The following is a 144,179-nucleotide window of genomic DNA, read 5'->3' as shown; positions in this document are numbered from 1 at the left end:
TTTATAAACACCAGAGCGAACGGAATCTACATACTGAGGCATTCAAATTGAAAAGTCCAATAACCATAATTGATTCACTCAAATTATTGATTGGGTCTTTCATTATTCCATCTTAAAATAGCTGGTATCCTGGATACCAAATAAAAAACCCATTTGTGTTGCTTAACTGTTTGTCCAGTAGTAATTATGGAGAGAGAGAAATGAGTGAATAGCTCTGTATTACGCATATTCTTTCTGATTGACAGGGTGTAATAAAGACCTGTGTATCTACAGTATGTCTCCAGTATGATAGAAGAGGGCATTCCACTTGGCTGATGTCTATATAATTACAGGACCATACCTGACATTCTTGTGACCGAGCATCCGGCCAGAGTTTCTTAAATATGTGTGTTTGTGTGCGTTGCGAGTGTAAGTGTATACATGGATGACCCCTCTTTCTATTTGTGCGTGTGTGCGTGCGTGCGTGCCTAAAGCTTCATTTAAAAGCTTGCCAAAAAGAACGGACGTTAGCTCGCACATCCATTCTTTTTGGCAAGCGGCAGCACCGTCATGTGATGGAGGATAAATTGGGATTCCCCTCCCCTCAGGTGTTTCTACGGGAGGCTTGGGTTAGATGGAGAGTATAAATTGAGCTTTGCGTTCCCCTCCCGTCAGGTGTTTCTACAGGAGGTTTGTGGTTAGATGGAGAGTATAAATTGAGCTTTGCATTCCCCTCCCGTCAGGTGTTTCTCCGGGAGGCAGAGCGCCAGCGGCTACAGGCCTTACTCCACGCGGAGGTTCTGAGACACATCGTGGCACTGCAGCGTCGCTTCAGGGCCGGTCTGGAGAGGAAGCACTTTGTCAGGATGAGAGAAGCCGCCGTCTGCCTCCAGGTAACACTACCTCCCTTGTTCTGTGAACCTCTCTCTGGTGGTCCAGTGGGGTAATAATCACGTTTACTCATGCCATGTAGCATTTAGTCATCTACTGTATTAGCCCATTAAAATCCACCCATTGTTTTGTTTTTTATTACTTTATTACGTAATTTCTTAATGACCCATATTTTCCCCAAATAATACACTTGTGATTAGAGTGCTGTTTATGTTTAATTTATAATAGTCAAATTTTAAGAAACGTGTATTAGTTTGCATTGCACAGTGCGCTATTTCCGAATGCGCCCTTTATGGTTGGTTGAGCTTGGGTGTTGCGATCGCAACCAAAATATGACTAAAACTAAATTAAATTTCATTCAAAAGACTATGGCTATTTGTATGTCTCTAAATGTTCTGATGAATTGAAAATGGTGGACCCTGTTGTAAATAAGTGTAATGCTTAATTATGGATCGTCTACAAAGTAACTTGTTTTTGTATTGACTTGTGCTTTCTTATGAAATTAAATTACCCATTCTGCATACTGTGAAATAAAAATTAAAATGACTCAATCAATCATTGACTAAAACAAAATCTGAATTTGCTGTCAAAATTAACACTTTAAAGAATCACAACATTGTACATTGTAATAATCTCCCCGCAGCGATGGTGGCGCGCATACCAGTCCAGACTCCGAGAGGAAGAGGAGGACTATGACCTTCACGTCCAGGAGGGGGCGGCGTTGTGTCTCCAGACGTACTGGCGAGGCTACAGAGCGCGGCAGAGGTTCCAGCTGTGGAAGGAAGCTGCCCTGGTGCTCCAGAGAGCGTGGAGGCTGTGGCTTTACCGCCGCTGTTCGGCCACTCTGGTCATTCAGACCGCCTGGCGCTGCCACACAGCCCGAGAGGCCTACCTGCGGCTCTACGGCACAGTGGTACGACTGCAGTCCCTGGGCCGAGGCTACCTCGCCAGGCACAGGTAACTAACCCTTAATTCATCATCCAACCTTTAGTCATAAGACCAGTGGTAATTCATTATCCCTGATAATTTTGCTGCTGAAGTTAACACTACTTTTGCCGGAGAATCTTTCAGAATAAAGTTGCTAGAGTGCCAAGCAGATGGGCAGATTTTACTCTGAAAAGCCCCGCCTTCCATTTCCCCCAAAAAACCGTGAGGTATAATGTTCCATTACTACCTCGCGCTACCTCGTCTGAACTCTCTTTAGAAGCGTTAATATTCCAAACGAGATGATTGGTTAAGTCAGAAATTTCTGCTCGTTCTGATCAAAACCATGGAGAGTGCCGTAGATGTAGTCATAATACGTTTTGTCGGCCCGTAAACTAGGAAGTGTATGGCTGCGTGCATGCGCAAAACATGCTCTGAACAAGGCATTGCCTAGCAACGGGGGCTGTGAAAAAATGGATTACAGGATCCCATTTATTTATTTTTTTACACAAAGAGTCTCCTTTGTGTCTCCATAGGGAACCACTGGCACTGCTGGTCATAACATTATTGATTTAGGAATGTAACAGGATGTTTTGGGTGAACTACTGCTTTAAGACATTTTAACATTTGGCTTTTTATTTCATTATACCTACCTTTATAGAAAATGTGTGTTTCTTGCTAAAACAACATCCGTTGTAATTCAAAGTGAACATGTTTTCTCTGCACACTGGCTGTAATCCAGATTAAGGACCATTGTTGCACAGTTCATTCGAGTATTAGCCTTTATTCACAAGGAGCCAACTGACCGGCCCTTTGGTCAGATCATATTTATGACGTCAAGCAACCAGACACAAAGTAGCTCAGAGAGACAGATTTATTTTGGGCTGCCACTGTGGTGCACCAGTCTGTGCACCCAGTCGGGCGGTGTATTGTATTCATTTAGTATAGAACCCTTTTTTGTTGTGTGTAATTTAGCATTCAGCATTTCGGTTTGGATGACAAATTGACTTTCCTCCTCATGCCACCTTGATCCACAGCTTTTTAGAGCTCAAAGAGCAGCGGTCGAGAGAGAAGCGAGAGCAGCAGGGCGAGAATGTACAGGTAGGCCTCTCACAATTATTCATAATCGCTTAAACACAATTATTTGAGATTATCACAATTATTTTTGCATAATCGTCAATCGTTTTCCATGTAGAGAAATTATATATATATATTTAATAGCAGATATAGCAGATCTACAAGCTTGTACTTTACAAATTTCTTAATGTGACAGTGATTTCAAGTTTTAGATTTAAGTTATTTGTCATATCTGCCCTTAGCAGTTTTTGATCACGAAGGCTAAAAGACATACAAATTGTTATGTTTCAATGCAAAAAAAACTACCCCAAAAAACACAATTAAATCGTTAAATTATTTGTGTGACAATAATCCTCAACTTAAATGTGTAACCGTGACAGCCCTGTGGACAGGCCAGAGTTTCACCAGAAGAGGAGCCCTCACCACCCAGCTTCATGGGCCTGGATCTGAGCACGTGGGAGGACTGCTCCTACCAGGAGCGGGAGAGGAGCCTTCAGAAGGAAACACAACAGGAAGGAGCGGGAAGAGAAGAAGGCGTACTAGAGCTCGGGTCATGTGGAGCTCACCCCGAGGTGCCGGGTTCGAGCGCAGCTCCCACTGTGGTGGTGCGAGAGAGAAGCAGAGCTGTGGACGAGCCCGGCCAGAAGACGACCCGGGCCAAGAGGGAGAGCCGGCGGATGAGGGAACTGGAGCAGGCCAAGTTCAGCCTGGAGCTCCTGAAGGTCCGAGCCACCGGCGGTGGAGCGTCCCCCTCCTCCGAGGAGAGGCGCTGGTCTGCTGAGATCCTGCCTCCTGCCACCCCGGACGCCCTGTGCTCGCCCCAGGGCACCCCGGACAGCCAGAGTTCCAAGGGCAGTTTTGAACTTCTCAGCATGGACGAGGAGGCGCCCATACCACCCATGGCTACGGTGGAAACACTGGACGACGAGGAAGCGCCCAGGGCTAGGGCGGAAACACTCGACGACGACGAGGAGCCTAGCTCTCCTCTCGTTGTCTCGGCTGAGCCAGAAGCGGAGGTGCCAGAACAACCGGAGGTTCCAGAACAACCGAAGGTGTTCTTCTCAAGCCCTAAGCCAGACCAGCCTCCCAGGGTTGGTGTTTCTCACGTCGTCGTTGCCCCTCAACACAGTCAGAGCCAGGCCAACGTCGACCTGGAACCCCCCTCTCCGACGCTTCCGCCCAAAATGGAGAACTACCTCCCGACCTTCTACGTTCCTGCCAACGAGGGCGGCATGGCCGTCGCTAACCGTCCTTCCGATGGGGCAGCTGTCTCCACACCCACTACACCCACTACATCCACCGTCACCAAGCCTCTCAGAGAGAGGAGAGAGTCGTCACGGCGACCGGTGGTGGTGGTCATCAGCATGCAGCAGAAAGAAACGCCTGTGAGGGAGGAGCTCGGCGCAACGCTGGTCCGTCCTCCTGTGGAGCTCCGGGACAAATCGGCCCAGACGTCGCCTCTGCAGCCAAGCAGCCACACTGCTCCTGTCCCCCCTGTGGACCACCAGCCAAGCAGCCACACTGCTCCTGTCCCCCCTGTGGACCACCAGGCAAGCAGCCACACTGCTCCTGTCCCCCCTGTGGACCACCAGGCAAGCAGCCACACTGCTCCTGTCCCCCCTGTGGACCACCAGGCAAGCAGCCACACTGCTCCTGTCCCCCCTGTGGACCACCAGGCAAGCAGCCACACTGCTCCTGTCCCCCCTGTGGACCACCAGGCAAGCAGCCACACTGCTCCTGTCCCCCCTGTGAACCACCAGGCTGTCCTGTTGGCCACCCAGACTCCTAATGTCCCCGTGGCCAACCAGGTGTGTAAATATGTTTTTGGATCTTTTGTGGTAAAAGCAAAACAAAATAATAATAAAATATATATATATTTATCTACTTGCAACCCATCCCCCCCAACCCCCCAACACTAACCCTTTCTTTTTTTTCTTGAAAAACAACACTATGGAAACGAGTTTCACCCACTTTATTTGTACTTGTAAAACTGTGAAGCAGACTCCTGTGGTCCCCGTGGCCAACCAGGCTGTGCTGGAGAAGCTGGAGCGCCTGAACACGGAGCAGCAGGAGAGGCATCGCAGCCAGCAGCGGCACAACGAGAGGCAGATGATGGAGCAGATCCGACTGCAGACGGAGGTCCTGGAGAAGCAGCGCCACGTCTTCGCTCAGTACGAGAGGGACCGCTTTGAGAAGCAGCGGGAAGAGGCCTTGCACCGGATCCAGAAGAGCCGCCAGAGTGGTGCCGATGTCTCTCGAGCCGCCGCTGCCGCCGCCACCTCCGGCAGGCCACTCAGACCCAGCTCGCTGTTCATCGAGAGAACGCCGGCACTGGCTCCTCACGCCAGAACTCGGTCGGACTCTGTCGCGCCCCCTCGTCCCAAGGTGGTAGATGTTATCCAGGGTAGTGCATCTCAGCCCCGGATCGTCCAGCCTCCACTGGCACCCAGAGAGAGGCTGAAGGAGGCCCGGCCTGGGGCTGACGGCTGGGCACCCAAACTCACCCTGGAGTCTCGAGACGCAGGAGGCACCAGAGGCAAGGTGCACACCAGGAAGACGCCCGCCAATAAGGGCACGACGGTCAACATGACCGACAAGGGAAACATCTTCTTCTCTCCTAAAGACAGGGTGACGTTTACCAAGTGAGTGTAATAGTAATGGAACCGTCGTGTTCATCTGTTTTGTCGATTTTTGTCGAGTATTATTCATCAAACTTTTCAGTTTTCGTGTTCATTTTAATAAACCATTTTGTTTGTGTTTTTATTCCCCCTTCTATTTTATCTATCTTTGTTTTAGGTTTGACAAGGATGCTGTTACTCCGGAGAAGCCGATAACTATCCACAAAGACGGGCCCTCACCTGTCACCAAACCTTCTAAGGGATCCAAACCACGGGAGGTGGGTGGTTTTTCACCTAATAGCTATAGATAATACCATACATATAAATGATATAGTTTGTGGGTGTGCACTTTTGTATTTGCATGCGTGAGTGAGTGATAGGGGCGCAGGATGCCTACCCGTGAAGAAACTAGTAAGAAAGTGTCTTACGGTGCAGTGGTTTGGCATGGACACTAAAGGGGCTATATGTAAATAATAACATGTACTAAACCACTGGTTCCAAAACTTTCCAGGTCGAGGCCCGAAAGAGAGTTTAGACGCTTGCCCGGGATTCAAACTAGCAAGTGCTCAATGCATTGCGAGCTTGTAGATCAGCTATTTTCACCTCTTCTTTTTATAATTTTTTGTTTATGGAAATGGACAGATTTTGTATTAAAAGACAGTGGGATTTTTACTTGAGTCGTGACCCATAAACAAATTGGTCTGTGACCCACAAAAGGGTCCCGACCCACTGTTTGGGAAAAGTCCTTCATGTTTACCAAGGAAGCTCTTTACTGAAGGAAAGGAAGCCAATGGCGACGGGATGAACGCTTTCATGTGTGGCAAACCTCTCACCGGAAGTTCTATGAAATACACGCCAGTGAATAGAGCCGGATGGACCAGCTTGTGATCAAACATTATTTCTGAATGAAATAATGTCATATAATCGGTTCCGGAATATACAGTAAAAGAAGCCATGTCACAGGTTGTTTTCTAATCACTTGCTTTTCCATGTGCTCAGTACATCATTTTATTGAGGCAATAAACAGCGGCAGGTATCGTTTCGGTCTCGGAGGTATCACGCAATTTGGTAACAGTCTTGTGATACTTGGCACGTTCAGAAACGTACTTTGTGCCCTTTAGATACCTCTATAAAATTACACAGTGTACACATGGAAAAGCAACATAGCAGACAACGGGCGGCTGTGGCTCAGGAGGTAGAGCAGGTCGTCCAATGATCCATGGGTTGGCGGTTCGAATCCCGGCTCCTCCTGTCTACATGTCGAAGTGTCCTTGGGCAAGACACTGAACCCCAAATTGCTCCCGATGTGCTGGTTGGTACCTTGCATGGCTTCCGCCGCAATCGGTGTATGAATGTGTGTGTGAATGGGTGAATGTAATGCACAATCTATGTAAAGCGCCTTGGATAAAGGCGCTATATAAATGCACCATTTACCATTTACCATTTACAATAATGTGTTATATGTCTCTGTTATTGTCAAGAAGCAATTACTTTACAAAGGTCTCAGTCATTCAGAAATAGTGTTTGTTCATGAGCTGGTCACCGGGCTCTCATTGACTCCAATTGCATTCCACCAAACTTCCGGGTGCAGTTTGGCTCCCGTGGTGCGACGAATCTGCTGTCTGGAATGGCATGATAGTGAAATTGCCGTTGGTGGCCTTACCTTCTTATTAATATACATTGATGTTTACATGATGTGTTGTTGACTTGTGCTGAACGCCAGGTGGGGAGAGCAGGCCACAAAAAGAAAGCTCGAATGGCGCGGACGCGCTCCGACTTCCTCACCCGCGCCCCCGTGGTCTCACCGGGGGGGCGTGAGTCCGACGAGGACGATTATGACGGCGACGCCACCCCCGCCACCACGAGCCCCCGCCATTATACACTGCCCCTCCCCAAACAGAACTCCATGGAGGCGGGCCTAGGAGAAGCCTGTTTCAGTGACTCTGAGATGGTAACGGGCCCAGAAACCAGACAGCGGCCGTCAAATTGATCTGTAGTTGTTTTTAAAACATGGCTAACCCGCTCAGCAGAGGCTATAACATAGAGCTTATACTGACCAAGTCTTTGATCAGATCAGATCTTCTAATACCATATATTTTCTACGTGATTACTGTGAGAAGGAAAAGCACGTGTCTGCTTGAATGTCTGCTACAAATTTAGGGAATCTATTAACCTCCTAAATTTGACTTTAATTTGTATTGTAGTATATTGAGTTTTCATATTACTCTTTCAGTTAGCTTATTAGAAGCTACTCATCGATGCAAGGCATTCTTTCACAAAAATGTGCTTTTCCGTCCAACATTAACTTTAATGCTAACATTAACCCTTTTCTAGCGGACCCTCCAACCTCCAATCTAACTAACATTAACCCTTTTCTAGCGGACGCTCCAACCTCCAATCTAACTAACATTAACCCGTTTTAATCTAGTTGATGCGTGCTAACATCTACACTCACTCTCTCTCTCTCTCTCACTCACTCACTCACTCACTCACTCACTCACTCACTCACTCACTCACTCACTCACTCACTCACTCACTCACTCACTCACTCACTCACTCACTCACTCACTCACTCACACACACACACACACACACACACACACTCTCTCACACTCTCTCACACACACTCTCACACACACTCTCACACACACTCACACACACACACACACACACACACACACACTCACTCACTCACTCACTCACTCACTCACTCACTCACTCACACACACACAGCCTAGATTTGAGCTTGCTCTTTATTCATGCATTATTCACAATTGTTTATTATAACTGCTGCATGTCCAGTAGAAGATAAACGGGGGTCATCAATTCATCAATATTTCCGTACACGGACAAATGTGTCCCCATGGCAAAGACGTGCTCTTGTCCGTGGAAAAAGGTTTAATTAATCTTTTTACACACCATTACAATGTTCATATTTGGATCATAAGACCCAATTACTGAATGGGTTTTCTTCAGAATATGTATGACACTGATTTACTAGGACACTACGGCACATTAGGACACTAGTACTAGTCATTCTCAAATGTTTTGTTTGCAAGGACCCCCATAACTCTGAGAGTGTACACATGGAACCAAATGGACCCTTATGGGCCATTTGGTTCCATGTGTACAATCTCAGAGTTACAGAGCTGGATATCTCTTTATGTGTTTCTGGACATATTATTGTCCACTCATTTTGTATGTCCGTGAACAAAAACAAATATATTTTGACAAAAATGTCCACCACAAGCCAGCATGGAGATGACCCCTGACCCCTGTGCATGAACTCTCTAAGCTGCCACTAGTCCAGCCTTGGGACCGATCTGCTGTGACCTTTGAAATCATTAACACTCTGTCTGACTTCTTTATTCCTTGGAAAATGTATAAAGTATATCTCTGCTGTCGGGAAGAAACCACCTAACTCCAACATATTCATTTTTCAGGAAATTAAAAATAAAAACATTTCATGAAATTAAGAAAACACAAATATTTTGAAAACAAAGCAATACTGCCTCATCAAAGTTGGTGTTGTGACTTTATATATTGTTAATTACTTGCATGAGAGGGGGAGATGTGGTGAAGTTAGTTTATTTAGCGGAAAGTTTGAGGGTCCAATGGACCAATGTCCAATGCGTTTTATAGGACTGATTTATGCCTTAAAATCAAAAACCTCAAAAATGGAGTTAGGAGGTTTCCTCCCGACAGCAATGACTGTTGCTTGTGCCATATTCTTATGAGAAGAATACATCATTTTTGTAAACTTTTCTAGAGATGTCACCCTGCAATGCCACAATATTAATATGAACACTTTAATAAATGTGAAAGTTCAATGAGTTGATGCTGCCATCTAGTGGTGGGTTTGATGCTCTGTGATCCTCTTGCTTTGGATCTGAAGACAAATCAAGTCCTCGTAGCATAATAAAACAAGTCAACGGTGTTGTCATGCTGTTGTGCTCTGTGACGTTTCAGCCCACAAGCTCTGGGGAACTGAAGAAGATGCACAAAGCCATGTCCTCTGGGGATCTGGGTAAAATGGACACGCTACGCAAGAACTCGCAAGATGGGAGGTTTGTACATTCAAACACTCAAAAGATCCCCTTGATCCAAAACAGTGGTTTTCAACCCTTTTGATACCATGACCCATTTCTGCATTTCAGCCATATACCAACATTTCATGAGATTTTGCATCTCAGACCCAAAACCTTTTTTTGTTTGTCCACAATTCCATGCTGCATTGATGTTGGTACCATAGGAGAAATAGCAGTTGATAAAAATAACAATTCTTCTACATTCTCCAATTGTGTAGACTTCTTGTACGGGTCCATTTGGTATAATTTTACCCCGGACCACTAGTTGAAAACCTGTAAACCACTGATCCAGAACATGGTTCTTGGTAGTACGCTACGGATTGTTTCCCCTGTTGCTGTTGGTAATCCTCAAAACTATGCATATTTCTTTATACTAGGCCAGTGGTTCTCAACCAGTGTCCCCCTCCAGGGACCCCAATGGTCCTTGAGGGGGTTCCAGGTGGTCTCTAACTAAATGATGTAAATGGACCCTTATTATTAGATCTTCAACTTAAATTATTGTTAAACATCTGCATTAAGAAGTCTACACAATTACAGAATGTAGAAGAATTGTTATTTTGATCAATGTTTGCCTGTTATCTCTCCTATGGTACCAACACCAATACAGCATGGAATTGTGGACAAAATCTTATCCAACGCCAAAAAAATATTTGATGTCTTGGGTCTGAGAGGTTAAATCTCATCAGATCTGGTCTGTGGCTCAAATGCCCAATAAATAATGAACCGTGATATGAAAATGGTTGAAAATGCAATGTTTGGTGCGTGTTTCCTCTTCTTTGGTCGTGTTGTTTTTACTCTGCCAGCGTTTCGTGGTAAAATGTGGTTCTGTTCATGTTTCAGGGTTCGTGGTAAAATGTGGTTCTGTTCATGTTTCAGGGTTCGTGGTAAGATGCGGTTCTGGGGTAAAACCAAACACGGGGAGAAGAAGACATCGAGAGAGAAGCTGATCTGTGGAGGAGATTCCCTGGATGGAGAGGGCGGAGAGGCTGGACCTCTGCTAGGAGAGGGTGGGTGATGGGGGGGCTATAGACCTCTGTATGGAGAGGGTGGGTGATGGGGGGGGGGGGGGGGGGCTATAGACCTCTGTATGGAGAGGGTGGGTGATGGGGGGGGGGGGGGGGGGCTATAGACCTCTGTATGGAGAGGGTGGGTGATTGGGGGGGGGGGGGTGGCTACTGCCATGTTCAGTAGATTACTGCCATGTAGTTTGTAGATTATTGCCATGTAGATTACTGATCACAATGTGTCGCATTGTGAGGCGTTGTGAGCTTGTAGATCGGCTATTTTCAGAGCACAATAACTGAGCAACCAAACATATAGAACAACTTGTGGCACTGCCTAACATTTTGTCTTGTTTTTAATTGTTGCCGAAATTGTCAGTATATTTAGTCTTCGTTTTAGTCATCATAGCTTAGTTTTTATGTACTGTAGTTTCCCTCAGTGAAAAGAGGTAGTTGACGGACGTTTTTCGTCATCATTTTTAGTGGACGAACTGATATGATGCGTCTGTGACTGTTCCTCTCCTCCCACCCAGCAGGACAGGAGTACTTGTCCCCTCCACGGAGCCCCGAGCTGGCCGCAGAGCGGCGAGGCTCCAGGGAGTCCAAGGAGAACAAGGAGCCGTCTCCCAAGGTGAAGAGGAGGCGCAGTGTGAAGATCAGCAACGTGGCGTTGGAGCCCACGCACTGGCAGAACGAAGCCCTGCAGATCCTCACCTGTACTAACGACTACCGCAGCATGAACGACTTCCTCATGAAGAAGGTAGTCAACCGTCCACTAAAACTATGACCAAAAATCGTTGGTCGAAAACTAAGTAAAAACTAAGCTTTGATGACTAAAACTATTGACTAAAGTATATTGACAATTTCGTGTTAGGGAAGGACTAGTGGACTAGAGATCCAGTAGAACAACTTTTCAGATGACTAAAACTAGAGGTTCACACGCCTTCTGTGCGTTCACATCTAGCTTAAAGAAAAACACAGGAGTCCAGTTCCTGTTTCTGGGCTGTTTCAAAAGGCTGTTTTCTCAGAATGTAGGCGGCATCCACAGTGATTGAACCGCGGACGTTCTCGGATAACTTTTGATGTTCTGCTGTGGTGAGGTTACAATATTAACGCTTCTGAAGAGAAATATACTTTTTAGATGGAAGAGTGAGTAATGTCTCAAGCAGGCACGATTGTTCGGGGGAGGGGGTACTAATGGCGAGGGGCGTCGCGTGTGGAGACAGAACTTGCAAAGTGGAAGCCAGTGGCGTATGAGGAACAGTTGGGACGTAGAGAAAGCACAGTGGGGAACGTCAGTTTCGCCTACGTTACGGTCTATGACTTGGATATCTGAACTGGCGCACATTTTAATGCGCCCGTCTCAAATGTAAATATAGATATGACTAAAACTAAGTGACATTTTATTCAAATGACTAAAACGGCATCAAAATATACTTTTCCTCCATCTCTCTCTCTGTCTCATCCTGCACAGTTCACATACATTTGTGAATGAACATGTGCGTGATGAATAATTAGAATAATAGACTTCACAATATATTGAATTTGAGACTGGTGGGGGCAATTATCTTTCATTTATTTCTCTGCTATTTTAGTGTGTCATGTTGTCGATGTTTAATAAGTTGTATTGTGTCCCATTCTTCTTCGATCAACGACCTGGACACATTGGGCTCCAATTTTGTCGCAGCCTTTACCCGCAGCGCGGCCCGCAATTTAGCCGGTGCCCGAAAATTACGAATATAGGAGCTTTCTCTGTCCCTTAACCGTTTCCGTACATAGGACGTCGCCACACGTCCTAGGGGTCCCAATCGACACGTACATCCGACGTGTGAGGACGTCCTAGCGCATCCTCAATGATACGGGGCGAGATAAGAATATTCTGAATTTTTTCATTTTTTTTATTTGTCAGTTCGCCTTTCGGCTACCGTATGCTACACTCTAGGCAATTGTTAGCTTACCATTGACTTAGACGTTAGCACGGCGGAAAGAATGACTCGTCTCTCCTAATCCAGGGCGCTCTCCGTGGTGTTGAACGGATTGATATACTGGCGTTTAATTTCTGCTCCTCATCCGTCTCTCCCGCAAAATATGAACGCTTTTTGGATCATATATCGTATAAACTAAAACGATCACAATGTAAGCTAGCTATGTAAAGTAAACTTTTTTTAGTGGATTGTTTCCGGGTCATGGGTTTCCGAGTAAAAGCGGCCAAGTCTTTCCGGAACCCCAGAGCTCCTATTTTGAAGGACTTCCGGCACTGATTGTGTTAAGGGATTTAGACTGGTAACCAAAATACCAACTTTAGTGGGGGAACACCCTTTCCCCACTAAATCCCCAAATAGTGGCTTTAGAAAGATGAGACAAAAATGGAGCCCTTCATGTTTAATAGGTTGTATGGTCTCCTGTTCTTCCAGATCAACGACCTGGACACAGAGGACGGTAAGAAGGACACCATGGTAGACGTGGTCTTCAAGAAGGCTCTGAAGGAGTTCCGTCTCAACATCTTCAACTCCTACTCCACAGCACTGGCGGTTCGTTACCTATCAAAATCTCTGTTTATGATAGTCACTCATTTTGATGCAGTCTGTTTCTAAATGTAACTAATTTGGCGGCGGTAACATTTTGCCATAAGTTGATTCTTTATATCCATATGAGTCAAATCACTGGGATCATTTGTTTATTTGTTATGTGTAAATTACATCAGACTTCTGTGCTCTATTCCTCCGATATGGCCAGTGGTGAAAAGTAAAAGTATCACCAATACTGCAATGTAAAAACTATACTTACTAAAAGTAATAGTACTCATTATGCAGAATGTCCCGTTTCAGAAGGTATCATATCTATCTATAAATGCATCATGTCTCTGTACGTCTGTCTGTACGTACGTACGTACGTACGTACGTACGTACGTACGTACGTACGTACATATGTACGTGTGTACGGCTGTAATGCACGTAACCCGAGAACTGTTAGCTCCACCGACTTCAAATTTGACACACACATTTCACACCCCCACGGGGAGTGCAGTGCCCGGTGCCGAGTCGGTCAGACCCACGGTTGTTCAGAACCGCCACAAAAGGCCTCTGGCCCTGTCTGGACAGGGCCCATGCTCCATATATGGAGCTGGCCTGTTCTGACATCACAACACTCCATTTTTGGGCATGCCTGACACAGAATAAAGGGACACAGAGAGACAGATACAGAAATCTCCATATATGGGCAAATTGGGCATAAAAGGGACACAGACAGATCGGTGGAATGGGTACTCTGACACGGGTACAACGGGTATTGCATAGCCAGGTGCGGCATGGATCTCCAACTTCCATCGTTACCGACTGAGTGCTCTATACAGCTGGGCACCGGTCTAGTATATAAAATGTATTAAAATCTTTTGAAATCTATTATCAAAAGTTTAAATAGGGCTGAAGTGGTTAATGTATGTTATTTTGTAACAATAATTAAAATCTACAAAGTAACTAGTAACTAAAGTTTTCAAATATGTGTTGCCTCTGAGATGTAGTGGAGTAAACATAACCTTACTTTCCACCACTGCCTCTGACTCCCGTGTTGTTTTGGCGTGCCCGGCCGATCGTTTATTTTCCTCCCCAGATGGACGACGGTAAGAGCATCCGCTACAAGGACCTTCACGCTCTTTTTGAGCACATCCTGGAGAAGACCATGCGCCAGGAGCAGAGGGACTGGAGCGAGTCGCCGGTCAAGGTGTGGGTCAACACCTTCAAGGTGTTCTTGGACGAGTTCATGACGGAGTACAAGCCCATGGACAGCACCATCAGCAAGGTACACCGTCCGCATGCTTGATTCTTCTGATCGCAAATTCTGATTTTGTTTCAGTCATGGTATTTTGAATAAATAAATAGTAAATAAATGGTACATTTATATAGCTCCTTTAGCCAAGGCGCTTTACATAGATTGTGCATTACATTCACCCCCTCACTCATTCACGACACCGATGGCGGAGGAAACCATGCAAATATTTGTTGCCTCTGAACCTGCTCATCAGGAGCAATCGGCATCATGCTCAAAGACGCTTTGACACTAAGGTTGCATTCTCACTTGTACTTCGGTAGACTCGGTACGATTGGGATTGAAGTTGCATCATTCTTGCATTTTTAATTTGCTGCGTTTGTGTTCACAGTACTGCACTGTGTCAACCGCAGCAGGGAACTTTATTCCCTATTTATTTATTGTTCAATTCATAAACTACACAGTGAAATCTATGGTGTTAAAATTATACTTTGAGTAGCCTAATAGTTACGGGTAGCGTGGATGCAGTGTCGGGGACTGTGTGTGTGTGTGTGTGTGTGTGTGTGTGTGTGTGTGTGTGTGTGTGTGTGTGTGTGTGTGTGTGTGTGTGTGTGTGTGTGTGTGTGTGTGTGTGTGTGTGTGTGTGTGTGTGTGTGTGTGTGTGTGTGTGTGTGTGTGTGTGTGTGTGTGTGTGTGTGTGTGTGTGTGTGTGTGTGTGTGTGCGCGCGCTGCTCTTTTGAGCACATGGAGGCAGAGCGCAGACAGCAGTGCAAAATTAATCCAACGTTTTGCATTCACACCTGCAGTAAATCGAAGTCAGGTGCGCTTGGAAGCGAAGCGAAACCCCTGCTTTTTGGCGAAATATAATTTGGAACCAGAATTTGAATGAGCCTTCACACCTGCCAAACGAAGCACACTTTCTGCCAAACGAAGCACACTGCAGCAGGATTCGTTTTAATGGCTGTATAACATCGTGGTGTGAAGGCGACCTAACTCAGGGGGAGCTCGGGATCGAACTGGGAACCTTCCGGTTCCCAAGCTGCCGCTCTACCCCTGAGCCATTGCCGCCAGTTTTAGTCATATTTTAGTCATCTGAAATGTTTTAGTTTGAATCTTTTTTTAGTTGACTAAATATCATAAGATTTTAGTCGACTAAATCTACAGTTGGTTTCGTCGACAAAAATGTATTTTGGCGGTGCCTTGATGGTGTCGTAATGGCTGATTGAAGTTACACTTGGTTGCATGCTGAAAATTGCAGATCTACTGTAAAGCGTACCTAATGCAAATCACAATATATGTTTTACTGTTAAACTTTATTTTTCTTTATATCCACAGCCGGTAGTTAAACCAGAACGCAAAAAGAGAAGGAAAAAAGATGCTGACATCGTAAGTGTTTGTTATTTAGTACATTTCAGCTTGACGTCCTTATCTAGAAGTTTAGCTATACTGTACCCATCATTTTCTATGGCAGTGAGTCCTCCACACTCAGCTTGTTGGAAAGATGGGAAGCAAAATTGAACAGTGAACTTCCAAAGGGATGTACTGTACATTTCCCTTCTAAACCAGTGGTTCCCAAAGTGGGGTCCGGGGACCCCTAGGGGTCCTTGAGGGAGTTCCAGGGGGTCCCCAGCTAAATGATAGTTTGGAACCAAATGGACCCTTATGGGTCTGTAACTCTGAGAGTGTACAAATGGAACCAAATGGACCCGTTAGGTTGGACGTGTTTCGGCCAGGTGGGCCTTTCTCAGCGTTGTCCTGTACAACGCTGAGGAAGGCCCAGCAACTGGCGTTGGCTCGTCAGAGGTAATAAAACATGTGAAAAGGACATTCATTGTGTGTGAGACTGAAAAACTGTCTACAACAACAGTTTAACTCAGGTCCGTTTGACTAAGTAAGTATGGAGGGTTTAAGTGGTTAAACTGATGTGACATTGATGAATTCCAAGTAATTCTGCGGCACTCCTGGATGCCACGGAACACACTTTGAGAAGCCCTGTGTAGACAATTCAGAGAGCTGCCCAGGATAACAGTCCACTTGTTTTTCTATTGGTTCAGCATTCAGTACATAAAATAAAACAAAACCTCTACTTTTATTTAAGCCTAATGTCTACTTGCAGATGTGAACGTTAATACTGTCCACGCTAATGATGCAACATTTAAATAATGTGTTATTTTTGTTTAGTGACAAATTAGTGAATATACGCTAAACTCCTGCTCTACTGCACTCTGTAGGTGGAAGAGCATAATGGCCACATCTTCAAGTCCACCCAGTACAGCATCCCCACGTACTGCGAGTACTGTTCCTCTCTCATCTGGATGATGGACCGGGCCTGTGTCTGCAAACGTAAGTGTGTGCATGTGTATGTGCCTATCTACCACCTAGCCTGGCATGGCCAGACTAATATCACTGTGTAGATATTAGTCAGGAATCTCTGTGTGGAACATGCATGTCCAAATGGCGAATAAAAAAAATGCCTCTGAGTGATAAATCCGCCCCATATTTGCATACTGGGCCCTGACTGGTCCCTCACTACTTCAGAAGGAGTGAAATCCAATCACAACTGAACTGAGTAGATTCATCTGGTTTCCAGGCTAATCTACCAGCAGCACTGCTCCAAAGTGAACATCATAATATTAGTTTCAATGGTAATGGACTGGTAAAGGCAGTGGTGATTTTATCTTTTGTCGTACGCTATTTTAATGACGTCACACACATGTCACGTAACACCTACACTACAGGATTTAGCAGGCCACACAATAGACCCTTGATATGCATCCAGGCTCATTCCTACTGTATGTTCATTCAGGCTGGTGACACTCAGCCTGTCGGCAGCTTATGTAAGCTTTGCTTAGAGGTGTGATCTTTAAAGCATCTTGAAAGCAAGCCCAAATAAGAAACTATACACTTCAGAAACAAGCACAAACTAAAACAACTCTCAATTATGACCTGGCACCAGTGACCAGGCTGTTGCAGGCCAGCGCTGCAGACTACTGCCACCTCCTGGAGTTATGTCACCTGGTTTCCTTAACGCATGCGCTTAACAATGTGCTGTCGACTGTTTGTGCTTAACTAAAAGCCAACAGACAAGTCAAGTTGTCTTTTTATTGGAGTCCCCTTAGAGGGTTAGTTCACATTTTTGGACTCAGACCTGTAGGAAATACTTGCCATTAATATAGTGGTTGCAAAGTTGATTGCCTGAGTCCCATGGTGGGAGTTCTGGTCTGGTTTTGATGAATATTAATTAGTTTGGGTAATTTGGTGGGGGTCTGGGGGCCACTCATTAAAAATAAATTAATCCACAAAACTAGCGTAATTTGTATGCTTGACCTATTTCTATATACATGGAACTATTGTTTGTGTCCAGTATCACTATGCCAGCAACAGCACTGAGGGATCTTTTCTCCACTAGTCCCTTTCTGACATTTTCTATTTTTTTTCTATATTTGTTGACGAAATTGTCTATATTTAGTCTCAGTTCTAGTCATCATAGCTTAGTTTTTATTTCGTTTTTTTGTCACTGAAAAACACAAAAAACGTTTGTCATAGTTTTAATCGACAAAATCAACACTCACATCGACACCCTTGCATGTGCACCCAGTTCTTTTCATAGACTGGTCCAACACTCATATAATCACACCATAGACCTCTGTCTCTAGCAGTTCTCTGTTCCTCCTGGGCCTCCCCCCCCCCTTCCCCCTCGCCTCTCCAGACCTCTAATCAGATTGTTTTCAACTGGACTCATGGGGTCTGCGGCTCTCTGCTCTGTGTGTCTCTCTCTGCCAGAGCGTCCCGACACAACACAGTTATCCTTGTCCTCAGCACAGGATGTTTTCCCCATGCCGGGCCAAGGTTGCCTTTTGTCTTTCAGAACCTTTTTGCTATCTAGCTTAGCGGCGGGCGGACGGGTGGCTCACCTCGTCCGAGTTTTGATCAATAATGAGGAGACACTGTCTTTCTGTTGAAAATGGGACTGACATCTATGACTTCTCTCGGTGTGTTCATCCAGTGTGCCGCTACGCCTGCCACAGAAAGTGCTGTCAGAAGATGACCACCAAGTGCAGCAAGAAGGTGAGTCCGCCATATTGTTGTGTCCGTTCTGACAATAACATCTCATGACATCAATTATGCGGCTGTAACTGTATAGTTTTACACAATATTGAAACTGTCACCTTTTTTATTATTATTATTATTATTATTATTATTATTAGTATTACCCTTATTATTATTATTATTCGCTGGCCAGAGTGGATCTTAATCGATAATACTTATAACTCCTGCTTGTGATTGCTCATTGATCATTACATTGATCAATAGGCCTGTTACGAACCGGCCTAGGGGAGCCTAAGGCACAACAAAAAGTGGACCCCCTCCTTCCCGGCCCCCAAACACAACCTGCCAACACCATTTTAAAAGTACACAATACAGTGATTTATTAACACATTGACCATACATACATGGTCAATGCCATACCCTCAGGGTGGCCACCTGAACATCATATCCTAATCAAACAAAAATCCTATGCTTACCTTTTAACACATAACAGTACATAGAACGTACCTAACTCTAAACTAAAGAACAAACACATGAACAAAGTAAAATATAAAGGCCACTCATCCTATCATGGCTGTAACTAAATGGTGCATTTATATAGCCTTTTATCCAAAGTGCTTTACACAGATTGTGCATTACACCCATACACATTACACACACACACACACACACACACACACACACACACACACACACACACACACACACACACACACACACACATTTATATAGCCTTTTATCCAAAGTGCTTTACACAGATTGTGCATTACACCCTTACACACACACACACACACACACACACACACACACACACACACACACACACACACACACACACACACACACACACATTTAACATCTTTATTTGCATTCACATTTGACAAGGAATTCTTGAACACAAACAATAGTAGATGCGCAAACTTGGAAAACAAGTGCTTCAGGATACAGATCACGGGTACAGAAAGCATCGCCTTCTCCATATATGGCGACTGCCAATTATTGCAGACACTGAACAGAATTTTGCCGATGCCTTAGCTCTCGGCTTGGGCATGCCTGCACACACACACACACACACACATTCATACACGGCGACACTTCAACACTGGATCCCAGGATCGGACTAGGAACCTTCCGGTTCCCAAGCGGCCGCTCTTTGGCGCCATTGCCGCCCTGTAACTCATGTTAACAGTGACATAACTAAAAACACTGGCCAATAGAGAGAGGACTGCTGTTGTTGGAGGCTGGCAAGGAGGAAGACATCTGTGAACCGGACACCGGTGACAGCCATCTTTGTAGATCAGTGGTTTTTAACCCCCTAACAAAAGGGCAGGGGCCAAAGCCCCAAAAGCAACCCCCTCTGCACGTGCCTGCATTCAGACACCACTCATCCCACTCACACACTCATCAGTCACTCAGCAGCGCTCAGTCACCCAAGAGGGAAAAAGACAAAGACATATACAGGGCCAAACACAGAATAATACTGTACCAATATGACCATATATAGGGTCATAATACCTAAATGTTGATCATTAAATTGTAGTGATTCATCATTACAATTTTAGCATGTTGTATGTTTGTCTATCGTGTGTACATCTGTGTGTGCCAGGGGTCATCGCCATGTTGGCTTGTGGAGGACATTTTTGACCCCTGGTGCATCACGTGCGTGCACATATGTAACATGTCAGTAATGATTTCTGTTACCATGTCAGTAATGTTTTGTAACATGTCAGTAATGATTTCTGTTACCATGTCAGTAATGTTTTCTAACATGACAGTAATGTTTCGTGTTACCATGTCAGTAATGTTTTCTAACATGACAGTTGACATGTTTTGTGTTAACGTGACCGTAATGTTTTGTGCCTCCTTCCAGTTTGACCCAGAGCTTTCGTCCAGACAATTCGGAGTGGAGGTATCTCGTCTGACCAGCGATGAGAGAACGGTGCCCCTAGTGGTGGAGAAGCTCATCAACTACATCGAGATGCATGGTCTTTACACGGAAGGAATCTACCGCAAATCTGGTTCCACCAATAAGATCAAAGAACTCAAATTGGGACTGGACACAGGTGAATTCATATGAGTAAATACCGCCAGCGGCTGTAGTCGTGGTGAAGTTGGCTAGCTTGTCAGAGTAGTGAAAATAAGGAGGAAGATTATTATCCAGCTAAATTTGAATACCGTTGCATTGTTTTTTGCATTTCTCTGTACAGACTTGGACAGTATGAGCTTGGACGACTACAACATACATGTCATCGCCAGTGTCTTTAAGCAGTGGCTGAGAGATCTCCCTAGTCCTCTGATGACATTTGAGTTGTATGAAGAGTTCCTACGAGCCATGTGTAAGTACTTTGAGTTGAAGAGTTCCTATGAGCCATGCGTAAGCACTTTGAGTTGAAGAGTTCCTATGAGCCATGTGTAAGTACTTTGAGTTGAAGAGTTCCTATGAGCCATGCGTAAGCATTTTGAGTTGAAGAGTTCCTACAAGCCATGCGTAAGCACTTTGAGTTGAAAAGTTCCTATGAGCCATGCGTAAGCACTTTGAGTTGAAGAATTCCTATGAGCCATGCGTAAGCACTTTGAGTTGAAGAGTTCCTACAAGCCATGCGTAAGCACTTTGAGTTGTATGAAGAGTAACTACTAACTACGAGCCATGGGTAAGCACTTTGAGTTGTATGAAGAGTAACTACTAACTACGAGCCATGGGTAAGCACTTTGAGTTGTATGAAGAGTCTACGAGCCATGGGTAAGCACTTTGAGTTGTATGAAGAGTCTACGAGCCATGGGTAAGCACTTTGAGTTGTATGAAGAGTCTACGAGCCATGGGTAAGCACTTTGAGTTGTATGAAGAGTCTACGAGCCATGGGTAAGCACTTTGAGTTGTATGAAGAGTAACTACTAACTACGAGCCATGGGTAAGCACTTTGAGTTGTATGAAGAGTAACTACTAACTACGAGCCATGGGTAAGCACTTTGAGTTGTATGAAGAGTCTACGAGCCATGGGTAAGCACTTTGAGTTGTATGAAGAGTAACTACTAACTACGAGCCATGGGTAAGCACTTTGAGTTGTATGAAGAGTCTACGAGCCATGGGTAAGCACTTTGAGTTGTATGAAGAGTCTACGAGCCATGGGTAAGCACTTTGAGTTGTATGAAGAGTCTACGAGCCATGGGTAAGCACTTTGAGTTGTATGAAGAGTAACTACGAGCCATGGGTAAGCACTTTGAGTTGTATGAAGAGTAACTACGAGCCATGGGTAAGCACTTTGAGTTGTATGAAGAGTCTACGAGCCATGGGTAAGCACTTTGAGTTGTATGAAGAGTAACTACGAGCCATGGGTAAGCACTTTGAGTTGTATGAAGAGTAACTACGAGCCATGGGTAAGCACTTTGAGTTGTATGAAGAGTCTACGAGCCATGGGTAAGCACTTTGAGTTGAAGAGTTCCTACGTGCCATGGTATATGGTGCATTTATATAACATAAATTTACTTTTTTTCTTCTCCAGGTTTGCAGGATAAAAAGGAAATTATCAGAGGAGTGTACTCTGTTATCGACCAGCTAAGCAGAACTCATCTGAACACACTGGAACGCCTCATATTCCATCTAGTCAGGTAGTGGAACGTCTCATATTCCATCTAGTCAGTAGTGGAACGTCTCATATTCCATCTAGTCAGGTAGTGGAACGTCTCATATTCCATCTAGTCAGTAGTGGAACGCCTCATATTCCATCTAGTCAGGTAGTGGAACTCCTCATATTCCATCTAGTCAGTAGTGGAACGCCTCATATTCCATCTAGTCAGGTAGTGGAACGTCTCATATTCCATCTAGTCAGTAGTGGAACACCTCATATTCCATCTAGTCAGTAGTGGAACTCCTCATATTCCATCTAGTCAGTAGTGGAACACCTCATATTCCATCTAGTCAGTAGTGGAACGCCTCATATTCCATCTAGTCAGGTAGTGGAACGTCTCATATTCCATCTAGTCAGTAGTGGAACTCCTCATATTCCATCTAGTCAGTAGTGGAACTCCTCATATTCCATCTAGTCAGGTAGTGGAACGTCTCATATTCCATCTAGTCAGTAGTGGAACTCCTCATATTCCATCTAGTCAGGTAGTGGAACACCTCATATTCCATCTAGTCAGGTAGTGGAACGCCTCATATTCCATCTAGTCAGTAGTGGAACACCTCATATTCCATCTAGTCAGTAGTGGAACGCCTCCTATTCCATCTAGTCAGGTAGTGGAACGCCTCATATTCCATCTAGTCAGTAGTGGAACGCCTCATATTCCATCTAGTCAGTAGTGGAACTCCTCATATTCCATCTAGTCAGGTAGTGGAACGCCTCATATTCCATCTAGTCAGTAGTGGAACGCCTCATATTCCATCTAGTCAGGTAGTGGAACACCTCATATTCCATCTAGTCAGGTAGTGGAACGCCTCATATTCCATCTAGTCAGGTAGTGGAACACCTCATATTCCATCTAGTCAGGAACTGGAACACCTCATATTCCATCTAGTCAGGTAGTGGAACACCTCATATTCCATCTAGTCAGGAACTGGAACGCCTCATATTCCATCTAGTCAGGTAGTGGAACGCCTCATATTCCATCTAGTCAGGTAGTGGAACACCTCATATTCCATCTAGTCAGTAGTGGATCCATCTAGTCAGGTAGTGGAACGCCTCATATTCCATCTAGTCAGTATTGGAACGCCTCATATTCCATCTAGTCAGTATTGGAACGCCTCATATTCCATCTAGTCAGTATTGGAACTCCTCATATTCCATCTAGTCAGTAGTGGAACACCTCATATTCCATCTAGTCAGTAGTGGAACGCCTCATATTCCATCTAGTCAGTAGTGGAACGCCTCATATTCCATCTAGTCAGTTAAGGGCAGCTATTCTGATCCATTTCTTTGTGCTCCCAGAGTTGCCTTCCAGGAGGACACAAATCGTATGTCTGCGAACGCCTTGGCCATCGTGTTTGCCCCGTGCATCCTGCGCTGTCCCGACACCATCGACCCGTTGCAGAGCGTCCAGGACATTGGCAAGACCACAGCGTAAGAACACACTAGACTGTAATTGTGTTAATTGTGTTTTCTTATATTAGACTAAGACTAGACAAACAATTCCAGATGACTAAAATGGGGCTAAAACTAAGTAGTCTGTTAATCAAAAGACTAAGACTAAATCCGAATTTTCTGTCAAAATGTAACCACATTATCTGTAACCACATTATCTGTGGGCAGATGCAAGGCTCGTTAAAACTAATGTCCTGTAGAATTAAATTAGTATATTACCTTAATTTCCCCATGTCGCCAAATAACCGCATTAGCTTTTCTCCTCCTCTCATATGGCAGGTGTGTGGAGCTCATCATTGGTGAACAGATGAACAAGTATAAAGCCAGGTTAAAGGACATAAACAGTCTGGAGTTTGCTGAGAACAAGGCCAAATGCAGACTGACCCTCATTCGAAGATCAATGGTAATTTATTTCAAAAGCTAACCTGTCCTGGTCATTCACTCATAGACAAAAAGGGGGACAACATTGTACTCGTTCCCCATTGTACTTGTTCCCCGAAACCAGCAATAAAATACAATACACAACACAATTGGATAGCATACATGTCTGTATAAGCTCCAGTAGCAGCAAAAGGTATATTTACAGAAAAAGGAGGGGACTAGTGCTACCAAACAGGCGTTCCTTGGGTATTCTAATAAGCCCAACTGTATTTTGAGGCCATTCTTTTAGTTTAGTTTAGAGTTTGGGTAGGGAGTCGAGCTCTTTAACTCATTTGGCGCCACAGCGCCATCTGGTCGAGGGATCTCGTTGGCACAAGTGCATTTTCAACAGCGACCACCTTGAAAGATTGAAAGCTAGTTTGGCCGGAGACCGAGAATCAGGAAGTATAAATCTGCTGTTTAACATTTTGCACGATTGTCATTTATTACACCCAAAACATACTTTTTGTAAGCAAGGATCATATCATTTTGAGAAATGAGGCACAAATCTAGCTTTTTTTTTTAACCAAAAAGAAGAATCTGAGATATTAGCGTTCAAAAAGCTCAAAAACCCCATAGATCGTCGCAGTCCCGCCCCCTTTCATGACAACCCGGAAGAGAATTTCCCATTCATTTTTCCCATCGACGTTTTAAAAAATATTTATTTAAAGACCTGTGAGCCTCGAAGAAAGCCAACTCGGGTGGTGACAAATCATGACAATAAACACACATTTGTGCCGAACAAATGATTAGAAAGAAGAAACAAAAAAGGTGTTGTACCCTGCCATTTTTTTCTTCTTTATTTATTTGTTCGGTTTATTATCATGTCATATTGTCAGCAGCCAAGTTGGCAATTGGCGACGGGTGAGTTAAAGCTTTTTGGTAATGCATTCTACATGTTGGCAGCATATAGTGCTAGCTCATCTACTGTATAAGGACATGGGATACCCACATATAGTGCTAGCTCTATACTGTATAAGGGCATGGGATACCCACATATAGTGCTAGCTCTATACTGTATAAGGACATGGGATACCCACATATAGTGCTAGCTCTATACTGTATAAGGACATGGGATACCCACATATAGTGCTAGCTCTATACTGTATAAGGACATGGGATACCCACAACATTATATTTGTCTATAAGAAGCTCCAATAACCCATGGGCAAAGCTCTGCAACGGTTAACTCAAGCTATACTCCACCACTATACTTTCTAACTCGAACTAAGTTTCCTTGTGTGTTTTGAAGATAAAGACAAACTTACATTGTAATGATTTCTCATTTCTATCCTTCTCACTTTTTAAACATGCAGCCAAATGCCACTAAAAAGGTAAAGCTCTGTCTGTGCATTATTGTGTTAACTATTTTCAACGATTGATTTGATTGGTGTTGATTTGATTGGTGTTTTGGCACTGTTTTTTTCTTTGATGTTAGTCTTTTATGCAACTTGAATGTACGTGAGTGTAAAATTCATTCAGAAGAAATGTGTCCATGGCAAAGACTTGGTCTTGTCCCTGTCGAAATTTAGATTTTCCTTTTATACACACCATTATTATAAATGTTCCAATTTTGATCATAAGACCCAATTACTGAATGCCAAGTCTCCAGGTTTTCTTCAGCATATGTATGACAAGTTCAAGTTCATTAGAAAACATCATTACATCATTGCATAACAGCATGAAGCTTGCAGCATAATGTTTCTTACAATTCAGTTCAAGAGGACCGCTCTATTAAAAAAAAATCAGACCTGTCTGAACTGAGTGGTACTGTGCTGTACAAGCCCTCCTCCCGTGTGTGTGTGTTTGTGTGTGCGTGTGCGTGCGCGCGTTAGGCTGCACAACAGTGACACTTGGTGGTGAACAAAAGACGAAAAACGCTATTTCCGTGCTCAGACGAACAGACCCAGAGACAGACAGACCCAGCCAGGGACACACATTTCTGTGCATTGGAGTGGCTGCACCACTCAAAAAAAGAAAAGAAAAACCATCAAAACAACAATAAAACAGACACTTATTTCCTACAGGGCTAGCTCTTATGTGTTTCTTGTGATGTTATTGTTCACTTACTGTATGTCTGTGGCACAAATGGAATTTTGACGATGACCCCTGATCGAAACCTTTCCCGATTGATTTCCCAGGGCAAGGGTCACATACGGAGACTAAGCTACCACACGCCGTCGCCCCCGGTCAGTCCACGGCTTCCATCGGTCAACGACACCGTGATGGAGGAGTGTGGCGGCGGCGCGGACGCGGGCGGAGCGTTGGAGGCTGAAGTGTCGGAGCTTCAGCAAGAGGAGGAGAGAGTGCTGACGGAGCAAATCGAAAGCTTGCAGAAAGAGAAGTATGTGTTGTTACTATGAGTACAATCATCAAATCAAATCAACCTTTTTTTATATGGCACATTTCACACAACCTTAGTCAACCAAAGTGGTAAATTGCTTAATGTAAATCGCTCTGGATTAAGAACGAGTCTGCTAAATGCCTAAATTGTAACTATTCCACAGCTCTGAAATCAAGTCAGGTTGAATATAGCCTATAGTCTAATAGCCTAATAGCCTAGAATGCCTAAGTATAGAGTTACCTTTGAACAGCCACTGCACCAACCGCTGAGTTGCTTGTCATGAAAATCCACTTTAAAACGGTGTAATCGCTTGTTGCAGTGTAGAAAAGAATTCCATACCGGCGATCACAACAACAGCCCGCTCAGCGCACCGCTTGTTCCTCCGGCAAATTCGCCATTGTAAACAATGGGACTCAATTTCCCAGAACCCTTTGCACGCTGGCGCGACGGACCTTTTTGCGATTTTTTCATGAATGCGAATGAATCAAAACGCGTCTCATATCCCATTCTGTCAGGTGGATTGCCTGTATGACTTAAAACTGATTAAAAACGTGGATTAAACAATGAAAACATAACTCGGGCAACTCGTGAATCGCAGGGAAAGTGTTCTACAATTAATTAACTCGGGTAACTCGTTAATAGAGTTAACGTGAGCCAATGGAGTCAGATTAGGACTGGTGTGAAGTGGTTACATTCTTTGGTACAAGAATTTAAGACCTTTTTAATACCTAAAAAACATTGGCCAAATTACATAAGAAAGTGGTGAAAGAAATCTGAAAGTTGCCGATCTACAAGCTCACAACGCCTCGTGTTATCTGCGCAGCCGAGTCACACTGATTTGATTGCCTCAACTCTTACATTCCAAGTGCTTATCAGGGTGGGGGGGGGGTGATTATTTTGGGAGTCCCCAGTTCAAATATGATTATTTTGGGAGTCCTCAGTTGATCTTCAAATCAGATTATTTTGGGGCCTGTAAAGTTTGAGAAGCACTGCACTGTACAGACTGTATGTATGTGTGTTGGTCACTGTTTGACCTGGCGGTGTGCTTCTAACAGGGAGGAGTTGACATTTGAGATGCTGACCCTGGAGCCTCGAGCGTCGGACGACGAGACTCTGGAGTCGGAGGCCTCCATCGGTACGGCCGACAGCTCCGAGAACCTCAACGTGGACTCTGAAGGAGCCACCTCAGACTTCTCTGGTGCGTCGCTGTAACACACACGTTTACTGAGCAAGGGAGTGTGACTTAAATTATCCCGCTTATTACACGGCTACTTAATAAATACATTAATAAATATATAATAAATATATAAATATAAAAAAAAAAATATATATATATATATATATATATATTATTATATATTATTATATATATATTTTTTTGAGTGGTGCTAGCCACTCCTATAGACAGCAATGTGAGTCCCTGGCTAGGTCTGTCCCTGTGTCTGTCCGTCTGAGTACGGAAATAGCGTTTGTTGACCACCAAGTGTCACTGTTGCAGCCTAACACACACACACACACACACACACACACAGGCCAGGGAGGAGGGCTTGTACAGTACAGTACAGTACAGTACAGTACAGTACAGTACAGTACAGTACAGTACAGTACAGTACAGTACAGTACAGTACAGTACAGATGGGTCTGATTTTTTTTATCACAGTTTTGTTTATTCAAGGTTTCAGGGTATACAGTACATCAAATAACTTACAATATATGTGACACACCCATACAGGACATACCAAAAGAAGATAATATGCCTACATATAAATATCATATTATAAACCAATATAATATAAACCCCAAATTAACAACAAAACAAAGTATTTTCTTGCTTACGGTAATGAAAGTATTCCTTACAGTAAGTGTTGCACTGAGCGGACACAGTCGCCTCGGAAAAGTGTTGATCAATTGGAATCAAGTTACTGCATCGTCTATTTCTCCATCGTCATTATCGAGAAATAACACATCGCTGAATTCAGCGATTGACCAATCAGAATCAAGCATTCAACCAAGCCGTGTAATAATCACCTTCTTTCTGTATGATGCCATTCTGGTGAGACATAATAGAAAGAAGAGTAGACAAGAAACAAAGCAACAGATGTTACCCTAACATACTCACTGCCTTCCCCCCTGCAGAGCGAGGCCCGGCTCTGACCGCCGCCTGGCCCAGGAAGTCGGAGGACCAGAGCCCGCGGCGGCGCCGTCCTCTCCGCCGGCAGCCGGACTCCCTGGACTCCGTGGACTCCTGTTCCAGCGTCTCCTCCTTCTCCTCGTCCTCCCACTTCCACCCCTCCTCGTCCTCCTCCTCCGCCAACACGACTCGCCGCTTCCGCTTCCGTTCCAAGTCCCCCTCACCAAGCTCCGCCCAGGCTGCGGCGCTACACCACCACCGCCTGTCCCAGTCCCCTCGCTACGACAGCCCGGACTACAGCCCCACATCGGAGAGGGACGGGCCCTACGAGGAAGGGCCCCAGTTCACCAGCCGAGGAACCTTCAACCCGCAAAAGGGCAAACAGAAACTGAAGGGGGCGAAGCATTCGGCCTCTGCTCGGCAGCCCAGGGACGGTGGCGGCCACGGCAGGGACCCGTCAGATCTACCCCAGCAGTTGGTTTTGTACGGCAGCAATGAATTCATGGTATGAACTGAAGTCAGCTGGCGGCCGACGCCAAAGCACTCCCTGTCCGACTCCCTGGCAGACGACGGCCATGTTCTCCCCAATCTCCTCTCCTCAGACTACACCTGCTTTAGCCTTTCCACGTCTAAGGAAAATTGTCCCCAAGTGCCATGTATGTACAGCGTTGTGACTTCAAAGACTGGAGAGGAGGGTTTGGCAGAGAGAGAGACCAGGCTGAGACCAGTGGATGTGGGCTCACACTCCTCGTGGCCTTAGGCTTTAATTTATACAAGAAACCATGTTGACGCGTCAAAACCATTTTTTTGTCATGCGACGTTAAGTGGAAGTCGAGTCTTAAAAAAGCCACGCATGCTCTCACGGTGCCTGAAGGAGGCACTGTTGAGTAGCCGCATAGACGCACAGAGAAAAGGGAACGCTGGGATTATATTGTGTGAGACCACTCGGAGTCGGTTTCAGGAACTGTTCCGGAGCTGAACGCTGAAGTCATGTGTGCTAAAGTCAGTATGGTGTCATCAGTGACACAGTCTAAAGTGAATATGGTGAGAAGTCATCGTTGGCAAAGTCTCAAGTGAATATGGTGATACAGAAGTCATCGATGATGCAGTCTAAAGTGAATATGGTGATACAGAAGTCATCGATGATGCAGTCTAAAGTGAATATGGTGATACAGAAGTCATCGATGATGCAGTCTAAAGTGAATATGGTGATCCAGAAATCATTGACAATGCAGTCTAAAGTGAATAATGGTGATACAGAGTCATCAATGATGCAGTCACTGTGATCTTTAAGAGCTCACAATCGTTAGCTGCTTTAAAAGTTTACAGCTCAATAACAATCAAAGTAAGCAGTGGTTGCTCTATTATTACAGATTTATCCCCCCCCCCCCCCCCCCCCCCCCAGCCTATTTAATACATTTTTAATTTCAAAGTATAATTCTATATGATACGATAATTATACAGGTATATACATACTGTACAAAGACGGAACACCAGTAACTGCTGGGTAGTTAAAAAGTCAAATATTTATCTTTTGCTTTGAGTATCTAGGAAAGATATGTATGGGATTGGGCTGTGTGTGTGTGTGTGTGTGTGTGTGTGTGTGTGTGTGTGTGTGTGTGTGTGTGTGTGTGTGTGTGTGTGTGTGTGTGTGTGTGTGTGTGTGTGTGTGTGTGTGTGTGTGTGTGTGTGTGTGTGTGTGTGTGTGTGTGTGTGTGTGTGTGTGTGTGTGTGAGTGAGAGAGAGAGACTGTGTGCGCGCGTGCATGAGTGCGTGCAAGAGAGAAAAAACAACTTCATGTGTTTGACGTTCGTGCTGCTTTTTTCCCCTTCCTACGAGGGAAATATTTGCCATCAAAGGGACCAAGCTAGCTGGTGTGTGTATTATATTCCAGCCAAGGAGATCCCAGCTCTGTAAATGTTTGATGTGTATAAAACCCACTGCATTCATTCACTGCTTAACAGCCATACAACCAATTGTAATGTACAGGACAATATTATTATACAGTATGTACAGTATATAGTGAACAGATATGCATTTTTTTCCTTGAACCTTGTTACCCTGACTCGTCTTTCAGTGTTTGCTCAATAGCAACCAACAAGAAATTGAATTTGTCTTTTGTCTTATTTTATTGAATATTAATTGTGTTATTGGGTGTCATTCAAGGAGGACTTTTTCAACCGGCTATCTTCATATATGTCCTCACTATGCTCATCATAAAATGGTGCCATTTCTTTCCTATGTGATCTGTGTGTCATAGGAGTGCTGTGGGCACTTCAGAAACCCGTTATATTGTAATTAGCCAGGCTTTTTGTCAGGTGAAACCTGACTAATGAAAGCTCATGAAATGTAAGCGACCTAGTCATCAATGGAGCGACCTAGTCATGAATGGGAGTCCCACCCCATGTCGCCTAAACCAATGGGAGTCTGACCCATACTCTGAAACAACGCCTAAGCCAATGGGAGTCTGACCCATACTCTGAAACGCTGCCAGAAACGCCGCCAGCCAATCGTGTAGCGGAGCGTCTGATAACACCGCCTTATTTATCATTTGCAAACTGGAGAGCAGAACAATGGCTTCTATTATAGCATGCTGACTGACTTTCCAGGAATAGAAAGCTAGGTAGGCTAGCCTGAAAGAGCCCTGTGCTTTTCTGGGCATAGACTTCCTATTGGTTCCCCAACCTCTGTCCCTGCCTCCACACCGGCCCCCCGCGGTAATGTTTTGAAGGTTCACCACACAGTAGAGAACACTGATGTCACCACATTAGGACTTAGAAGCAAAGTCCCTCTGCACTATTATTGGTTTAGCTAAATACAAGGTTCACTCCCACTCCTATGCCACTTTTGATGTTGGCTCACCTAGGCTTCTTTTTTCCCCCTTTGGCTACTGGTAGGCGGGTTTCTCAACTGTCTGAGACACAGACAGGGTAAACAAAAATGGTGCCATGATATTAGTGAGGACCAATTACATGAAGATAGGTTGAAAATGGGTGGTGTGGTCCTTTCACAGTGTGGCTGTAGTTTTCTTTTTCTTGTCTTTATTTACCCAGGGTAGTAGCCGAGCACAAACCTATGCTCGTTTTCAGCAACGCCCCCGTTTATAGTGAAATAGTCATCCCTTTGTCATTTCAACATGTGATCTAAGTTTAGCCGCAATTTGCAACTCTAGATTTTTTTATAATGGGATGAATCTAGAGTTGCAATACCCTCCATTGACTCCCCATTCATCCAATTTGTATCTGCTTGTATTAAATGACGTTTAACTCACCAACATTGCAGCTCTAGGCCAAGCTTGAATTATCCTCTTTAAATCTGCTGCGCTTTTGTGTCATAAAAATCCACCGTAGACATGTTATGAGCTACTTTCTGTAAAGAAATTCTGTGCAAGTCAAGTGATTATTACCATCTGTTTCACATTTGCACATAATACAGGAGGCAGCAGCGCGACCAACTTAATAAAAACGAGTGCTTCCAAACTCCAACACTTAGAAAAAGAATCACCTGCGGAGGATGTCTTGACAGAAAGTAGCTCATAGTCATAACATGTATATGGTGGATTTTTATTACACAAAAAAAAATCTAGAGTTGCAAATTGCGGCTAGTCTAAGCTACTTCAGTGGCTCTGATATAGAAACTAACTCAAATATTATTACATATTCTTATAAGTAGGCTAAAGAAATGTAAAATGTCAAAAGTCAGAGTATGTCAAAGTTAGCAAATGTGCATTGACATCCATTCATGATTGGTTCATAAACGACCCATTGAAATCCATATGATCCATTCAAGATTAGTTAATCATAGTAGGAATTGTGGTAATAAATTATGACTCACCACGACAGTGTACTACCGAATACCGATCTAGGCTTGATATGAATATTTATTATCTCAAAGAACAGTTTAACCCAGGTCCATTTTACTAAAGCCTTTTCAGCCTACAGTACTGTAGTGTACACCAACTCTTTTCACTAAAAATAGCCGTAGTAAGTAAAGTACAAATGCCTCAAAATTAAAATAAAAAGGTACCTCAAAGTACTTGAGTAAATGTACTTATAGTAATTTAGTTTCCACCACTACTGTGTAAACGTGTGTTTTCTCATGCCAATAAAGCTCCTTTGAATTGAAAATGGACACACCCCCATCAGTGACGCGCCCACCTCTTCAGCTGCGCACGCGCAGTGAGCAGCCCGCGTCACACAGCTCGGTGCTCGGTATCGGCTCTGAGCTCTCTCTCTCTCTCTCCAGAGGCATCACATCACATCACTGACACACAGGGTCTGTTTATATGTCCATTAAAACACAAACATGTCTGAATATGACAGCAACCCCTTCGTGGATCCCGTGGACGTCAACCCGTTCCAGGTCAGTTCAACTTAAAGCTGTTATTTAAAGCGCTGTTTTAGATTAAAAAACAGTGTAAAAGATACTATTATTGTTTGACCAGAACCTGTTTGGTTGGTTGTCTGGGTTAAGGTTTGGCCTTTCCTTAGCAGCAGTATTTCCTGTAATCGACGCGCTGATAATGATCGACAGGTATATTCATCCAATTATAGCTCTTTTTAGACCAATGTAGAATGACACGTTGACTTTGTGCAAGACGTATACCTGCGCAGGTAGTTATTATTGTATAGGCCCCTTATAATGGGGATCGACTTGAAGATGATCATCACCATAATGTTTACTGTTTGCATGTTTTCATGAATGAACAGCTTGTAGGCAGCTTGCAGTGGTTTTCATTCAACCTTTTTCATAAATGTCCATTACAATTCCATGCTGATGTGGTACCATTAGAGAGAGAGATAACAGGAACACATTTCTACATTGTCTTAATTGTGGTAAACTTGTAAATTTTGTAATGCATATTTTTAACAATAATTTAACTCTTGAGAGTGTAAAATGAAACAAAATGGACCCGTAATGGTTAAAGATCTATAAGGGTCCATTTGGTTACCAACTCTCCATTTTGCTGGGGACCACCTGGAGGCTGGAGTGCAACCCTGTCAAGCATCAGATCCACGGTGGTCCCCAGACCACTGCTCTAATGTTGCCAGGTAGCAAATATGATAGACATGTTTAGTTTATAAACATCTTAACTAAAAGGAACAATAAGCACCATATACTGTGAAACCAGCTCTGTTGCAGCAGTGACCTAAATAGGTGATAATGCCTGTTGTGTTGTCTGAACAAATGGCTGTTGGGGAGAAAAGGCTGGAGCTGTTGCATTGCAATGTATACTTTATTTTAACATTTGCCTTAAAGGAAGAATAGTCTTTGTTTGCTGGAAAACAAGTTATTAAAACACCCTGCCCTCAGTGCCCTGCCCCTGGGCCATAAAATGGATAAAAGACTTCACACACACACAAACCTGTTTCCAGCTTTTCTTGCTTGTTGGGCTCTGCTAACCAAGTAAAGCAGGGGTTCTCAACTTGGGGACCACCAGGGTCCTTGGGGGGGTTCCAGGTGGTCCCCATGCAGCTAAAGGATGGAGAGTTGGTAACCAAATGTACTCTTATTAGAGCTTTAACTTGAGAAATCTTGAGAGTGTAAAATGTTTCATTTTACACTCTTGAGTTAAATTATTGTTAAACATCTGCATTACTTAATTTATATGAAGTCTACACAGTTGGAGAATGTAGAAAAATTATGTTTGCCTGTTTCTCTCCTAGGGTACCACATTAATACAGCAGCATGGAATTGCGAATCAAATGGTGGTCCGTGGCTCAAATGCCGCATTAATAATGGGCCTTGTTATGAAAAGGGTTGAAGAAAAAGGCCCACAACCTCGATTAAATACAGAATCATAATACTGAAGGAAGTCTGCTTCTGCTTATGTTCCATCTTCAGGATGCCTCAGTCACACAAGCCACCAAAGGGATCGAACATGTGGGAGAGTTCAACCCTTTTTCCGCTGGTGAAATGGTGAGGCTACCACACTTAATTTAACACCGCTTGCTTTCACGTTTTGATTTGATACAGCAATACAGTATTGCTTACCTTCTCTCTTTTTTTTTGTTGAAACATCTGTTTATTATGATTTTTGGTATACAGGCATTTCAAGAATGTTTAACCAGTAAGTTACAGATTGGAAAAAATGCTTACCTTCTCTTAGGTGGCATTCACACCTGCATGCGATACTGGTCGGTAGGGCTATCCCGGGCACTGCCCTGGTACTTTGAAGATGCACACAAGCCCGCACAGCCTTTCAGTTTTTGCACCTCGCTAACAAAACCTGCCGATCGACACTAAGTGTCACAGGTTGAAACAATAGGAATGACCGACCGGATGCATATCAATGGAAACGGTAGCCTACTGTACTGTAGGTACAGTAGGTGTCTGAAGCAGTCTAAACTAAGAGTTGGATAACAGTGGCTGGTGGATTCATGAACTAATTAAATTACAGAGGTTACATTTGCAAGGTAAATGCATAATTATGATAACACTAAAGTTTCCCCATTATGCAAGTAAATGGAATCAATTTTGATATACAGTATTTTGTGGGTTAATAAATAGGTATCACTCACAAGCTTGTGCACGCAACATAAACCCACTAGTGAAAAAATCCACTACACATCCCTGATTACAAATATGTGTATGAAATGTGTCCTCAGGCACTCCACAGCGACGTTACCATCCCCATCTCTCAACCAGCTGTGTTGCAGGCATCTATGGAGCCCAGTAGTGTGCAGGTGAGACACACACACACACGCACACACGTATGATGGAGGTGTGAGTTTATACATGAACTTCTTTTGAATATGTCCATTTTACTTAGATTAGCGGTCACAATACGTTTGTGCAGTGGGTCAAATGGGTCATTCAGGCTAAATTAATATTGTGACGTTTTTATTTCATATAATTTGGTATGATGTACTTTTTGTTTAATACTAAAACAAGCCTTTAGTAAACTTGCTTTAATAGCATTTTTTGGGGGACAATGCAAAACTATAGACAAATAACAATGAAAGGTATTATTATTTATTAAAAGATTCACGATTCACAAGATTTTGTTGAGTTCTGCACTAAGCACTTTTTTCCCTGACCTGTGATTAGTCATGGTGTGAGTCTAGGAGAGCTGAATCGTCTGCTAAATGAACAGTTGCTCAGTCACAGGTTGACTTCATGTCGTTCATGTCTAATAAAGAAAACAGGATCTGAATTGCTCCGTTGAGCCATAATTATGTTAGTGGTTAAGGTGTGGACGTAGTGCTGTTAACTCTAAAGTGTGCTGCGGCTGCATCCCAGGCCACCTTCCTAAACTAAATTAATTCTCTTCATTCTCCACCACGCAGACGGCTGCGGCTGCATCCCAGGCCACCCTCCTAAACTAAATTAATTTTCTTCATTCTCCACCACGCAGAAGGCTGCGGCTGCATCCCAGGCCACCCTCCTAAACTAAATTAATTGTCTTCATTCTCCACCACGCAGACGGCTGCGGCTGCATCCCAGGCCACCTTCCTAAACTAAATTAATTGTCTTCATTCTCCACCACGCAGACGGCTGCGGCTGCATCCCAGGCCACCCTCCTAAACTAAATTAATTCTCTTCATTCTCCACCACGCAGATGGCTGCGGCTGCATCCCAGGCCACCCTCCTAAACTAAATGAATTCTCTTCATTCTCCACCATGCAGGCGACTGCGGCAGCAGCCCAGGCCACCCTCCTCAAACAGCAGGAGGAGCTAGAGAAGAAAGCTGCTGAGCTGGACAGGAAGGAGCAGGAACTAAAGAACATTGCCTCCAGGGCAGGACTACCCGGTTGTGAGTTTCACAAATTAGCATTTTGAAGATTTTACACTTAACAACGTCCTTTCTAATAAAACCACAGGAGGCATTGGGCGTGTATACACGTCTTTAGGGCTTTTTTATTAATATGAAAAAAATCTTTATTTTTATTTTTTTGGGTTGGCCTTTCCTTCTGCACCGTACTCCTTGTGTTTCGCGCATGCACGCTGCCGTTCACTTCCCTGTTTGCGGCCCGATTAGAATGGCTCATAGCTCTACAACTAGGGAGCTCTCCATGGTTTTGACCAAAGGTGCAATGTTCTGTCTTCATTTCTGACTTCAGCATGCATCTCGTTTTATAAACGCTTCTAGAGAGAGTTTAGTGTGACCAGTGTGAGGTAACAACGGAAGATTATGCCTCCCGATTTTGGGGGGGGAACGGAAGGAGGGTCTTTTCAGAGTAAAATCTGCCATATCTGCTGGGACTCTAGTGCCTTTATTTTGAAGAATTCCCCGGGAAAAGTAGTGTTAAAAGAGAATTATTATTATTATTATTATTATTATTATTATATTCAACAACCAGTGGTAGGCGAAGGAAAAAACGCAGCGGAGCTCAGCATGTGTGCTGGGTAGGGATGTTAATAGTTAATAATTGTTAATCGAGATAGTGTGAGAAGTTCAGTCATTAGCAGTTACCAATTTATAGAAAATTCTGCGGTTCTATCATTGGGCAGTTTTCTGTAAATGTAATGCTGTGTGCTATGTTCCGGTAGATTGGCTATTTACAATGCGTTGTGAACTTGTAGATCGGCTATTTATGATGCGTTGTGAGCTTGTAGATCGGCTATTTACGATGCGTTGTGAGCTTGTAGATCGGCTATTTACAATGCGTTGTGAGCTTGTAGATAGGCTATTTACAATGCGTTGTGTGAGCTTGTAGATCGGCTATTTACGATGCGTTGTGAGCTTGTAGATTGGCTATATAAAAAGCACTCACATTTCCACTTTTTTATTGGAACACACCAATATACGAACGCTTACGTGTTTTGGCTATGAGCCTTCATTTGAGCATTTACATCAATGCTCACATCATTTACTTCAACTCACTTTATACAAAAGGTCAGAGTTCACCTACAGCTGAAATCTCAAGTGAATCACCAAGTTCCAATCACTTTATGCAAGAACAAACCCTGATTTGAATAATTAACTTACTTAGAGGCAATTATGAGGTGTATATATCATAAAGTTACACATCCAACAAACATACTGTAAGTAGTGTAATGTTATTCAGTCAGTTGCCCTGTTGTGAAACCAAGAGTTGGCTGACTAATCTGCCGATTAATTTGTGAAACCCTTTTCCGCTGCAGCCCGAGAAAACAACTGGCCGCCGCTCCCAAAGTTCTTCCCTGTGAACCCGTGCTTCTATCAGGACTTTGACGAGGACATTCCTGAGGAATACCGCAAGATCTGCAGGAGAATGTACTACCTCTGGATGTGTACGTATGGAGTAAAGTTCTCAGAGTCTGTGACTCTGTTCTCAGAAGAGAACAGAGTCAAGTTGAACAACCAAATCACTCGTCACTGAGGCACACACACACACACACACACACACACACACACACACACACACACACACACACACACACACACACACACACACACACACACACACACACACACATGTTACTTCATTAAACCATTTAGGCCTGTAACTTGTTGTACTTTTCAAGCTGGGAACACAATTTTAGATGTTGCTATGCATCAGCATTTACTAGCCTTTGTAGCAGATGGAGACAATTAAAAAGCATGTAAGAGGAGCTTGCACCTTTGGCTATTACTGTAATTTCTCCTAATGTTCATTTAAAAAAAAAGAAAATCGATAATCAAAGGAAATTAAAAGAGGTTTTTTATGTCATCTGTTTAGGAGGCTGAGAAATATTCGTAGGATTTCGAAATTAGAAGGCGTTTTTAGACTCGTCCACGCAGTGTGCATTTTGTCTCGGATGTCGAACTTGAGGGGATCATTGCTAACAAGTGTGTCTGTGTCGTATGTTTACCATTGTGTGTTTTAAATTGCATGCATGCATATAACAACTAACCCTTGAGCTGTAGAAACACTTCCAATGTATATTACAACTAACCCTGAGTTTCCCGTGTTAACTCTTTGTTTCCTGTGTGTCTCCACAGTCCACTGCGCCACCCTGTTCCTGAACATCCTGGCGTGCCTGTCTTACTTCACGGCAGACGCTCAGTATGGTGTTGATTTTGGCCTGTCTATCCTGTGGTTCATCCTGTTCACCCCCGTCTCCTTCGTCTGTTGGTATAGGCCAGTCTATAAGGCCTTCAGGTCAGTGTTCACCCCCCGTCCTTCATCTGTTGGTACAGGCCAGTCTATAAGGCCCTCAGGTCAGTCACTGTTAGCATTGCATAACATCGCAGTGCGACACTTTGTGAGCTTGTAGATCAGCTATTTTCAGCATGCAATCAAGTGTAAAATCAGCAACATACATTTTAGTCAACAAAATCAACTGTAGATTTAGTCGTCTAAAATGTTATATTTAGTCAACTAAAACTAAAAGTTTTGATGTGACTAAAATATGACTAAAAAATCAACACTACTATTATACTATACTGACATGCCTTTCTTTGTTGTTTTCTTTTCCTCCTCAGGTCTGACAGCTCCTTCAGTTTCTTTTTCTTCTTCTTTGTGTTCTTCTTCCAAGTAGCGGTGTACATCATCCAGACTGTCGGGATTCCCAAGTGGGGCAACAGGTCAGTGAGACAACCCAAACATACCTCTAAAGTCTGAATGTCCTGTCAACTCATTCACAACCAAAGCCGCCTTTGGACGTCTGTTGTGTGTTTTTAGTTTGTACGCTAAGTTACACTCTTCGCTAACCTATGAGTCACCATTTAACCCTCACTCAAACAGGAGATCACGTGATCGCAGAATCTCAGTCAGTCACCGTTGACTTCCGTGTTTGTGGATTTGCTAAAACCCTTTATCTCGCCTCTCTTCTTGTCCTCGCCATTGTTTGGCCACATATGCTTTTTTTGACGGACCATAACTAGAGAACCAAGGGTCGAAATAATAATAATAATAATCTATCTATAAATGCACCAAGTCTCTGTACGTGGGTACATCTGTCACATGTGTACGTCTACTACCGACTCCAAATTCGACACACGCATTCCACACCCCCACAGGGAGTCCAGTGCCCGGTGTCGAGTCGGTCGGACCCCCGGTTGTCCAGAACCGCCACAAAAGGCCTCTGCCCGGGCTCTGGACAGGGCCCCTGCCCAGGCTCCATATATGGAGCAGGCTGTTCTGACATCACAACACACCATTTTTGGCCATGCCTGACACAGAACTCCATAATCTAGGAATGAAAGAACACAGAGACAGCTACAGAAATCTCCATATATGGGCATAACAGGGACACAGACAGATCGGTGGAATGGGTACTCTGACACGGGTACAACGGGTATTGCATAGCCGGGTGGGGCATGGATCTCCAACTTCCATCGTTACCGACTCGGTGCTCTACGGCTGGGAACCAGTCTAGTAATATTAATACAATAAAAACTCGGGGGGTCGATCATACTGGAGATAAATATTCTGTGACTACTTGAAAGTTACGGAAAGTATTAGGGGCAAGTATTTAGTTTTTTATCGGCAGTAAGTGTGTCATTACGACGCTTCGTTATTGGCAGTCGAATATAGCTTGTTCTCATTAAAAACGCAGGAAAAAAACAAGAAAGCAGAGTTTTATTATTATTATTATTATTTTAACATTTAACATTAGATCGGACCGGGTTGGATTTGTTTTTAGATCACTTTATTTCCGGGTGTACTGTTCTTCGGAAGTCCTAGGATCACTCACAGGTTGTGGAAGAGAGCCCTCTATCGTAAATACTGAAAACACCAAATGACGGATATATTTGTCTATGGCAGTCAATGAGTTGATGCTTATGACTGAGTGGATAGCTAGCTATTTAAGAAGTGTTGGACATTTTGCTTTGAGTAAGTTTATGTGCGTATACAGAACTTGTGGGTTTCTTTATTCATATACCTGTCTGTCTGCACCCTGTCCTGTCTCTCTCTTTTCTTGCCATCTCTTTGACAGATTCCAACTGCCCTAGTTTGAGGCTGTGCTTTTTGTCTGGGCTGGGGGGCTACTTTGTAAGTGTGTGGAACCTCTCTCTCTCTCTTCGGGTTCTATCTCTCTTCATTTAAGTTGGCTTTTCCATCCTCCAGACCCTCATTCAACCTTTCAAACTTATATTATTATTATGTCTCGAGCCAATTCAATGATTGATTGGCTAGAGAGTGTGTGCTCCATTTTGAAGTTGCAATGTCTTTGTTGCCATGCAGTCAGCTTCTTCCATGCTATATTTGAATGCCATAGAAAGGCCTGTTGAATACTATGTTGATGATGTGAAATGAACATAGAAAGGCTTGTTGAACAATCGGTTGATGTGAAATGATTGAACATGGGAAAGGCTTGTTGAACACTATGTTAATGTGAAATGAACATTGGAAAGGAAAGGGTGTGGTTCAGATTATGCCTGTGTCGTTTACAGTGGATGGATCGCAGCAATCTCCATGATCCGTTCCAACATTGCTGTGGCCGTGGTCATGATGGTAGTGGCTGGTTTCTTCACCGTCAACGCTGTCCTGGGAGTGATCCTACTGAAGATGGTAAGGCGTTAGAAAGTACTGTGGAATGGAGTTTTACATTTTGTCCAGTCTAGATCAGTGCTGCATATCTTGATGATGGGTGAGAAAGAATTATTCTAAGTTAGCTTCTCCTTCTTGATACATTTCACACCTACCTCTCCATAGACATTGCATTGAACCTCAGTGCTTTCTCAGAGCGCGTGGTGTGAATTCTGGGTAATTGTCAATATAAATGTAAAAGGCTGTCCTGTGAATCGGTGGCAATTTTGGTTTATCCTTTCCAGGTCCATATATTCCTCTTTACTCCAGATCCACTCTAAATACCTTACTCTTTACTCTAAATACCCTAAATAGTTTTTACTCCAGGTCCACTCTAAATACCTTAATCTTTACTCTAAATTCCCTAAACAATCTTTACTCCAGGTCCACTCTAAATACCTTACTCTTTACTCTAAATACCCTAAATAGTCTTTACTCCAGGTCCACTCTAAATACCTTAATCTTTACTCTAAATTCCCTAAATATTCTTTACTCCAGGTCCACTCTAAATACCGGAGGACCGGGGCCAGCTTCACCAAGGCCCAGCAGGAGTTCACCGTGGGCGTTCTAACGAACGGAGCGTTCCAGTCAGCTGCGACCAGCGCTGCCACCACTGCTGCCCAGGGAGCCTTCCAGAGACACCCGTAAACACCTCCCCTGCTGCCCAGGGAGACTTCCAGAGACACCAGTAAAAAGTCTACTCTCATTTTGTAGATTTATAGACCACTCCTGCCATGTTCCAATACCCTTTGGTAGCTTTTCTGTTAGATCTGGAGTTTACTTATTTATTGAGGTGACGGGAAAAGGAGCCATTTATGATCAAGGAAAGATGTCGTCTTCGAAATTCTGTAATTTGTACTTTTCAGATCAATTCAGTTCAATTCAAAGGGGGGTTAATGGAGATGGCAAGCTTGCATTTGACCACTCAACGGAAGCAACTCTGTAAAATATTTTTAAATTAAATAATATGTAGTAAGGCTAGCCATTAGCTGCATGTCTGAACTGGAATGATGTTGTTGGTGAAAACCTGTTTCGCCAACTCCTGTCATTCCTGTTGGTTACTGAATACAAATGTAAGATAAAAAGTATTAGGACTGTGAGCTCTCACTCTCTGTAAAGATGAAGTACATCATCAAAACATATAATGTATGCCCATGCTGGCTGTGTGGTATGGATGGTGTCACTATAGGAACATACTGGCTGTGTGGTATGGATGGTGCCACTATAGGAACAAACTGGCTGGGGGTATGGATGGCACCACTATATAGGAAAAATGTATAGCGCACAGGTGTCCTGACGTGACTCGCTCATCTCCTGGGTCGTGGAAGTAGTTTCTCTATGGAGAATAACATTGGGTCACCTTAGAATGGTCTCATATACGCATTGTGGTCCAAAAATAAACAAACTGTTTCGGCGTATCGTTAGTCAGACAATCATATTTGATACAGTCTGTTTCTGGCGAAAATATAACTAATTCGGCGGCAGTCACATTAGCATTCTCTCACCGTCAGTTGGTTCTTCATACGAGTGAAACCGCCCAGGATAATTTATTTTTAGAACACAGTTCTTATTTGACGCAATATTAAAAAAGAAGTTTATGGGAATTCAGAATGTGGGGAAAAAATGCGACACAGGTAGGATGTGTAAATGACGTCATACTTTGATGCTCTATAGAAGCAACATTTCAATGAATGGTGAGGTGACACCTGCCTCCATGTGAAACACTGAACAGGAAGTAGTCAATGCAGTACATGTCATGACACTGCATCATGACATGTACTGTAGGTGGCTGTGAACATGGAAGTAGCGTACTTCAAGTACGACTTAAATATGCTTTTATATCTATGAGCAACACCCCGAATTGGATAGGATCCTTGCTGTCGGGTGGAAACCTCATTTTGTCCAGACCTTTTCAGATAAAAGAAATGGCACATCTAACAAGCTGAAAATGTGTTGCATCATGCATCATTATTTCTGCTACTATTGTGTGACGAAGTATCTTACCGACAGCAACGATAATTTGAGGCTAATGCAAACATAGCCTTTACAATGTTTCTATCTTTTCACTCTTCTATAGGCCTATATTTATTGGCTTACAGATGAGTGAAAACCTGCGCTATGAGACTAGAGTTTTAGCTTAGCTCGCTCTACGACACCGATTACTTTCACATACCTTTTAATGGTGAGGTTGACCCTTTAAACCTTTATCACTGTCGCCATCCATTTTAAGCATTCAGCACACGCACGATATTCTCTCTTTTGGTACTCAACTTGCATTCTATTTCCTACATTTTGCTGCAGCAAATAATTAATCCCTTATTGTAATATACTAATATGTGTTTTGGCCGCCACCACCACCACTGTAACAGTTAAATCCATACACGCACACTTGAAAACTTTTGTCTATGTCAGTGGTTTTCAACCAGTGGTCCAGATGGTCACCAGCTAAATGGTGGAGTTGGTGACCACATCGTACATTTATTCAATTTTTAAAATGTAAAATGAAACCAAATGGATTTTATTCTCTGAATAGTTAAACATTGTTAAACATCAGCATTACTTAATTTACAAGGTCTACACAATTAGAGAATGTAGAAGAATTGTTATTTTGATCATTTTCCCGTTAGCTTTCCTATGGTACAACATCAATACAGCATGGACATAATCCGATGTCCGATAACAAAATATTCTTTAGTTTGGGGTCTGAGAGGCCAAATCTCATCAAATGGTGGTCCTTGTCTTAAATGCCTAATAAATAATGGACCTTGGTATGAAAAAGGGTTGAAAACCACTGCTCCATTGTTACTTTTAGTGTCATTTGGAACTCGGTCCAAGAATCAGTTTTTTAATGGGCACAAATGTTACAGGGTGTGGACAGAAAACCGCTTGGAAGTGAATATCACAGAGTTCAAATGACGTTACACTACTGATATACTGATATGAAGAATTACATGTCTGAATGTATCGCTCACTGTCTGGCAAAACAACAGATGGAAGCATCCCCCCAACTGTATTATACTGTAAATGATTATCTGATTATTGGTGAAGGGATGACGGTTTTTCTTATCTATTTTTTTACTGTTTAATCATTATTACACTGGAATAGATGAAGAAGTCTTAAGATGCTCAAATGAAGAAATGCTGATTTCAAATGTTTTGGCAGCAAAGTGGAGACACTGTATTGCGTTGTTTCTTGTAACATTACACTGTTGTTTTTGATGATTATTAATATGGATCTTTCTTATGATAGACGATAGGGTAACTGTACGTGTGTTTATGTATGTATTTAATGCTGCTGTAGATTTAACTTTTGTAAAGAGGGATTAAGTTATATGACGGGGTTAGACATTGTAAATATTCACAAAATAAAAATGATGTGAGTAAATTGAAGGAGCTGAAAGAATAATTCATTCTCATGTTTTTGATTCATCCGTCTAAAATTTCGCGGCATGTTGACTGTTTCAGGTTAAAGCTGCTATAAGTACAACATTTGAATGACCTTTTTATTTTTTATTATTTTGGTATTCAGACAGCCAGCAATGGGTAGAACGCTCCCAAAATAAATTTAGTCTCTGACACATCTAGCGGCCACTATCTGCATTCAAAGATTTTCCTAGAAGCTTTGTCATTTGTTCGATTTGCCTATCTGCTTCCTGATTGGTTAGTCATTGCGACCGGGTTTTTTTCGACCAATGACAAAGCTTCTAGGAACATCTTTGACTGCAGATTGCGGCCCCTAGATGTGTCACAGAGACTACATTTATTTTGGGAGCATTCTACCCAATGCTGGCTGTCTGAATACCAAAAAAATAAAAACGTCATTACAAATTTGGCATTATTGCTTATAGCAGCTTTAAAGGGCACATTTGTTTGCTGCTGTTTTAATGTTTGTCATTCTTTTCTTGTATTTTATCCTGTTATTATATGAACTTTGTTATACAGCCTGCAGAGGAGGTCACTCTCAACATGTCACTGTACATACTGCACTGGCTGATATAATAACTCAACCTTAGCTTAAGTACACTAGTGGACACATTTTACTCAAGTTCTGTACTTGAGTACACTTTTGAGCAGTGGTGGAAAAACTGTGGTTCTCATTTACTGTTTTGGTCTTTTGGATATACGATTAAGCATTTAAGCCCTGTTTCTAAATAGGCTATACACACGTCTGCATGTTTTATAGTGCATGTCTATGCACACGCAAGCAAATGCGTGCGCATGTGTTCACGCCTTAGAGTATATACTCTAAGGTTCACGCATGTCTTATGGGGTGTGTCCCCCACTTCTAAAAGTAGCACTACAACACTGGTTGGCAGAGCTATACCGTACCACCGACAGGAGTGTTATTGTACTTCTCCCCATGATATGTACATAACCCATTAAAACTTTGGTGTGTGTGTGTGTGTGTCTCACATCACTTAAAACACATTGGGCCCTATTATGCGTGTCTTAAGTACCAGGTCTTATGACTTAACTTAAGACCTGGAGGCGTGGTCAATGCTGTTTGGCCACTCAGAATAGCCAAATGGCATTGATCACGCCTCCAGGTCTTAAGTTAAGTAATAAGACCTGGTACTTAAGACATGCATAATAGGGCCCTTAATCTTCTCTTCTGGTGGGTCCCTGGCACAAAGCCAGATGGGGAGTTCTGTGGCCAAATACATTTGGGGGTCTTAATGGGTTAAAAAAGGGTATCCGTCACACCACCTAGATCCTAGAATATTTTCTACAACTCTTTCCTCATCAATTTCTGATTGTTCAAAAAACTCCATGACAAATTATTACAGATAATAGTACAGTACTGGACGCAGGATGTGACCAGAAAACAAGTCATGGTAAAGAACAGAATTCTCAGTGGTCTTTCGGTCAGAGTGTCTGCCCTAAGACTGGGAGGCCGGGGTTCGATCATACCAAAGACCACAAGCTCACAACGTGTCGATGTAGATAGTAGTTTACTATTCAAAAATGATTTTCAAAAAAGTAACAAAATGTGGTGCCCAAACGTGTGTGGTGTGCGTGTGCTCCTGTATCAGTATGGCCAGGTTTCTAGAAGGTTTTGGAACCCTTCCCATACCGATACAAGAGGATTTTCACCACAAATATAAGCCATAAGCTGTATGAATGGGCCACCACCAAATAGTATGTGAAATTCATGATAACGTTACATAATATAGGCTAAATACAGTAAAATGTTGAGTGCTTTAACTCTGACTCTGTACAAATAGATATATCGGATGCATGTTCTGTTGTGTATTAGGCTTATTGTCTAGTAAATCAAACATTTTGTCTAAATATTAACTAATTTACAATTGATGTCCTACTAATATAGTAACTGACCAATAGTATGACTCATTTTGACTCAGGGTTTGTCAATGTATTCTTCAGGCCAAGGACCCCATAGCTGAGAAAGAAATGAAGCAGGGACCCCTTAGCTGAGTGAGAGATGAACTACATATTGTATAGCTGAGAGAGAGAGATGAAACAGGGACTCCCACTACATATTGTATAGGGCAGGCTCTATTAGCTCAATGGTAAAAATGTCAGTGCAGGAACCTCGTTCAAATCCAGTCTGGCAGTGTGCCGCGGGTTCGACTCCCGATCCCGACGGCCTTTACTGCATGTCATCTCCCCCATCTCTCTCCCCATTTCCTGTCAGCCTACTGTCTGTCCCTCTATAAAAAATATAAAAAGAAGACAAAGACAAACAAAAAAGACCATATCAATTCAGCAGTGTTTTAAATGTAACATTGTTTGTTTAATTATGTTGTGATTCACATTAATGTGTATACTTTCAGACAGGACCCTGTTGAAGAGCCATCAAAATATGTCCATACATGGACAAATGTGCGTGGCAAAAGACTTGGTTTTGTCCGTGCATGGCAAATTCTAGATTTAGTTTTTACACACCATGTTCTTATTTTGATCATAAGACCCAATTACTGAATGTCTAAGTCTCCAGATTTTCTTCAGAATATCTTGTATGACACTGATTTACTGTCACTATGTATGGCACATTAGGAGTCTAACTATAGGCCTACTACTACTAGTGGTTCTCAAATGTTTTATTTCCACCTTAACTGCTCCTTCGCCTGGAAAGGAGCCAGCTTAGGTGGTTCTGGCATCTGGTTAGGATGCCTCTCGGGTATCTCCCTAGGGAGGTCCTCGACGCACGTCCCACTGGGAGGAGACCCCAGGGCAGACCAAGGCGCAGTTGGAGGAAACACATCGACTCACTGGCCTTGGAACGTCTCTGAATCCCCCAGGTGGAAGTCACTAATGTTGCTCTGGAGAGGGAAGTCTGGAGCACTCTGGTGGAGCTGTTGCTCCCGCGACCTGACTACGGATAAGCGGTTGAAGATGGATGGATCATCCCACCTTAACTCTTGAGAGTGTACAAATGCTGACCGTCCATTTGGTTCCATTTGTACACACACACGCGCACACACACACACCTGTTATAGTCAATCAGGGCTAACTCTTTATGTGTTTCTGGTAATTTTATTGTCCACTCATTTTGTCCTTGGCATTTTGTCCCTTTTCGTGGAGGGGTCAGAATGAAATTTGGACTTAGACTGTTTTTCGTCTGTAGTACTATGACCCACGGAACAGCAGGCTTTTCCACAAACACTGATAGAAGTTTGGGTACAACATTATAAATATTCATGCCCTTGTGCTAAGCTGAGCCTGTCTATATCTAAGGCTCTGAGCTGAGCTATAAAGGCTTGAACCATCCTGTCTGCTACAGTGCTATATTCTCATCGACCACAACACCAAGTGTGAGATTCTACGATGAAGGCTGCGGTTACTCTACTATTCCACCTGGTGGTGCTGTTGTGCTTGTCTGGGACAGAGGATAACATAGGGGAGAACGGGGTAAGATGAACCACCTTTTGCTTAAGTTGTCCTGGAAGCAAGGCAAAATGAGATGGCAGTAAAATCTAATGGTCTACCCATATTTCAGGATGTCCTCTATCAATTGAAATGATGAGTAAGCCACTATGACAAAGGGCCATGAAAATATGACCTTTTTAAAAAAAAAAGTGGCTCAATTTGCCCCAGACAACTTACCCCTCCAAATCGAGGGGTAAGTTGAACCACATGATATTTCTTATGTTAAAAGCTTAAAGTTGAACAGATAATGTATTCACTTATCGATAATAATATAATAACAGTTTTCCCTTTTGCAAATAGTCTTATTTATTTGTTTATTTATTATTTAAACAATATTAAGACAATTAAATAAAGTTTGTTATTCAGAACCTTATATTTGCAATATTGTTAATACAATATTGCAAACTTCTCTTAAATGAGTATGTACATGCAAATTAAAGGTCATTCAGTATAATTTTAGTAGCAAAGACTTAATAAAAAACATATGAATAATGATTCCCATTGACTCAATTTACCCCCGGACATTGGTTCATTTTACCCCAGCCACCATTTTAGAAAACAATGACTAGAATAAGCTACTTCAGACAATTTATTTGCTAAATGATTCACATGGTTCTATCCATTGGCAAATCATCAACGTGTATGATATTACATTTAGACCTAGGTACATTTTGCTTCGAAATTTTACTTTGACCGACAAAAACAGTTTTTTGTGTAAAAGAATACGTTCTACTTTCCCCATGTGCTTCCCAACTTCACATCCAGGTGTAAATGATGGATGCTTACTAGATTTAAGGTCACATGGCAACACAGTTTTCTAGTTTTCTAGATAAAGGGGGTGGTTCAACATACCCCCTGGCTCATCTTACCCCGTTCTCCCCTACACTTTAATAGTTTAATAGATGTGTCTAATGCGAAATTGGGAATCAAGTTTAAATGAATGGATATCCAATCGTTTTGATTTTCTGTTTGACGTGTGGCCTCAATCTGTTTCTATATTGTCTCTGTCAGGTGGTGTTGTGGGCGGCGAGCTGGCGACGCCCCGGATGACCTCTTAACCCCCTGCCATCACGCAGCAATGCCGGCAGCCTCGGCTGCCCGCCAGAAGAAGAAGAATTGCCCACGAGCTGAGCTACACCGACGGACGGACAGGCCCTCCCTCAGCTGGCCATCTGCGAGCGAGAAATGGAACCACTGGGTTCCCCTTCCCCCACGCCATGCCACCCGCCTACGAAGCAGAGAGGCTAATAGGCTTTCTATATGACTATATTGAGTATTGACTATAGGCTACAAATAGTGTTATACTAGTGTAATATATGTGTGTTTACAGAGACCCTGGAAGTTAAAGTGACGAAGCTGGAGAACGCAATTAGAGGTGAATTCATCTCACTTAAACTTTAAGTTGGTCATTTTGGGGGTGAACTATCCCTTTTAAGTCTTATATGGTGATTTGTGTGCCTGCCTAGGAGACGTATACTCAAATTTGACCTTGCTTTGGCCTCAGCATGTGCTATCGCTCCCTCCATATCCAATGACTTTCTGGTGTCATGCTCAATGGCAGTGGTGTAAAGAACTTGTGCTTTTACTCAATATTGAATTCTAGACTTTTACTTGTAACAGAGTACTTGCAGTATACTTTTACATAAACTTGACCTTTGACTCTGCTCTTTTCCTCCCTCTTTGCCGAACATAGCTGATCTACAAGCTCACAGCGCCTCACTTGAGCTTGTAGATCAGCTATTTTTGGCTAATGTTCCCATCAGAGTAGGGATGCTGGCGTTCAAGTGGTTAAAAAAAAGGAAAAAAAAGTTTCCTATCACACAAGGATTTGTTATCTCTGAGGAACTTATAGAGTTCCTGGACCCCCTGTTGAAGACCACTGCTATACAGTATCTGCTGTCCGTCAGTGTGGATAAAATAAAACTCTATGGGACAGACTAATATCACACAACACTGTCACGGGCAGGCAATTTATTTTTTGCCAACGGCTGATTCAGTCTGGTTTATTAGCCAGGCTACTGCCTTTGGGCATGCAGCGGTCATCTCCATGCTGGCTTGTGGTGGACATTTCAAAATTCAATTTTTGCCACAGGTACAAAATACACAGAGAATAATATTTTCAGACACACAGAGCTATCCCTGAATGACCATGAAACAGGTCTTTAACTCTGAGTGTACAAATGGAACCAAATGGACCCATAAGTAATAGTATATGTCCATTTGGTTCCATATACACTCTCAGAGTTATGAGGGTCCTTGCAAATAAATAACCACTCGTAGGCCTATAGTTAGACTCATGTGCCGGATAGTGTCATAGTAAATCAGGGTCATATACTGTAGGATACATATTCTGAAGGAAACCTGCAAAATATGTAGTCACATCTGTAATTAATATGACAGCTTTACATAGCGGTGTAACAGGTGGGATAAGGAAAGCAACCATCAAACAGACATTCAGTAATTGGGTATTATGATCAAAATAAGAACATTATCATGGTGTGTAAACCAGAAAACCTAGAATTTGCCACGGACAATATAGGACACGTCTTTGCAGCAGACACGTGTACATGTATGGACATATAGCCTAGTGATGACCCCTGATTATAACACAAAAGCATTATGGTTTAAATATTATCATTTTTCTAAAGCTGAACAAATGAACATGACAGACGCAATTGAAAAATGGGAGTTTACCGTAGGCTATTTGGAGAATTGCTTATTAATAAAATAATAATAATAATAATTTGATTAAAACAGGTAATTTACCAGGAGGCAGATAAATGCCAGCAGCCAGATTTAATCTTAAGCACATCACTGGTACAAAAGTACTGTATAGATCAAATTAACATTTCTTGGCTTTTTAGGATGTTCTGCAGGCTATAGCTTCTGTTGTAACTTGTAATGTGATTCATAAATCACATACATGGTTACAACCGTTACAATGCAATCAATGCAATACTAGTATATTAAGGCACTGAAAACAGCTCAATGAAGTAAAATAGCTTTAAAAGTATTGTCTTTAGGAATGATGGTTGAGTGAGTGTGACCAAAGCATGTACATTGTAAACAGATGGTTCGCCCCTCCTCCTTCCTCTGCCGTATCCATGGCAACCGACTGTCGTGTGTTTGTCATCCTAAAATGGCTGAAAGGGAGAACACATCGGCGGTGAGTGCATCATTCATGATATCTGACAATACACACACACACACCCCAATGTTACATTGTCTGAGGATATATTATTATAGTTTATTTATCTCTGTGTTATCTTTATTATAACACTGAGTGCTCAGCTCACCTTTGCTACATGTATAGCTGCTGCTATGTGGCTAAGCTAACTGAGGGTTTGTTAAGTAGATTATAGCCAGTCTGTTTATAATCTCTCTCCTTCGACTACAAAAGAGCAGTGGTGGAAAACTGCTCTTACTTAAGTATAAGTATCAATACTGCAATGTAGCAATGCTCTGTTACAAGTAAATTTCAGGAATTAAAAATGTATTGGGGGGGAAGTGCAAAGTTATTGACATAAAAATGTATGCTACTTAAATGAGCAGAAGTAAAAGTACTCATTATGCAGAATGTGATTGATTGATTTAATTTTAATTTCACAGTATGCATAATGAGTACAATTCAAACGAGTCAATACAAGTCAATACAAAAAACTTACTTTGTGGACGATCCATGATTAAGTATTTACACTTTACACAACAGGGTCCACCTTTTTCAATTCATCAGAACATTTAAAGATGTACAAATATACACTTCTATAAAAAAACAAACAGGAAATTATCATATCAAGAAAGTAAAAAAAGAAAAACATGTACAGTATGGGGAGAAAGGGGTGGGGGTAACTCAGACTTAATTTACAGGGGCCACTTTCGAATTGCAACCATTTGTAGGTGCTTTTTGAGAGCGGTTTGGAATGTCTTTAATGGCTGTTGCCTGTTGGTAGGGTGTTCCACATTTTAGTGGCATAGGAGCGGAATTAATTTAATCCCTTGTTTGAGCCGAATCTGGGTTGCATGTGGTGTGTTGAACTCTCTCTGATGTTGTGAGTGTGGACTTCGTTGACATTAAGGAAGTATTTAGACAGGTACATGGGTATCTTGGTGGTGTAGTGAATCTTGTAGACCAGACCCATTGCAAGATGCTGTACTCTGTCATCAACCCTAAGCCATTCCAGCCTATCAAAATGGGCATGGGTGAGGTGGGTTCTGGGAGTGAGGCCAAGTAGTAGCCTGACCAGTTTGTTTTTGGAAGTCTGGAGCCTTGTTTTAAGGGCATTTGGAGTGCTGTGGTACCAAGAGGTGCATGCATAGTCGAATAAATTGGAGGTTACGCAGTAACCGTGGTTATTTAAGTATCACAAGCGCATGTCTAGCGCATTTGGGAAAGCATCTCCTTGATGCGCATCACAGAAACATCTTTTCATAAACTCACACTTCTATATGAGAGTGGGTCTTGTGCGTGATGACGTAGGCACGCACCCGGTCTCCGGATATAAGCGTGGACTACGCATGCGCGCAATCATTCAGTTACATGTACTCGTGCTACTTAAATAACCATGGTTACTGCATAACCTAAATAAATACATAAAAATGCAATTCATTATTTCGCTTATGTCTAGCGCATTTGGGATCTCATACACTCCCTTCGTTATCACTAGAGACCCAACCGAGTGTACACACTGCTCCTCTACAATCCTTAGTCTCTGGGTTAGTTTTTAAATAAAAAAATGTCATATTTAAATGACTTAATTAAAAGGGGCTCTACCCCTGGCTCAGGGGTAGAGTGGCCGGATGGTAACCCAAGGTTGCCAGTTCGAACCTGGGCTCCCCCAGAGTTAGTGTCGAAGTGTCCTTGAGCAAGACACTGAACCCCTAATTGCTCCTGATGTGCTAGTTGGTGCCTTGCATGGTTTCCGCTGCCATCGATGTGTGAATGTGTGTGTGAATGGTTGAATGTAATGCACAATCTATGTAAAGCGCCACTATATAAATGCACCATTTACCATTTAAATGGGCCATTTAAGTGTAGTTTTAGTGTAGTTTTAGTTAACTAAATCTTATACGATTTTAGTTGACAGTTGATTTTGTCAACCAAAAATGTATTTTGGCGGGCCTTGATGGTGATGAATCATGTGTGTTGCTTTATTTCAGCTTCCAGTCGCTACTGAGCCCAAGAAACGGCGGGCGCCTAAAGGTATTTTCCTTCTGCAAGTAGTTTCTCTTTCTTCTTCTCTATCCCCTTCTTCTTCTTCCTCTTCTTCTTCTTCTTCTTCTTCGCTATTATAATCCCAAATCGAGAGTTTTGTTTCTGAGGCTATGCACGTGACATCATCGTACCCTGAAGTTATGCAGGAATGCCTACTGAGTGGCAAAAACTAGCCTACATTCTCGCCTTGACAACCCATACATCCAAACAGAAAAGTCCTATCTGATTGTATTAAACAATCTATCTATCTGCAACGTTTTTATTTCATGAAAATCCACCGTAGACATGTTATGAGCTACTTTCTGTCAAGAATTCCCATGCACGCAGGTGATAATGTTGCTAAGTGTTTAAGAGTTTGGAAGCACTCGTTTTATATAATACAACGTCCTGCTGCCTCCTTCATTATGTGACATTTAGATACACACTACACAGCACTGTTGAGAACTCCAACGCTCCATGCTGCTCAATGTTTTGTCACTCAGTCTAGATGAGGGGGGCGTGTCCAGGTGGAAAAGTGATGCTTGTGCATACCATGGATATAAAAACCTAGATACCTCATTGGCTGCTGCAGTCCATTGGAGCAACCTGTATCGCACTGTTACATTACACCCAGATATACGCGACAAGGCGTGACAAAAAGAGGAGTCTCTTCCTGGTTTTTAGACAGCTGGTGGATGGAAATGAAGCTCCGGCCAGAAAACCGGAAACGATTTTCCCACGTGGCATTTTGCCGCGTGGGTGGAGCTTCATTTCCATCCTCCAGCTGTCTAAAACCCAGGAAGAGACTCTTGCCGATTGCGTATTTTTGTCGCCCCTTGTCGTGTATATCTGGGTGTACTGTTAGGCGGAAGTCAAACGGAAGTGCGGAAGGCACGCTGCGTCGCTGACACTCAAGTGACTCCTAACCACTCACAGCACATCTTTACCGCCACTTATCAATACAATCCAAAGGAGCTTTATTGGCATGAGAAAACGTGAAAGCTAGGCAAGCTTCCGCGTGCGTCACAGAAGCTTGCCTCCTCTTGAGAACTAGTCTCTCGAGACAAACTGTGTTTTCCTTTGTATTGCCAATGGGTACCCAGAACAGACGCCTGAGAGCCGAAGGAGGCGTCTCCCTTTCTATATCTATGGCGCATACTCTCCATAATACATAATAACACATGTAATCTTTCACCATGCAGTTCCAGAGCTTCCCATCCTAGAGAGAAAGAACTGGCTGATCCATCTGCACTATATCCGAAAAGACTATGACACCTGTAAGGTGAGACGTCCCTATGTTTGTCAGTGTTTATTTCGACAGTGATTTTTTATTTAGTTTCAGTCAGTCTTTAGAATACAATTCCATTTAGTTTTAGTGACATTGTATTCGATCGACTAAATATCATAAGAATTTAGTTGACTAAATCTACGGCTGATTTAGTCGACTAAAATGTATTTTGCTGGGCCTTGATAGCGTTGTATGGTTGATTTTATAATTAGCTGTGTGACAAGCTTATACATGGGCTATTTTCGGAGCGTGACACCAATATAAAATGTCTTGTCCTAGTTCTACTGGAGCGTTTCCCCACTAGTCCCTCCCTAATCTTTTAGTATTGTTTATATTCTTTGACGAAATTGTCAATATATTTAGTGAAAAGTGAAAAGTGGTAGTCGATGAAAATCTTTCGTCATTGTTTTATGCAACAAAATTAACACTGTTTCATCATGTGACCTTTCCACATGGTTCTTCCTTTCGCATTAGAAGTAACGTTGCAATTTTTTGGTCAAACCAGGCAATCATCAAAGAGCAACTGCAGGAGACCCATGGGATGTGTGAATACCCCATATATGTTCAAGGTACGTCAGCACCGTGTTCTTCTAACTGTGGGCCGTAGCTCTTTATATTTAACATCTTACACCAAAACCACACCTTCAGCATCCAAGCTTTCTTTTCTTTTTTTCAATTTACGTTTTATTGACATGAAAACGAAACGACTGACAATTGACAATACATACAACCGAAAACAAAACAAGACAATATACGTACAATACACACAAGGGGAGATGTCTGCCTCTCTTCTCTATTGATGATCATTCATAATACATAAGTACCTCAAACAGGTGCATATACAGGTTAAACAGGTTTAACTGAAACTATACAAAATCAGGTCTTATGGTAGAAACATGAGTAATCCATCTAAACCAGTTATCTGTGAAGACTTCAACTTGACCTCTGAAGCTGAATGTAATTCTCTCCATAATAAATATACTATAGATTAAATCAATCCATTCATTCATAGTTGGTATACAGCATCCAAGCTTTCTAATGCAACATTGCCCCTCCAAAATACTGTATGCCCTTTCCAAGCTAGAGTTCTCAACGGGCCTGAAAATGTATGGCCTCGGCTCGGCTCTGCCCAACTAATTAGCATAATTTTAGGCCCGGATATAATAATGAATTGCATTTTGATGAATTGCATTTTTATAGCGCTTTTCCAAGTGCTCAAAGTGCTTTACAATGGTTCATTCATTCATACATTGGGAGGTGAAGCGGCGAACAGTGGACTCCAGCGTCTTCACTTCCCACATTCACACACCAATGGTGGCGAGCTCACACTGACCAACTCATTGGAGGCAATGTGGGGTTCAGTGTCTTGCCCAAGGACACTTCGACATGTGGACAGGAGGAACCGGGATTCGAACCGCCGACCCAGGGATCAATGGACGACCTGCTCTACCTCCTGAGATCATTGGACGACCTGCTCTATCTCCTGAGCCACAGCCGCCCAGCCGTCCCTAATAATACCGCCCCTCCAAGCCCCCTGCTGTGCCCTAGTTTTAATGTATTATTGCTGTAAATCCTCCTTTGTACTTTTTTGCCACAGCGCTGATCCTGCGTCTGGAAGGTCAGATCCAACAGAGCCTGGAGTTGTTCCAGAGCTGTGCTATCCTAAACCCCAACAGTGCTGACAACCTGAAACAAGTGGCCAGATCACTGTGAGTGCCCCCCCCCCACACACACACACACACACACACACACAGACAGACAGACAGACGGACACACACATGCACGCGCACACACTCACACACCCACACACACAAATTCGTTTTTGGCCCATAAAAGCAAATCTTTTCATGTGGACAAGAAAACGTAACTATCTACAGTATGTTGTCGTGTGGATGGAGATATTTTTGTAAACGAGGCAGTGTAGACATGGATATATAAATACCCCTGTGTGTGTGTGTGTGTGTGTGTGTGTGTGTGTGTGTGTGTGTGTGTGTGTGTGTGTGTGTGTGTGTGTGTGTGTGTGTGTGTGTGTGTGTGTGTGTGTGTGTGTGTGTGTGTGTGTGTGTGTGTGTGTGTGTGTGTGTGTGTGTGTGTGTGTGTGTGTGTGTGTGTGTACGTGTGTACGAAGCATAAGATGAGTGGAGTTGCCAAATATATTCAGCCTGCTACGACGTTGCTTGTTTCATGATTGTCGCATAATAAGCTGACTTTATCGTCTTAACTTTCTTCTCCTCAGTTTCCTGCTGGGGAAGCACAAGGCGGCCATCGAGGTCTACCATGAAGCTGCGAGGCTCAACGAGAAGGACTGGGTGAGGGAAGGAAATCAAGTTGTGTGCTATTTATCTGAGGAAATCAAGTTGTGTGCTATTTATCTGAGGAAATCAAGTTGTGTACTATTTATCTGAGGAAATCAAGTTGTGTACTATTTATCTGAGGAAATCAACAAGCCTCCTGGCAACTTGCATTGCATTCCAGTGTTGTTTAGTCATATTTTAGTCATCTGAAAGGTTTTAGTTTTCATCTAGTTTTAGTCGACTAAATACAGTTGATTTTGGTGACAAAAATGTATTTTGGCGTCGTAATGACTGATTTTACACTTGGCTGCAAGATCTGCTATTTTCAGAGCACAAAACCAGAGCGCAACCAAACATAAAATGACTTGTCTTTTAGTTCTACTGGATCTCTTCTCCACTAGTCGTTTCATCTAGCTTTTATTTGTTGAAGAAATCGTCAATATTTAGTCTTAGTTTTAGTCATCATACTGTAGCTTAGTTTTTATTTAGTTTTTGTCAGTGAAAACAGGTAGTCGACGAACATTTTTCATCATAGTTTTAGTTGATGAAGTTAGCACTGGTGCCTGCACTGCCTGCCATCCTCTTTATCATCTCTGAGACAATGACAACATTATTCTCCCTAGGGGAGGTTCTGCATGCATCAGACAGGTGGTGCTTTGGCTAAATTACGTTGTATGCTATTAGGAGTAGGACGAAGGCTCTACGTCCTCCCGGTGGGATATAGTTTGTATTGATTATGCATAAATGATGAAGCGGCATCCTTTGAAAAAGACGACTACCATATGTAGCTTATCACAGTTATGTAGCCATACGCTGTAGTCTTAAGTATGAGTCCCTTTTTATATGCAGTCCAAATGAGACAGTGCCTCAGGTTTAATGTGACCCTTTCCTACCACAGGAGATCAGCCACAATCTGGGTGTATGTTACACCTTCCTGAAAGACTTCAGAAATGTGAGTTCCATCGTTATTATATACCCTGTTTAAAGGACTGTTGATTTAGTTTTAGTCATAGTATTTTGAATAAAATCTGAATTAGTTTTAGTCATATTTTAGTCATCAAAGTTTTTTGGTCGACATATGGCCTTGATGGCGTTGTAATGGCTGATATTACACTTGGTTGCATGCCGTGAGCTTGTAGAGCTCTATTTTCCCAACCAACCATAAAATGACTTGTCTTAGTTCTAGTGGATCTCTTCTCCACTAGTCCCTCCCTAACATGTTAGTGTAGTTTTCATTTGTTGACGGAATTGCCAATATATTTATTTAGTTATAGTTTCAGTCACGGGAAGATGCGAAGCTACGGTCTACCATTCATTGTCAATGGAAGCGAGCGACATGAAGATGCAAAGATGCATCCGACGTTTGTAGCTTCTGCAAAAGCTACAGAGCTACAAAGCTACAAAAATGTTGAGCTGGTTTCAACTTCAGAAATTCAGATACAAAGATACAAAGCTACAAATACGCTGTGTAGCTTTGCATCTTTTTATCTTTTCCATCTGCCTGTGTGAACGCAGCATAAATATGGCTGTCCAGACCAACAAGCATGACCTCTGACCTCTGCTCTAGGCTGAAGAGCATCTAAACATGACCTTTAGGTTCAGGTTTAGGTGTATTTATTTAGCACATAGTTATAAAAAATAGACAATACATATCAACTAACAAAAATGCAATGCAAGGAAAGGAAGAAGCCAGCTGGCTTATTTGGAATCCTTTCCTGTATGGAAGAGGTCATTGATTAAGCAGATTAAAAGTTCATTAAGAACAATACAAAAGACTACAAATTGATAAAAGGAGAAGCTGTGTAATAAAGAAATAAAAACACAGAGACTGCACAAAAAGGGGAAATAAACAATACAACAACAAAAACACAAACGAAAATATAACACATCAAACTAAATCATTTAATCTACAGAGAGGAAGAAATAAGATATTTCTTTAGATGTTTCTTGAATATTGGCAAGGATAATGAGGACTTAAGCGAAGCATCTAGGGAATTCCATAAATGAGGGCCTCTAAATTTGATGAATGATTGATGTTTGGAAGTGCGACAATAGGGTAATTCAAAATCATCTCTTTGCCTTGTGGGGTAGGAGTGAATGTCAGTAGTAACACGGAAAAATATGAAAAGAAGAGGGAATGTCTTGTTTGCATTTTTTTTAAATTTAAACAGGTTTGAAAGGTTTGAAAAACTTTTACTTTGTCAATGGGTAATAGTGAATATTTAATAAAGAGCAGAGCAGATGGCTCATACCTATTCGAATGTGAAATCATTCTCAGAAACCTTTTTTGAATGATCAGTAATTTAGTGAGATATGGAGAATATGTCGCAGCCCAGACAATATTACAGTAATTAATATGATGGAAAATTAAGCTATAATAAAGTGTTAAATTACATGAAGGAAGAACAAATGGGCATATTTTCCTCAATATACCAACATCTTCATAGACTTCATACATACAGTATCAATATGTTGTTTCCAATTTAAATGATCATCTATAATGACACCCAATAATTTAGTATGTGGAACCTAGCAAATTTCAGAGCCATTGATTACAATTCTAGGTTTTTCTTTGGGAAATGTTTTGTTTATATTGCTAATAATCATGAAGTTGCATTTTTTATATTGAGTAAGTAAGCTTATTCAATTGAAACCATTTGAAGACATCCAACAATTAATCATTAACATATTTAACAAGGGTATTTAAATCCCTGCGTGAGGCAATGAGATTGGTATCATCTACAAATAAAATGTGCTTATTACAGTTCATGGTTAAATCATTAATATAAATCAAACATGACCTTTGAACTCTCCTCTAGGCTGAAGAGCATCTAAACATGGCCCTGCAGACCAACAAGCATGACCGAACCTTCATGATGCTGGGGAAGATCCACCTGTTAGCCGGGAACACCGACAAGGCTATCGAGGTGTATAAGAGTGCTGTGGAGTAAGTAGACAATTTACAATTTAGACATTTTTAGCATATGCTCTCAATCTAGAGCGTGAATATGATAATTGGTAAACGGTGCATTTATATAGCGCCTTTATCTGAGGCGATTTAGATAGATTGTGCATTACATTCACCCATTCACACACATTCATACACCGCAATTAGGTGATCAGAGTCTTGCCCAAGGACACTGCTTCCCCTGCTGCCCCGATTATGATTGGAAATCATTTTCTTTATTATTATAAAACGTTATTATTTCAATCACAGAAAAGTTACGATTTCTAATAGTTCTAGTCCCCTGTTAAGATAACATAAGAAAGAAAAACTATTCATCCTCAGGTAAATTCTGGTGGCATCCACTGCAGTGTAAATAAAGGAATGTCAGTCACTATCTATATAGTGTATAGTCTATACGTTTAGAGGGACGCTAGCCCCTCCTATGCCCAGATTTTGTGTTTGTGTACCAAATTTGAGATGATTTGATTGGCTGAGCACAGAATGTGATGTATGATCACACTTCAGACGAGTGTTATTTTTTGAGGAGCCCTCCTATGGCCAGCTTTGAGGGTTTGTGTAAACATTGTGAACGAGCTATCACGTCGTTCACTGATTGGTCTAGAAGTTGGGTGGGCGTCCCCTTGGTTTTGCAGGCACAGGGGTTTCTCATCTGAACCAGAGGGAGGCGGGTCAATGCTTAACACACTTAGCACCATTGCCGGAGATCTTCGGCAATTAGTCTTATACAGTATAGTGCTTTTGATTGATCAAGTCGTAATGCTACTCACATTAGCATTGGGTTGCTAGCTGATGATGTCAATAACAATGGAGCGCACCATCTTGAACTGCGCACGCACCTTGAGTTGCAAGGAGTTGCATTGGTGTGGTTGACCTTAACCCATTTCGGCCTGACCTCAAAATTTAAAAAAATCTTCTAAATCCTCCAGTTTTCTGAAATAAATATTTTCACGATTTAAAAAAAATAGCAGACCTACAAGCTCGTAGCGTGCCACTCGGTGGCGCGCTATGAGCTTGTAGATCTGCTATTTTTCAATAGCTAAATTATAACAATGTTTAAAACATGGGTTCCCGCCCAAAATGGGTTAAAAAACATTTTGTCCCGACCCTTTGGTGTGGTTTGGGCTTACTCTCACACTTATGCCAGTGTGCCAGTGATCACCCTCCCCTGTACCTGATTGAATTGAATGAAATTTGTATTAACAGTATGCAGAATGGGTACATTTCAAACGAAAGCACAAGTCAATAGAAAAACTGTTACTGTGGACGACACCATGATAAAGCATTGTTTACAACAGGGTCCACCATTTTCAATTTGTCAGAAAACCTAAGGTTGCCTAATACCCTTATGCTCTATTTAGGTTCTCCCCAGAAAATACTGAAGTGCTGACTACTCTGGGTCTGCTGTATTTACAGGTCAGTTAATTATCAATTGTTTTGTCACATATAGTGAAAAAGATTGGGAGTGAAACATAGTACTGTTGTAGTTGTACAAACATTAGTGATGCTTCTGAAAAGATGCTGCCATGTAAACATAAGCATCTGAACGTGAATTAACCATTTCTACTTATGTCTGTTTCTCTCAGCTCGGGAAATACCAGAAAGCCTTTGAGCACCTTGGGAACGCTCTCACCTACGATCCAAACAACTACACGGTTAGTGGGGGTCCTTGAACAACCAATATGCTGCCACTATGCTTGTGGGGAATGCAGAGTAAATTTAACAATGGAAATGGTGTGATTCCAATGTTGATCTGGGAATTCATGTGGCCTGCCTGTGAGTCTGTGACTCACTCTGTGACCTGCCTGTTAGTCATCTAGGATAGTGGTTCCCAAACGTTTTAGTTCCCAAAAAAGAGTTTAGACGTTTGCCTGGGACCCAAACTAGTGAAAATAGCAGATCTACAAGCTCACAACGCATCACTTCGCACCATGTTGTGAGCTAGTAGATCGGCTGTTTTCACTACTTATTAAAGATTTGTTTTCAAATGTATGGCATTTCTTAGATTTTTATTTTATTTCTTCATAAAATTACTGAAAAACATTGAATTTTGTGTTTAAATTCAGGAAAGGAAATGTAGGACATTCAGGAAATGTACTTTAAAGATGCCAATACTTTTGAATTCCGGACACTTACTTGTAACAGAGTTATTTCTACATTGCAGTATTGATACTTTTACTTAAAGGACCACTTCACCACTTTTCAACATATCTTCATATAATTGGTCCTCACTAATGTTCATGATAAAACACCACCATTTTTTTCCTACTCAGTCTGTGTCTCATAGGAGGGCTTTGGGCAGTTCGGACACCCGTCCACCAGTGACATCATCATTAGGCAGATTTTTTTTTAAACAAGATTTGTTTTAAAATATATTTAGATTTGTATTATCGTGAGAACGATGGCTTCAACTTTTGCATTGCAACTTTTCAGGAAAAGAAAGCCTGCCGTTTCTATTAGCTTGGATTCACCATCGATGATGTCACTGGTGGACGGGTTTCTGAACTGCCCACAGCCCTCCTATGAGACACATAATGAGTAGGAAAAAATGGTGGTATTTTATCATGAACATTAGTTAGGACCAATTATAGGAAGAGAAGTTGAAAAGTGGTGAAGTGGTCCTTTAAGTAGTAAGTATTTTTTTCACCACTGTTCTATTTCCTCCCAGGCCATTCTGGCTGCAGGCAGCATGATGCAGACCCATGGAGACTCCGTCTATAACGTTATACTTACTTATATTTATTTTGGTTCTATCCTTTTAGACCAAGTGTTTGACTGTACTCTGTTGCTGTTTGCATTTCTGTATAATAAACTATTCAATTAATCAATAAGGCCATCTTGGCTGCAGGCAGCATGGTGCAGACCCATGACGTTATATTTCCTCCTAGGCCATCCTGGCTGCAGGCAGCATGATGCAGAGCAGAGTAGACCCATGACGTTATATTTCCTCCTAGGCCATCCTGGCTGCAGGCAGCATGATGCAGAGCAGAGTAGACCCATGACGTTATATTTCCTCCTAGGCCATCCTGGCTGCAGGCAGCATGATGCAGACCCATGACGTTATATTTCCTCCTAGGCCATCTTGGCTGCAGGCAGCATGATGCAGACCCATGACGTTATATTTCCTCCTAGGCCATCCTGGCTGCAGGCAGCATGATGCAGACCCATGACGTTATATTTCCTCCTAGGCCATCCTGGCTGCAGGCATCATGATGCAGACCCATGACGTTATATTTCCTCCTAGGCCATCCTGGCTGCAGGCATCATGATGCAGACCCATGACGTTATATTTCCTCCTAGGCCATCCTGGCTGCAGGCAGCATGATGCAGACCCATGACGTTATATTACCTCCTAGGCCATCCTGGCTGCAGGCAGCATGATGCAGACCCATGACGTTATATTTCCTCCTAGGCCATCCTGGCTGCAGGCAGCATGATGCAGACCCATGACGTTATATTTCCTCCTAGGCCATCCTGGCTGCAGGCAGCATGATGCAGACCCATGACGTTATATTTCCTCCTAGGCCATCCTGGCTGCAGGCACCATGATGCAGACCCATGACGTTATATTTCCTCCTAGGCCATCCTGGCTGCAGGCAGCATGATGCAGACCCATGGAGACTTCGACGTGGCCATGAACAAGTACCGCATTGCAGCTGTGGCCGTGCCAGAGAGCCCTCCTCTCTGGAACAACATCGGAATGTGCTTCTTTGGCAAGAAGAAATATGTCGCCGTGAGTAATGGAGTTCACTTCATTTATCTAGGACAGTGGTCCTCAACCCTTTTCAGGCCGTTTTAAGGGGAAATATTAAGGTTTTATGAGCCAATGAAAATTGCAGTTTTATGAAAATTCTTCTTCTTCCCCATAATACATACTGTACATGCAGCGTCACATGGTTATGAAACTTTACAGTATGGTAGAGGGTCATGCCAAATATCACTGAAATCAGTGTTACTCCAATTGGCCAAAGGGGGGCGCTATAGCAATAATTTCAAAATGAAACCTTTGAACAGACATAACTCATGCCTCGTTTGGCCAAAAGCCATGGCACTTGTTTCCATATGTGCCTTGACGCATGGGGAACACATCTGTCACTTTGACCAGTAAGCTCCATCCTCAGCTTTTTTTTTGCAGTTTGAAAAACTGAGCAATTTGTGTGACATGTTCTACAAAAAAATCTGTAGACCATTATCTGAAATTCCAGTTGAAGAGAAGTTTGTACGTGAAGCATTTTACAAAACATATAGCGGCAAGCAGCGATAACAGGCATAACTCATGCCTCGTCCGTCCGTCCGTCCGTCCGTCCGTCTGTCTGTCTGTTTGGGGTAAGAACTGCTGCAATACCGCTGGGTAACCTAAAGTGGCACTGTTGAGCAGCCTAAAAGGGCTTATTGCTTGGTCTCCACTTATCACTGCTTGCAGCTATATTATTTTCTTTCTTTTTGATGTTTTAAAAAGGTCTTAGAAGTCATTAAATTGTCACTTCAATGTTACCTGGGGACCCCTCAAAATCATGCGAGCTTGTAGATCGGCTATTTTCAGCATGCAACCAAGTGTAAAATCAGGCATTACGATGCCATCAAGGCACCGCCAAAATACATTTTTGTCGACAAAATCAACTAGATCTGGACAAAAATCTTATGATATTTAGTTGACTTAAACTGCAACTGAAACTAGATCAAAAAGGTGCTGTCAAAATCAACAGCGTTGACCTCACTGACAGACACCTCTCCTCTCCTCCTCTCCCGTCCCGTCCCCTCGCAGGCCATCAGCTGCCTGAAGAGGGCGCAGTACCTGTCTCCATTCGACTGGAAGATCCTGTTCAACCTGGGCCTGGTGCATCTGACCATGCAGCAGTACGCCTCCGCCTTCCACTTCCTCAATGCAGCCGTCAACCTCAACCCACGCATGGGAGAGATCTACATGCTGCTAGCAGGTACGTACCGACCCATGCATGGATCTACATGCTGCTAGCAGGTAGGTACCGACCCACGCATGGGAGAGATCTACATGCTGCTAGCAGGTAGGTACCGACCCACGCATGGGAGAGATCTACATGCTGCTAGCAGGTAGGTACCGACCCATGCATGGGAGAGATCTACATGCTGCTAGCAGGTAGGTACCGACCCACGCATGGGAGAGATCTACATGCTGCTAGCAGGTAGGTACCGACCCACGCATGGATCTACATGCTGCTAGCAGGTAGGTACCGACCCACGCATGGGAGAGATCTACATGCTGCTAGCAGGTAGGTACCGACCCACGCATGGGAGAGATCTACATGCTGCTGACAGGCAGGTAAGTACCGACCCACGCATGGGAGAGATCTACATGCTGCTAGCAGGTAGGTACCGACCCACGCATGGGAGATCGATCTGCATGCTGCTGACAGGCAGGTAAGTACCGACCCACGCATGGATCTACATGCTGTGGCAGGTAGGTACCGACCCACGCATGGATCTACATGCTGTCCCCTAGGGCTGTCACGATTACAAATTTAAGTCGACGATTAATTGTCACACAAATAATTGCGATGAACACTTTAATTGTGGTTTTTGCATTGAACTTGGAACGTTACAATTTGTATTTCTGCTTTGCCTTTTAGGCTTCATAATCACAAATTGCACAGGGCAAAAATGACATAACTTAAATATACAAAGAAATCACTGACACATTTAATATTTTTTATATATTTTTCTTTCCAAACAATTTCCAAAATAGCTGATCTACAATCTACAAGCAACACATGTTGTAAGCTGGCACACAAAGAGTTAAACACACCTCCGATTTTGGCTTCTGTTTAATGTAATTCCTGTCACTGACTTTCACCACCAGTTGCCTTAACCAATCTGGACGACGTAGAGAACGCCACCCGATCCTATGAACAAGCAGTGGCTCTGGACCAGTGAGTCTCTTCCATTTGACCTTTTAAAACATCTTTCATCTTAGGTCACTTTCACACCTGCCGTTAACGTATTTATTGGTGGTTCAAGTTGTAATGGAATAGAACTTGACCACATTAAAACCTAGATATAATGGACTGAAGACCCAGACAGTTAGGCTACTACCTCCAATAGTCTGTATTTGCTAATATGTTGAGAAAGTAACTATAACTATAATTATGTCAAATGCACATTACAATTTAATGCCACTCATTTTGAGTGTTTGAAAGGCCACAGCTAATTTGTGAGAGAGAGAGAGAAAGAGAGAGGGAGAGAAAGTGAGTATGGAGTTTGCATGTTCTCCCCGTGTCCCCTAGAGGGTAGGTAGGTACCCTCACAAAAACCCTGCAGTAATCTTGGTCTCTATACTGCCTCCCCATGGTCAACCGGGGCATCTTGCAGGTCCAATCCACTGGTCAACCTGAACTTTGCCATCCTGCTCTACAACCACGGGGACAAGAAGAGAGCGCTGGAACAGTACCAGGAGATGGAGCGCAAAGTCAACCTCCTCCGAGACTCTAGTAGCAATGTGGAGTTTGATCCTGAGGTATAAGACTCTAGTAGCAATGTGGAGTTTGATCCTGAGGTATAAGACTATAGTAGCAATGTGGAGTTTGATCCTGAAGTACTGACCCAAACTAGTGCAAATAGCAAATCTACAAGCCTTTGGAAAACGTTTTTTGAAAATGTTGAAAAATGAAAAACAAAATGTAGGAAACAGAACATAAAAAAAATCAAATGGGTCACGGCCCACTGTTTGTTATAGATGCATTTCCAGACAACGTCACGCTGATAAGAACACCAAAAGAGACCGACCGCTCATTAGATGCAATGTAAAAGTGGTCACAGCATTCGCGTGTAAAAATGCATCCCATCAAACTTCCTGATGCCGTTTTCCTCCCAGTGTGGAGGAAGGAGTTTTAGGGTGGATGTTTACTGTGATCTTGAAATATTATATACTGTATACCTTGTATTATATTAGTTTATGTTGCATGTAAACAACTATAGAGATTCTCAAAGCAGTTGTCACTTGTCTCCCAAACCCCACCTCCAGTCGCCGTGGGACTCCTTACCATCACTGTTGACAGTCCTTTGCCTCCATTGTTTCATCCAGCCTTTGTAGAAGTCCGTTCTTAATCTCGGCCGTTTTTCCACGTCCAGCTGATGGACATGGCTCAGAAGATGGGCGCCGCCCTGCAGGTGTCAGAGAGTCTGGTGTGGAACAAACCAGCCAAGGATTCCAAGTCCAAACCACACTCGGCATCCGTCCCCAAAACCCCTGGCGCTCCCCTGGGGACCAACCAGGCCCTGGGCCAGGCCATGTCATCTGCTGCCAGCTACAGCAAAAGCATCCACCTGCCAAAAGGTACAGGCATGGGCTTCTAGGACACTGTTGATTTTGACAACCAATTTTGAATTAGTTTCAGTCATAGTCTTTTGAATGAGATGTAATTTTGTTTTATCACATTTGAGTCATCTAATCTAGTTTTAGTCAACTTAATCTATTTAAAACACATTTTAACTTAATTTCACCTCCTCCCTAATTATTGGACAGTATTAAATGACCCCATATTATTAGGATGTTGATATTAATTTTGTATTCATCATTAGGGCCCCAGATCACACCTTAGAAAGCATGGCTTTGCCCAGTTTTTTGACTGGGAAGTCATATTTTGACAGCAGAAACTGCCTGTCATAATTTGCACCCCTCATATCTAATTATTGGCCTTAATTCGCCTATTCACGGCCTATTCGCGGCCGCCTCCCCCGCCACATAATGTAGGCTCAGGGATACATTGCTCTTGCATGAACTGAAGCCTGTCACTGAATGATGATGCAAGAGGTGCGCGTCAGTGTAGGCCTATTGTTGTTGGTGGCGTTTTGCCGTGTGTGATTTATTAATGAATGGAGTGACCTGTAGCGCTCCAAAGAGAGAACTTCAGCTGTCATCTAATCCTCTCACTTTAATGCCCTTCCCTACGCCTCGGAACGCTACAATAGTGATGTGGCCAAAACAAGTGTACACGTACAGTTCCAAGTTAGTCATGTCTTGAGGCGCAAGAGCAGCAACAAGTGCAGTGGACAAAGAAACGTTTAGTTTACCACGGAAGCATCCTCCTGAGTCCTAACAAAGCCAACTGTCTGTCGTAGTTTCCTCCCTTTCCTCCATGCATATTTCATTCATTCATCATAATTTTCGTCACTAAAAAGACTCGACTTGTTTCGCTGTTTGTTGTGGTTTTGGTGGTGACACGTTCCCTCAGGCTTCGTACACACATAAAGAACAACTGTGCTGTGCTCTGCCTGTCACGTGGTTTGACCAAACACTTGTGTTTGATTTCCCCCCTCCCCCATCACACACAACTGTTTGGTCAAACCACGTGACTTCCATTGGAAAAGCATTGAGGCAGCCATGAAACACGGACAGCACAGAGCATGTTCGTCTGATATGTGTGTATGTGTACAAAGCCTTAACACACCGCCCCCTGGCCCTGGTGACAGTTCCTGAAGCTGTTCTCCCACACACAACGCATACACGATGTCAGGTGTCAGAGATATTCATGCATGATATTAATTTTGTATTCATCCTTAGGGATCCTTAGGGAAATCACACCTTAGAAAGCATGAGTGTCTATTTCAAACACAGTGTTTTTTGACTGGGGAGTCATAATTTGCACACCCTCCCTATCTAATTATTGATTTGAGTCGACTAAATCTAAATTTGATTTTGTCTACTAAAATGTATTTTGGTGGGTTTGCTTTTACACTTGAAAATCGCAGATCTACAAGCTCGCAACACGCCACAAGTTTGTAGATATGCTATTTTCATAGCCCAACATCCGAGCGCAACCAAACATGTAATGACTTGTCTTTTAGTTTTACTGCATCTCTTCTCCACTAGTCCCTCCCTAACATTAAACTACTTTTTCATAGTTTTTATTTCGTTTTCGTCAGTGAAAAAAAAGGTAATCGATGACTTTTTTGTCATAGTTTTAGTCTACGAAATTAACACTGATTCTATAACATCTGTATCTGTAGCTTAGTACCACATTGCTGTTTGAACTGATCAACACAATATAATTTATCTAACAAAGACCTGGATGTACCATATGTGGGTGTCTTTATCATCACATAAAATGTCCCAACCCTAATGTTTCTGTCTTACAGGAAGCCTATCTTCACCCCTGGAGTCAGAGTCTGATGTAGACGGCCCATCCAGTGAGCCCCCCTTCTCCCCTGAACCTAAGGAGTCGGACACAGCCAAACCCAAAGCCTCCAGGAGTAAGTCTAAGATGGACGAAGTTGGTTAGTTAGTTGGGAACCTATCGGTGTGACAGCTTTTACCAATGTATCACTCTCTCTTTTTCACACCATTGAATGGATTTTCTATCTCAGTGGTTTTCAACCCTTTTCATATTCAAGGTCCGTTATTTATTGAGCTTTTGATACACAGAGTCAGACCACCATTGAGATCTAGCCTCTCAGAACCAAATATTTTGTTATTTTGTGCACAGTTTATGCTGTATTGATGTGGTACCGTAGGAGAGTTAACAGACATAGTTGATCAAAATAAATGTTCTTCTACGTTCTCTAATTGTGTATATTTAGTGAAAATTAAGTAATGCAGATGAATAATAATTTAACTCTTGAGAGCGTAAAATGGGGGATCATGAATGTGTCATTGATTATCAAGGACAGTTTGAAAAGCTGAAAAGATCTTATAGCATTATAGAATATGAATATAGATGTTTATTACGCTTTGAACCAAAGCTGTGTTGTTGCTGCACTTCAACGACATTCCCCCATAATAATATGATAATAATATTATGATAATATGACAATCACTGATGACCTCTAAGCACAGGGATGTTTTTAAGTTGTTTATTAGAGGCAACCTTACAAATGTGTTTGTATAATAGTGCTATTTTTTAGTTTATTGTTCATTTGTAAATAAAGAATGTAAATAGTGTTTTTGTGCTCTTAGCTGTAGATAAATGTTACGAGGTATGATTAAATAAAGGGTCATATCACACTTATTTTCAGCTAAAAGTTTGACTGATAAAGTTGTTCATTATAATGTTTACTACAATAAAGTGTATTCAAGTATCGAATAAACTTTTTTTTAACAGAAACTGAAATATCCAAGCTTAAAAGGCTAAAATAATAATAATAATAATAATAATCTAAATGATACTTATACTAATTATTTAAATCCAACTGACATCTTGTGGCATGGTAGTACAACTCGAGTCAAAATTAAGGCCTAGTAAATTTAAGTAAGTAAAACATTTGAGTACTTTTTTTCTCTCCACTTTTTTCCACCATTGGTGTCTGTGTCTGTGTCCCTTTTGTGCCCATATAAGGAGCTCTCTATGTCATGATTATGCCCTCAGAATGTTCATGCCCATATATGGAGATTCCTGATGTTATCAATCAGTATACATGAGTATAATATATAGGCCTGGCTGTGTAAGTCCTTGTGCACTGGTAAACGTCTGTGGAGAATGTCTGAAGAGTGCAAACTGACTGTGTAAAGTGGACTGACTATCAATGTGGAATAAGGCTGTGGAGCCATCAATTGGCTCAGGCAGAGCTTGGAAATTGCACAGGTGTGGGGACTTATGCTCATTAGGTCCACTGGCAGAGCCTGACCAGAGCCTTTTGTGGCGGTACTGGACAACCGTGTATCTGACCGACTCGAGGCCGGGAATTGCACTCTGTGTGGTGGTGTGGAACATGTGTGTCAAATTTGCAGTTGAGGCGACCGGTTCTCGAGTTACATGGATTACAGAATGCGTACATACACAAGTACAGAAACGTGGTGCATTTATTGTAAGATAATCTAAAGTACAATATCTGAGATGTAGTGGAGTAGAACTACGTTCTTACTCTCTCCTATGGTCATGAATTGTGGGTCATGACCGAAAGAACAAGTTCGTGGATACAAGAGGACAAAATTAGTTTTCTCAGATTGCTGGCATCTCCCTTAGAGATAGGGTGAGAAGTTCAGTCATGTACACATGCATGCAGACAGGCTGTGTTTGTTTCTTTGTTATTTTAAGTTAAAAGCCACACCTACTGTATACTTATTTTGTTTTGATTATGTCGGATGTGGTTGGTTAACACAGTCACATTCCACTGCTGTACTTACTGGTATGAGCATGTAACAAATAAAACCTTCATGTCAATCTTGAAACAACCTTCCGAAGCCAGTTTCCTTTGCACTGGACTGTAGGTATGCTTGTGGAATTCCATGTGTTACTGTATATTAACGTCGCAGTTCACAATCACATTCACAGCCATTGCTTTGTGAATTTGAAAACAGGGTGTGTACAGGGTGTGTGCGCTCCTTGCAACTTAAGCTGACAAAGTTAAAACTATTCAGGCCTAACATCTCAAAATAGCAAAAAAGAATTTGGTCATATTTTAGTCTATCTCAAAGGTTTTAGTATAGTTGTAGTCGGCAAAATATAAGATTTTAGTTTGACAAAAATGTATTCTGGCAGTGTCCTGATGGCGATGTAATGCTTTTTGCACTTGGTTGCATGCCAAAAATAGCCAATCTACAAGTTCACAACACGTTTTGTTTTTTTACGATGAAATTGTCAATATATTTAGTCTTATAGTTGTAGTCATCATAGCTTAGTTTTTATTTAGTTTTCGTCTGTGACAAACGGCAGTCGACAGACATTTTTCGTCACAATTTCAGTCAACTGCGTAATACCTTCATGAATGTAACTTGTCATTTCACTCCTGGAAATGGCAATAACATCATGCCTTCAAGGAAATGATTGTTGTGATCGCTTGACCTTGTTTTCTGAGTCTCTTCTTGGCCCACAGCCCTCCTGCTACACTTGAGTGTTTATATTCTTGCCACTGCAGTCTGTTTGAAGACTAACATATTAACAAACCCAGACAAGCTAAAAAACATCATGTTCTGCCTGCTAATTTTCTCTCTCACCTCCACTGGTATAAAGTAACCTAAACCTAGTACATTTACTCAAGCACTATTACTATTACTCTGCTACATCTCAGAGGCAAATATTGTACTTTTACTCCACTACAATTATTTGAAAACATTAGTTACTAGTTACTTTAGTTTTTTACTTGAAAACATATGTCTACATTAGCCGATCTACAAGCTCACAGTGATGTGACACATTATGAGCTTGCAGATCTGCTTTATTCCATTTTTGAAAACTTGTGAAATGAGACTGAGTACTTTCTACTTTTGGTACTTAAAGTACATTTTGATACCAATACCAATACCTTTGTACTTTTACTCGAGTAAAGTTTAAATTCCAGACTTTTACTTGTAAAATACTGCAGAGTATTTCTAGATTGCAGTATTGATACTTTTACTTAAGTAAAAACAATCCACCACTGACTGCAGGATTCACCCCCTGAGAATTCATTACATTACATATCACTATACATTTAATACATTATATTAATAGATTACATATTACTCCAGTATTGTGTTGTTTTGGTGAACGACTGTAGGATTCACCCCCTGAGAATACATGCCATTCTGGGAACTCAGATTAATGCAAATGAAGTCCCAAGGTGAACTTTGTGATGTGGAATATATTTGCTGGCCCAATGCACAGAGCTGTTTGTGATAATGGCTAACGTGAGGTGTTTTTACTTACGATGGTAACTAAAGTTTTCAAATAATTGTAGTGGAGTAAAAGTGCAATATTTGCCTCTGAGTGGAGTAGAAGTTAAAGTACTGCAAATTTGTAATACTCAATAAAGGCGGTGTGCGAGACAGGGCCCATACATGCACACGTGCCTGCTCTCTCCGCTTAAACAAGATAACGTGCCAAAGAGGCATGGCGTGGCGTGTGACAGACGGCCACCATCACTCACACACACTGAAACATGCAGGGAATGAGAACGAGGTTTACATTTCTGGCAGCCAGAGAAACCCTGTTCCCAGGCCGTCACATTGACATCAGCCTCATCTATGGAACACTGTGGCTGAAATTCAGAACTCACACTTCACACAAGTCTAGGAAGTACGTGCTGCATGCATGAATCTGTTTTCTATAGGTAAGATGTTTATGGGAGGAAAAGGTTGCTACAGAAGCACAATGCATTTCATTGGACATATGTGTGGCTCCAGTCGGATCATTAATGTCATGCAAAGCAAAGCAAAAGCAAAGTTACTATATTTACCCAGGGTAACTGGACTAAGCATCAGATACTTGTTAACAGCCAGGCCCTGCTCATAGAACATTTAATGGTAGTGGTTCAATGCCTTGCTCAAGGGCACTTCAGCGGTGGTAATTTTAACGTGCCGGTCCGGGGATACGAACTGGCGACCTTCCGGTATCAAGACCGCTTCGCAAACCGTTCGGCCACCGCTGCCAAATCACATGCAAACACATGCAATCACAGCTCTGTTTCTTCAAACTCATGCAACACATGCAATCACAGCTCTGTTTTCATTTGTTTGTTGGTTTGTGGCTTGGCAAAGAGATCTCTCTGCTGAAACCTGCTTGACCGGCTGTCCTCCAGAGACATGTTGTAGGATAATGGAGTCATTCATTTGAAAAGAGGCCTTTCTTCTTTTCTAGTCTTGATTTGGGTTTCATCTCAAACTTTCACAGTGAAATCTTTAGCAAAAACGCAAAAGATTATCGCGCGTGTGTGTGTGTGTGTGTGTGTGTGTGTGTGTGTGTGTGTGTGTGTGTGTGTGTGTGTGTGTGTGTGTGTGTGTGTGTGTGTGTGTGTGTGTGTGTGTGTGTGTGTGTGTGTGTGTGTGTGTGCGTTTGTGCCTCAAAATACACTAGTGTGCACATACCAAAATCTCCAGCGTAATGTAATTCTGGGACTTGAACGCTTGAATTAATCCATTTAGACCCACATCTACAAAATGTCTTCTAAATCTGAAATATCATTCATATTTTTCTATGTCACTGGTTCTCAAACCTTTTCATGTCAACGACCCATCAACATGTATTTGGCCGCAGACCCCCCCCCCCCCCCACCCCCCATCTCAAAATATTTTGTTCCAGGGAGCCCCTCCAGAAGCAAAACAAATCTATATATTCAAAGATTTACACACATTTTCACAATCTTTCAAAAATAGCTATGCACTTGTAGATCTGATATTTTTGAATAGCCAATGTATAAAATAATGGTTGGTGGTGGTTAAAATCTAAAATGACACAGATGCTTTCCCGGTCGTAACGGTTTAAAGGTGTGCGTTTGTTGTGTAACAGCATAGGTAGGAGAGGGAGACAGGCGGCCATGGGAGGGGCCGGAGCTAGTGGGGTGTGTCCCAGGTAGACTGGATATTCTTGCTGGATGAGGATAGGTGAGCTGAAGAAGAAGAGGCGGGAGCTTCTGAAATGGCATGGCAACAACACGCTTATAAAGACAGAGAGGTTCTCCCGACCAGGTGACAGTTCAGTTCAGCTCACTTCATGTTTCGGTGAATCAAGTCCAGCAACACCTTGTGAATAGAATCACAATGCTCCTTATCAGGTTACCACGCGTTCTCACCATCAACCAAGTGCCCAAAGTAAGTTCTCCTAATTCACTACGTCTAATCTATGCTGATATTTAACATGCTGATTCTGAGAGAGGTGAATCAATCAAGGAATATGGATACTGAAAGAAAACACTGTCCTGATATATTCTCGAAGCATAAGAAAAGCCATTGTTGATATAACTATAATTATGTTGTTGATAATACTGTATACTATTTGGGATATTTCTTTAATTCAGATCAATACAAAAAAAAAGTAATAAAGAAATACATCATTTTCCTCTACCTGATATTAATTAATGATATGATGGCAAAAATGATAGTTATAAAAATGCATTGAGCATCTAAAACTGAAGCCCCCGTTAATTCGTTTTTAGCTGTTTAACGACTTAATCCCCAGCATCAGATCTACAAGCTCATAATGTGATGTGTTGTGTCATGTCATGTTGTGAGCCTGTACTGTAGATCTGCTATTTTCAGCTAAAGCTTTACCCAATAATAAAAGAAAACAGAAAAGACATCAACCATGCAGGGTTTAAGTGATTAATTATGGTGCGGATGCCAAGCAGTTGGTGTATGTGAACTGCAGTGGTGGAATAAAGTACTCACTTGTTTTACTTAAGTGTAGAAATACTCTCGTTACAAGTACAAGTCCGGAATTCAAAATGTACTACAGAATATCCCAAGTTTTCAAATGTATACAAATCTTTCGAAAATAGCCAATCTACAAGTTCACAATGCGCCACGAAAGCTTGTAGATCGGCTATTTTCAAATGGAAAAATGTTTTAGAGTAAAAGTATAGAATATTTGAAATACTAAAAATTGTACTTAAGGACAGTACTTGAGTAACTTTACACCACTGGACATCAACCATATGCGGTTTTAAGTGGTTCATTCTTGTCTCAGTCAGGTCTTCCATGTTAGTGTTTAATTTAAACCCAGGTCTTCCATGAGGACAGCATCACCTCTGGGTACAGCCACCCTGTTAGTGTTTAATTTAAACCTTGTCTCAGGTCTTCCATGAGGACTCTATCATCTCTGGGTACCGCCACCCCTGCAGCTCAGCAACGGACTGCATCCTCAGCCTCTTCCAGATGACCAATGAGACTCTCAACATCTGGACCCACTTCCTGCCTACATGGTCAGTCCGTCACACATGTTTAAATGTCATATCGTAGCTGACGGGAAATGATTAGAGTTAGAATAATACATTAAATATTTGCTAGATGAGTGCGGTCAGGCCAACACCAACTGGCTCTAGTCTTCAGTGTTAACTACCTCCACTCTCTCCTGTCTAACATCAGAGTCTAGAGCTCTATGGTGTTGTTAACTACCTCCACTCTCCTGTCTAACATCAGAGTCTAGAGCTCTACGGTGTTGTTAACTACCTCCACTCTCTCCTGTCTAACATCAGAGTCTAGAGCTCTATGGTGTTGTTAACTACCTCCACACTCCTGTCTAACATCAGAGTCTAGAGCTCTACGGTGTTGTTAACTACCTCCACACTCTCCTGTCTAACATCAGAGTCTAGAGCTCTACGGTGTTGTTAACTACCTCCACACTCTCCTATCTAACATCAGGTTCTAGAGCTCTACGGTGTTGTTAACTACCTCCACACTCTCCTGTCTAACATCAGAGTCTAGAGCTCTACGGTGTTGTTAACTACCTCCACACTCTCCTGTCTAACATCAGAGTCTAGAGCTCTACGGTGTTGTTAACTACCTCCACACTCTCCTATCTAACATCAGGTTCTAGAGCTCTACGGTGTTGTTAACTACCTCCACACTCTCCTGTCTAACATCAGAGTCTAGGAGCCCTATTAAGCAAGACGAAAAACCCATGCGGTAATACAGATTTCGCCCTCGCTCTGCGCCTTTTCGTATTATGGAAGCCGTGGTGAGCGCTCACTCATATGGAATACCACGTTCCTGCATAATTTAGCATTGGGGGAGTGTCCATATGTTAATTATTTTCGCTTTGCGCTAATTTGCTATTAAGCCCCTTGACCTAAAAACACTCAGCGCATACCGATTCCGCCTGGGTCTGACCACGTCTTAAAAGCAAAAAGCACTGTTTCATTTTACACTTGAGCGGCTCTGGAGTGCTGCTGGAGTGTTGCCATGTCTGTTTATTATAAGCGGCTTCTTTTTCTGCAAAGATGCTTGTAAATATTGGTAGTTGTGGTTGCTTTTCTTGTTTCTAAAGTGCTTATTTGGGCTTTTCTCCTAATGTTGTTTAAACCAGTGATCCTCACACAGCGACATTCCCATGTCAAGGACCCCCAGATTAATGCATTTGCCCAACTAAGCCAGTGACCCCCATGACAGATTTGTGTTTTTAAATGTTTCAATAACATTTTTCAAAAATATTCCACAATTGTCACTTTTTTCAAATATTACTTTTGAAAATAGCAGATCTACCAGCTCACAATGCATCACATTCATTCATTAAAACAATGAACTCTGACTGCAGGGGGATATATATTTATAATGATCATTCTAACAATGTGCAAGAAAATATGTAAAAAGAAGGAAGAACTTTATATTTGTGGACAATCAAAATATGCTGGAAATTTTAATGTGGTGTCATTAAAAGGAATCTTGATATGGCAGACTCACTATCTAGAAAATAAAAACATGGCACTTCATTTAAAATAGGTTGTAGACCCCTGTTATATGCGATTCTTTTGGGAGTATGTTTATAGACCTATTTACTTGTTTCTATGACACATGGCAACAGCGAGTTTTCTGGCTTTCTCGTTGAGATTATAAAGGGTCATATATCGCTCATTTCTCAACCTTTTTTAGAAATTAAAACATCTCCATACTCATTGGGAGGTTTGCTTTCATACGCTGTATCACACCCGACTCAATTCTTCTTCAATAATATGCTACGAGCGAAGACCATAACATTGGGGCCGCAGCAATACGCATGGCGCACGTATGGCATTTCAACTCATTCCTTCGTCGTGACTCGAATGAAATAAAATAAAATAAACGTTATTTTACTGGTGTTTTTCAATAGAAACAAATAAAGAGCGTGTGTGCAACAGTCAGTGCATATACGTGCATGCACTATAGGCTATATTTCCTCCTTGTCGGGATGGTGAGCTGAGCTCTTCACAGCCCGTTTGTCTTTCATATTATTCTTATAATATTTGATATTATAAACACTCATGGTTCTCTCATTTCTCAACCGTTTTTTAAAATGTAAAAATCCCCATATTCCTTAGGAATCTTGCTTTCATTCGCTGTATGGTACATGGTTCTATTTTTATCGAATTAAACAATATCAAACGAACTTGTATGTTCGGGGGTTAGACGATTCTGGGAACATTACGCATGGATTGCCAATTTGCCAGCCAATGCTGCGTATCTACTCGCAGTTCCATTCCGATCTGAAAGGTATAGGTAGGTGCCATTTCAAAGTCTTAGTTATTCATTTATGAATCAAATGAACTAGAATAAAGATTTTTACAGCTGTTTTTCATGCTTAGAACAGAAACAAATTAAGTGACGATGTGCGTATATCTCCCTCCCTTAGCATATGGCTGCGCCGCTGTAATGACTTTCCAATGAAAACTGCAAGTTACTTAACAAAATAGAGACATAGGCCTACAAGCTATGCACATCATGGCTGTGACAGCTTGTGGATCTGTTCTTTGGAGGCATAAAGGTGACAGCATGCAGTGCAATATGAATAATTAACCCAAATGTGACAAAGTCATGTCATGTCTATGGTGCCAGTCTGCAGAAATGTAATACCACTTGCCGAAAAGGGCGCATCATCAGCTGGTGTCGTAAAGAGAATAGTACGGACATGTTCATTGGGTAAGCCTCAAAACTCCCTTAAACACTCCCATGACTAATTCAAGGCCGTTTTGCTCACACCACGGGGTGTCGAAAGCGCTTCTTACCTGGCCCATAATTGTAATATGACATTGCACCCGCCCCCACGTCTTAAAAACTGTAAAATTATATGTAATTAGATTCCACTTGCTTAATAGGGCCCTAGAGCTCTACGGTGTTGTTAACTACCTCCACACTCTCCTGTCTAACATCAGAGTCTATAGAGCTCTACAGTGTTGTTAACTACCTCCACACTCTCCTGTCTAACATCAGAGTCTAGAGCTCTACAGTGTTGTTAACTACCTCAACACTCTCCTGTCTAACATCAGAGTCTAGAGCTCTACGGTGTTGTTAACTACCTCAACACTCTCCTGTCTAACATCAGAGTCTAGAGCTCTACGGTGTTGTTAACTACCTCCACACTCTCCTGTCTAACATCAGAGTCTAGAGCTCTACGGTGTTGTTAACTACCTCAACACTCTCCTGTCTAACATCAGAGTCTAGAGCGCTACAGTGTTGTTAACTCCGCTGTCTCACCGCAGTGCATCTACGTGTCTTCATCCTGAGTGTCAGTTTGCTTGCCACTTGTTCTGGGTGCCTGACACAGTGCACTTCCAGCCACATCCTTTTCTCTTAACTGGATCTGTGACCCGTGGTAGGTCCCCATAGAGCAGAGTTTTTTTTTGGAGGGGGGAAAGAAAGAAAGAAAGAAGACCATACTGCATCAAATCAACAAACTTTACTATAACATCTGTTCGAACATTGGCCAAACTGTCAAATAATATAAGAAAGAGGCAAAAAAAAGAGGCGGCTGTGGCTCAGGAGGTAGAGCAGGTCGTCCAATGATCCCTGGGTCAGCGGTTCGAATCCCGGCTCCTCCTGTCCACATGTCGAAGTGTCCTTGGGCAAGACACTGAACCCTACATTGCCTCCAATGAGTCGGTCGGTGTGAGCTCGCCACCATTGGTGTGTGAATGTGGGAAGTGAGGACGCTGGCGTCGACTGTTCGCCGCTTCACCTCCCAACGTATGAATGAATGAACCATTGTAAAGCGCTTTGAGCACTTGGAAAAGCGCTATAAAAATGCAATTAATTATTATTAAACTGTGTGAAAATAGTTATTTTTTACAATACCTGTGGAACAGAGTCAAATTAAATACATTCCAAGTGCTTGTCAGGGTGGGGAGTAAGTTCCCAGATGATTATTTTGGGGGGTCCCCAGTTCAAATATGATTATATTGGGGGTTCCCCGGTTCAAATATTTGGGGGGACACTTTGACACTTGTTCTGGGCGAGCCTGGGATCGCACTGGGAACCTCACGGTTCTTAGGCTATCCGGTTGCTCTAGCGTCAGCCGTCCACTCTACCCCATAACCACTGCCATGCCTCCAAAAGGTTGTGAACCACTGCCGTAGACTCGTAGAGGACCACATTTCTGATGTGGTCCGTCCATGTGACACCTATTGTGCCATTGATCTTGTGTAGACTCCATCCAGGGCCCTTTCTTCCTGCTTGTGTTGTGATTCAAGAAGGCCTAGTTCTCAGTAGTGATTCTTTCTGAACTGCAGGTGATGTAGATATCTCATGTTTTCACATACATCTCTGTTTAAGTATCTGATGGAGAGTATCCCTCTGTCCAGTGTCACGTGGGAGGAAACCTTTGAAACATGAAAAGCTTGCATAATTAGGGTTCAGGCAGCAACTACCTTGACTTGACTCCAGCGATGCAATTATGTTCTCTGGCAGACTGGCACGTACCTCACTGGCATGTGAACGAACCAGTTTCTCATATCCACCTCTCTGCACATCCTCAGAGCAGGAGATCATGCATGATATTAATATTATGTGATTATTGTATGAGTCAATATCATTGAGCTTGTGGTATTTCTATTAATAGTCACTGTGATGAATGATCATATTATGGTCAAACAATCTTAGTTTATATACTTCAACCTTCAGGTTGTATGTAATTTGTGTCAATGAATCAACATTAAAAAATATATTTAAAATACAAATATTATTAATAATTTTAATTGATTTGTTTTAATGCAATGGACTAAATTGATTAGTCTGATTATCATAGTTCATTATATAACGGTGTTTGTTGCACAAAAATGCATTTAAAAAAAAAAATTGTTTACATCCTTAAGCACACTTTCATGATTTGTTTGGAATGAGAGCACAACACCCAGGGGGACTAAATGTGTAGATCTCCTACAGACCAATTATTTGTTTACAAACATTGGGACTGGGCGCACGGGTGACTGTTTCATGTAATCAAATTCAGACAGATCTCCAAACCTGTTGTTTTGGGGAGCGCTGGTTTCAGTCCATTCAACCTCCTCTTGTGAGTTGGCTAGTGAGGTGCACCCTAGGATACATTTATACTTCAAGGCCCAACAGTATCGCGCACAGAGAACAGCTGATACAATCTCACATCGCATCGCAGATGCGACTGTTGTGAGCGTAGAGGTCTGTGTGCGCGACACCATCGCGGGACGAAGCATAAATTATACTTGATGGACTGCAGGTGCGCGTGCAGCCGTGCGCAAACAGGCTCTGCTGCCGTGTTGTTCATGAGCGCACCTCCCGTTCTGTGGTTTTGAGGACAACTGTTTTGAATTGCTGTTATTGTTCAAACACAACAGAAACCAAGGATTATATATTTCAAGGGCGAGAGATTTCGCTCCTATGCCACCAAAATGTGGAACGCCCTACCAACTGTCATTAAGACATGCGAATCCCTTGACTCCTTCAAAACCGCTCTCAAAGGGCACCTACGGATGGCTGCAATTCGAAACTGGCCCCCGTAAAATCTGAATCCCCCCCCGCCCCCCCTTTTTTCCCCTCACTGTATATATTTCTTTTCCCTTTTTACCTCCTTTTTGATGAATTCCTGTTCTGTCTATAGAAGTGTCTATTTGTACGTCTCTAAATGTTTTGATGATTTGAACATGGTGGACCCTGTTGGAAACAAGTGTAATGCTTAATTGGGTCGTCCACTCACAGTTAACAGCCTTTGTATTGAGTTTGTGCTTGAAATGTACTGTAATTCTGCAAACTGTTAATAAATTCTTCAATCAATCAATCAATCAAACAAACAATAAAAATCCTAATCATTCTCCTCCACACTGGGAGAAAAACAGCATCTGAAAGTTTGATGGGGCATTTTTTACACGTGAGTGCAGTTAGAACTTTTCCATTGCATCTTATGAGAGGTGGTGTTCTTCTGCTGCCTTTATGCGCGCGCATGCTGTTTCTTATCAGTGTGACGTCGTCTGATAAGGATAGATAAATCCACAGAAGGGTGCTCTGGGGCATACCATTAAGCGCACCTGCCTCAAATTTGCTACACCTGCTGACCTACAGGGCACTGCTCCATGGATTCGTCTATAGATTCACATGCTTTGTTCTCAGAGGCCTCTTGTGTGCAACAACAAGCCCTCAGGACTAAAAGCTCTCTAGTATTACAACACGTACACACTCATTGAACCATTCGTTACGGGTCACTTTACTCTGGTCTGAGGTCAGAAATCATTCATAACCTAAGGGGCTAAAGGGACTCAGAACTTCAGGCTAAAAGAGGGAGTATACTTGGTTAAAAAACAACAATTACGCATTTCAACCTTTAGAATTAAATTAAGTTAAGTTATTGATAAAATAGATAAAAGGTTGAATAGAGACAGACAATTATAGACTGTGATTGAGACAAAGAAAGCGTGCGTGCGCACGCATGTGTTTGTGTGTGTGACACTGTCTCTACAGAGCACACCCATCATTCATAATTCCATAATTGCATGTTTCATTCTTATAGATATGTACTTTATGTAAGTTCCCTCGAAAGACTGCATTCTTCTTACCGCTTGTTTCTGAGAATGGGGAGTGTGTTAGTGTCAGGTTAGTGATCAGTCAGTCCTCCCCAGAGTCCCCACTGAGATGATGGTTGTTTTGACAGAACAGTCCCAGGGAGAGGGTGTGTGTGTGTGCGTGAGTATCAGGGCGTGTGTAGGTGAATGTGTATGCATGAGGGTGTGTGTGTCCTGGGACCTGCAGGTGTGGAATTGTGTGCCTGCAGACAGACACTAATGAGCTAGTCTCTGCTTAACATTCTCTGATGTGTTGCCTCAATTAGTCTACTACGATGGGGAAACTCACACATTACGGTCGCTTTGTTAATGAGGCGCGCTGACTGAGTTATGGAAACACTGTCCATTATATTCATACACACCTGGTAGGCCTGAGCTACCCGATAACATCTGATAGTTGTTATTTGCACACGCAAAACACTATGCAGCCTACCATCCAGTGTTAATTTTTAGTACATTTTAATTTAGTTTTAGTCATATTTTAGTCTGAAATGTTTTAGTTTTGGTCTACTTTTAGTCGACTAAATCTATGGTTGATTTTGTCGACTTAAATTATTGTTTGCCATTTGACGTGCAACAAATGATATACATTTCTGATTGAGTCATAACATGAAAGTAATAACCTATGTTTGTTTACCCAGGGTATCTGTATGATACCCTGGGTAAACAAACATATAGGTTACCCAGGGTATCTGTATGATACCCTGGGTAAAAACAAACATTAGGTTACCCAGGGTATCTGTATGATACCCTGGGTAAACTAACATATAGGTTACCCAGGGTATCTGTATGATACCCTGGGTAAACTAACATATAGGTTACCCAGGGTATCTGTATGATACCCTGGGTAAACTAACATATAGGTTACCCAGGGTATCTGTATGATACCCTGGGTAAACAAACATTTAGGTTACCCAGGGTATCTGTATGATACCCTGGGTAAACAAACATTCAGGTTACCCAGGGTATCTGTATGATACCCTGGGTAAACAAACATATAGGTTATTACTTTCATACAGATGTTGCTTATATTTCCTCTCAGGTACTTCCTATGGAAGCTGCTAACGGTGGTACTGATGCAGACAGCGTGGCAGGACTCTTTCACCTGGCCCTTCTTGGTGTTCCTCCTGGCGTGTTGCGTGTACCCGCTGGCCTCCAGCTGTGCCCACACCTTCAGCACCATGTCGCCGCGTGCACGACACATCTGCTTCTTCTTCGATTACGGTGCCCTGAGTTTCTACAGCCTGGGTATGTACGTATGCATGTGCAGTGTTCAGCACACTACAGCCTGCTACTATGTTACCTTACATACGTTCGTATGTGCAGGCTTCAGCACACTACAGCCTGCTATGTTAGCTTACATACGTATGTATGTGCGCGTGCATATCTTTGGTCCGACGTCCCAACAGTCCGACAGGCAATAGTATGACACCCCAAACCCTAACGCGGAAGCCATGGGTGAGTCGATCTTAGCCGGCCACATAGCCAAGAGTGAGTCTTAACCAGCCACGTATGCCGGAGCCAGGAGTGAGTCTTAACCGGCCACGTATGTCGGACTATTGGTACGTCGGACTAACGTATGGCCCCCATGTATGTGTAGGGTTCAGCACATTACAGCCTGAGCCTGCTATTAGCTTTGTCAAACAGAAAACCAAAGCTATGACAGGGACTTATAGTGTGACAGTATGAGTTAAGCCTTACCGAACCTTGCTTGCTGTACGCTTCCACAATCTAAATGTTTGTGAATTCCTTGTCATGCTCAGGGTCAGCGGTTGCCTACTCAGCGTACGTCTTCCCTGACAGGTGGCTTAACAGCACGTTCCACCATCTCTACGTCCCCATAGCAGTCCTCAACACACTGCTCTGCACCGCCATGGCCTGCTACTCCAGGTGCGGACACTACTCAGTCCATTTCACACCAGCACTGGTTCACTATGGAGACACAAAGGAGACTATTTGTGTCTCCATAGAGAACAAATTATCAAATTATTCAAATTATTGGCTAAGGAATGTGACAGAAACAATGAAATGTGGGTGCAATACTCCTTTAGTGTTTAGTTTATTGGAGTATTTCTAATTCTCAGTACTTCTACTTCTACTCCTCAATACATCTCAGAGGCAAATATTATATCTCTACTCCACTATAATTATTTGAAAAGTTACTAGTTACTAGTTAGTTTGTAGATTTTGATTATTATTATGAAAACATACACAAAACAAACATTACCCACTTCAGCCCTATACATTCCGGTCATTTGAAAATAGACGATCTACAAGATCGATGCGACACACAACATATTTTTATAACAAAACTTATGCAATACTTTTGTACTTTTTACTCAAGTAAATTTTGAATACCGGCCTTTTACTTGTAACAGAGTATTTCTACATTGCATTATATTGATACTTTTATACTATCAATCTATCAATACTGATACTGTTAAAAACTGTGAGTACTTTTCCCACCACTGCACAATGTGCGTCATCTCTTGCATGTACTTTCTTATTGTTTTGGTAACGTTTGATGATGCTTTAATAACTTTTCCTCCCATCTGTCTCTGTTAAGGCTAGGCTTACCATTCCTACAATATGACCATTTCATCATCAAAAGGTAAAAAAATACAAAAATAAAACACTGGTTCCAACATTGTTTCTCCAGTTGCTTGGAATAGTTGTACTACTAAGAAATGTTGAAGAAAACAGATATACTATCACACACATATATTATCACCATATTCGCTGAGCAACACAGTTGTACTGCAAAATGAGCCCTTATCCATCCTCTTCAGAAAGTGATATGTGATTGCACATAGAACTTATCTTGTATTTCATTAAATAAGGATTTATTCTTTGTGGCAGTTATTGAGCAACTTGCTTGTCAGTGGAGTGGATCTCACCCAACCTTGAACAAAGAGACCCACCCTAAAACATAATGAACTTTCGGGTGGTTTCAGCTGGGCATATTTTATCTAAGGACTGAAATGGAGAACAGTAAATATATGATACATTATATACAGTAGCAACCTATATGAACTACTGTATATCAATTGGAGAACTGTAAATCATGTTTTCATCCAGCTAATCTGTTAGAAGTGTCTGGCTGTGTTTGAAAATGTTGTGCGTCACAGATTCCTAGAACTGGTTGTGTGATTCTCAGAGTGATGATAACTCCATCTTGTTATGAGCAACAATAAGAATAAGACACATGTTGGCTCACTTGGAACAGTGGTTAATTTAAACTAAACTGCACGAGGAAGCTCGCTATGAAGATTGCGTCTTCTGACGTGATCACAGAAGCATTCTAATACACTCACAGGCAATCCATTGGCTGGGTCTGGGACTAAGGTGCACCTTGACCACCCCCCCAGGTAAAGGTGATAAAGGTGCCAATAAACCAATTAGTCCCCACTTCTGTGTAACTTCTCATGAAGATCACATGCATTGCTACAAAGTCTTGATTTCAGTGTGTTTGAGTTTACTAGGACAGGAGCGAATTCTGGTTCCACAAACTGCACCACTGGTGAGTTCATGACTTTGGGGTTAAGAATTTCCTTGCACTATAAAATTCTATTGTTAATCGGACGGCCAGCAAACGGCCCTGATTATAAATCTAGCAGCTACAGCTACACTATATTCTAGTGACAGCTAGGCTAGCTACTAGCTACAGCTACGCTGGCTACTAGTTGGACGGCCAGCACACGGCCCTGACTAGCCACAAGCCTGCTGAAGCTAAGCTAATAACAACTTAGCGTGGTTCCTGCAAAAGGACGCCCGGTGTTAGCTATTGTTAGCATCCCGCTAAGCTACCCTCCCCTTGTACTACTCCTGCTAACGGCCTGCAGAACGCCAAAGCAGTGATGTCGGGGAAGAGCAGAAACCAACGTCGCAAGGCTAACGATAAGCCCGCGGTGCTGCAGAAGCACTGTGAGACATGCTCCAACTGGATGGCCGGCGAGGACAAACACGAGGACTGTGTCCGTTGTTTGGGCCTGCAGCACGCTTTCGACGCCGTTCATAACCCGGGTGCCTGCTCCCTGTGTGACGGCGTCGACGCACGCATCATAACCCGCAGGCTAGTGCGTGCTAAGCAGTTCTTCGACGGAGCCATCCGACAACCAGAACCGGCAGACGACCGAGAGGTGGCCGATCAATTGGCGGAGGAGAGACGGGACGCATTGGACCCCGCTCGTTACTCTGAGGGTGATTATGCCGACCTACCGTCTACTTCCCGCGCGAAGCGGGCGGTTAAGAAAGCCAAACAAGCAGCTAGGAAAGCTCTGGCTGACGAGGTTACGGCTCCAGCGGCTGCCGAAATCCCGCACTCCCCGCCTCGCCAACGTACGAGGCGCACAGATCGTCCTTCCCCCGTCGAGCAACACGCCGGCGATGAAGAACAGTCCTCGGAGGGAGATCAGAGCCAGAGCTCCAGCGGTAGCTCCTCTTCTTCCTACTCTGAGGGCTCTTCTGAGAGTGAGTCAGAATCTGAGTCTGAGGGACGCCTCAGAGCCACTCTCATCGCAGGAATGCAGCCTCAGACGGCGGCCCGGACTGAGCCCGAGCCCCGGGCTGGGACTGAGGCTCTGGCTACAACAGCTCCGGATGTAACCGAGCCACAGAGCACGGCGGTGCCTGACACGGCACCCCAGACCGATGTTCAGAACCGAGCCCCTGCTCGGTCCCGAGTCGTCCTCGAGATGGACAAGTCAGAGCTGATTGATGTCTTCAAGAGGGCTACTGAACGCAGCGGTCTAACGTGGCCAGCTGAAGCTACTCCGGCGGCGGCTGCGACGGACACGGCCTGGGATGATTTCGGTAAGGATCCGGACGCTCCCCGAGCCAAACAGATCCTACCCTTGGCTAAGGGTTTCACGGGGGCGCTCGGTGAATCCTGGGAGCACCCCTACACCCACTCCTTCCTACCCACACATAAGAAAGAGCTTGATTGTGTCGCCATGAAGAAAGTGGGTCTGGAATCTCTGCCCGAGATGGACAGATTCCTGGCTTCTCATCTCCTACATGTCCCCGAAGTCGCCCCACCGAAGGAGCCGAAATTCGCTCTCACACAGGAAAACGACATGTCCACAATGGTGAAGAAGGCGTACGCGACGCTTACGGGCTCCGTGAAGGCCATTAACGCCATCACACTACTCCAGGGCTCTGTCTCCCACATTTTCAAAACATCGGGAGAGGCATTGAATCTGGAGCAGCTCTACGAGCTACGGAGGCTCCATAAAGAGGCGCTCGCGCTGACAAGGTACAACACGGAGATGACGGGAAAGGCAATGGCTACTCTAGTGGTACTAGAACGGGCTAGATGGCTAAACCACTCCGAGACCAAAGAGAGAGCCTCTCTCCTGGACCAACCCATCCTGCAAGACAATCTTTTCTCTGGCACGGTGGCCGATCTCACGGCCAGACACGAAGACAGAGAGAAAAAGAAGCAGGCGGCGCAGGCTTTCATGCCGACGGAGAAAAAGCCTCCGCCAGGTAACAAAAGAAATAGATCCTCGTACGGCCGCTCTATGAACCGGAGGGACAACGAGAGGGAGCGCGGCTCCAGGCCTCCTTTCAAGGCTCCAGCGGCTGCCAGAGCCCCCTCTGCTTCGGGAGGCCAGTACCAACACCGACAACAGTCACAGCAGGATCGCAAGAAGGACACCGGGCCTCACGGTCAGCCTCCTTCCGCGGCGGCGGGACGGAAGCGTCAACGCCACGCGCACAACAACAACAAGCAGCAGCGTAAATGACATTGCGCCGAGCCTCGGGGAGACGTTGATGCAATCCGTCTCCCTCCGCCCCCACGTTCTGGGAAGAGCTTACGCTGGCGGCGTAGTAGCCTCGGGCTTTACGCCACTAGCGCAGAGGGCACCGGACGACAGAATGAGCGTTGTTGCACCGATTTTTGCGAAAAAAATGTCGTTGCATACTGTACCTCCCCTGTCCCCCTCCCTGATTCAAATAAAAATGTTGTGTGGAACAAAATGTTTGAATCCTTGCCAGAACACACGGGGTATGAGCCCACTGCCACGCAGGTCAATGAAACGACCCGCGGCAGTGGGACGAAACGCAGATATTTTGACAGCGCATCAGAGCGCTGCAAAAAGGCACAAGCACCATGCCAGTTTGATGGCCCCGTCGCTAGGGGGCGCCGTTTTACCACGGCTGAACATGGTGCCAGTGTTAACCAAGGTAACACAATGCCTGCCGCGGGAGGCACCCACTCTAACTCAAAAAAGAGTAGGGCTGACAATAAATCCTCTGACGCGGTGCGTTTCAAAATGGATAGAGTGCGGCGCACACACCTGGGTGGTGGACACCGTGAGAAAAGGCTACAAGCTGCAGTTCTCCGCAGAACCACCCACATTCGAGAAGATAATATTCTCTCAGGCAAGCGGACAGGCAGCCGTCATTTTGCGAAACGAAATAATTTCCCTGCTGGCCAAGAATGCCATTCAGGAAGTACCTCCAGATCAGAGCCTAAACGGTTTCTACAGTCGGTATTTTCTGGTAAAGAAAAAGGGGGGGGGGATGCGTCCTATTCTGGACCTCCGAGCCCTCAACCGATATCTGAAGGATTTTCGTTTCAAGATGCTGACAAATGCGGCACTGTTACGCATGATACGCAAAGGGGATTGGTTCACGTCAGTGGACCTCAAGGACGCCTATTTTCATGTCCCGATTTACCCGCCGCACAGGAAGTTCCTGCGGTTCGGGTTCGGAGGACGGGTTTACGAATACCTAGTTCTCCCTTTCGGGATGTCCTTGAGCCCCCGAGTGTTTGTGAAGTGTACTCAAGCGGCCATAGCCCCTTTGAGACAACGGGGAGTTCGCATAGCGAGCTATATCGACGACTGGCTCCTGCTTGCGCAGTCGGAAAGCGAGGCACGACTCCACACCAGCTGGGTAGTGAGTCACCTGCAGTCTCTGGGTTTCAGTCTGAACTACGAAAAGAGCGTGCTCATACCAGCGAGGTCAACAGACTTCATAGGTTTGACACTGAACTCTGTCTCCCTCACGGCTCGGCTGTCACAGGACAGAATGACTTCCGTTCTGAAGTGCGCAAGCTCGTTCCAGGTGGGACGCAGGGTCCCTTTTCGTACGTGCCAGAAAATGGCGGGACTCATGGCTTCCGCTATAACCGTGTTACGGTTAGGCAGACTGTACATGAGACCTTTTCAGAGGTGGATGCTCTCACTCAGGGTGCCCAACGATCGCCGTCATCGCCTGGTTACAGTCCAAACGGAGTGTATATCGGCGCTGCATCCATGGAGAGACAGGTCATTTCTTTCCGAAGGAGTGTCCATGGGTCTGGTCGTGTCGAGGAAGATCATCACTACGGATGCCAGTATGACTGGGTGGGGCGCCACCCACGAGGGCAGAACTGCCAGGGGAGTGTGGGGCGACGAACTGAGGACCGCCCACATCAACTATCTAGAGCTGATGGCAGTATGGTTAGCCGTACGACACTTCGAACCCCTCATCAAGGATTGTCACGTCCTGGTCAGGACGGACAATACGACGACCATGTGCTACGTCAACAAGCAAGGGGGACTGCGATCCCGCCTGCTGCATGCACTAGCACAAGACCTGACTCTGTGGTGCGACACACATTTGAGGTCGATCAGAGCCTCCCACGTCCCGGGGATACTGAACAGGGGAGCGGATCTTCTGTCCAGAGGGAGGTGCCACTATGCGGACTGGTCCCTACACGACGCGGTGGCAGCTCAGCTCTGGGACAGGTTCGGCCGACCACAAGTGGACCTGTTCGCCTCGGGGGAGAACGCGAAATGCCCGGAGTTCTTCTCCATAGCGGGACAGGAGTCTCTGGGCCTAGACGCGCTAGCGCACGTCTGGCCCGGAAGTCTGCTGTACGCGTTCCCTCCCATTTCCCTGATATCTCCAGTCCTGGAGAGAGTGAGAACCCAGGGCCTAGCGGTAATACTGATAGCTCCAGGGTGGGGCTCTTGGAGGTCGGAGATATCACCTCTCCTCTACGACCATCCGTGGCAGCTCCCGCTGCGCAGGGATCTGCTGACGCAAGCGAAGGGGGAAATCTTCCATCCACGGCCGGAAGACCTGGATCTATGGGCTTGGCCCGTGAGAGGATGAACCTTGACGCGGAAGGCCTGCCGCAGAGTGTCATCGACACTATACAGAGTGCGAGAGCTCGGTCAACCAGGGAGGCCTACGACGGGAGGTGGCGTGCGTTTGAGAAATGGTGTCTACAGACGCAGGCGGTGCCTTTTCAGGCATCTGTGAAAGTGATTCTGTCTTTCCTTCAGAGTCTGATGGACAAGGGCCTGTCTTACAACTCCCTGAAGGTCTACCTGGCGGCTATTTCGGCCTGCCATGTTGGATTCGGGAATGGCACTGTCTGGGTGCACCCTCTAGTGCGTCGGTATATGGCTGGTGCGATGCGCCTCCTCCAGGTACCGAAGTCTATGGTTCCTTCGTGGGACCTCGCGCTGGTTTTGGACTCCTTGTCTCGACCGCCATTCGAGCCATTGGCGTCAGTGAGGCTGCAGTTTTTGTCGTTGAAAACGGCGCTACTGCTGGCGTTGGTGACTGCTAAACGGGTCGGTGACATTCACGCTTTTTCAGTGAGCGAGGAGTGCACACGTTTTTCCGTGGACAGGACGAGGGTGGTCATTACGACCAACCCGGCTTTTGTGCCTAAGAACCAGTTGACCACCTGTATACCGGTGGACCTGGTGGAATTCTGTCCTCCTCCTTTTTCCTCGGCAGAGGATGAGAGGAGGCATACTCTGTGTCCTGTACGGGTTTTACGAACTTACATGGACAGGACGGCGGCACACAGGAAGACAACTCAGTTGTTTGTGTCCTGGGCCCCCAAGACCTTGGGGAAGGCAGTATCCAAGGTGAGGATCTCACAATGGATAGTGGAAGCCATAGAACGATCTTACTCGGCCAGGGGTTTGCAGCCTCCCATAAGGGTGAAGGCGCACTCCACGAGGGGTATGGCGACGTCCTGGGCTCTCTCCAGGGGGGTGTCTATCCAGGAGGTGTGTACGGCTGCGAGCTGGGCATCCTCCTCGACGTTTGCCAATTTTTACAGATTGGATGTGACGGCTGCGCCAGTGGCGCATGCTGTCCTCAGCGTGGCTTCAAAGTAAGGTTTGGATCTGTCGGGCCTCTGAGTGGAGTGGCCCTGGGTCCGAGGTTCCTTCCTTTTTCCGCCGGCTTTTTGAGCCGGGTGGTTTTTCGCTCCCGTCACCCTACAGGCAGAGGTCGGGACCCGTGAGTCTAGACTTTGTGGTGGCAAGAAGGGAGTGTATCGGGTCTTCATAGCGAGCTTCCTCGTGCAGTTTAGTTTAAATTAACTATAGGTTACGAAGGTAACCCTGGTTAATTAAATAAACAAGCGAGGAAGCTCGCCAAAACGCCCTTCTTGTAGGCAATGCCTCATGAGAAGGTTCCACATGTTTGAAGTGGGGACTAATTGGTTTATTGGCACCTTTATCACCTTTACCTGGGGGGGTGGTCAAGGTGCACCTTAGTCCCAGACCCAGCCAATGGATTGCCTGTGAGTGTATTAGAATGCTTCTGTGATCACGTCAGAAGACGCAATCTTCATAGCGAGCTTCCTCGCTTGTTTATTTAATTAACCAGGGTTACCTTCGTAACCTATAGTTCTCAACCTGTGGGGTCGGGACCTTCCCCTCATGTGGGGGGGGGGGGGGGGGTTCGGCGGCCTGAAAAGGTTGTGCACCACTGACAGAAGATGTGAGATAATTGGCCACAAATTTATAACAACAAACACAAACTGTATCAGTACATTCTGAGTATGAATCTGAGCACGATAATAAACAAGAACTGTACCATGTGTGACAAAACCGATTTTGGTTTTTAGATCAAAATCAAAGTAAGGAACCCAAAATTAACATATTGAAAATGTCACAAATGTATGTCACAGAAATACTTTGACAATGCCAGAGACACTTAACCAGCATTGTTTGAGTTAGTTTGGTTTGTGTATCGTTTCTTTGGTTAGATTCTGAGATGAGCATTTTATACTATACATGTGGAGGATAATAATAGTTCCTTTTGTTATATAACAGATTCCCAGAGTGCCAGAGTCCAAAGTTTGGAAAGGCTCTCCGCGTTGTGGCGTTTGCTTACCCCTACCTGTTTGACAGCATTCCTCTGTTCTATCGGGTAAGACCACCACTACTACCAGGTGGAGCACAGATCTCTAGCAGGAGGAGGCATGATGCCCCTCTACCTCCCTCCAATGCAATGAGCATGCAATAAGCAGTGTTAATTTTGACAGCAAATTTTATTTAGTTATAGTCATATTTTAGTCACCTGAAATGTTATGGTTTTAGTCTACTTTTGGTTGACTAAATATCATAAGATTTTAGTCGACTAAATTTACAGTTGATAAATTTTGTCGACAGAAATGTATGTTGGCCGTGCCTTGATGGTGTCGTAATGGCAGATTTTACATTTGGTAATTGCTTCCATGCTGAAAATAGCAAATCTACAAGCTCACAATGCGTGTCTGTTTTGGCAGGTCTTCATGTGTGTGGGTGACACTGACAGCAACATGCAGCATTGCTACCACATTTCCCTGGCCGTCCTCACCAGCTTTCTGTTTGCTACACACCTACCTGAGCGGCTGGCCCCTGGTAGCTTTGACTACATAGGTAAGTGAGAACTGTGACAATAGTATATATTTTATGAGCAGCTCATCAATATCAAATCAACTAATAAAATGATTCCCGAGCGTGGCACGGCTGCAGCTCACCGCTCCTTGGCTGCGGCTCACCGCTCCAAGAGATGGGTCAAATGCGGAGAACAAATTTCACTGCGGTAACGTGTGTGACAAATCGTACGACTTTGACTTTAAATTGTACATAGACAAATGTATCCGTGGCAAGACTTGTCCTTGTCCGTGGCAACACACCAACCATTATAATGTTCTAATTTTGATCAGAAGACCCAATTACTGAATGTCAGTCTCCATGTTTTCTTCAGAATATGTATGACACTGATTTACTACAACACTACGGCACAGTATGAATCCACTAGGACAGTGGTTCTCAAAGTTTTTTTTTCTTCCTTTATATTTTTCAAGGACCCCATAACTCTGAGAGTGTACAAATGGAACAGGTCCATTTGTTTCTATTTGTACCATCTCGTTGTTACAGACATGTAATGGTAATGTAGGGCTAGCTCTTTTACTGTATGTGTTTGGCAGTCGATGACCCCAGTGTATGAGTGTAACAGACAGTCTTTGGATAGTTAAAATAACTAGAGCGGTGCCCATTGGAGCCTCTACAGCGGTGCCCGTTGGGCACTGGCCTACTTGGAACGATACATGTTGGAAATGCATGCCCCACCACGATACGATACGATACGATACGATACGATACGATACGATACAACTTTATTGTCAGCTTGCACTGAAATTTGTTTTGCTTTGTTTTTTCTTTTATGTAATTTGTCCCTTTATGCCCATATATGGAGTTCTTTGTCAGGCATGCCCAAATATGGAGTCTAGGCAGTCAGAATGATGTCAGAACAGGCCAACTCCATATATGGACATTGGGCAGGGGCCCTGTCCAGAGCCCGGGCAGAAGCTTTTTTGGGTCTGTTCTGGACAACCGTGGGTCCGACCGACTCGACAGCGAGCACTGCAACCCCTGTGGTGGGGTGGAACGCGTGTGACGAATTTTAAGTCGGTGGGGCGAACGGTTCTCGAGTTACATGGATTACAGACGTACAGACGTACAGATGCATTTATAGTTAGTTAGATAATAATAACATTAAGACGCCTGAGGGCGAGAAGCGACCTCGCCCTAATAATAATAATAATAATAAGGATAATAATAATAATTATCATCATCATCATCATCATCATCATCATCATCATTATTATTATCATACCATAATTAACACCTATAACACCTACATTCAAATGATATAATATTAAGTCTCAGAGGCTATCTTATGAAAGGATAATAGTACAAATGAACTAATTCCTTTCATGAATAAAGATTTACTGTTGTGTAAATACAGTCAGTGATCATTTACTTTTACATATCACTTATTGCAGGTCACAGTTCATACCCACTTTCTTATTCACGACTACTTTAGTGTTAACTATAAATCAACAGCAAATACAAATAAATGATTTTCCAATCGTATTAAAACTTAACATGTAACTTCTTGATGCGGTGGAAAGCGTAATCACATGCATTACTTGAGTAGAAATACTCTGTTGCAAGTAAAAGTCCAGAATTCGTATACTTAGGGGCGACTCACACAGTCGCAACAGATTGATGTATGCTTGTTGTATGAGATGTATAGCTGATGCAAGCTCGCAATGCATTTCCAATGGGAGTCACATTGTTTGACACAACATTTGTGTTGTATGAGGGGGAGGGGGGCAGTCGAAACACAGCCGAAAGCCATACAACAGCTTGTAGTCCAAAATGTTGTATCAAACCATGTGACTTCCATTGGAAATGCATTGGGGCGGCCATGACACTTACATCTAGCATGCATCAATGTTGTATGCTAGATCGAAAGGTGTGAGTCGGGCCTTACAGTACCGAAAGTAGGCCTACTCATTAAGCAGGATGTTCCGTTCACCAGTTATCATATGAACTATGTGCTTACTCTTCAAACTGTTAATAAAATCAATAAATCAACTATGTAATGTATTAAAAATAATGAAAATAGCAGATCTACAATATTGTGAGCTTGTAGAGCTGCTATTTTTAAATGGCTGAAATGTACATAGGGCTGAAGTGGTTACTTTGTGTTTTGTAATAATAATCAGTAAGTAACTACGTTTTCAAATAATTGCAGTGGAATAAAAGTACAAGTACAATATTTTCCTCTGAGATCTAGTGGAGTAGAAGTAGAAGTATTTTTTTTAAAGAGAGAAAAGAAGTAGTACAGTACAGTAGCCTACAGTACTTGAGTAAATTAAATGTACTTGATGTTTTAAACAGTTGTCCTTTACACACGCTTTGCTGCCCCCTGCAGGTCACAGCCATCAACTGTTCCATGTGTGTGGTATCATGGGGACTCATTTCCAGATGAAGGCCATCGAGCTGGACATGGCCACACGACGCACCTGGCTCCTCGCGCACTCGCTGCCCGTGAACTTCGCCAACACACTGGTGGTAATATTGTTGTCGTTGTTGCTGAATCTGGCCATCATCGTGCTGTTCTCCCTGCCTCTCCTCTGGGCTTCGGACTCGGAGGCGGTCAGCCGGGAAGAAACAAGTCACAGGAAAGGCCAGAAGACAGCCGTGACCACGGCCTGTGCCTGCTACTAAAATCCCACTACCAGAATAGGGTTGACGACGTGGTGTCTGGTTGCCAGAGCCAAGCTTACCAGCACTCCACTTGCCTCCACACTTCCACAGACTATTCATAAGTACTCTGCCAAGGTTCTAAGATTATTATTTATTTAATTTTTTCGCAAGACCGGATCGAGTGGAGTCTGGCCGAGCTTTTAGTAGATGCAGATGTGAGGAAGCATTATAGGGATGAGATCAGATTATCATGTTCTCTGGAACTACACTAGAGAACCTTGACAAATGCCTGTTAAGCAGTGGTGGAAAAAGTACTCACAATTTTTACTTAAGTAAAAGTATCAATACTGCAATATAGAAATACTCTGTTACAAGTAAAAGCCCGGAATTCGAAATGTAAAAAAGTATAGGCATCAAAAGTACCAAAAGTAATCAGCTGCTATTTTCAAAAGGTAATAATTGTAGGTAATAATTGTAATAATAATCAAAATCTACAAAGTAAGTGGGGAGTAATAGTACAATATTTGGATCCAATATGTAATGGAGTAGAAGTGAAATTATTGGAAATTGGAAATACTCCAGTCTCAGTAAAGTAAAAGTACCTCAAAATGATACTAGTACAGTACTTGAGTAAATGTAGTTACTTTCCACCACTACTGATAACAGCTGAGACTTTCTTTTAATTCACTTTTATATTCAGGATAGATTGTGTTGATAGATTGTACATAACGGTACACAATTGTACACTGAGCAGCAGTGGCTCAGTGGTAGAGTGGCCGGTAGAGCAGCCGGAAGGGAATCGCAAGGTTCCTATTGATCCAGGGCTCCCCCAGAATTAGTGTCGAAGTGTCCTTGAGCAAGACTCTGAACCCTATTACTCCCAATGTGCATGTTGGTGCCTTGCATGGTTTCCTCCGCCATCGGTGTATGAATGTGTGTGTGAATGGGTGAATGTAATGCGCAATCTATGTAAAGTGCTTTGGATAAAGGCGCTATATAAATGTACCATTCACTACTATTCATTCTCATATCCACTGCTGATATTCACTGTATATTCTATTGACTATTGCAATACTAAAAATGATTGTACATTACACTTCCTATGTCAAAGTAGCTGCATGCTGCATGGGACTTATAATTCTGTTTTTTAATATTATATATGCCCCTTTTGACAAAAATGTGAATGGTTCCGTTCTAGGAGCTTCCTCCATCCACAGATGTGGAACAGGTTGTTGCCAGCGCCATCTGGTGTAAAGTAGCCTACATTGTTTTGTTTTGTTTTAAAAAATGCCCCTGTTTTTTAAGTCCAATCCTGGCATGCATCTCATTTATTTATAGTAACATGTCAGAGACGTGTGTCTGTTTTCCTAGTTCTAGAAGTAGATTGCCAGCTTTAACCACTAAGGCCTCACTCACACTGTTGCAACATGCATACAACATTTGTCTTGTGTCTTGTCTGTGTTTAATGTCCGTGTTTTAGGCTGTGTTGTGCCCCCCTCCCCCCCATCAAACAAAAATGTTTTGTCAAACCATGTGACTTCCATTGGAAATGCATTGGGACGGCCATTAAACACGGACAAGACACAAGACACGGACAGCCGTCTCAATAGTGTGACTGAGGCTTCATAGTAAGAACAGACCTGGGGTTGCAACTGTCCTACTTGGACTGCATTTCTCCATTTATACTACACAATATCTCTTCGCCAAAAATAGCCAATCTATTTTGGGGCCAAAGTTCTCCCCAGAATAATGCTGGGGTTCAGGTGACAGATGTCACCATCTTCAAGAAACCAAACCAACAAACCATTAATATGATATTCTTTAAATAGTTTTGAGAGGGAAAAAAGCTGCTATTTGTCCCAAAGTGACTGCAAAAGATTGCTGCTATTTGTTTCAAAAAGCTTTATACCATGTATATAATGATGCAATGTGACTTAGCTCTGTTTACACAATGCTGTACCCCCTCCAACTGTATCTACTTTCCCTATTTTCAACTGTTTTATTATATTTTGACATTTGCTTTGGCAATTTAAATGTATGTTTAAACATACATTTACATCGCCAACGCAAGTGTTATCATGCCAATAAAGCTCCTTTGAATTGAACATTTTAATTGATATTCTTTCTGGAGGCCACTAACTGGGAAAACACGTTGAAGGGACAGAACAGGTCAGAACAGGTCAGCTCCATATATGGAGAAGGGTGGCAGCGGGGGCAGTGTCTGGCCTACATGTTTTTCCCTTTTTTACTTTGTTTATATGATGATTTCCTGTTAAGTGTATATTTGTACGTCTCTAAATGTTCTGATGAATTGAAAAAGGTGGACCCTGTTGTAAAGACGTGTAAATGCTTAATCATGGTTCGTCCACGTTTTTGTATTGACTTGCGCTTTCGTTTGAAATGTATCCATACTGTGAAATAAAAATGTCAATCAATCAATCAATCAATCAATCAATGTGGTATATTATGGGTTCAAATAACAGCTGTTGATAGGAATACTTTTATCAGGGCTGAATATACGTGTCTGTACTTGCCATTTCCGTGGCAAATTTTGTTGCATTTTCTTTTTTACACACCATTATAATGTTCTTATTTTGATCATAAGACCCAATTACTGAATGTCAGTCTCTAGGTTTTCCACAGAATAGTATGACACTGATTTACTATGACATTATGGCATATTAGAAAAAAACCTCAAAAGTGCACATATGTATAGCTATGAGTAAATTTACTTATAGTTACTACACCACTGGTAAGGGGGAGGGGGCAGTCAAATCCAGGCATGGCAACACATGTTACTGTATGTAACTCATTCTGCTTCTTTGAGGCCATGACTCAATAACAACACAATATCAGAATAATAAACGTGTGGATGCCAGGAGGAGAAGTCCCTCTCCTGTCCAACCCCGGGATGCTGCAATATTAGAATACTTTATTAGACAGAAATGTAAACGAGCATGTGATGTGGTACAGTAAGACATCAAAACTAAAATTAATCAATTAACATAGCATACGCATACAAAATTAACACAATATAACATATCAACAAATACAGACACTATTAAAGACATGCATTTTAGCTCCCTCATGGTCTCCTGATAGGTGTTTTCTCAGGGCAATTTTGAAAGAAACCAGTGTTACACATCCTTTAATCGAATGGATGGTATTCTATATTTTGGAGGCAGAGGTAGAATGAGTATACTTTCCAATGTTTATTCTAAATGTGGGTGGTACCAGATCGTTGCCGCTCCCTCCAGTGTTATGGCTGTGCCTGTGTGGGTGTCAATCATGTGTCTTAAATACCAATCTCAGTTCTATTTGCTTAAGCCTGTCTTACCTTGAGCCATCCCAAACTAGCAGAGTGTGTTGGAATTAGGTGGGAAGGCAGAGAAGAAGTAGTCGTATTGGTTTGCTTTGGAGGTCTGAAGGCCATGACAGCCAGGCACAACAGTGTAACAAATGCATACTTTGGCAGTCTTTGTTTTGACACCACCCTTTATTAAATGAAACAATGAGAACCAATGATTCCACCTACCAGGCTCTGATGAGGCTGTTCTTGACGTTCAGCAGAGGCAAGCAGTACAGATATATGATGTCATGCCACTGGATTGTGGAATTACTGGCTTTTGGAGAATGTACCGACACAGAAGCCAGTCACAAACTAAACTGGGCATGACTACTAAGCACACTAGACACTACTTGAGATGTCACGACAACATACAAATTAAATTAGTATACTATACTAATTTAGTCTGGTGATCAGGTCCAGTGCCAGGGCAGAGACCGGGCAGAGGCTTTCTGGACAACCGGAAATGCATGCCCCACCCAGTTATTATGTATGTGTCCCTTTTATGCCCATATATGGAGTTCTTTGTCAGGCATGCCCAAATATGGAGAACATATTTGCGAAGTCAGAACAGGCCAGACCCTGCCCAGGGGCCCTTATGTCCAGAGCACGGGCAGAGGCCATTTGTGGGGGTTCTGGACAACCGTGGGTCCGACCGACCTGACACCGGGCACTGCACTCGCTGTGAGGCGTGGGGGTGTGGGACTTGTGTGTCTTATTTAAAGAACGGTTCTCGAGTTGCGTGGATACAGCCGTACACACGTACGTACAGACGTACAGAGACATAGTGCATTTATAGATAGATGAAAAAATACATGAAAAATAAAAGGATAGTCACTCGCCCGACCCAGTGTTTGGGAACCATGCTGTACATATCAGTACGAAGGACCTCAATGGACACAAGCCATAGGCTTTCTTGGGTTTTAAATCCTCTTAGCAGACGTTGTATATACAACTTACATTGTTACTTGCGCACGCAGAGTGCGTAAGTACTGCGATCGGCTGGATGTCCCTCTTTGCGTGGGACAGTCCCTCATTTCCAAGACTTTTCAGGTGTCCCACAAATTGAGACCCTGTCCCACATTGGGACAGGCAGGCAATTGCATCAGTGTTCAAATACCCTAATAGTTTAGTCCCCTTGACTCCCCTAATAGTTGGCCTTCTGTTGTAAAGCTCTCTCATTGTCTCTTCTTGCAAGATGTGTTTTTAAGCCTGTTAAAATAGCATAAAAATAAAGCATGATTTTAAAACAAACTGTGAGACACCAGAGGAGTTTATTAATGATAGCCAATAGGCCTATGGTCGAATATGACATCAAGGCATTTAATATAGCACTCAAATAGAAACTCAAGTAGTAAGTTGCTAACCCGGTACTCCAGTATCGCTTGTGTGGGACAAGTGGGATGGGGGGATCCCACTTGTCCCACACAAGCGATACTGAACAGTTTGGATCTGGTCACCCTAGTGTGTGTGTGTGTGTGTGTGTGTGTGTGTGTGTGTGTGTGTGTGTGTGTGTGTGTGTGTGTGTGTTTGTGTGTGTGTGTGTGTGTGTGTGTGTGTGTGTGTGTGTGTGTGTGTGTGTGTGTATGTATGTATGTATGTATGTATGTATGTATGTATGTATGTATGTATGTATGTATGTATGTATGTTGGGGTAAGAATGGGGGTCCCTTATTGGCTGTTTGATGGCGACGTAACTAAGGTACGTTTCAAGGTTGGTATAAGGTCAATAACGGGCCTAAAGGATTTAGAACAGCAGTTGTTCAACGTTCAACATTTACTATGAGATTGTGCATTTCCCGTCAGTCAGTCAGTCAGTCAGTCAGTCTGTTGGTCACCCCAGACATCATGTGACGTCATCAATATTAAGCCCATATATGGAGATCCCTGATGTCATTAATATTGGAAAGCAAATCTACATCTGACCTCAAGGCTCAAACCCTTAGATCTCCATATATGGAGCTGACCTGTTCCGACATTCCATCTGTTGATCCTTGTCCATCCATCCTTCCTCTTCGTTGTCTCCCGGTGCCCAAACTTATTAGTGCAGCAGCCGTTTTCTCAACAGGCCGAAAATGAAGGCCCGGCCCTACATCAAACCCTGTACACTCAAGACACAGTTTCACATTTTGGTGGCACTGGCATAGGAGCGAAATGCATTTAAAGTCCCTTGTTTGAGCCGAATCTGGGTTGCACATCATCACATGGTTTGTTCCCTAATCACCTCCACCATCTGTTCTCCTCTCCTCCAGGTTAGATTGCATCCAGCTCACTGATGTGCATCACAAGATTTTAATTTCATATCGACTTTCTAATGTTTTAATTAAACGATTAAATATAAACACACATGCATGCAGTCTGAACTTTCTCTGTTTCACTCCAATGTTTACAAACATTATAAACAATAAACAAGTGATTTATTTGATCTGTTATGGTATCAAGCTCAAACCAAAGATGATTATTTTTTTCAGCAGATCGCCAAGCCCACAACGCGACGCACTGTGGGGCTTGTAGATCTGCGCACAGTGTCATAGTTTCACCAGAGTAATCTAGTAAGAGAGTGGTGACACGCTTTGATCTCGCCGCAAAGCGAGTGCCTATGAGTGATAGTTCCAAGCATTGCTCCTATGGCTGGAACTATTCCATTGAGATAGAATGAGCACTTCCGCATTCCATTGTTACAATGCGAGTCAACGGGAGCGTCATTACGAGTTTCAGTATGGTTTCACCAGTGGGCGGGCCTTCAACCAGCTGATTGCGCCGTCTGCTCTGTGATTGGTCCAAACGGACCAACCGACGGCGTTCCTCAAGAGGGAAACATTTTCAAATCCATGTTGCAACAGCACAACGACAACAGAGAGTTCAACCAGTCCCGAGTAGAGCCTTCTTCTCAGTTTGTTTGGAAATAAAGAGGACAACACAATGCAACGGCCAGGGTGAGAAACAAAGCAGTTGTATTATCTTTTCAACGAAATCACATGTAATGTATGATTCGTCACTAACTAACGCTAACGCACTTTTATTTGTAAATAGTTGGAGCTAACGGTTGCTAATGCTATTTGCTAACGTACACTCTCGAACTAGGTTAGCTGTTAGCTCGCTGGCTATCAAGTCTACTAATCTAGAGAACTAGCAAGTGAGAATGTGAGATACCGGTAGCTCTGTTCACACAAAGCTGTACCCCCTGTATATATTTTGATTGTTTTGTCACTTACTTTGGCTAGCCGAAGATTTAGACTCTCGTAGATGTATTTAGAATTGATAAATACATCTACGAGAGTCTGCTATACTTTGTCCATATAAACGTATGAAAGGCTAAGGCAGGCAGGCAGCGGATTCCGGTTATTCCGGTTACAGGGTTTAAAGTTCTCAGTCCTAGGGACTGATTTCAGTCCTGAGGATTTCATAGGGGTCATTTAATGACATCAGTGCAGATTTGCAAAAAATCATTTTCAGTCTTGGGATTTTTGGGGGCTTTAAGCCCTGCGGTTAACGTTGGCTTGTTGTTCTGGCACTGCAGACATCATAATTAGAGCAGTAGTTCTAAACCTTTTCAGGCCGCGACCCTCCAAAATAATTTGACTTGGGGAGTGGGGACCCCCCCCCAAAATAATCATATTTGAACTGGGGACCTCCCAAAGTGCTTTGAACTGTACTATGGACCCACCACCATAACAACCACGACCCCTTTTCCACCAGTTGGTTCCCAATACAATTCAGTTCTTTTTGGTTCTTAGTCCATAAGCCAGAGCTCCAAAATTGGAACGTTAATTAGGAATTGAGTGGGCAAAACTATACCTATATTAAATTGTTTATAGGACTTAGGATCAATATAAGTAAATTAATATATCATAACCCTTCCACAGTAGTTAGCTTTTTGTTTTCCTATATAATGTTGCATATTTAAAAAGTACCACCTCAAAAAAGGTTTGTCTCTCTGGGTACCACAATTATGACTTGTTAAAAATACAGTAGCGTACACCTAACCTATCCCATTCTAATCACACAGCAGGGACATTTATTCTAATTAATATATCAAAATATAAGAATATTTTCCCACAGTTGTCAGCCAAAAATGAACGATAATAAAACTGGCACTCTTACAGTTCTCACACGACACACACACACACACGGGATACTTTCACTGTCTCTCTCACACACACGCACACACACACTAGTGACAAGTTTTACTTTAACGATTGAGAAAAATGCGTGAGAAATTTCACTTTTACTGCAGCTTCGCGATGCGCAATGCAGTTGAAATGCAGTCAAAATATTCTCCTTGTTTTCCACACTTTTATAGTCCATTTTAGGCCACTGCGTTGTCACGGTTTAGTTTGTTGTGATCCGCTCGGCACAAAGCCAACAACAAAACCTGCACCCCCCCATCACCCCCACCTTTTTCATGTTCGGAAAGATTTCTCGTACCACCAGAGAAGGTCCTTCGTACCACTAGTAGTACTAGTACCACAGGTTGAGAATCACTGCAATAAATCATTGTCTTTGTGTAAGTAATCAACAGGAAGTTTCATGGTGATAACAATTGGTATGGTTTTGCCCACTCAATTCATAATTTACAATCCAATTTTGGAGTAACTTCTGGCTCATGGACCAAGAACCAAAAAGAACCGAACCGGTTCCCAATTTCCCATTGGGAACCAACCGGTGGAAAAGGGGTCTAAGAGTTGTAGGAGTTTGACTCTGTTCCACAAATAAATATTGCGAAAATAGCAGATCTACAAGCTCACAACACCTCACATTGCAAGGTATTGTAAGCGAGTACTTTTTCCCACCCACAATGGGCCAATGTGAGCATTCCTTAAAGTGTCACTTTACTGTCATCTAGGGACCCCCAAACATCACACAGGGACTGACTTACAGGTAACGTTAACTTGCGTTACACATCTAGATCCATGTTGCCTCTAAAACCATCTTTACTCTTCTACAGAAAAGGTAAAACTCCACGGAGGCATGGCCAAAAGAAGACCTCCAACACAGAGAAAGACCCAGTTGGCGTAAGTTCACAACAATGCATCTTCACTCTGCTCTTGTTTTAATCTTAGCTGTGTTCTTGTCAAATAAAAAAACAAAAGAAGTGGTCTGGAATTGTATTCAATAATAAAATGTAATCGCGGTGTTTCTCTGTGTAGGTGTACTGTCGTATACGTCCACTGGGGGCAGAGGACGTGGAATGTTGTATTGAGATGATCAGCAACAGCACCATTCAGCTCCACCCTCCCGATGGCCTCAAAGCGAACCGCAACGGGGAGTTTAAAGAGGTACGGCGGTCTAATGCAGCGATTCCCACACTTTTCAGGTCGAGACCCAAAAGAGAGATCATTAGACGTTTGCCCGGCCGGGACCCAAACTAGTGAAAATAGCCGATCGACAAGCTCGCAACGTGTTGCTTCACGCCACGTTGCAAGCTTATAGATTGGCTATTTTCACTACTACTTCATCTATATATCTTTTTTTTATCCATGCAATATCTTAGATAAGGTTGTTTTTTGTTTTTCTCAAATTAAATGAGATTTTTTTACTCAAGGACCCATAAAAATGGGTCCTTGTCGTGACCCACAAATGGGTCACGGAAACAGTGGTAACATGATCTAGTCCAGCGGTTCTCAACCTTTCTGTTAGCACGGCCCGGCTGACACTGACGGTTCTTAAAAAATATCTGACTTCTCTCTCTCTCTCTCCCTCTCTCCCTCTCTCTCTATATATCTCTCTCTCTCTCTCTCTTTCATAATGCTTGTTCTTCTCTTTGTATTTGTCAGACGCAGTACTCCTTCAAAAGGGTGTTTGGCATCAAAACCACTCAAATGGAGCTGTTTGAAGATGTGTCCATGCCGCTGGTCGAGGATCTCATTCGTTGTAAGAATGGTAAGCAAGCAAAACGGTGTGTTTATAAGCATTTGAAAATGTTACTTCTGATGAGTTTAAGGATCAAAATACTGAATTGGGATATTGCTTGTTTCACACAGCCTCATCGATTTTCTCAGTCGCCACAACTGATTTCACAGTCATTTGGATTCTATAGAAGCCAGCATGTCTTCTATAGAAGCATGTCATGCACAGAAAATAGGTCATCTACGGTGTCTTGTAAGCTTGTAGATGGCCTATTTTTTGGTTATTCGTTATTTTAAGTTTAAATCCTATTAAATGACCTCAGACATTCTTCAACTGGTGTACTGTATGTATGTACATCACAATTCTACACATTGTGCTAATTGTTTATGAAACGGTGCTAGTGTGTGGTGGGCTAGTCCTTTCACACTCTTTCACAGATTAGATTAACAAACATTTGGTGGGATTTTATTTTGCTTTAATCCCTATTCCCTGCACAGGTCTGCTGTTTACATATGGTGTCACAGGCAGTGGCAAGACCTTCACCATGACCGGCTACCCTGGCGAAGGCGGACTGCTTCCTCGTGTGCTAGACATGCTGTTCAACAGCATCGGCCCCTTGCAGGCCAAGAGATTTGTAAGGATTCATTCAATTGTATTTTAATGTTGTTGATCTCAAGTACTAGTAGTGAAGATTTTGACCGTGGTGTGAACATTTGCTTGTCGTCCCCGTCAGGTATTCAAGCCGGACGATAAGAACGGGATGGAGATCCAGAATCAAGTCGACGCCCTCCTGGAGAGACAGAAGAGAGAGAATCAACCGCTGCCGCCCAAAACGCCCTCCTCAAGGTAGTGATTTTATTTACTGTTTAGAGTTTACTGTGCCCTAGTTTTGTTTTGCTTTTAAACTGTGTTTTGTATCAACTGTTTTTAACCTGTACGGCGACCTTGAGTGCCCTGAAAGGCGCCTTATAAATAAAATGTATTATTATTATTATTATTATTACTGTTTTGAGTATTTTTGCTCACTTCTGCGTTGGACAGGAAAGCATAGGGAGAGAGAGGTCGCTGAGGACAGAGGATTGAATACCTCTGATCTAGGGGGACGCGGTCTAGCGTGCAGCCGTGCATGCATGTGCACGTTATTATTTTTTTTGGTACCACTGTGTGGTACTGCGTTCTACAACCATGACACCACTGGCTATTAGACAATAGCAGATAACTTGATCAATCTTGACAGTGTGAGAACTATTGATTTTGAAAGTATTTGTAAAATCGGCCATATTAATGAGTTAACTGTCCGATCTAGACAATTGTACATGAGGCTGTGTGTGTGATATATTTGGTTCTGCGTTTCAGACAAAAGGCGGACCCAGAGTTTGCAGACATGATCAGCCCAGAAGAAGCGTGCAAATCCTCAAGTGTGGATGAAGACAGTTGTTACAGCGTCTTTGTGTCTTACATCGAGATCTACAACAACTACATATATGATCTCCTGGAAGACACGCCATATGACCCCATCAGACCAAAGTAAGCACGGACTGGGTTGGCGTGTGTTTTTCAAACACCAATTATGGCTCATAATAGAGGGCGGGTCATGATCATCATACCCGGAAGATATGTGGGAACGCCTACTGAGTGGCAAAATACTACAAACGGAAAAGTCCCACTCACTTTATGCATGCGCAGATTGTTCATCTTTTGTTCATGATTGCAGGTACGCAGAGTCAGAAGTTTTAGAACTCGCCTCGTGCACATATAATATATGCTGATATACGTAATTGTGGTGAATCCATATACAACTATGTTTCACCTGAAAGCCTGGTAAAAGGTGTGGTAGATTAATGTTTTGCTGTCCATTCCTGGGATTATGGCACAAGGTTTAGTTCAATTCTGACGTTGTCCAGTGGCTCAATGTTGTTCAAAGGCTGAGGTTTCTCTATCGTTTACCATAGTCAGTCAGTCACTCATATTTGATTTATATTTCATGCAATATCAAACAATAAGTCTATGGCAAAACCCAGATAGAATGTGTGAATTACATCAGACTTCGTTGCTCAATAGTATTTGGGTTGAAAAATCCTATTTTTTTTACTAGGTGGCTTGGTGGAGGAACACCTGTACGGAACACTGAGTTCATGTATGTCACCAGTGAATAATGCATAACTGTAGTCTGTATCCTAGTTGTAACGTCTTGCCTGTAGCTGACATTTCAAACGGCTCCTACTCCACTAATAGACTTCCACCCATTCCCCCCTCATCCAACACCCTGTATGTAGCATCATTTAAGTCGCTTATTTATTAGCCCTCTGCTTACTCTTCATTAACAAGCTATTTTTCATGGCTCGGCTATTTTTCATTTGGATTGGAGACTGCTTATGCTTCCTTGAATGCCTGTGCAAGTGTGCAGTGTCTGGAGGTTTTCAGTATGCATGTTGTGCGTCTACCAATTGCCCTAACTTTACAACAGCTATTTCAGTTTGCAACTTTGAGATGAACTAACTTTCAACATTTTCATGACATGTCTCAGCAAAGACACATTGTTGTAAAGCATGTTCTAAACTTAATGCATACCGGTGTTAACTGTTTTCAGAGCGCCACAGTCCAAAATTCTGCGTGAAGATCAGAACCACAACATGTATGTGTCTGGCTGCACAGAGGTTGAGGTGAAATCCACAGAGGAGGCTTTTGAAGTCTTCTGGAAGGGTGAGCCTCTCATAACTACTTGGCTAATGTCTATTAAAGTAAAAGGAGAATTCCGGTCTAAACGTTTTATCTTAATCTGATGTTATATCCAATAATGAGGTGAAAAATTACATAACATAACAACGCAGCTCTGACCGTGCACGCTGGGTCTTAGGCTAAATCACTTATTTTGATCGCTCAATTCATTTTGTTTTCCTACACATCTGTCTTTAATAATGAACAAAGTCATTACAGTGTTTTGTCCGAAAGGGGCTTCTGTAACACGGCGAATGAGCCTAAAGCCAAACCACACCAAAGGGTCAGGTCGGGACAACGTTAAAAAAAAAAAAAAACGCTTTGTCCCGACCCTCTTGTGTGGTTTGGGCTTTAGAACCAGCGCCCAATGCTCGGAGCTGCGATAAACCCCTGTGAATGTATTTTTTTCCCTCTACCACTGGTTGTTGGATATAATAAGATGGATAGCGCTGGTCTGGAATTCTCCTTTAACCTGCATTTGTTGGTCATACAGGGTCAATACCATTCTATACTAAAACAAATAATACGTACGGCATGTTAACGGTTTGCTGTTTTCTAGGTCAAAAGAAAAGAAGAATTGCGAACACGCAGCTCAACCGCGAGTCCTCTCGCTCCCACAGTGTGTTCACAGTCAAACTGGCCCAGGCACCACTCGACGCAGATGGGGATCACATTCTCCAGGTGAACACAGACGTTCCCATTTCTGTCCCACAAACTTTGGGTATCTCGCACTCGTAACTGTAGCTAGTGACTGCAGTCGCCACGACTGATATCCTTTTTTTTTCAGCCACTTGGATTCTATAGAAGCCTTCTATGAAAGCATGTCAAGCACCAAAAAAATACAGTACAATAAACATGAATGTCTCAGACATTTCATAAAATCAAAGGTTAAAGCCTCAATCTATGATTTCTTCAACTGGTCAACATTTTCACTCATGAGATTTTATTTTGCTTCATTCCATGATTGCAGGATAAGAACCAGGTGAACGTGAGTCAGTTGTGTCTGGTGGATCTGGCGGGAAGTGAGCGCACCAGCAGGACCAGAGCCGAGGGCAGCCGCCTCCGTGAAGCCGGTCAGTTCACCGTGTGCATCGTTGCTTGTGCAGACTTGCATTTGAATGTACCTACATGCCACTAGACCAGGGGTCTTCAACGTATTTCAGGCCATGGACCCCTCGGTTGACAGAGAGATGAACCATATAGTTTCATCGTTTGACAGCACGATCATAGTGTATTTTGGATTCATGTTGATTTGTATTTTCAGACATTCGTCGCTTTTTTATCCATTACACCAAACCTCTTTGCCGACAATAGCGATCTACAAGCTCACAATGTCTCACAGCGTGCAGTGTTGTGAGCTTGTAAATCTGCTATTTTTGGCTAAAGTTCTCCTTAGACTATGGATGGTTCAGGTGGTTAATGTAAAAGTATTTGGACCCATTGTAGTAACTCTGAGGACTGCCTGTTGAAGAGCCCTGCTTTAGACTATTAAATGATATGCCTGTCGTGATGTCCCAAATACAGGCAACATCAACCAATCTCTGATGACACTACGCACGTGCATAGAGGTTCTGCGAGAGAACCAGATGTGTGGGACAAATAAGGTTGGTTTTCGTATATTTTGTTTTATATTAACGTTCTCTTGGTTATCTCTCAGTAACTGTGGTTCTCACTGACTGAGCTTCCTCTTCTGAGCAGATGGTGCCATACAGAGATTCAAAAGTCACACATCTGTTCAAGAATTACTTTGACGGTGAAGGAAAGGTCAGGATGGTGGTGTGCGTCAATCCCAAAGCAGATGATTACGAAGAAACGATGGTAAGACTGACTGGTTGATTTGTAGTGAGAGAATTTCTGAACGTTTGTTAAAATCAACATGAAGTTGTACTTATATATTATAGTCGCTGTCCTGCAGAAACCACCTAGCTCCATTTTTCATTATTTTTGTCTCGATAAATCAATTCTATTGAACACCCTTTCCGCACAGTGTTGGTCAGAAAATATTGAAGCAAATGGAAAGCATTAAAATGTACTTGTGTGACAAAACCAGCTAACTCCAACTCCTTGAATCTGAGCAGTTAAAATGACAAATTTGATAATTGATGGCAGTTCTCATTGGTTGCCATGTTTTGTGTTGTAGCTGGTCATGCGTTTTGCAGAGATGACACAGGAAGTGGAAGTAGCCCGGCCAGTAGACCGGCCCATCTGTGTGCTTGCTTCTGGACGTCGACACAGGAACCAGGCCTTCAAGGAGGAGCTGTCACGCAATCTGGACGAGCGGGGGGGACCCATCCACCCTGGTAATGTGCTTCTGAAAACTGTAACGTTAGCTGGGAACAGTGCATTTATTTATAAGTCTAGAAACATTTTAGAGACGCACTTGCGAGCCTTATTAATTTCACTAATTCTATACTGTTCACATGGATTAAAGTTCTCAGCCGCCATGACTGATTTCAGTCATTTGGATTCCATAGAAGCCAGCGTGTCTTCTATGAAGCATGTTGTACAGCCGATCTACAAGCTCTCAGTGCGAGCTTATAGGCTCACCGCTGTTGCCGCTTATAGCAATATGTTCAGAAGCATTTTCCATCAAATCTTTTGTTTGTCTAAAAGCAAAGGTTTAAAGCCTCAATCTGTGATTTCTTCACCTGGAGGAAAAATGTTACTAAAACATAACTTAACATATTGTGTTAATTGTAGGGATGTTAATAGTTAATCGATTAATCGCCGTCACACATTAAGACTTGGTCACACCTAAGTAGGTTGGGAGTGGCTTATTGTTGGTATCCGCCAGTAACAGTCTGTCCCTGTTACAACCCCTGGGAGATGGATGCTGAGGTGGAGCGCCACACCTACCATCAGCTCCCACTAGTACTTACAACAACTACCACATCAGCTCCCAGTACTTGCAGCACGACTTGCCGCACCCAAGCTGTGCTACTAACACGCTGAGTTGGCGGTGCCCATATCGAACCCATGACTTTGTTTTCCAAAGGCGAGACGCCGCGAGAGCTCTACCAACTGAGCTACCCGGACACTAATACACAAACATTTTCAGTTTCTACTTTGCTTGAATCCATATGTTCACTGTTAACAGATGACCCAACATCGCTGACTCAGCTCATGGACAGCCTTCCTCCCCTGCCTCCATGTGAGTTGGTGGACCCGGCAGATGACCAGACGTTGCCTCGTCTCATAGACGTTCTAGAGCGAAGGATTCACATCCGCCAAATGATGAGTGAGCAGTTCAAGAACAGAGGTAAGGATCTGTAGCTCTGGTATTGTGAATTCTATGCTACTGCTATAGCCTCTGCCCTAACAGCTTGGTCTGGATTATCTGGATACGTCACAGTCACCATGTTGAGGTCTTTGTGTTTACTTCAAAACCATGTTTACTTCATAGTAACCATGTTGTCTTTGTGATTATTTCATAGTCACTATGTTGAGGTCTTTGTGCTTACTTCATCATAGTAACCATTAACCATGTTGTTTTCTTCAGTCTCCATGTTGCGCTCCATGCAACAAGACTTTGACAGCCTCACTGCCACTAAGGAGAACTACATCCATGAGCAGAGAGCCAAGCTGGACGAGAAAGACAAAATCATGTCCAATCAGAAGGCTGAAATGGAACGACTGGAGAAGAAATCCAAAATGCTGGAATACAAGGTTTCCTCCCTAATTCTCCTTTTTCTGTAATCTACTCAAGTACTCATCCTTTGCCTGCCATGCTACTTTTATTATTTTTAACCCATTCAGGACGTGAACCCCTTTTGGGGTTCTTGTGCTATGTACAGTATATAGCAACATAACTTTTGTGATTTTTGGAATAAATATCTGAAGTTTTTCAGAAAACTTAGGTCAGGATTTAAAAGGTGTTTTAGAATCTGCATATAAGCCTGCATAATTCCAAAAAGATAATAGAGCTTAATCTGTAGTAGTTATTTTGTATAGTTTTTGTTTACAACTTGGAAACTTTGTAATAAAATGCTTGTCGTCGTCCAGATCGACATCCTGCAGAAGACCACCAATATTTATGAAGAGGACAAGCGTTCGCTGCAGCAGGAGCTGGAGACGCGCGAGCAGAGGCTGCAGTCGGAGTTGGGTGAGAGGAGGCGCATGGAGCAGCGCATGCAGGGCATGGTCGTCGACACCAAGATGAAGTGGGAGAAGGAGTGTGTAAGTTGACCTTGATGGTGACATGGTGTATTTTTAACCCCAGATGGTTTGAATTCAAATATTGATAATTTGAGTTAGAATATTCTCACTAAACTGAATAGAAACCTAATGCGTGTCACCTTTTTGGTGATAAACAAAACCAAAAAGCCCAAAGTATTCTTTGTGTTCTGTTGTATTGTCTGTTTGTAAAAAAAAGAAAAATGCAATAAATATATTGTTAAAAAAAAAAACCTAGGATTTTCAGAAAACTGTCAGTATTTAGAAGACATTTTGCAGAATCGACCTCCGGTCTAAATGGGTTAAAGAAATCTGACAGTTAATCCTTTTTATGCCATGCATGTGGTCTGTCTGACGCACACGCGCCGCGCGCGCACACAAAATAAAACTTTCACTACCCTAAAAAAAAAAAAAAAGTATTCTTTATGTAACCATGGATGGGACGATATGAAAATGAAATGTTGCGATTATATTACTGTAGCAAAAATAACAGTGATTAACAACATTATCACGATAATCAAAATATGCTTATCATTTAAAATGCCACTTTTGTTAACCACTTGAATCACCACGTGACTGAAATAAGAGCGTACCAAGTGTGGTCTTTACAGTTTGTTTTGATCAAATGCAGAAGGTTTAAGTGGTGCTGAATTTGCAGCTTAACAAAAGTAAATTCATACTAGTATATGACAATTGCATTGTGCGTGTTCCTCACGTCCACAGGACAGGAGAGTGAATGCTAAACAGTTGGAGATGCAGAACAAACTGTGGGTCAAAGATGAGAAGTTGAAGCAGCTGAAGGCCATCGTGACGGAGGGCAGCGGCGGCGCTACCATCGATCTAGAAACGCCCAAGAGACCGGCCAGAGAGAGAGACCGCAACGCCCCGCCGCAAAAGAAGAGGTCCGGCTCGCCGAAGGCCACACCCGTGAGTAATTTGTTGTATTTTGCGGTTGTTTTGTAATTGATGTCGAAGGGTGTCTGTTCATTAGGTAAATGTCGTAGGATTACAGTGATGTTGAACCGCTTTCAGTGTAGCGAGTACCGCCGGGACCGTGTGTGATCATTCCAGCGGGTCCCAGCCTGGGAAATTTTGTAGTTTTTTGGGACCAATTGTTTGTTGGGACCAATTTAACGCATAGCCTAAAATCCCAAATTTGAAAACATACATTTTGTAAAACTACCATGTCTTGTTTTAAACTATCTGCCATAATTTTCCAAATTGATTGCTTGTTTCAGCTTGACCTACAGTATGTGAATCCCTTTAAATCAATTAAAATGCCATTGTGTGATTAGAGTGATGTGCACATTCAGTGCAGCAATCTATCCAGTCAGGGTTTGTCTTTCTGCATGGCGGTCAGCAAGGGAGAGCTGGAACTTGCTGGAAGTTGTAAGCTTGCAATATTGCAAAGCCCAGTGGCTAGACTGTTAGAGATGCCCGGAGACGCATTTTATTTTGGCCACTTTATTTCCATATTCCAGACAGTATGTACAACAGTATATTCAATATGGAATATTCACTGTCTGCTCTATTCCTGAATCCCGTCTTAGACGTTACAACGTTTCAGCCCCGGCCAGATGTTACCCCTTGTGTATGTGCAGTTTGTCTTTGAGATTTCATCAGGGTGAAACAACAACTTGTGTGTTATGTGTCGGACGCAGGAATAGGATGCGTATCGTTCAACATCACTATTTGATATTGGCATCTTTGTGTGTGATTCGCACATTTTGCATGAACCTCAGCGTCTATTCTGCTTCATTCCATTTCATTACTTTAACATGTTTACTCTTTGAGGAAAACCCATCTATCTTCAATACTTGACTCTCTTCAGTGTATTTTGACAGCAAATTTTGATTTCCTTTTAGTCTTTAGAATAATTTTTCATTTCGTTTTAGTCATATTTTAGTCATCTGAAAGGTCTAGTTTTAGTGGACTAATTATTCTAAGATTTTTGTCGAGTAAATCTACAGTTGATTTTGTCGACAAAATGTATGTTGGCAGGCCTTCATAGACTCATAGTGTCGTAATGGCTGTGTTTGCACTTGGTTGTCTGCTGAAAGTAGCAGATCTAGATTAGATATTTTCAGAGCGCAACCAAACGCATACAAAAGTGTTAAAATTCTACTGGTTCTCTTCTCTAGTCCGTCCCCAACATTAAGTCTTACTTTTAGTCATAGCTTAGTTTTTATTTAGTATTCCTCTGTGGAAAAAAAGGTATTCAAAAGACATATTCTCGTCATAGTTTAGTCGACGCGAAATCAACACTGCTCCCCTTCCTTCACTCACTTTTTTTAGGACACGGTCAGCCAAACTCCTTTCTGCCAAACCCCAGCCAGCCTTAGAGCAGGTCAGGAGCCCCACCACCCCACCACCTGCTCCACCTCCACCTCTACAAGTAGTCTCTCAGTAGCCTCTTGCATCTCTAACTGGGAGCAGAAGCTCCCGCTAGACCCCACCACCAGACAGGGAACCCCTCAGTACGGCAGCAGCAGCGTGGGCCGCAGGAGAGGCCAGCACTGGGCTACAGACACCGGGTCAGAGACCCCTGGCACTGGCAGACCCCACGCTGCCCACGGGCTGAACCTAGAGTCAGGTCACCGGGTTAGTAGTCAGTTTTACTATTCCTGTAGATGCAGTGGTTCTCAAAATGTATTTATTTTTTGATGGTCATGTCTGCAAACCTTTTCATTGTTACAATACAACCTTACATTTATGCAGTATTACGGTACATAAATATGTAAATATTTCCCCCTAAGAGTCAGTATGAGTCACGGAGGAAAACGTGAGAGAATAGCAGTTTCCATTAGACAGATTGAAAATATCTTCAGCCATGTATATCCATATCATAAACAAGCAGCATGCTAGCAAACAATTCAATAGTTATTTATTTCAATCATTTTATTATTTTCACAATTATATAGATCATCTTTTTCTTAAATAGACTAGTTTGAAACTCTATACCGTCATATGCATACATCTGTCGTGCAAATTATAAAAACATTATAAAGTAGTGCAAATTATAAAAACATTATAAAGTAGTCGGCGTATCTGTTTATCAGATTGTGAAAATATAATGATAAATAATAATAATAATAAAATGGGTGCTACTTTGAGAACCACTGCTGTAGAATTTCCGCTTAAGGCGTGTTCTTTGTAGTCTGCCTTTTTATTACTAAAAATGCATCCATAGTACAACAAGTAGATGCCTGAGTTCTTGTTTTGATCATGTTGGTGACATTCTTAAAGCTGCTTTTCTAGTTGTGGTAGGGCAGACTGCGCTGCCATGCTTGTAGAACCTCTAGTCATGCATCTATAGCTGCCGTACATGTAGTGTATCTGAATAGTACATACCTTCATGATTCTAACTGGAAAACTGGGTGCTCCATCCTTAATGTAGATCAGTGGTTTTCAACCCTTCATGTCAAGGTCCATCATTTATTTGGCATTTGAGCCATGGGCCACCATTTGATGAGATTTAGCATCAGAACCAAAACTTAGAATATATTGTTATCGTTGGATAATATTTTGTCCACAATTCCATTCTGTATTGATGTGGTACCATTAGGAAAGGCAAATGTTGATCACAATTCTTCTACATTATCTAATTGTGTAAATTATAGGCCTAATAAAAATGTTTGACGATTGTTTAACTCTTGAGCGTAAAACAAAATCATTTTATACTCAAGAGTTTAAGATCTTACAAGGGTCCATTTGGTTACCAACTCCATCATTTAGCTGGGGACCACCTGGAACCACCTTAAGGACCACTGTTGAAAACCACTGAATTAGATGATAATAAAGAAGGCAAGGACTGTACTCCAAATGTACTTTTTACTACTAGTGCCATGTGGATGTTTTGGGGGAATAATGCCCTTCCTCAGCTTGTGCAATGTATTGGTAATTTCACAAACGATAGACCCTGGCCGGTGGGTCAAGATGTCCACAGCTAGCAGAACCGGAAGCTATAAACACAACGCATAATGTAGGTTTAGTACAGCACCAAACAGTTTCTTCAAGTTAGTCATGTTCCCCATTTCTCAAAATGCCATTTGATGTATTTGGGAAAGGATCTTTTAAACCTGTATTCAATGGGACCCATGCATGGCTGTTATTGAGATGTAACTACTACTATTGATGATTTCTATAAAATTATTCAAGCTGCACCCACTTTCACCTTTCAGAATCACGCTTTCTTTTAATCTAATCCAAGAACAATATGAAAATGAACGTGTTGCTGGAGGATTAAGCGCTTCTCTCTTTGAACACTTTTCTTGGTGTCTTGATTTGACTAAACGACTAAAAGTACGACTAAAAGAACGACTAAAAGAACCCAAAAGTGTTGACTATTCATTCAGTTCATGCTGTAGATCTTCCAGTAATGCCGACATTCTCAATTCACCAGCATTAACTAACGCTTGCTAAACACTGGCAGTAGTTGAGGCTGTCACAATGAATGTAATAATTGTGACAGGTCTACACACAAGCCGTAGCTACTAACTCCACTAAACCCACCTCTTGCCTATAATCATGTGAAATTAATTTTCCTGGTTTTTCTTCCTCACTTGGGTTTGATTCGGTGTTTCCACCACTAGACGGCCCTGCCGGTTCATCCGCGCCACAGACGCTCGCACTCGGCGGGTGCTGGGGAGAAATGGGTAGACCACACGCCAGCTTCTAATTTGGACCTAGGCACTGTGCTGCAGCCAATCTTACCCAATGCAATCAAGGTGTCGGCCGCCAGCGAGAAAGCGCTGTCAAAATGCCACAAATATATGCTCACACACCAGGAGCTCGCCTCCGATGGCGAGATTGAGACCAGGTTGATAAAGGTAAAAAAAATGGCACGATTTTTTTATTTTGACACTTCTTCTGGGGGACCTATCCTTTGTTTTGATTTTTGGTATGCTTCATTTTAATGCTTTTAGGTCATTATTTATTCAGCATTTGTCTGAGATTTGGCCTTTCTGACCCAAAATGTAAAATATTTTGTTGTCGTTGGACGAGATTTTGTCCACAGTTCCATGCTGTATTGAACCACAAATGTTCAAAATAGCAATTATTCTACGTCCTCTAATTTTGTAGACTTCTTGTAAGTAATGCAGATGTTTAAGAATAATTGAACTCTTCAGAGAGTAAAATGAAACCAAATTGACCCAAACAAGTGAAAATAGCAGATCTACAAGCTCACAATGCATCACTTTGCCCTGTGTTGTGAGCTTGTAGGTCAGCTATTTTCCACTACTTAATAATTTGTTTTCTAATTTATGGAATTTATTTCATTATTTAAAAGGAAAGGAGACAAAACAAATTAAGGGATATTTATTTACTCGTGTCGTGACCAGGGTTCATTTTGCACTGTCAAGAGTTAAAGATTGAAGGATCCATTTGGTTACACTGTCATTTAGCTGGGGGGACCGTAATGTACTTTATTTTTGTTGTCTCTCTTATCTTGTGTGTGTTTTCATCCTCAGGGAGACGTGTTCAAAACCAGAGGTGGTGGTCAGTGTGTTCAGTTTACTGACATTGAGACGTTGAGACAGGAGTCTGCAACTGCTCCAGGGTACAATATTAAATGGATATTTATGCATGCCATTTCTATGTAAGAAAGAAGGAGAAAAAAAAAGTTCTTTGCAGGATGTATTCCTCGTCATAGTCTCGCATAGCCTGATAACTATTCCACACTCTGAATGCTAGTGTATATAGTCTGGAACTACACCTCCCGAAATGTGAGCAAGGAAGCTGGCATTTCAGTTCACAAAAATATAGCTAAATATGCTTAGATGATTTCGATTTATATTGGGATAAATTTGCGTGACTTTAAAGACTAAACAGTGGGGAGGAGGCTTCACTCCCGCTATACAGTATATTTTGCTCATGATCAGAGCTTCCACACTCCAGACTGAATGACTGGAAACATTTGAAAATTGATGGAGGCAAAAGTCTGGCTGCGTGAAACTATACTCGTCATGCCTCAACTTGAAATCCAGGTGCATTTAACACCACTGTTGAGTTTAAATGGTGCAGCAGCACACGGCTGCTTAAAAGGTTTTCCTTTCCCAGTGGGTTGATAGACATTTCGTAATTAATGTATAAATACCCGGAGGTCTCATAGTGAATGTGGAATGGATACTTTTTTATCAATACATTTGGTTAAGGTTAGGCACGGTAAATATGGTAAGATGTCAAAACTCACTAGATGTTTTTTTCCCCCTCCCTTTTCTTTCCTGTCAGTCGCAAGAGGAGATCAGGGTCTGGAGATTGTCCTGCAGGCGATATCAATGAAAATGTGGTAAGCAGTCCACTTTAAAGAAATGTGTTTTTACACTCAAAGGAGCACAGTTGAGGCCTAAAATACCTGTTTTCTACACAACTCGTTTGTTTAGGCAACTGGTAGCCTGTCCTTCCATCTGCTTTTAAATATATTCTCTATTGTTTTAATGAGCATGTCTTTGTGTAACATGCATGTTTTTTTTTTGTCTCTCTCAAATAGATTCCACTCTCCAGTATAAATGTAGCTCATGGCTATCAAAAGTAAGTGCCTCCAAATACATGTACTAATACACGGTTTCCCAAAAAGTGGGTTGGGACCAACTTGTGGGTCGGGGGACACATTTGTGTGGGTCACAAGTAAATAAATATCCATATGTTTCCTACATTTATGTTAATTATTATTATTTAAAATAATACATTTTTCATAAATTAATGATTTTTCTAAAGAATAGATGATCTACAAGCTCACAACGCAGCATGAAGTGTTGCCTTGTGAGCTTGCACTGCTATTTTAACTAGTTTGGGTCCTGGCAGGCCAATGTCAAATTTATTTTTTGGGTCTTGAGCTAAAAAAGTTTGGGAAACACTGTACTAATATTATTATGTACAGTAGGTGGGAAACGGAATATAACTTCATGTACCTGCAGTTATGAACAATAATGCAATATCTTAAACTGTTCCGTTTCATTCTTCCAGGCGCAGAAAACCTTAGATCGACGCAGTCAACGGACACAAGAAGCCTTCCTTGTCTTGTATTTTTCCCTTACCCTTTTTGTCTAGTTAAATATAAAAGACATGATTAAATGCTGGATATTTTATATATTGCAACAGGTATACTAGTATACCTCACTGAAAACAATGCATGTTTTTGACTTTTTTAATCGCACAAAATGTTTTTCTGGGTATATCAGCACCTGCATTCGGAATAGGTTATTGAAAGTGGGTGCAGCTTGAATAATTGTATTGTTTTTCGTTTTAGTAGATTTGTATATAAACATTACATTATTGTACTTGCTGTCGTTTAGCCATACCCAAAGACTATATTAAGGAATGCTATATTTTGATGCCAGTTTGTCAAAGAACATTAGCTCAATATGACCTATTTGATAATAAAGTTTAGCTTTGTTACATAGTAATGCACTTGGTTTTTAATTATTTTAATTGAGTTTGAGCTATCTTTGATAACAGACTTTTTGGCAAGAAAATTGTTTCTATAGTTACACTTCTTTGCCAAGTTCAGTGTATGCTAATGTGTGTGTATTGTGCGTCGGGGCACCCACCATATTTAAGTGATCAGACATTGTTGGGAACTTGTGTAGGGATGAGACAATGTGAAAATTACAGGTCAACGATTATTATAGCAAAAACCATTAACAATATTGCGATAATCAAAATATGCTTAAAACTTAAAATGTCATTTTTGTTTAATCACTTGAACCCCCATCATCCCTATTCTTGGGAGAACGCCAAAATTGGCGAATCGTTTTGGTGTAGTAGAGTTAAATAAGAGCGTACCAAATATGCTCTTTACAAGTCTAGATGTATAGAGGGCTTAAGTGGTACTGAATCTGCAGCTCCATAAAAGCTAATTTATCCTAGTGTAGGACAAAAGCACAATAAATTAAAATGTCTGCACTGTGATTATCACAGCGTCTTTATCACGATAAACCATAACTATTATCGTCCCATCCCTAAACTTGTTTGAGGGCCAGGGACCCATTAAAAATGTGACTGCCCCTGCGACTGAATGAAGTTCCATCGCCCCACTGGATTCATTTGGCAGTGGATGCTTGAGAAGTCATGATGGTGAGATCACAGCTTTTCAGATTTATCATTGTTCTTGCATGATGAGCTTTCATCGATGTCTAACAAAATCTGAAAGTGCTGTGATTGCTTTGTAGTAAATTAAAGCTTAGCTGGGGAATGGCTTTGATAAGAAGTGTGAGATTCCTATTAGATTCATCGGCTCATTTCTTCCCCATTAGCAGGGTTCTCAAGTAGAGCGGTTTTAATAAGGGTATCTGATTATAATTTGTACTACAGATTTCCGGTCCCTTCATCTTCTTACCAAAGGCTTTGGAGTCAACACAGGAGTAGTAGAAAAAAAGGTGGCGATCCGAGCACTCAAAATGGTTTAAAATGAAAGGGTGGATAAATATCAAGGTACTTTATTTAGAATAGTTAAAAACAGCCAACATGTTTCGACTCGCAGGAGTCTTCATCAGGCCTTTTTTTTTTTTAACTTTGTTTATTGGGTTTTTTTAACAGAAGCATTATTTAAATACTGGAGTTGAGAAATGATAAGAGGTGGCATTAACAGCTTTTCTTAATAAACCCCACAAGTATAATGTACAAGAATAATTACATAGAATTTTCACCCCAAAGAAAAAGGACAACAGAAAACAAAACAAACAAACCTAAAATTACAGGATCACTAAAAGGCAGACAACAGACAAAACAACAGTACACAACATCCGACAAACAATTACAAGTACATAACTCCGCATTACATCACAGCAATCCAATCACAGTATACTTTTAAATCAAAAGTCCAGCAGACCTCACACATCCTCTATTTCTGAATGAATTGGCCTCATTTTTAAACCATTTTGAGTACTCGGGTCGCTGCCTTTTTTCCCCTAGTATTCCAGTCCCACTAATCTTTGTAGCACCAGTCCACTTTATTTTTTATTTTTTGCACCTCCATCGAGCACCTGGTTGACTCTTTGTGGCTTTGGAGTAGTTTTGAAGATGATTGGAAATGGACAAGGAGAGGCTGGATATAAAATGTAAAAAATAAATACATTTTTGATTCAAGACTACAATGGTCAGCTTCATGCGTCTTCTAGAATTTAGTCCATACTTGCTGGTAAGGACTACAATAGATTGGTTGTCGCAACTGGTCTGCAACAATACTGAAGCCCCTTTTCCACCAGGGTTGAACCGGTTCGGTTCTCCAACCCCCCCCCCCCCCCCCCCCCCCCCCACCTAATTCCACTGAAAGTGAATTGGTTCAGAACCCTACAAGTTGGTTCGGAACTGGAACCAACAAATGGCTGCAAGTCCTGTGAAAGCGCCAAGTTTCCAAGAACCTAGAACGGTGTAAAAGGGGCCTAGTCACTGCTGCCACCAGCTGGCGGAGTCAGGTTAGCCTCAGAGTGCACTTGATTTGTGCTGCACTTGTGCTTTCCCTGAACATGACACTTCAAATGTTGGCCAAATATGTCGTCTGAAAGATGTCTGAGGCAAATGATTTCAACATTGTAAAATATACCATCCAGAAATGGCATATTTTATTGGGAAGGGAATTCAAGGGATGACATGGATATCCACCCGCTTGTCTGCCTGTGTTTTCTCACAGCTCATGACCATTCATTTTGGAAGTTTAGTTGAAAATAAAACCATATAGCAACTTCTTTTTGTGAAATGCCTTACCATGTGCAAATCACAATAATTAGTTCACTACTGCCCTGTCAGTCAGGCCACTCGTTCTCAACCAGTGATCCACCAGTGGTCCTTGAGGGGGTTCCAGGTGGTTCCCCAGCAAAATGAGAGTGTAAATACCAAATGGACCCTTGTAGATCTTTAACTCTAGAGAGCATAAAATTAAACCATTTTACGCTCAATAGTCATTTTATGCTCAATAGTTTAATTATTGTTAAACATCTGCATTACTTAAATTACAAGAAGTATACACAATTGGAGAATGTAGAATAATTGTTATTTTGCCTGTATCTCATCTCTACTATTGTTACCACATCAATACAGCATGGAATTGTTGACAAAATCTTATCCAACGATAACAAAATATTCTAAGTATTGGGTCTGAGAGGCTAAATCTCATCAAATGGTGCCATGGTCTGTGGCTCAAATGCTGAATAAATAATGGACCTTGATATGAACAAGAATTGATCAATTATCAATTAATTACCAGCTGCTGCCTTATATCTCCAGAATTGTGCGATGACATGTAAATATCGGTCTATCTGTATTTATGTATTTTGAAACAACAACAGGATCTGTCCAGGTGACTGTAAGAGTGTAGCCTATATGGAACCAAAGGACCCTTTTATAACAATAAACTGTGAGACTTCATGTAAAATTGGACTGTTATGGGTCCATTTGGTTGTATTAGTACACTCAGATAGGCCATTCTCCAAACCATTATATGTCGCACCTCACGCACAGCTGTCGGTTGTAGTGTTGACATTGGCTTGGCAGGTATTAAAGAACATCTCTCATATGTGTCAAAATCGTGGGGGTCCCCACGGAGGTCGGCGCGGGAGTCCGGTAGTCTGCGTGGGGGTCCGCGGGTACAGCGGGGGTCCCCACGGAGGTCGGCGTGGGGGTCCACGGTAGTCTGCACGGGGGTCCGCGAGTAGAGTGACTCGACTGAGACTCAAATGTGTTACTGTTATCCATTAAATCAGCGGGTGTGCTCTCATGCAGGTCTAGGCAATGTTTAGCTGCGCTGCACTGTTATGGCCACGTAGTTACCTGTTCGTATCACCAGCAGCGTTCGCTGTCTTTGACTTTAGTTTCATAAAAGTAGTGTCTGATGGTTTGACTTCATGACGTTCAGCTAGCATCCCATGGCTGAGAAGGTGTGTGTGTGTGTGTATGTGTGTGTGTGTGTGTGTGTGTGGTTGGAGACTTGGGAGAGAGATTGATAAAGAGAGGGGGAGACGTGGTTAAACTGAAGTGACATTGATGAATTATCAAAGTATTTTGAGGCATTCTTGGACTTGTGTCAAGGCACCCCCACGGCACCCGCTTTGAGAAGCCCTGTTATCTAACCTCTTGCGTGGCCAAACACCATGAGGCAGCTTTCTTTAAGCTAAACCTGGGAAACGGCTATCAGTTGATCCCAAATCCAACAGGCATGTGTTCCAAAGCTTTGCTTGTGAAAATATTGACCCTTCCTTTTCCCTGCCTGTGTTTAACCAGCCAGCCTTTAAGCACGGGAGCAAATATCACATGACACATGAGCGTCTTTTCTAAATGACTCCTTTTACTCAAACACTTGCTAATGGCTGCTTAAATACTGGCCCTCTTATCCGTTGTGTACCTCGTGTTTGCGTTAGAACACTATTGGATCTGTCACCTTTTTTGTGTGTAGCCTACTGTGTAGTTGTCACGGTCTGTCTCTAAAAATGTAGGCGGAGATCTACTTAAGTACATACTGCATACATGTACAGTATATGTACACAAACGAAGACAAGCTCAATCTCTGCTAATGGTATGGTAATTTTACTGCACAATGAAAGATTTTAACTTTCAATCTACATCTCTAGGCTGAAAATTACAGATCTACAAGGCAAGCTCATAGCTACATCTGCAAATTTCAGAATACGGATTCATGTGGTTAAGAATTATTATTATTATTTATTTTATATTATATCTTTTTGCGCCTTTTCTGCCTTCATTGATACGAGATAGTAGACTGACAGGGAATGCAGAGAGAGATGGGGAGCACCCTGGGCAAGACCTACGCTGAAAAGACTATCAGCGGAAGTGGCGGAAGTGTTGCGTGTAAGATAACTACGGCACGCGGTGCGGCTGTGTTTACTAGTCCCCACCCAATGATCATTTCAGCGGGAATACATTTTCGGGAACACAACGCTGCGATTGGTCAAAAAACGTTAACTTCCGGGGGGGGGGGGGGGGGGGGGGGTTACACGGCGGAAGTCCCGCATTTCGATAGCTTCTCTGCCTTAGGTTGTGACCAGGCTCTTCTTTTTCGCAGTTAAGTGAGCCTGGGACCGAGGCTAGATGGGGAGTGACACGCAGCAAACAGGCGCGCAAATGGGGTCAAGAGGGGGTCAAAGCGCTGCCGCCGAAATAATCTGTCCCCACACGGGGGTCAAAGCCCCAAAACGTGGGATTATTATGGATAGGGTTTGGGGTTGGACTAAAGAGAGGTTGGACCAGTGCCACCACGCTACCCAAAACCCCCCGAAATGCACGTACAAAACTGCATTTTGTCACAGTTATTATTATGAATTACCTGGCTGTGCTTCCTCCTCCCCTCAACACAACCTAACAAGACTACAACATGAAATTATTATGGAGATATCAAATGTTTGTCCCGCTGCTTCCGGTTCATCGTTTCTGCTTGAGAGAGCCCAGATACAGGCAGGATCGGGAACTTGTGAACTCAATACTGCCGCAATCTGGCAGTCAGGTTACTCTCTTGTAACACTGGGCGAAAAACTAAATAACCACGCGATAAATCCCCTTTCCAGTACTCCATACTCCATTCGTGGTCAATAACATTTCACCCGGATGTATATCAAATTGCCAGATCTAGGCTAGTAGGAACCGGATACAGTGTTTTAGAGGCGGGACAAGAGCGAGGATTCGATTAAACGGCAATAAAACATTAAAAATCACACCCGTGTGAAGTGAGGGAGTCTAACTCATGTTGCTATGATTAGGTGATGTAATTGTGATGTAAAACCAACGGTGTCAAAACAAACATTAAATTCTCTTTATTGTTAAAGGCATTTAATGTTTGTGTTAGGGACAAGATGACGTAAATTGTTCTTCATTATCAATGGCGTTGTTAAAACAAACATTGAACTAAACACAAACATTAAACCTGTATATAGGAGGGGCTAGCGCCCCTCAAAAACAGCCATCATTGCGACCAATAATGCGGCCACATGGCCACGTTAAAATGTATTCGACTGTAAAACCTGAGTTCACCTCTTTTGTCTACAACAGAGGGTGAAAGCCAAGATGTCAAATAGTTCCTTCCTGCTTTACCTGTTCCGTTTTCTTGGCAATGAGGTTGCCAATTATCTTGCTGAAGAAGCTGGCCAATAGGGGGTTGAGGGGCGGCTCCTGTTTCAGGAAGTGATAGAGCATCTCCAGCAGAGACTCGTCACCGACCAGCTTGTCGTTGATGATGCTCACGTCCGACGTCAGGAGCTCACAGGCGATGTTGGGGAACCTGAGGATGTTTACACATTATACATCTAGGGCTCCCTCATTCCTTATCCCTAAACCTATTAGCCATGTTTTACTATTTTGAAAAACATTTTAAAATAAACTAGCCGATCTACGTCGAGACATTGTGATCTTGTAGATCGGCTATTTGAACTATTTTAAAAGGTTTTTTAAAATTAGTTTAGGGATAAGGGTTAAGGGGTGGTGCAAGACATAGCCCCATATCTAACTATAAATGCACCAAGTCTCCGTCTGTGTGCGTGTGTGCGTGTACTGTTGTAATCCATGAATAGGCCTTTAGACACTAACTCTGTAAACTTATTTATTTATGTTTATTATATCACTATGGAACCCTTTTGACCTCAGTCTTGTTTCTAACCTTTATTTCTCTTGCTGAATAAAGTGTCCTTGAGGTTAGTTTACAGTTAAACCCTGACAGTATTTATTTTTCAGGATTATACCATCATACCTTTGGAAATCAGGGTGACTAGTGTAGGTAGGTACAATGCCACTGTATAGACCTGATAAGGGACTTAACACACCGGCCATGTTTCTTTTATCTTTGGTTTAATATGTAATATAATGTAGATATGGCTAGTGTGTTTAAATAATAGTATCAGTTGCTTTTGTGTGTGTGTGTGTGTGTGTGTGTGTGTGTGTGTGTGTGTGTGTGTGTGTGTGTGTGTGTGTGTGTGTGTGTGTGTGTGTGTGTGTGTGTGTGTGTGTGTGTGTGTGTGTGTGTGTGTGTGTGTGTGTGTGTGTGTGTGTGTGTGTGTGAGAGAAACGGAAATGTATTGACTTAACCCTGTAGTTCTATTTTATTTTACACACCATTGTAATGGAAAATATACGACTGCTTTCTTCACCGCCTCCTGCATCTCCTCCAGATTCAACATCTCTGTTTGTACAACTGTGTGTGTGTGTGTGTCTGTGTGTGTGTGTGTTCAAAGCAAACAATGGGGTTTTGATGTTGAACTGGGGTCTTTTGTTTCCCATTTTTCTCATTTTATTTTTACCAAAATATCAAAAGCATATATGCATAGCATTAGCTATACACATAATATTCAATACCTTTGCAGGGTAAATTGTACAACGGTAATACATGCATAGAAAGCATAGCAATATTTTCCATCAGTAGGTATGAGATTGTCAAATGTGGACACATTAAAGGTAGACAAAAGTTATAGGCTATAAGAAATGATCGGATCTGATCAAACTAGATAGATAGATGATACCTTCATTATCCCATGGGAGAAAATCAGTCAGTAACTACACAGTCAAATGATGTTACTTCATTTATCAATTTGTAACTATGAATGTCTAGTGCTAAATTTGCACTATAGGATTTTATTGTTGATGCTGTTCTTGGCTAAACGTGTGTGTGTGTGTGTGTGTGTGTGTGTGTGTGTGTGTGTGTGTGTGTGTGTGTGTGTGTGTGTGTGTGTGTGTGTGTGTGTGTGTGTGTGTGTGTGTGTGTGTGTGTGTGTGTGTGTGTGTGTGTGTGTGTGTGTGTGTGTGTGTGTGTGTGTGTGTGTGTGTGTGTGTGTGTGTGTGTGTGTGTGTGTGTGTGTGTGTGAGAGAGACTGTGAGTGTGTGTGACTCACTGTTAAACAATACCTATGTTCCTAAACAAAGCTAGTCTTCATTCCTCTTCATCTAGCCTGGCTGATAGGCCAGACCGAATCAGCCGTTGGCAAAAGACAGTGTGATTTGAGTCCAGCTGATGCATGTGTTGCTTTTCAATACCACGTGTCGTGTTGTGTACTGACACACAGATTGAAAATCACATTAAAACAAAGGTCCATCTCTTAACTTGGTTACATCTGGCTTTATACAAGTGTGTGTATGTATGTGTGTGTGCGCACACGCGCCTGCACGTGCATGCGTGTGTCTCAGAGTAATCGAGACGAGGCTCCATGTGACCTGAGAAATCCCCTCAAATGCTCCTTATTTCCACGTTGAAAGGTAAATGCAGTCTTTGTGTGCCGAGGGTAAAGCGGTAATATCCTACCTCCACACAGCAGGTCAGGAGACTCAGGACAGACAAGCCACCGTTGAGCTGCTTGTTTACCTGACTGGCTCACCTGTTGATCTAACTAAAAGCCTCTCACACCCCCTTAACACACACACAACACGAGGGAGTGTGTGTACCCAAGTTTAAACACACACATTAATAACATCTGTAATGCCACTCTTTGTCGAGTGCTTTAACAGGTTCAACATTGACCTTAGTGGTGTTTAATCTCGCTGCACGAATGACCGTCACTGACTGGGCAAACAAATCTTTTGTCTTTGTCAGCCGACTCTCGCTCGAAACACCTGTTCTTTGAGGAGACAGAGCTGGAACTGTTCCATCGCTAGATTCAACACCAGCTACACCACTCATTCACAAACGAAATACTTTGAGTAGAGTGTGTGTTTCTTTCTCAACTAAACACAAGCGCAGCGGTCATCGATAAATTATGTCCGAGCACGGACAAATGTGTCTGTGGCAAAGACTTGGTCTTGTTCATGGTACATTTGAGATTTTCTGTTTCAGGCACCATTAGAATGTTCTTATTTTGATCATAAGACCCAATTACTGAATGTCAAGTCTCCAGGTTTTCTTCAGAAAACCTTATATTGTTGTCTTGATTTGCTCCTTTTTCACATTGACATATTTTTTTGCTTCCAAAGTAATTCTAAAATAGTTATGAGAGCCGCTGTAGCCTGTTTCCATTTACTGGAAGGTGTGAGGACATTGAGCTCTCACTCTCAGAACTTTCTCATACTTGTTTCTTCTCATTATGAAAAGTCTGAACATCTACAAGAGAGACAGATGAGGAAATATATGAGAGACGAGCAAGAAGACAATAGATTTACCATTTATTTATTTCTGGTGAGATCGATGCAGGCAGATAGCTGCACAGCAACGTGTGGGGAACAGAATGATGAAGTGTCTCTTTTTTGAAAGAAAATAGCTTCACAATGAGATGTGTTGCGGGCAGTTTGTATGCTATCATTTACTTTATTTTGTTATTTTTTACAAAATGTTTGCAATGCAAAATATTTTGCCTTCAATGACATACCTGACATAAGGATTCCAGGTTGACAGTGGTGGATAGTAACTAAGTATATATGTACTCAAGTACTTTTTTCTTCTACGCCACTACATCTCAGAGGCAAATAGAGCGCCGACGTCCTGACGTCACTCACTCATCCCCTCGATTCCCCTGGTTCACGGAAGTAATTTATCTATAGAGAATAACATGGGGTGATCTTAATATCGTCTACTATAAGCATTGTGGTCCAAAAATAAACAAGCTGTCTCGGCGTTATTGTCAGGTGTCTCGTTGTCAGGTGTCTCGTTTATGACAGTCAGTCACTCATATATGATACAGTAGTAGTCTGTTTCTAGCGAAAATGTAACTAATTCAGTAGCAGTAACAATAGTGTTTTCTCACAGTCAGTTGATTCTTCATATCCATATGAGTGAAGCGGCCTGCACTGATGATTTGTTTCTTTTTCAAACACAGTTCGGCAATCTAAAATCCCCCTATGGGGATTACAATGCAAATCAAAGTACATGAACCCGTGGATTTTGCGCCCTCTACCGACATTGACGTCAGACTTTGGTGCTCTATAGGGCTATTGTACTTTTACTCCACTACAATTATTTGAAAACTTTAGTGACTAGTTACTTTGTAGATTTTGATTGTTATTTCAAAACATACCACATCAGCCTCAACATGTTTAGGCCATTTGAAAATAGCATATCTACAGCCTTGGGGCGCGTTCAGAAATAGCGCACTGAGCGCACTGTGCAATGCAAACTAATAGGCGAGTGCGCTCCCGGTGCGCATTTCCGAACTTACTTACTTACTTAATCCTCTTGGTTCCCGGTGGAACATAAGGCTGCGACTATCTGCTTCCATCTGGTCCTATCCTGTGCAGCATGTTGTGCCTCGCCCTATGTCAGATTTGCCATCTTCAGTTCTGAGGTCACAGTTCTCCGCCAGGTTGTTTTTGGCCTCCCTTGTTTCCTCTTTCCAGGTGGGGTCCATCTTAGGGCTACTTTAGGAATGCTGTTCTGATCCATTCGAAGGACATGTCCGAGCCATCTGAGCCGTCTGTTTTTGATTTCCAGTACCACATTGTAACAGTTTGTCTTTAGGTACAGGTCCTCGTTGGAGATCTTTTCTGGCCAAAAGATGCGACATATCTTCCGGAGACACCCATTGTGGAATTTCCGAATGCACCCTTGAATTCATGGAGATTTTTTGTTTGTTTTTGTCACATTTTTAAGCCAATAATTTGATGACCAGTGAGTCTCCATTGCATGCTCATCAAATTATTTGTTTAGGAAAGTGAGAAAAACAAACAAAAAAACAAACAAACATGAATTCAAGGCTTCATCATGGTGTGTGTGAAAATAAGTAATTTTTTGGGTGAGCTAGAGCAATTCTAAATACATTCCCCTCAACACTGTCATCTCAAGTGCTGCCACTAGATGTCAGTGTTGTCTGTTGTTCCATTCTGCCCCTCCCCCTCCTCTCCACACTGTTGACTGTGTGATCCCTCCAATGGGAAACAGATGGGGGGGAACTGAACTTTGCTGCAGGCTGAAGCCAAATGGACCACATTCCCATTAGGATGTGTGCAGTTGTGCACACTGTGTTTACTCTCTCTCTCCATGGCCTCACCTCCACCACCATGAGACCTGAATCTGATCTGTTGACAGCTTGTTTCTGCAGCAGAAGTGTCCTTCTGACATAGCTTATATTGCTGACTAAATGCAGTGACATGTTATTGTGACCGTAGGTCGCAGATTACTATGAAAACCTGAAAAACATGTCTGTCACGCCACCATATATGGCCGACAGTCCATCACGCCTTGTGACACGTCACTCCACCATATATGGCCGCCAGTCCATCACGCCTCGTGACACGCTCCATATATGGCCGTCTCCATATGAAGATCACGACACTGACCTCATCAAACTCTGGATAGCCATGGAGAAGACTGGATCATCACCTACAGGCCTGAAAATGAATGCCCGACCGTACCTGGGCCCTCCCTGTACACTCAAGACACTGCCCCCGCTGTCACCCTTAGATCTCCAGATATGGAGCTTCCCTGTTCTGACGTTCCATGTTGATCTGACCTCATCAAACCCTGTACACACATCATCATCATAATTTTTCGACCGCAGTCGAGATCATGGATTTCCCATGGCTCTTCCAAGAGAGATTTTGCGCTCTCATTAGAAGGCGGGAGTAAGTGCCATCCAGCCGTTTCTCTAATTTCTTAGTTAGAGTAGAATCGGCTCGACGGTCGTCCTAAATAGTTTTACTTTGAACCTCTTACTAAGTTGGGATGACCAGATTTTATGCATGTCATTGCAGGCTGACCAGGCCATACCCTTCCTAGTTTGAAAGTCCTTTTGGGAAGAAGATAAAAGATATATATGAACCAAAATACTTATAGTCATCAACCTGTTTCAAACAGCCATAGTCATCACAGTTTTTTCCTGCAAAACTAATTCTTGGAATGGGTTCAGAATCATGAAAAACCCCTAGTTTGAAATGTTTGTATAGGTTTTTAATTTAATGGTACGCCAACTTTCAATCCCCGAATTTACCATGATCCACAATTTTTCAATACAACCATTTGTAATGTTATTTGGATGACCCTAAGATCAAAAACATTGAATGATTACTATTGCAATTTCTTTTGCGTCATGACCCTTTTTAGCTTAGATTGACTGGCCTTTATTTTTGATTTCATGTCTTTTAGGTCTTATTGTTGTGTGTCATACCTCTATAGTGTGGAAGTGAGGTGGAAGCAACACTTTCAATGAGGCATTCACACTGTCATCAATCAGAATATATTGTCTCAACCAAATATATACTAGGCTTAGACTCTTTGGGCAGTATTATGCGTGTCTTAAGTACCAGGTCTTATTACTTAACTTAAGACCTGGAGGCATGGTCAATGCTGTTTGGCCACTCAGAATAGCCAAATGGCATTGATCACGCCTCCAGGTCTTAAGTTAAGTAATAAGACCTGGTACTTAAGACACGCATAATACTGCCCTTAGTGTCTCCATAGGGAACCACTGCTGGTCATCAAATTATTGGCTTTGGAATGCAAAAAAATATATATATACAGTATATCCATGAATTCAAGTCTTCATGGGGTGAGTAATCGATAGAGAGAGAGAGAAAAAAAACAGCTATTATTCATAATATTCAAACTCCCAGCTCTGCTTAGCTTCTCAGTCTGTGAATTGCTCTTCCAATAGAATTATGAACATAATTACGTAATAATATAAAGTCTGTTGCAATTTCTCCTATTCTCTGGGATTCTCCCCCTTTTCACCACACACCCCGTATGCCCTGGACTCGCTAGTCGCCCTCCCTCCTTTTTTCACAGAGAATATTAAAGAGTTATTAAATTAATCTGTGCTCGCCGGCGCGTGTTATTGCAGTGCAGAGATTTGTGGGCCGAATGAAGCCGTTAGGCCGCGCTCTAAGCAGATTTATTAAGGGTGCCAGCCAGGGAGGGAATCGCCAAATAAACCTGATAACCTGTTTTATTTTTGCACAAGTGAACACTTTCCTCAAATCCGCTCATGTTCCACTCCCCCCATTTTTGCACGTTACCCCATTTCCTGCTGTAATATTTCTGTGCAGACTGAGGCGGTGTGCTGTGACTACCATTGTCACAGTCTGTTTGGCGATGTTCTTTTTTTTTTTATCTTAGGAGCTTAGTATTTAGAAAGGAGTGAATGGCACAAAGCCCCCTGATTGCACATATTGTTTTAATATTTTATGCAGTGTTTCTTGGTGCTGCATGTTTAGTTTGCTTAATTAATATTGTGATCATAATTATTAATCACAATTATTGTCACTGATTAATTATTGGTGGAAAAATAATGTAACAATTTAACAATTTCCTTATTGTCATTGTTATTGTCATTGTGCCGTATACAGTAAGCCTTAATCATTGTGCTTATCGATACCGCTTCAGTGGTGTAAAGTAACTAAGTAATAATAATAATAATAATAATAAGCACCTTTCATGACATGAAATGCAGCTCAAAGTGCTTTACACAAAAAAAGAAAAGAAAGGCAGGGCATAAACAATACAGTGAGAAAGGCAGGGCATAAACAATACAGTGAGAAAGGCAGGGCATAAACAATACAGTGAGAAAGGCAGGGCATAAACAATACAGTGAGAAAGGCAGGGCATAAACAATACAGTGAGGACATGAATAACATTTTTTTTTTAAAGTAGGCTACATTTACTCAAGTACTGCACTTAATTACTGAGTTACTTTTACTTTACTGGAGTATTTCCAATTTTCAATTATTTCTACTCCAATACATCTCAAAGGCAAATGTTGTACTTTTACTGCTTTTACTCCACTACAATTATTTTAAAACAATGACTTGTTACTTTGTAGATTTATATTATTATTACAAATCATACATTTCCCAATTCAGCCCTATATACATTTTTGTAATTTGAAAATAGCAGAGCTACAAGCTCTGCTATTTTCAACAGATTTTTATACATTTGAAAACTTGAAAATGGGACATTCTGCATGAGTACTTTCTACTTGTGGTACTTTAAGTAGATTTTGATTCCTGGTCTCTAAACTACCTCCCCCTGGTCAGCCGGGGCGCCTGATGGAGGGGAAAGGAACTGGTTGGAATAACGTGTTCCTTCCACGCGCTATGTCCTTCTGCATAGAAGGAAGCATGAGGTCAGTCAAGTAAAGAAATATATATAGTACTTTTTCCACCACAGGATACCATATACAGCACCGTTACCGTATAGCATGGTTCACAAACGTTTCAAAAATAAATTAGATGTTTGCCCGGGACCCAAACTAGTGAACATCAACCGATCCCAGCCGGGGTGATCAAGTCCTGACTTACATCCCAGTAGCTACCCTCGATCAGCATTAGGGAAAGACCAGGGCCACACAATCCGTTGCTCCGGAACTATACTACCGGGACTGGGAGATAGATCATTCTGGCGTGTGGAAGGACTAGGCTCTGTGGGTTGACTCCTGTCCGGGCCCCTCCTACGTCTCACCAGGTCCACTCCTGCTCTCACCAGTTCCAGGAACTGTGCGTTGCACCAGACTCCCAGCACCAGACACTTCATTCAGGAGTGGCGGATGCTTGATCCTGGGAAACGGTGGTGCTGCAGGCTCCGCTTGCGGCTTGAATAGCCCTCCTAAAGGCCTCACCGTGGTTTTGTTGGGCTTCCTCAAGGAAGACACAGGCTGGGGCGCCAACCTATACTGCTCCTGGGTGCCGTCTACATTACGGCTGTCACCCGTCTCTCCACTGGTCACCAGACTTCCTGGTTGTCACATAGGGGCGATTCACACTATGGTCCCGGGTGCGCACTCGGGACCACTTGGCAGATGTTGTGGTAGTGTGAATGATGCGTACCGTTCCCGGGAGCGGATCGTCCAACCGTCCCCGGGACCGCATGGGGGGCGGGTATCTGGACCATTGAAGTGTATTCGGTTACGGATCATTCCAATGTGAATGCATGCGTACCTAAAGAAGGAAGTGGACTGTTTTTTTTTTAAGAACGTGACATGATCTCTAGTCGACGAGCCAAGCGTCAACAAAACCACACAGACGCTGCACGACGCGTAACACCGGCGCATTTCTCAACACCGCCCGTCTCCTGTTGAATCTGCGTATACGCGCAGCACCGTAGTACGCGCTGATCTTATTCTGCGGACTACACATGGCTCTTGGGCTTTGCTTGGCATAGTTTCCAAAGTAAAACAAAATAATAATAATAACGCTAAAGTAGAATCCATAGCAAACTAATATCAAACACGACACTGGAGCACAGAACTGACTGACACAGTGAATAGCAGGCAGGCTGACTGAAGTAGTATAACGGCAAAGAGGAAATGCAATGTGTGTCTGGATTTATTGGAGACAATGTCGCAGAGTTGATGGTCAGTGTCCGTGCGCGCCAGCCATCAAGCACACCGTCATCTGGATGATTAAAGTGTGTTATGCAAGTGTACCCGGGTGCGCTGTTGAATCTCGGGCAATGTGAATCATGGCCATCGGGGACCAGGCAACCGTATTCGGAAACGGTTCCAATGAAACGGATTCAGTCCGTCTCAGTGTGAATTGCCTAATAGTCTCCTATAAAGGAGACTATGTGACATAGTTATCCAGGATAACTAGAACAAAAAAAACATTGCTTGGATTCACCTGAGACGTATCCTCAGTATCCCAAGGTCTTCAGGGTTTCAGGTCTCGCAACATCATATCATACCCCTCAAGGCCTATTCATAGTCTGGATTTTCGGTGGTGAGGTGACCACCGGAGCTGAAATAACATTGAGCGGTGGTGAGTAAAAACAGAGAGAAGGGCTGGAGCGGTGGCGGTGGTTTGCTCTTCACCGCGGCTCGTGACGTCATGTTGTAGTTCGTAACTCTACTAACTCTGGGAGAGCCCGGGATCGAACTGGATCTGGCTGTTCTACTGGTCACTCTACCCCTGGCCCTGAGCCACTGCCGCCCGAAATGTAGGAAACAAAATGCCATGGTGCCATGGGGCCATGGCGAGCCTGAACCTGAATTACACCCGATGTGCAGGTTGGGTGGTTGGGTAGGTATAGTTGTGTTTGCTCTCTCTCCGTTTCCCATCCTAGTAGATTTCTAACTGCGTGCGTGCGCATGCGTGTGAGCATGCGTTTTTCCCCAAGCCTTTAGACAAAAGTCTGCTTTCAATTACTCCAACAAAATTGCTTTACAGAGTCCATGCATGATTAAATATTCATTATGTTAAACTGGCACTTTCTTTGTATATAAATCCATATTATATTTGTCTGCCATGGCAGGCTGCCCGAAGCCACGTGAGATGATTCTGGGTCGAAAACATAGAAAACGCCCCCGGTCGATACGTGAGTCCTTAGCAGATCCCTTTCTCCTGGCCTTGTTTGTTTTTGTTATAATGTAAATGACCCACTGTTGTTTTTTTGGTTTTAGTTCAGTTTTAGTCGACTAAACGTGTGATTTTAGTCGACTAAATCTCCAGTTGATTTTGACGACAAAATGTATGTTCGCAGACCTTGATGGCGTCGTAAAACCAGATTTTACACTTGGTCGGAATGCTGAAAATAGCCATATACAGATCTGTATTCTGTAGATCAGCTATTTCCAGAGCACAACACCTGAGTGCATGTTAGTGTAGTTTTAAATGTGTCGTCCAAATTGTCAATATATTATATTTAGTCCTTGTTTCAGTCATCATAGCTTAGTTTTATTACCAGCCTGGCCTGGGCGCGCACACACACACACACACACACACACACACACACACACACACACACACACACACACACACACACACACACACACACACTTACACTTTTCAGCGAGAGTGTTCATGTTGGACTTTGCAATAGGCATGGGAAAAATAAACAACATGTCTGCCCGGCTAGCAGCAGGGGAGCAACAATGATCAATCCCCCCCCCCCCCCCCCCCTTTAACCCTCTGTATCTGGAGAAGGTGCAGTGGTTCATAGAGAGTGGTGTAAAGTAACTAAGTACATTTACTCAAGTGCTGTACTTACGTACAGTTTTTTTTTCTATACTTTTTATCCCACGATTTTGCAACCCATTTTTCACCCAGTGACAATTATCTAATGTGATCCAAGCGTCCAAGCTGCTTATTTGCACCTGATAGGGGGCAGTTTCCCCGGTTGGACGTAGCGCGTGGAAAGAACACGTTATTCCAACCAGTTCCTTTCCCCTCCATCAGGCGCCCCGGCTGGCCAGGGGGAGGTATTTTAGAGACCATGATTACTGCATGTTTTTTTGTGAAGGTACCTACCCTAGGGGACACGGGGAGAACATGCAAACTCCACACAGAAAGGCCCTTTCGCCAATCCCATTGATGACGTGGAGGAGAGAACATGCCGCCAGCACCCACAGCATCCCCAGCAGGAATCGATCCCAGGGCCTTCTAGCTGTGAGGCGACAGCACTACCGACTGTGCACTACCGACAGTTTTGAGGTATTATTATTTTTTACTTCACTGGAGTATTTCCAATTCTCCGTACTTACACTACATCTCAGCTGCAAATTTACTTTTATTCTACTATAATGATTTGAAAACTCAAATTAGTTACTCTGTAGATTTGGATTATTATTACAAAACATACATTAACCACTTAAGTCAGTACATATACATTTCAGCCATCACATTGTGAGCTTGTAGATCTGCTATTTTCAAAAGATTTTTTATACATTTACGGGACATCCTGCATAATGAGTACTTTCTATACTTTAAGTACATTTTGATAGGTGCCGCTACCAATACTTTGTACTTACTGTAAGTACATATTTAATTCCGGACTTTTAATTGTAACAGAGTATTTCTACACTGCAGTACTTTGACTTAGGTAAAAAATGTGAATACTTTTCCCACCACTGTACAGAGAGAGAGACAGTGCGCGAGAGTGCGTGCGCGTGTGTGTTCGTGCGTGCGCGTGTGCGTGTGTGTTCGTGCGTGTGTATTTGTTTGTTTGGAGAAGGCAGGGCAGGGGGTAAGCAAAGGGGAAAACCATTCAATTTCAAGTAGGGCCAAGCTTCCCTGAAAATATTTACACAATATTTTTTTCATATTGATAAAAAAGATTACTTAAAAAGACCTCATGGAAAATGAATCGAAAAAGTATTTGAAATTCCTCAGCGGATTTGGCCGGGGCCTGCTAACGTGAGCCACTAGTCTATTTATTTGCTTAGTGATTTGTGGTGGTGGGGGAGTCGGTGTTGTGTTAGCTTAGAATGGTATGTTGGTTTATCAATGGTGGAAAAAGTACTCCCATTTTTTACTTAAGTAAAAGTATCAATACTGCAATATAGAAATACTTTGTCTCTGTTACTTAAATAAAAGTACAAAAGTATTGGTATCAAAATGTATACAGGCTACTTTTAAGTAGGCTACCAAAAGTAGAAAATACTCATTATGTAGAATGTCAAGTTTACAAATGCATACAAATCGTTTGAAAATAGCAGATCTACAGTACAAGCTCACAATGTGTCGCGATGCAACACATTGTTCAAAATCTACAAAGTAACCAGTAAGACCCCCTGAGGGCGAGAAGCGGCCTCGCCCTAAAGGGCGAGGTTGCGTGCACGCATCCGCCTGGGTGACAGCAGAATGCTGGGCGAGCGCTGGCGCTTTGGCATGGGGGGTCAGATCAACATATGGAATGAATTCTGTACTGGCCATATATGGAGCGTGTCTTGAGTGTACAGGGTTTGATGAGGTCAGATCAACATATGGAATGTGGAGCAGGTCAGCTCCATATATGGAGATCTAAGGGTGGCAGCCGGGGCAGTCTCTTGAGGGTACAGGGTTTGATGAGGTCTGGCCATATATGGAGCGTGTCTTGAGTGTACAGGGTTTGATGAGGTCAGATCAACATACAGTATGTAATGTCAGAACAGGTCAGCTCCATATATGGAGATCTAAGGGTGGTAGCGGGGGCAGTGTCTTGAGTGTACAGGGTTTAATGAGGGTCCAGGTAGGGCCGGCACCCGGGCCTTAACTTTCTGGCTTTCGAGAACTCTAGATTTGTCCGGCTGCCAGGCGAGGCTGCACTAATAACTTTGGGACAAGCCCGTCTAGAGTTTGAATGGACACAGGTATCAGTCAAAAGGGAGACATCAAAGAGGAAGAACTGGTGGGGGGGAGCAACATATGGAATGTCAGAACAGGTCAGCTCCATATATAGAGATGTAAGGGTTTGAGGTCAGATGTAGAGTTGCTGGCCGGCTCCATATATGCAGATCTACTGATCTAGGTGATGATCCAGTCTTCTCCATGTATGGCTGTCCAGGTTTGATGAGGTCAGTGTTGTGATCTTCATATATGGAGACGGACATATTTGGAGCGTGTCACAAGGCGCGATGGACTGACGGCCATATATGGTGGCGTGACGTGTCACAGGGACGTAGAGCCTTCGTCCTACTCCTCCCGCCCATCACTTCCTGCTGACAGGCTCCACCCCCAGCCCGTAAGAGTACGTGCAATGACCAGTATCACCCTCCTCCCCGCCCGGCTTCCCTCCCCCGAAAACGGGCCAATTGTTTTCGCACAGACGCCCGACAAAGCTGGTTGCGCCAGCGGTGGATTCGAACCCACAACCTCTGTGGTGCGTGTATATAATTATTATTAATTTTTAGTGTTTTACTAAACCATGTTACAGTCAAGACAGCCAGTTTCTCCTCATTCACATTTCAACCATTGGCATTGCAGGTCTGGAGGCCACTCTAAGCTCAAGGAGAGTGTTATATGTATGCAGACCAGACCAGGAGGAATGCATATCATTTTTGAATGAATTAGACAGGAGCTGACCACTGAAAATAAAAAAGGCCTAATATTCTATGTAGAATAACATCTCAGGAAAGGGAAAATGCAATGCCAACAGCCTATACGTTTCAATCTGATGCTGTGGGCAAATAAACGCTAGAGGGATTCCTGCCAGCAGGCTTATGGAGAACCAACGATACACTGTATAGAGAGAGAGAGAGAGGTGAAGAGACCTATACATTTCCCCACATGCTATTTAAAGCTAATAGGAGTAGAGAGACCACCCTATTGATATACTGTGGGTGGTCAGAAATACAGAGAGCCATACAGAGCAGTAACATAACACATCCTACAGTCTCTGCTGGAGCACAAATGTACAAACTCTGGCATCCTCACACAATTCAGTCCCTTCACTCACACATGCACGCACCCGTCCCACGCACACACATTCCCCCCCCCCAACAAACACACTTCTCATCAATTGACTAATGACCTCCGAAGCGTACCAACCCGTCCCACACACACCATTATTAGCGCTTTGTGCTACCAAGTACCAACATATTATCATTTGCATCGTCTGCTGCATGTATTTACTGTACTGTACAGTGTATAAATAAAGGAAAGCAGTGCTGTTATACAATAACATGCCAGCACTGCACGGTCAGGGTAGAGCTGTGAGGTGGAGGCAGTCGAAATGTCACCAACAATGGAGGAACAAAGGCTTTCATTCCCATTATGAAAATTAATCTAACCGCAACACAGAGCAAGCAGGCTTTGCTAATGGGGCTTGTACGGTCAATTATCTTAATTGCTCCGTTTACAGAACCTGCCGAATGTTCAAGGATCAGGCAGTGGAACAACCTGAGGGATGAGCTCAATCAATCCCCATCATTATAATTGTCGATGCATTTGCTTGCAAAATGACAGGGCAACCGCAAGGGCCGGCCGAGGGTAATCCCAGGTCGTTGTATGCATGGAGGGGAGGATGTTGAGAGTATATATTATGCAGGTCCATTTGTAATTGATCTGAAGTTGTGGTGAGATGACGGGATAGTTAATCTAGGAGGGTAATTGACATTTACTGATCTCATTAGCCAAGCCTTAATGTCGTTTATCCTTGCATTGTGGTGCTGATAATTAGCAGCAGACATATGCACAGCACTGTCTCCATTGTTAGTGGTCCACTCCCCCTCCTCCAGAATGTAATATCAGTGGTCCACTCCCCCTCCTCCAGAATGTAATATCAGTGGTCCACTCCCCCTCCTCCAGAATGTAATATCAGTGGTCCACTCCCCCTCCTCCAGAATGTAATATCCGTCACAGATTTCTTTAATGGACGGTTTATATTTATATTTGGTGGCGCAGGCGCGCAGCATGTTGTGTTGTGAGCGTTTATTATATCGGCAGAATCTTGGCAAAGATTGGCAAAAAAAAATTATATATATATATATATATATATTATTATATATATTATTATTTTTAAACAGGTCTATATATATATATATATATATATAGACCTGTTTTAAAAACAGGTCACTTTTCCTTTGAATTTGCCTCTGTGGGCACCGCCCGCTTCCACGGGCACCGTAGAGACCGGATGTGGGCCGCTCACTCTCCTTCAGCGCCCCACTTTCACTTGTAGAGAAAGACGGTGTTTTCCTTTGCCCTCTGTTTCCTATCAGTTCGTTCATGTATCTGATTGTTCAGGGAAATAATCTTTCCAGTGGCTTTGAGACTGCAAAACCGTTTTCCATGCGGCAGCATCTCAAACAGTCTGAGGTTGGGATGGCTTGAATCCTTCATGATTCCTCAAGCTTTGCTAACACAGCGTTTATCGTACAGGGCTTGGATGGGGGGGGGCACATCTGCTGATGCGTTCGGCTCTCCGCACAACCCTTTGCAATGCCTCGCGGTTTAGGTCGGTGCAGTTGGCAAACCAGGCCGTGAAGCAGCCAGTCAGGATGCTCTCTGTGGTGCCTCTGTAGAAAGCTCTTAGAACTTTTGGACCCATGCCAGCTTTCTTCAGTTTTCGGAGAAAGAAGAGCCTTTTTACTAAGTAGAGTGACATTGATAAATTTCCAAATATCAAAGTATTCTGAAGCATAGGGTTCCACCACGGCACCCACTGAGAAGCCCTACACTAGAGAGAGTTTGTTGTATTTCTTTGTCTCCCTTCCTCTCTTTGGCCTAGCGCTCCCTCTCTCTTTCTGTGCATATCGTGGAGCTCTCTCTGTCTCTCTCTCTCTCTGCATATGGTGGGTCCATTTCAATTGTAAGCTGCTGGAGAGTGACTAACACGGAGGTCCTGTGGAGAAGGTCAAGCGCTGGCAGCCATTAAACTCACTTGTCTGAGATATTGAGTGCTCTGTTATTCTTTTTCTTTTTTTTTTGACCATGTAGTGTTTGATGAGCCGCACTACAATATAATCACATCCTCTCAGCAGCAGCACAGAGTAGAGTAGAGGCCAGAGTGAGCATTGATGCTTCAAAACATCAAACTGAGATTTAAAGCAGTGGTTCTCAACCAGTGGTCCGGGTACCACCCGCGGTCCTTGAGGGTGTTCCAGATGGTCCCCAGCTAAATGATGGAAAGTTGGTAACCAGTTATGGACCCTTATAGATCATTACAAAATTGTAAATTGTTATTAAACATCTGCATTAATTTAACAGAAGTCTACACAATTAGAGAATGTAGAAGAGTTGTTAATTTGATCAACGCTGTTATCTCTCGTAATGGTACCACATCAATACAGCATGGAATTGTTTGTTTCTGAGAGGCTAAATCTCATCAAATGGTGCATGGTCCATGACTCAAATGCTGAATAAATAATGGACCTCGATATAAAATAGGTTGAAAACCACTGGTTTAAAGGAAGCCTGTCAGAGAGAGAGTGTGTAAGTGTGTGCGCGTGCGTGCGTGCGCGTGCATATGTGTGTGTGTGTATTGGAGAGGCAAAGATGACGATTGACCCTTCATTTGCTTGGCTCACAATATTTACTTGCCACTTACTGTGGCCTGTTTTTCTTGGGCTGTCTTGTTTCTTGGCGGAGAAGGGTGTTCGTGTTGGAGAGAGGATTTGACACTCTCCCTCCAGAATACAGGTTTACAGAAGACGGTGTCAGAGACCTGCCCGCTCCCAAACCTGAGGTGAGACACCTCAATATATATAATAAGTGTCAGTCCCATTTTAATGTCTCACCTGACACATGCTGTAAAATCGTAAATGGTAAATTGCGGTGGCACAATGTTTTGAAATAATATAATAAATGGTACATTTATATAGCTAGATTGTGCATTACATTCACCCATTCACACACACATTCACACACCGATGATGGAGGAAACCATGCACGGCACCAACCAGCACATCTGTCCGTCCTTGTCCAATAGGCACGTTAGCAGCGAGGAGACAGGACAAGCTGTACTTCTCCCCCATAGAGATGCATGTTAAATGACGGGATTTCTCTATATAAATAATCGATCATGTCAGTAGCAAGAGCATCAAAATGTCTTCTAAATCTAGTCAACCAGGCCTGCAGTAGGCTATGCACTGGAATCATTTGCATGACATTATTTAAATTAACTAGAAATACGAGGAAATGACAGAGGGAGAAATCAACTTTTAACGACCACCCGAAAGGGGGTTTTCAATTTTTCATGTAGCGCGGTAAGACTACGATCATTACCATCACCTGGATGGGTCAGTCGTGTAACTCGAAGTTAAGCCATGTTATGTTCAACAACACAGCCATGCAAAATAACATTGACAGCTATGAGGTGGCAAATGCTTGACCTGCATAGCAACAGTTGCTAAATTATTTGGATTGACATTGGACAATCACTATAATTAGGGGTTCAGACAGAGTCTTGCTCAAGGACACACCGACACTAACTCTGGGGGAGCCCGGGTTCTCTATCCCCTGAGTCTATAGAGATTTGAGCACTTAACTTTGAATGTTGGTTCTCTCATGAAGCTGTCTTAATCTCCAGAGAGCTGTGAGTTGCTTAGCAACGCTTATAAACAGAGCAGACGTAATCTTCAAACTTTGATATTATATCTCAGTGTTTAATTCACAATGTGAAGTTACAGTATAAACTCTCAGTAGAACAATGCTTTAAAGTCTATTCATTCAAAATGTTAAAACCATGACCTTTTGGTCCTATACTGTATATGACCTTCATCAGTTCAAGAATGTGATGAATCTCACATGGGACTGAAATGTTTTTAACTTTTTCATTTGAAGCATTGTTGTAGGGAGTGATGCTGTACCAACGACCAACCTACATCAACTTTTACTTTAGGCAACACCCCAAAAAAATGTTGTATAAAAAGCACTAGAACTAGAACCGGGTCTATTTCCCTTTTCCAGATGCTTTTATCGCGGATTCTAATGCCAGATTCCGATTCTAATTCAAATTAAAATTGTTTTGGCCGTCGCTGGTCATTACAAAATTTCAATGTTTCGGGTGACTTGGAAAAACCCCATGATAGATTTATCATAGGCGGTTTTCACTTCCGGTTCACAGACCTGGAGTAATTCCTTTCGCCTTGAATAAGACCACGGCACGGGCAAATAAATTAATTAATACGAGGCAGTCAATGTGTTAAATCTAAATTTCCCATCCACTGGCTTCTATAGCTCTACACATAATATGTGTATGTGTGTGTGCACACACACATACACACGCACGAACGCACACACGCACACACACACACACACACACATACACACACACACACACACACACACACACACACACACACACACACACACACACACACACACACACACACACACACACACATTATCATTATATACCTCATACTTTCATACAATCAGACTGCCAACAGTTTTGTCTTTCCAGATGAAGAGGACTCAGCTTTGGGAATTCTCACCTCTCATGACTTTGAACTTCAGCATCCAGCTTAAATACACGACACCATTTGGCCAGGAGGACATAGCATAGCCTAGCATAATAATCACATTAGCGTTGAGCCGAGCTTAGCTCAACACATTCTCTTATTTTATAATAAATAAGCAATCAGCGCCGTGGCAAATTTAATTCAACATTTCTTAATTAACCTTGGGAGAAAAAACTCATTTAAGTCTATTAAATCATCAAATGAGCTCAGGTAAAGCCAAACTTGATTATGCCTGGGGGGAAAAAATACTAAAATAGATCCTGTTTAGGGTCTTTGAGGTGAGAAAATGGCAACATTTGTGTGAGTCAAAGAAGCTCTCTGTTTAAGCTGTTAAATTGTGGCTCACATCAGTGCAATTAAACTTGTCAGGAGGAATACCAACTTCCTGGTTGAATTCACAATGTTAATTAGGTGGTCGGGATTTTTTAGAAATAAATTATTGGCCTTCTTTATCTCGTGCTGTGGGTGAACGATTCTCATAAAGACTTGAGCCTTTTCTCTATGCCTTCCTATCATAATCGACATGTGGGGTGCTTGCAAAAATAATTGCAAAGGAAGTGTATGGCTAATGAGTTCCACACAGAGCCGCAGCGCATATAACCCGCTGTTTAAAATGCAAATGACTACATATTTAAATACAGGGAGCATATTATTCAAATTCCGGACGCATGCACCTTGTAGTACGCTGGTCCGACTTCCGTAAGTTCCTTTTAGTCCCAACTTAACTCCCGCCCGGTGCTATTTCCTTGTCTCCTACAAACAAACATTTGTGTTCTTATAGGCAGCGGTTCCCAAACCTTTTTGCCTGTGCACCCCCAGTTAACTCCCGACCTATAGCCGACGCACCCCCCAACATGGAAATGAAATGTATGAACATATATTGTTTATATTTTATGTCACATATGATAAACATATATGCTAATGTTTATCATATGTGACATAATTACTCAAAATTGGCCGCCTGCATATATGTTGCATGAGTTGAGACACATATTTCCTATGTCCATGTGCATATATCCACAGATTCCACAATCACATACAGTATATGCACATATATTAACCTGAATATGGAAGATATTCTGCATACTTGCCATGTATTGGCATAATATATTCATATATTTAAAATATATAGCACCACCATTAGCATTTTCATGTCAAGCACCCCCTCGAAGGCGCCCGCGCACCACAAAGGGTGCACACACCACTTGGGAGTTGGGACCCAGGTAGGATGCGTATAAGATGCTCTATAAGAGCATCTTATACACATCCTACCTGGTCTATAAGAGCATCTTATACCTGGATCATCCACAGACTTCCTTGAGGGGTTTCCAAATAAATGGACCCTTACGGGTCGGCAACTCTCAGAGTTGTGGAGGTCCTTGAACCTAAAAACACAGTGAGAAACACTGTTCTAAAGAATGACTATAGTTCTATGGATGAAAAGGTGTTTGAATAAAAGCCGACCGGTCTCCTTTAAGAACAGCTGAGGTCATAGCGTTTGGCCCAGCGTTGCCCGTGACCTTTCGGAGCCGCCACAAGCGGCCAGCTATCATCTATCAACATCTAAACTTTCCCCCGTGCTCGGTCAAACACGTGCGGGAGAGCAGCCACTGACATTAAAACTCAATTAGCCGGGCCACTTTCTAAATAATGCATTAGCAAAGTGCATTAGCGCTGCACATCGCCTGGTGCCCATAGCGCGGTT

The 144,179-nt window shown here is 42.8% G+C and overlaps 5 protein-coding genes across 11 annotated transcripts in view; all 5 read left to right on the top strand.

Moving 5' to 3' along the window:
* myo9aa (myosin IXAa) overlaps window positions 1-30,476 on the top strand; it is a 141,138-nt gene extending 110,662 nt beyond the window's left edge. For 2 of the 5 annotated variants that reach the window (XM_079497068.1, XM_079497069.1), the window contains exons 25-48: window positions 723-872; window positions 1,514-1,827; window positions 2,832-2,895; window positions 3,252-4,679; window positions 4,870-5,513; window positions 5,668-5,767; window positions 7,213-7,440; window positions 9,459-9,556; window positions 10,454-10,584; window positions 11,115-11,338; window positions 12,993-13,109; window positions 14,188-14,376; window positions 15,679-15,729; window positions 16,575-16,686; window positions 18,350-18,411; window positions 20,264-20,456; window positions 20,601-20,729; window positions 21,894-21,999; window positions 23,319-23,450; window positions 23,751-23,874; window positions 25,208-25,225; window positions 26,033-26,235; window positions 27,291-27,433; window positions 28,372-30,476. In XM_079497068.1, coding sequence (XP_079353194.1) covers window positions 723-872; window positions 1,514-1,827; window positions 2,832-2,895; window positions 3,252-4,679; window positions 4,870-5,513; window positions 5,668-5,767; window positions 7,213-7,440; window positions 9,459-9,556; window positions 10,454-10,584; window positions 11,115-11,338; window positions 12,993-13,109; window positions 14,188-14,376; window positions 15,679-15,729; window positions 16,575-16,686; window positions 18,350-18,411; window positions 20,264-20,456; window positions 20,601-20,729; window positions 21,894-21,999; window positions 23,319-23,450; window positions 23,751-23,874; window positions 25,208-25,225; window positions 26,033-26,235; window positions 27,291-27,433; window positions 28,372-28,877 — 5,466 coding nt within the window. In that variant the 3' untranslated portion in view covers window positions 28,878-30,476. The remainder of the gene's footprint in view (window positions 1-722; window positions 873-1,513; window positions 1,828-2,831; window positions 2,896-3,251; window positions 4,680-4,869; window positions 5,514-5,667; window positions 5,768-7,212; window positions 7,441-9,458; window positions 9,557-10,453; window positions 10,585-11,114; window positions 11,339-12,992; window positions 13,110-14,187; window positions 14,377-15,678; window positions 15,730-16,574; window positions 16,687-18,349; window positions 18,412-20,263; window positions 20,457-20,600; window positions 20,730-21,893; window positions 22,000-23,318; window positions 23,451-23,750; window positions 23,875-25,207; window positions 25,226-26,032; window positions 26,236-27,290; window positions 27,434-28,371) is intronic. The other 3 variants (XM_079497070.1, XM_079497072.1, XM_079497071.1) reach the window with 3 other exon arrangements.
* A 2,081-nt stretch (window positions 30,477-32,557) lies between these two features.
* Window positions 32,558-44,212, top strand: scamp2l (secretory carrier membrane protein 2, like). The gene is made up of 9 exons (XM_079497290.1): window positions 32,558-32,728; window positions 34,211-34,285; window positions 34,975-35,052; window positions 35,996-36,122; window positions 37,454-37,582; window positions 38,274-38,433; window positions 38,757-38,858; window positions 40,671-40,788; window positions 41,305-44,212. The coding sequence occupies exons 1-9, from the start codon at window positions 32,672-32,674 to the stop codon at window positions 41,452-41,454; spliced, it is 996 nt and encodes a 331-aa protein (XP_079353416.1). The 5' UTR covers window positions 32,558-32,671; the 3' UTR covers window positions 41,455-44,212.
* A 6,558-nt stretch (window positions 44,213-50,770) lies between these two features.
* Window positions 50,771-69,667, top strand: bbs4 (Bardet-Biedl syndrome 4). The gene is made up of 16 exons (XM_079497784.1): window positions 50,771-50,863; window positions 52,855-52,897; window positions 54,091-54,170; window positions 54,682-54,745; window positions 55,774-55,885; window positions 56,413-56,485; window positions 57,369-57,422; window positions 59,290-59,417; window positions 60,797-60,851; window positions 61,022-61,090; window positions 63,016-63,168; window positions 64,201-64,372; window positions 65,272-65,341; window positions 65,781-65,925; window positions 66,540-66,744; window positions 68,547-69,667. The coding sequence occupies exons 1-16, from the start codon at window positions 50,837-50,839 to the stop codon at window positions 68,687-68,689; spliced, it is 1,593 nt and encodes a 530-aa protein (XP_079353910.1). The 5' UTR covers window positions 50,771-50,836; the 3' UTR covers window positions 68,690-69,667.
* Window positions 69,668-73,822: 4,155 nt separating this feature from the next.
* On the top strand, window positions 73,823-95,030 carry LOC306920350 (membrane progestin receptor gamma-B-like). The gene is made up of 8 exons (XM_079497074.1): window positions 73,823-73,911; window positions 74,893-75,020; window positions 82,636-82,841; window positions 83,357-83,483; window positions 84,160-84,204; window positions 91,673-91,769; window positions 92,128-92,260; window positions 94,611-95,030. The coding sequence occupies exons 1-8, from the start codon at window positions 73,861-73,863 to the stop codon at window positions 94,904-94,906; spliced, it is 1,083 nt and encodes a 360-aa protein (XP_079353200.1). The 5' UTR covers window positions 73,823-73,860; the 3' UTR covers window positions 94,907-95,030.
* A 6,001-nt stretch (window positions 95,031-101,031) lies between these two features.
* LOC306920076 (kinesin-like protein KIF23) lies at window positions 101,032-118,374 on the top strand. 3 transcript variants are annotated; one of them, XM_079496695.1, is made up of 23 exons: window positions 101,032-101,167; window positions 103,180-103,246; window positions 103,382-103,510; window positions 104,009-104,114; window positions 104,579-104,715; window positions 104,815-104,927; window positions 105,438-105,608; window positions 106,672-106,784; window positions 107,359-107,480; window positions 107,770-107,872; window positions 108,324-108,403; window positions 108,498-108,617; window positions 108,940-109,099; window positions 109,897-110,058; window positions 110,299-110,465; window positions 110,802-110,975; window positions 111,696-111,899; window positions 113,268-113,573; window positions 115,565-115,801; window positions 116,444-116,532; window positions 117,204-117,261; window positions 117,463-117,503; window positions 117,939-118,374. In XM_079496695.1, exons 1-23 carry the CDS (start codon window positions 101,154-101,156, stop codon window positions 117,952-117,954), a joined length of 2,889 nt encoding a protein of 962 aa, XP_079352821.1. In that variant the 5' UTR covers window positions 101,032-101,153; the 3' UTR covers window positions 117,955-118,374. The 3 variants fall into 3 exon arrangements, with proteins under 3 accessions (XP_079352821.1, XP_079352822.1, XP_079352823.1); XM_079496696.1 differs by lacking the exon at window positions 113,268-113,573; XM_079496697.1 differs by lacking the exons at window positions 113,268-113,573; window positions 115,565-115,801.
* The last annotated feature ends 25,805 nt before the right edge of the window (window positions 118,375-144,179 follow it).

Source organism: Electrona antarctica, assembly GCF_951216825.1.
Source record: "Electrona antarctica genome assembly, chromosome: 3".
Classification (NCBI taxonomy): domain Eukaryota; kingdom Metazoa; phylum Chordata; class Actinopteri; order Myctophiformes; family Myctophidae; genus Electrona; species Electrona antarctica.
This window is presented reverse-complemented; position numbering and strand designations above follow the sequence as displayed.

Coding starts and splice junctions, on each gene's coding strand:
- bbs4 (XM_079497784.1), top strand. CDS start 50,837: ATGGCTGAAAGGGAGAACACATCGGCG. Junction 50,864..52,854: donor AAAGGGAGAACACATCGGCG/GTGAGTGCATCA, acceptor GCTTTATTTCAG/CTTCCAGTCGCTACTGAGCC. Junction 65,342..65,780: donor CAAGCAGTGGCTCTGGACCA/GTGAGTCTCTTC, acceptor GGCATCTTGCAG/GTCCAATCCACTGGTCAACC.
- LOC306920350 (XM_079497074.1), top strand. CDS start 73,861: ATGCTCCTTATCAGGTTACCACGCGTTCTCACCATCAACCAAGTGCCC. Junction 82,842..83,356: donor CCTGAGTTTCTACAGCCTGG/GTATGTACGTAT, acceptor TGTCATGCTCAG/GGTCAGCGGTTGCCTACTCA. Junction 83,484..84,159: donor GCCATGGCCTGCTACTCCAG/GTGCGGACACTA, acceptor GTCTCTGTTAAG/GCTAGGCTTACCATTCCTAC.
- scamp2l (XM_079497290.1), top strand. CDS start 32,672: ATGTCTGAATATGACAGCAACCCCTTCGTGGATCCCGTGGACGTCAAC. Junction 37,583..38,273: donor AATGTACTACCTCTGGATGT/GTACGTATGGAG, acceptor GTGTCTCCACAG/TCCACTGCGCCACCCTGTTC. Junction 38,859..40,670: donor ATTCCCAAGTGGGGCAACAG/GTCAGTGAGACA, acceptor TGTCGTTTACAG/TGGATGGATCGCAGCAATCT.
- LOC306920076 (XM_079496695.1), top strand. Junction 110,976..111,695: donor TGAAGTGGGAGAAGGAGTGT/GTAAGTTGACCT, acceptor TCACGTCCACAG/GACAGGAGAGTGAATGCTAA. Junction 116,533..117,203: donor GAGTCTGCAACTGCTCCAGG/GTACAATATTAA, acceptor CTTTCCTGTCAG/TCGCAAGAGGAGATCAGGGT.